Source organism: Bombyx mandarina, chromosome 09 (genome assembly GCF_030267445.1).
Source record: "Bombyx mandarina strain Sakado chromosome 09, ASM3026744v2".
Lineage (NCBI taxonomy): Eukaryota > Metazoa > Arthropoda > Insecta > Lepidoptera > Bombycidae > Bombyx > Bombyx mandarina.
The window spans coordinates 7,743,216-7,871,945 of NC_143216.1; the positions used below are offsets into that span (position 1 = coordinate 7,743,216).

Here is a 128,730-nt window from a genome sequence, read left to right on the forward strand (position 1 = left end):
GATATTATCATGGAAAACGGTATGCCGTGTGTTAAAAATAGTTCAAAATAACGTATTTTGTTGACAATGTTGTGAAATTCACGTTATTATTATCACTCTTACTAATTCAATGCTTTCGTTCGATAAGCTAGTTTTAAATAATGTAAAATGGTTTAGTGAATCGTAATTTTCCTTGTTATTCTTTATTCGAATACGATGAATAATTTTATTCATTAGAAACGTCTACTTAGTCACCGTGAACAAATTACAAGTAAATTTCCGTCCGTAAAAATCCGTATTTTATAACGACAATTCTACTTAATTAATTTCATTATATGAATAAAGGTACCAAAGACAATGTATCAAAAGCATCAAAAGTTTCAAAAATTTCAACCTGCGTCAAATATTGCTGTAAAATGTATGATGCTTGCTTCTCTTTCTCAATTTGAAAAACTTATGTAAAGAAAAACCTAGAGCCTTTAATCACCTTTTTAAATTATTATTTTAAACATATTGAATTATGTTAAACTCTTTTTTCTGAAAGAAGACAAGTCAGTGAATTGCTTTAAGACAAAAACATATTTTTAATACTAAAGAGTTTTTGATGTTTTTAAATACTAAAGGTTTTTCTTTACACTTAGATTGACCCAGAGGTAGACTCCCTGCTCAACTGACGACGATCTGCGCCTCCATGGAGAGCTGAGGCGTTGGGGGCTATCATCCGATTACCATGTTGTCGAACGTGGGCGAGTGGGATGAAGCCACACATTCTGGCGTCGTATCTGGAACGCAAAACCTTTCTTGTCACAGTCGGGGTTCCGCAGGCAAGTATACGGACACCGATCCTCTACGCACCTACACTAGTGACATTCCCGTGCTTCAGGGGAGAACTTTCACGCGTGGAAGCCAACGTGAAGTTGACGCTGTTGACCAACGACAGAGCCTACTTCGCGTCATTAAGGTTGTTAAATGTTCTGCTCTAGTGGCTGAATCGGTCCATTCCCTTGGATCAGTACGTCGTGATGAGCGTAGGGAAGACCGCGAAAATTCTCTACTGTCCAGTCCACACAAGATTCGGACTGGCACGGGAGCGCTCATAATAAATAGTTCTCGCGGGACCGAGTTGTGCACCACCTTCTTCATCCTTGCATACCTAGGGTGGCATTCTCCCTTATGGAGACCCAGTTAAGTGCTAGTGGTTGGCCCAATCCCCGTCTGAAGAGTGCTCTCGATCCCTGCCCGATCACGGTGCTCCGTATCCGGGAAACTCAGGCCGAGTGAACGTCATCATGTGTCGTAGCCCCTTTGATTGTTAAACTATTAGGGAAAGCCCGGGCGCGAAGCCCGATGGCAGGCTCCCTCAATTGTAGTTTTAGTTTTATACACATTTAGTAGTAATAAGTAGTGGTAGTTTAGTTAAGTTAGATTAGATCATTGTTGTGTGTTGTGCATTTTCTACATTCCAAGCAATCTTCTATAACTTTTAGTTATTAGTTAGTCTAGTTTAGTTTTTCAGTTTAAGTAGATTGAAGATTGGAAGAAAGAACAATTAAAAATACCTATTAGACAAACTGAGAGAGGCTACTATCGGACCCGGCAAACCGTCATACCGTATCAAAAATATTATAGTTTAAGTATTTATTATGTTGATATCTATACAAGAGGCCTGTCTCATGTCTCCGTAAGGGTGAGTGTATTACGTTCGTTCTTCTAGTGATAGAAATGGGTAGGAGGGTAGTTTAAAACATAATATTATAGCAATATTTAAAATATGAACTAGAAAGTTAGCGTTATCCATCTAAGGAGCTAGGCAGGTAGGAAAATATATGAGCATATTGCTTCTGTAAATTGATATAAAAATAGTATGTCCACTAAAAAGTGTTTTAATAGTCGTCGTGGCCTATAGGATAAGACGTCCGGTGCATTCGTATCTAGCGATGCACCTGTGTTCGAATCCCGCAGGCGGGTACCAATTTTTCTAATGAAATATGTACTTAACAAATGTTCACGATTGACTTCCACGGTGAAGGAATAACATCGAGTAATAAAAATCAAACCCGCAAAATTATAATTTGCGTAATTACTAGTGGTAGGACCTCTTGTGAGTCCGCACGGGTAGGTGCCACCGCCCCGTCTATTTCTGTCGTGAAGCAGTAATGCGTTTCGGTTTGAAGGGTGGGACAGCTGTTGTAACTATACGGACACCTTAGAACTTATGTCTCAAGGTATGTGGCGCATTTACGTTGTAGGTGTCTATGGGCTCCAGTAACCATTTAACACCAGGTGGGCTGTGAGCTCGTCCACACATCTAAGCAATAAAAAATAAAATAAAACTAGAATATTATTTATTTACACCGATGAAATTAATATTAGAGTTGTATATAAAATATATTGGTTGTAAACTCTTCTATATTCTGCTCATGTCTCATGTTATCTTCGTATTCATGTTTTTTTAACGATACCTTTTGACTCTTCACATGTTTACGTGCACTCGAGCCTTAATAACGTTCTAGTTGTCGTTATTTTTCTATTTTATTGCTCTAAACAGTTTATTAGTTCACGCTCTATTCTGTGTTAAATGATCATCGTAGCCCATAGACATCATAACATAGATGCGACCGTTAACCTTGACACTAAAGTTTTATCACTAAATTGTTTTTAGTAAATATATAAATTATAATTTTTGCTCGGATGATACAATATGTAATTCCTTTCATGTAGAAGTAATTCGTGAATATGGGTTATGCAGGTTTAGGATTAGAAAAAAAAAAGTGCCTGAATTTGAACAGCAGCACTGTCGTGTCGCTCTATAGGAAGTACAGCAGGCGCTTTTTTTAATTATTATTTTTACTTAGATAGGTGGACGAGCTCACTGTCACATACTTTTTATAGTATAATGGCCGTCCCACCCTTCAAACCGAAACGCATTACCGCTTCAAGGCAGAACTAGGTAGGATGGTGGTACCTACCCGAACGGACTCACATAACGTTCTACCACCAGTTTATTTGACATCAGCTTGATCTGTATCTAGTGTGTTAGGAAATCTTTCAATGAAACACAAAACTGAAACATTTGTATGAATTTCTTACAAAAAATCTAATCATAATTTAAAATGAATAAGAAATAAAATATAAATCGATAAGATCATGACGCAAATCACAGCTTTGTCACGCTCTGTTCAAAAGTGTTGAAATGATATGAACAATTAAAGATTCCGTATTAGTCTTATAATTTTACATACAATAATAAATTGAAAAAGTGAAGTTCTAATAACATTGAATTATATATGAATTGATAACGTATTAAGATTACATAATCTAATAAGTAGTACATAATCTATTAAATACATATTTTAATTTAAGTTTTATCCATAAATAGATACTCCCATACATTATTATTTTCGGGAATAAATTTCGCGTAGAATTACATACTTAACGTTAACCAGTTTTTCCTCGTTTTATTCATCGAAGGGAACTCTAATAATAACTGTATTTATATTACACATCTATTAATCTCGTGATATCAACTGATTGTGGATACAGATAATTTGTAAACAACGAATTGTTTGGCGCAATTATTAGTGCGGACGTCGTCGCAAATCAAAATACGCTGCGATGAAGACAATCGACAAAAGCTGTTATGGATTTTACTCGTGCTGGAATGTTTGACTCGATGCTCGACAGGATTCAGTGTTAATCGTTTTAATGTTTAGTGAAGTGTTAATAAAGTTTTTGCCGATATTTAATTAACTTTTCGGACATTCATCATGCAACTTGACAATATTAGTAGTATTCTGAAAAATGTTTCGCTGCTGTAGTGTCGAAGACCTTTTGTATCTATTGATACTATTTGTTTTTCTGACAAAGGTATTTTTAATGATGTTTGTGTGACATAAATGAAGTCTTCGTCGTATTCGAATGTGTATGGATGATGGTTCTAGGGGGAGTCATTTTCCGACGACGCTTTCGACCTGCTCGACGGAGATTTGGATTTGTGGCACGAACGAGGAAGCCGAGTGGCCATACGGGAGGATGCACCTACTTGCGAGAGACAAAGTTTTTATATCTGTGAGGTGTGTAGGTATATATAGCCTTTACACTTGTAAAGTATCCGCTTTAAAAGAAATGTTTTGAAGTAATTAATGACTCGATTCAAATTGTGTCTTTTACTACAACGTGGTAAATGATTTTGTGGTTCACGGACATCGGCATTATCGTTGGGAGAGATAAGCTGTCTCTTTTTTGAAGTTGTCTTTTATTAAATAAATAGGTAACTATAATACCCCTGTACGGCAACATAAGAAGAGAACACTTAGTAAATACTTTTCCTTTATATAATAAAGTATGTTATCAATGTTAGATGTTATCTACTAATAAAATGAAATATCCTGTGTTGATACGTTTTTCAATATTATATTAATCTATTAGTGTGTTTTCATTACAAGCATTCCAGTTATTCACACAACAAATGGGATAATTTTAATTAGAGTCAATTAGTAAAATTAGTGTATTTACTTTTATAGCTTTTTTATTGCACTAGTTGACGAGAGCATGTTTAGTGTCAACCGGTTACCGGAGCCTATAGGTATCTCAGGTGTAATGGAAGTCCCCATGGGTAGGTACCATAATATTGCCTATTTATGCCACACGTCATTACGGATCCTCTTGATCCATTAACGGTGCTTTTAGGCACTACAAGCACCGGTCACCGTCCTCGTCGAACCCGTCGCTTGCGACGAAGGGCTCGACGAGCGAATTAACCCACAGACACAGCCCACTGAGTTTCTCGCCAGATCTTCTCAGTGGGTCGCGTTTCCGATCCGGTGGTAGATTCTGCGAAGCACTGCTCTTGCGAGGGTCAGTGTTAGCAACTCTCCCGTTTGAGCCCCGTGAGCTCACCTGCACACGCTAGGGTAAGCTGAAATAGCCCTCAAGGCTATCAGCACAGGTAGGAAAAACAAAAAAAAAATTATGCCACGAGCCAGCAGCGCGTTTCGGCTTGAAGAGACACACAATCCAATTGAAATGTATATCTCATTTCTTAGAGTATATTTCGGTTATTCAAATGGGCTGAATGCCCGTATCAATGCAATAAAAAAAATTTAATGAAAGTTCAAACAGGATGATGTAAGCCTACATCGGATATATAAATAATAAAAATGTATGTTCGTGATAGTTTGCTATAACTGAATAACTGGCGTTTTAGTATTGAGGTAATTTTTAGGAGCCGTTAAATGGAGTTCCTCCAGAAGCACATAAGACTTGTAACTACAGGAATGTAGACTATCACGAGCAGGTCTTCCGCTGGGTTGCTGGTAGAGGCTGTATCATCTACACTCCGAGTTTCCTTTTTGTGGGTGGCGCCAATGCAATGAACACTTCACAGTGTTTCTATCGCAATTATCGAGTTCGTTGCTTAGAAATTGTAAGTGAATTTTACGGTTATACAGTTAATATAAAAATAACAAAGATATAGTAAAGACGCCCTAATAAGCCCTTGCGAGAGAACACAGTAATTGATTGAAGTATTTAATTTCAATATACCTACATTAAAGGTCGCTTGACACAGTCCATTCTTTGATCCGTGTAAATCTATCGTGTGTTATTATTTTAGATTACAAATGCAAGAATAATAATAAATTGTATTAAAACATAGCACGACTTGTAGTTTACACGTATATGACTAGAAAAAGCGCTGTGTCGTAAATGATAAGTTGTCCTGTGTATTTGAATCAAGCGATGCAAACATCTTCCGTCGTGAAAGGGATAATTTTGTGATTAAAACAATTATATATTTTTTTAAAGTGTAATTACTTGTGGTAATGCATATTGTAGGCAGCACGGTTAGGTACTACTAATATTCTTGCCTATTTCTGTTTTTGAAGGGCTGATAGATGATATTCAATAGAATTGAATCTACGGCCTCGTTTTCTTCCATATTGAGTGGCAGCGTCCTGCTGTGGACTACTGGTCAATGTATTTATTATAGTCTCGTAATTTTAGCACCATTTATTGTACTATGCACATCACACATCAGTATCTTGTTCTCATTGTAAATTGAATCCTAGTTTGGGCCCCAATGATCATGTCTGTGATTTTTCCCTGATTACATAATTCATGATTAATTAATGCAATCGTCCAATATTTGTGTACTTAAATGTTCCTAAATTACCTACTAAAGGCGCTTTTATCTACTTAGCCTAAAGAAGATGGTACTTGTGGATGTTATCCTTTCGACCCCAGTTTTGCAGAAGTCGCAAATATAATACGAGAGGCTATTATACCATCAGCTCATGGGCGTTGGGAAAGATGCTTCTACGCTGCCCAAGATTGTTGCAGTCACTACATGCTCGAGGATACTAATTCTATTGGTAATTAAAATAATACATATTGATTTGATCTGGTTTTCGTTTAATCTAAATGCAGTGTAACGAGTAGTTCCTTAATTTTTTGTTACCAACAACAAATATATAGATATATAGATCATACAAAATTCTAAATTCAAATTATTTCAAGTTGGATAATAAGAAACGTTTATTTTTTTAAAGTTACAATAAAATCTAACACCGGTTTCAAAAAGAGCCCAGGTTTACCGCCCGCGATACAAACTTAGCAGGCGTGTTTGTTTCATATATAATGACTATAAATTGAAGGCCAATTGGAGTTAATAATCTTACTATAGCCCTAAGAGTATTTGCAGTGTGATAATTAAAAAAATATATTGTAGTCGGTCTACGAGTATAGGAAGAATTCTTATACTACTATATTATATATTAAAGGCCATAGTTAAAAAAAAATCAATTTTTTTTAAAGATAAAAACGAATGTAGCGTTACCTTTGACGGTTGGACGTGCTGGATGGCTGCAGAAGCTGGTACTGTTTCTAGCGCAGTATGTTCGGAATTTGCCTATTCGAATACAGGGCCATCTTGTAACCGTAAGAGCTTTCTATTTTAAATAACAATATAAATATCGATTCCAAATAACTTTCTTCAACTGAACCGTGATATTTATTTGTTGACACCACTGATGGTAGGACCTCTTGTGAGTCCGGACGGGTAGGTACCACCGCCTTGCCTATTTCTGCCGTGAAGCAGTAATGCGTTTCGGTTTGAAGGTTGGGGGCAACCGTTTTAACTATACTGAGACCTTAGAACTTATATCTCAAGGTGGATGGCACATTTACGTTGTAGATGTCTATGGGCTCCAGTAACCACTTAACATCAGGTGGGCTGTGAGCTCGTCCACCCATCTAAGCAATATAAAAAAAAAAACATAGATAAATGGCATATTAGGAAGCTGCAAAAACCTGTAGACATGAAGGCCCCGTCTTAAAACAAGAAGGAAGTTGCGATTGATGAACAGAGTTTCTTTCCTAAATGGTTAGCGAAGCGCCGACATATGATTGACATGTGACTTGCTCACAACAAGCTATCACCAGTACTAAAAAGAAGAAGAGAGCTTAGGATGAGGATACCAATGCTGTAGGCCGATGATGGTCGGAGTCTCCATATCTGAGACCATTATTATATTAGGCTCTGGATTTATGAAATGCGATGTGGAAAAAATACTTATAAAAATTACAATAGGATTTTTGTTATTTAAAGGATATTTAATGTAAATAAAAACACAACAATTTAGTCTAGTGTTTCTAGTTTAAGAAAATTAAGTCTTATAGTCATTTTGACGCATTTACTTGCTGATTATAACAAATTATAATATATTATTGGATTGGATAATTTTTTAGACTTCAGCAGCAAGGAATGCTATCAAAACGGAACATGGGAAGTCGAATCGATATACAATACTTGCAGTGTCACGCCTCGTTTAGTGCAACGATACAGGTTTCATATCGCCATGCTGTCCATTTCCGTCGCGTCTTGCCTTCCTGCGGTCTTCATATTCTTCTTCTACAAACGTTTACGAATCACAAGAGTTGCGCTTCACAGAAATCTACTGATTGCGATTATTTTGAGGAACACATTCGTCATAATCAGTAGAAATGAGGTAAGTGTTTGTGCTAATATAATGTATTAAAATAGTTTTACCGGCCATATACATATCTCGTATACAAATACTATTATTAACTTTATAAGTTATATTATTGGCTTTTTGACTTTATAAAAGTCGAGTCGACTAGTTTCGCTAGCCTTCATTCTTTATTACACATGATTCACATAGTTCACCTGCAAAAAATTCCTTCATTAGGTAAATTAATTGTGCGACTTTTATGTAGAAAAAATCAACGATAGAAAGAATATTCAGTTCAGTTACTGTTTCCTTCACTTGCGCGATGTTAACTTCAATAGCAGACGTTGATGGCCCACCAGAGAGAGGCAACTCTTCCATCACATCTCCACCGCTTTTGAATCCTTTATACCATGGTAGGCAAGGGCTTCACGGGCTCTGCCCCTAGTATTGCTGAAGACCATGGGCCACGATAACCACTCGCCATCAGGTGGGCCGTATGCTCGTCTGCCTACAAGAGAAATAAAATAAAATGTTTTTGCACAATTGATTCACCGTAAGTTTTGAAGTTCTTGCTAGGGCCAATGTTAGCAACACTCCCGGTTAGAGCCCCGTGAGCTCACCCAAACGCCAAGGAGAAGCTGACATGGCCTCTCAAGGCTATTAGCATAGGTAAGGAAATAAAAAAAGTAATCTTTCAGTAACATTTTTAGTCAAAACAGCCCTGTAGTTAATCTAAATAACAGATGCCACTCAAACACCGCGCCAAAATGGAACGAATGGATGAACAGAAGGGCCAATCTAACAACAACAAAAAAAAGATCATCCATTTCCGAAACATTTTTCAATGAAAATTTTTACACCATACGATCTATTTTCAACGTAAAAAACGGTATGGAATCTGGAATAAAAATACATATATGTTTAAATCTTTCTTCAACGTTAATATTTTATTCATCTCCAAAAGTACTATAGCGGTGTCGTTGGCGCAAACTATCTTATTAAGCCGTGGTACTTGAGAATTTTTTTCAGACTTTATTTAAGAAAATATGTATTGTGTTTTTCGTCGACCATACATTTAGGAATCTTTTAACTTTAGTAAAGCCCAATACAGCGGAAACTTTTGCTTGATGACCGAGTTTTGTTGTTTGCGCATCAAGCAGTTTTCTGTATTTGAGATTCTTTTTTTAATATTTATCTGAAAAGAACTTTTTATCGTAGTCAAAAGGCCGAGAAGCTGTAATGAATATAAGTGTAATCATAATTTATTTCAATGATTGTTGGAAATTCGTTATCTCACGATACATTTTTAAAGGAAGTTAATCATTTCGAAAAATCATGCAGCAATTAATAAATTCGCCCGATAACAATAACGATAACACGCGGCGCCCTGCGCAACTAAATTGTTGAGAAACAAAATATTATTGGATTCGATTTCTCAATAGAATAACATACTGTGTTATTCGGGAGTCAGTGGATAGCAACAATACAATTTGTTGAAATGATGATAGTTACCATGTAAAACGCGATCAAACCTTCAACTTTTACTTATCTAACTTTTTTTCCTATGTATTGGCTGGGAGCTTAAGGAGCTATTCCAGTTACGCGCGGACTGGTAGATGAGCTCACGAGCTCAATCTAACAGTATTTGCTAACAACAGCCCTAGCAAGAGCAGAATCTACCGCCGGATCAGAATCGCGACCCACAGAGAAGATCCGGCCAGAAACTTAGTGGGCTAATAAAACCTCCTGCGTCTACTGATGGTAGACCCATCCCTAGGCATTTCACCGTGAAGCATCGCGTTCTAGTTTAATATATAGAGTCCCCTACTCTTTACCTATGATTGAGACTGATCTTTGTGTTGATATTAGGGGAAGCAATCAATCGTTTACAGATTTCTGAAGCCTCTTAACAGAAAGTGTGCGCCGACCTCGCCTTCTCATCCACCTAAACCATCCTAGACTAAGTACAGTAAAAATGTTTATGTTAACTATAACAATCATTTTGCAGTAGCATCCATCAAAACCCGTCCCCGGTACGGTCATATTGATCGTCAACCGTATTTATCAATTAAGGAAGTTCATGTTTTGTGAATACCTGCGTAATCTGAAGCGAAGCCACCGGTCATGTCACGAAAACCATTGGCCGCTCACAAAATGGATTCTTATTTGCATTACATTGGATACTAAAACTATTCAATAATATTTATTCAATATGTTTTGTATAAAGAATCGTAGATGAGATCGGATGTAGTGCGACCGACAAACATTATTATTACTATAAAGTAATTCAGTAAACTAAACTAAACTAAACTAAAGTATTCAGTTTTTGTGAGTAGTAAAATTATAATTAAAACTTATTTTACGGTTCAATCTCGCGTGTTTTATTGTCAACATAATAAACATTATCATCGACGTATCGATGACGACGTCGTCCGTGACCACAATAAATGTAAAGTATTCGAAGCGTCGGAAACAATAACATGACAATGAAAAACGCGAGATTAAGTGGTAAATTAATTTTAATTACGGTATTACTTTTGTTTGTCAATCGCTATAAAAATGATCCCAAAAGTGGTGGCACTGTTTGTTGCTTGGCGCAATTCAAAGAGATTGATACAAACTATTGCGTCAGTTGCTTTTTGGCCATGTTCGGTCGCCGAGCTTCGAACCTAATGTAATAATTTGTCAAATCATTAAAACTTATATTAATATGTGAAGCAAAAACTTTGTATCCCTTTTACGAAAATTGCGCGGACGGAGGAGTATGAAATTTTCCACACTTATATAGAATATAGAGAAGAAGTGCACAATGCTAATTTTTTTTTTTAATTATTCCTAAAAGATACATTAAATCAATAAAGAAAACATTACACACACTACATACCATGTATTTGACGCACACACACATGCATACTATTTATTGTCAAACTTTTGTTCTCGACGTCTGTTGTCAAATTGAGATTAAATATTGTTTGTCTTTGTTAATATTTTTTATAGTGTAGTCTTGGCGAAATTTGTGATTATAGAAGTATAAAATACAATCATAACAGTGTACAAACTTACAATTCCAATTAATTATAGTCGAATTTCGACTACTGCGGGACCTCTAGTTAAAACTTATCATATCAACATATTTATAAGTCCTTTTTTGCGCTGTTCCACCCGACGACTGATTTTTTTGGAACAGGTGTTAGGGTTTTGACCTTAAAATAATATGTTTAATGGTACAAAAGTCATGTAATTATATTGAATTAATATTAATTTAACAAACAAAAAAACTATAGGTAAGTAAGTACATGTGACAAGTGATAGCGTGGCAAGTACGTGTTGACTCTCAGACTCACAATGTGATATTAAAGACGCATGTGATAAGGTCAGCCACGTGCGCGGAACATTTAGTGTAAACAGTAATTAATAAAAAGAAAATAAAAAAATGTTAGTTAATAAATGTACTTGTAGTTTTGTTTGTGTCTTCGAGTTTAATGTTCAATTCAAGTTTGCGATTGCACCGCGGTTCCGATTGACATTTTTTCAGCTCTATAAAAAAGCTTATTGTTAACGTTAGCAGGCGACAGGCGGCAGCGGGTAATTTCAGCAAATACGAACAGTTCCTGTACCATGTGCCTTGTATTAAACGATTTAATCTTTGACAATTACTTTTGTAACGTATGTTTTACTCCGGTTGCCGTGAAACTCTTTCGTATCATATGTACATCAACAAAGATTACTAACGGTAGATGTCAACAATACTTTTACTGGTGGTAGGACCTCTTGTGAGTCCGCGCGGATAGGTACCACCACTCTGCCTATTTCTGCCGTGAAGCAGTAATGCATTTCGGTTTGAAGGGTGGGGCAGCCGTTTTAACTATACTGTGACCTTAGAACTTATATCTCAAAGTGGGTGGCGCATTTTCGTTGTAGATGTCTATGGGCTCCAGTAACCACTTAACACCAGGTGGGCTGTGAGCTCGTCTACCCATCTAAGCAATAAAAAAAAAGTGCAATTAGCTGGCGAGTTCTTTAAAAATTAAGTCATAGTTATAGATACCAAGCCAAGCGTGGCCGGTTTTCATTATATGTAATACATATATAATTTCATAAATTAACTCGACAGATTTACTTAGATGAACTGCAAAATACAGGAGACACCGTGATGACTATTCACGGACTAGCTTGTCGTTTCCTTGCAATCGGTGAGCGAGTTGCGGGCAACGCTGTTTTCGTCTGCATGCTGGTTGAAGGCATATACCTACACCGTCTCATAGTAGCTGTCTTCAAACAGAAACTTAATATTAAATCGCTTTACGCGATTGGGGCTGGTAGGTTATACATTTATTCCCATTGTGATTCATCAAGAAATATCTGAATAGGCTTACATTAAACCGTTTTTTCCCTAAAAATTGCTGAACTACTACTTAGCATTTTATATCGATGAACCATATTATTAGGTACTTTTAGATTCGCTCTTCCCAACTTTTTAAATTGTCATGTATTACGGAAACGATTGTGAATAAGAAAAGATTCGAGTAACCATCATTACGATAACAAATTACGTTCCTTCAGTGATTGCAGTAGCTCCAGTAATAGCATGGGTAGCAGTGATGGCGGTTCACAATGATCATTCCTGCTGGCTTGTCTACACCATTGAGCATGTGCAATGGATACTTGATGTTCCTAGAGTTGCCATACTGCTAGTGAACACAGTACTCTTTGGAGATATCCTGAGAGTTCTATTGACGAAAATCAGGAATAAAGAAAACTCTCATCAGTTGTAAGTATGAACACTTTTTAGTACGATTCTCTACGTGAGCTCAGTAGTATCTGAAAGAGTTCAATCATGCCTTATACAAGTGTAGTATCATACGGTCTTTTAGCTACGTCGGTGCTTTTAGACCCTCAAGCAACGGTCACCGACCCCGTGGAACTCGTCGATTACGATGATCGAACTAACCCTTAGACACAGCACACGGAGTTTCTCGCCGGATCTTCTCAATGGGTCGCAATGTCGATCCGGTGGTAGATTCTGCGAAGCACTGCTCTTGATAGGGCTAGTGTTAGCAAATTTTCTAAGGCGAGCCCATGGGCTCACCTATCCGTCTGATCGTAGCTGAAATAGCCTCTCAGGCTACCAGCGAATAGGTAGGAAAAAATATCGGAAACATTGCTAATTTCTTTAATCAGAAGTAAAAGTACTTTTGGTAAAAGCTAAGCACGCTACGCTTGTAGGTTGTCAAAATAATTTTTGAAATGCTTTCAGTTTTGGCTAAATAACTAAAGTTTTGTATTTAGTGCTCTAAAGAATCTACTATATACAATGTGGGTTACGATCCGAGATTTGTACGTAACTGTTTCATTTCCCTAAAATACATATAATTAAAATGTGGGTCAATGTCTGTAGATACCTACTAATTATGAATTATTTCAATCTCGAGTTTTTAGCATTGCGTAAGTTGATCAAAAGTTGATCTATAAAAGTTTTATAACCTTGGGAATCCGAGATGTTCTAATGGAACTAACATACTTCACAAATGTTGATAATGTACATTTATAATAAAAGATTTTTTACAATTTTAATAGTTGGAACACCAAAATATGCTTAAGGTTTAAAAAGTTTGCATTATAATTCTAAATCCAACGAACTTCTTTAACTAGTCCTGATTTTGTTCTTTTCATACTTGAGGTCAGCTCTTCAGGATCCTGGATCCCACTTGTTTCGATCACCAAACATCTTTGTGTTTATTTTTACGAATAAAATGTTTGATATACAATACATTTGAGAATTCGACCTCCTGTCTAAAGGGGGGGCTACATGATGAGAAATTATTAAGAAGTCCGAGGGATCCTCTATCGCATACCATTTGATAATAGCTTGACCGACTATTGTCATATTGACATCATCTTTTGACTAATGCATAACAAAATGCTTTCCGCTTCTTTATTCCTATTATTCCCTTCCGTTCCCAGGAGTACAACAAAAGCAACGTTATTCTTGATGCCATTGTTCGGTACCCAGTTTTTACTCACAGCGTTCAGGCCGAACACAACAGATTGTACTGGAGAACAAATTTATTATTATGTGTCATACACGGTGGAGGGGCTTCAAGGATTCATCGTCGCAATACTTTACTGTTATATAAACAAAGAGGTAAGGTCTTGGAGAATAAAATACAGTTATTAAATACTTAAGCGTAATCAGGACATATTTTAAGGGGTTGCTATGATAAATATACTATGTAGTTAACTAAAAGCAGATCAACTCAACAAAATATAGGTTTAGTAAAATCGGAATATGATATAAAACAGAGATTTACCTATTTTGTCTTTTTTTTTTGTTAATGTATGGAACTAAATTAATTTAATCTAAGCCTACCGTCAAATTTAAATAAATAAAAACCACTGTAGACATTATATTTTATCTCTTGTTTTTATCATACAGGTTCGAAGTCTAATCAAAGCTACTTACAAGAAAACTGAAAGTGCCGTAGTTTCTCGTATTCGACGAGATTCAACCCATCCAAGTATGAGCGTTGACCCTAGTTCCGGTAGAAGAATGACGTACAGCACCGGTATACCAAGCCAAGGGGACATCTTAAAAGAACAATACGCAGTTGTGGCACCAAAACTGCACGTCGCTGAAATAATATCTATACAACCTAGTGAAAGATTGGTCGAAATCATAGAACCGGTCTATGAAACTATTAGTAACAGCGTAAATAATGATAGCTACGATGCGTTGGATAGATCAGACAATGATCCAAAGGGTCGCTCTAAAGTTGATGATTATTACAATTTTACCAACGCCTCGAGTATCACTATTGATTGTCCAGAATGGATTCGGTGCGTTTCGTCTCCAAATAGCAGCATTTATAACAATTCGTTGAATGATAATGAAAACAAATATCTTGCTAGTCACATTCCTGATATTCCTGAATCGTGTAACGAAATGAAACATTCAAAAAATGAACAGGCAGAGAAGAACAATTTATCGAAACACGATATCGGTGAACATAATGAAGATTTCGAAGATTATGACGCTGACTTTGAGACAAAAACAAGCGCAGATGACAGCGGAAACATGTTGGAAGAAATAATGCAGTGTATTGAAAATAAAAACGACCTAAGTATACCTAATTTAGACCCGGAACGTCTGTGTCCAAATAGAAACGGCGAAGATAAGATTATATTTTTAAATGAGTAACACCATTTTATTTTGCATCAAGCATCAATGTAAAATGTTTTGTATTGGAATCAATAAATTCAAATTCAGAAACAAGTTTGAAAATAAAATGTTTATTTTTTCTATTAGAGTAATTGTTTTATTACTAAACCAGCAACTGGCAAGAACGAATGTCGATCACATGTAAAAGTAATTCTATTTCAACGATTAATAGTACATGTGTAGGTAAGGTTAGCTACTAAGATACGAATGTTTACGAAATATGAGAAGTAATATGGGTATTTCGGCACACCTGAACCTCCGGCGACCATTAATTGATCTGTCAACTTGTTTGAGATCGGGATCCTTTCAAACGCAGCTTACATAAGTAGGTGGTGGTATGGGCCCGCGAACAGTCGAGTGTAGTTCCTTATGCTGTTAGCTATCAAAATATAAAAATGATATCTAAGCTGTTGGTGGCATTGGTGCTATGTTGGGGTGTACAAAGTTTTCCGGATGGTGCACCTATAGATACCTGTGTAAAGGAGAGGCAGAATCAGCCTAATCATGGACAACACAGAACACAACCAATATCTTCACTACCGTACAGAGTTGTAGCTTCATCGATGTTATTTGGTCCGAATACCCCAATTACAGGTTTGTTTTTCTTTCAAAGCTTATATTTTAGCATTTATAAATTTTGAATTTGTTTAAGTATGATGGTTCATCTAATTTCATAGACATGAGGAAAAATTCCCAAAAAAATACAAGTTAAAAACACCCAAAAATTTTTAAAATAATCGCGAATTCAAATATTACATTTATTAAGTAATTTTATTGCCATAAGTAAGGTTGTAAACAACACGTGATTTCTGCCTCGATTTTGTATAAACATAATAATATTATTATTCACGAATCAAGATTATGTTGGAAAAACAGAAATTATCTCAATGGACATTAAGATTACATGCTCTAGGGCAAAACATGAAGAATGTTATCTTTAGAACGTTTCTGAGTAGGTAATATTTTTTTCTCTGCTGCTTACCCTAAATGTTTCAATTAATTTACAACGTTATTTATTAATACCAATAATAAAAATAAAAATCGATGTTTCAGTAATTTCATTCGTATTCTAACAATACGACAAACCCTTTACCAAAGCCCCGGCTATTTTCGTGTTAGGTTTGTTATGAGTATAATATATCCTTTATTCCAATGCCATTGAGATTTCATCCTCATGTCTCAAGTTAAAAACATCAATGGGGTTGGATTTTCACATTAAGTGGGTCCTAACATACACCAGAAAATTCAAAAATCTTCGCTACGAACAACGTAATTGGCATGATGACACATTTTTGTAGATATCGTACTCTTTACAAATCGACCATGAGAAGTACCATACACATACTCAGTCGACCGGACGTAAGTTTACGAAAGTTCGGGTTTTTGTAGGTCATGCCACTCTTATACTAGTAGATATACCGGTTTGTAATGTGCAATACTATTAGTTTTTAAGGAAAAACGCATTAGATATAGAAGATCATTTACCAGTTCAATTTAAACAAATCCATTTGTCATGTAGAAGTGACCTAAAATGACGTCAGAGTTTTGACTCTGGTCACCTCGAGCCACTTTACCGTAAGCTGTTCTTTGATATGCGTACCTTAATCCTATATCAAACTCTTCTTATCTTCAATTATGAGTCATAAAATATATAAAGCCTTTAGGCCCTACATGATTGAGACAGTTGGATTTTTTTGGAAAACTATTTTAATTTTATGCCGCTTTTTTGTATCGAAACAGTAACTATGCCAATCGATGGGGTTTCACATCAAGATATTAAATTCAAAATCAGCAATTTGTCCATAATAATATGTGCTCTTGTGGTGTATTTTATCTAAGCACTTTTTAAGAAATTGACTTGATTATGATAACAATATGTATTAATTTGATAAATGTCATCAACGTAGATCCGATGTCAGCCACTAGTAGATTAAATTATTGTTTTCTAATTTTATTATGAATAAATGAGACAGTGCTATAAATGGACACATAAACAGAAATTCCATTAATATAATTCTTGGTTATATCAACTTTTTTGTATATTAAAATAATTATTTCCTATAATATAACAGCAGGGAATAAAAAAGACGGGAAAAAGTACAGATGTACAGACGTGTTTTTAAAATTTTCCGCATCTTAGGTCTTTGAAATAGCTCGCGTATATCTATCATTTATACATACTTTGCAGTAACGATTGAAGGAGCAGACACGTTTAAGGGCTTCTTTTTACAAGCCCGCTCCATCGATACTGATCAGTGGATCGGCACCTGGGAAAACGCACCTAATACGACGATACATCCTGAATGTTCGTCCATCACTCATGCTGACCCTAAAGAGAAATTGAGAGCCGTTTTGCTGTGGAGGGCACCCCCAGACGCACAGGGCAGAGTTTATTTCACGTAAGTATTTCAATGAAGAATGACTCGTACACTCGTGTGGTAATATACCGGTGTTTTTTTTCATTGCTTAGATGGGTGGACGAGCTCACAGCCCACCTGGTGTTAAGTGGTCACTGGAGCCCATAGACATCTACAACGTAAATGCGCCACCCACCTTGAGATATAAGTTCTAAGGTCTCCGTATAGTTACAACGGCTACCCTACCCTACTCAAACCGAAACGCATTGCTGCTTCACGGTAGAAATAGGCAGGGCGGTGGTACCTACCTGTGCGGACTCACAAGAGGTCCTACCACCAGTTCTTCTAAGCCCACAGGCAGGTAACATTTTTTTTTTTAACACGTTCACAAACGATTTCAACGTGAAACGAATAACAAAGTAATAAAAATTAAGCTCGCAAAGTTTGTCAATTTGCGTATTATAAGCACACCGATTACTTAGTTTGAACGGTGGGACAGCAGCTATTCAATATAATAGAGGTTTGGACCTCGAGTTTCAAGATGGGTGACAACATTCACCATATGATATCTGTAGGCTCCAACCTACTTAACATTAGATGGACCATGAGATCGTTCTATGTGCAACAAAAATCGAAAAATGTGCCCTTCTCAGTATCGAACCACACTGCATCACAAATGTAGTAGCCGTCTTCTACAAGGCCAAAAGCTTTAATGTTCCTTTGAGATGTAATTGAGTTCTCAAAATATTATGCATTTCGTTTAAAAGATAATTTTAGTGAAACGGTCTGCATGACTTATTATTACGTTAAGAAAACTCTGAGAAGCACCGAAATGTATTCCTTATATTCATTTTTCGTTAAAAATAAAGTTAATCGCATTTAGTGCTCGTGCTTGTGGTATTAACTCATACTTTATAATGAGGTCTTTGAACCGTAACATATATTCCTTTCACTGCAAATGTGTTGTGTAATAGAATCGACGAATCGTTATGTCTGTCATGAGCGTGATTAATGTTCACATGATTTTAAGCCATAGGTACGTTAAGTACCAACTTATCGATTCAGTGTTATCTATTTTTTTAGTGTATGGATTTTAAATTAATAAAGTAGAAAATAATACTTAATTGTTATAATCAACTATATTCTCTTATGAAATTACATCTTTGACTAGTTATATCAGAGGGACATATGTATATGAAACATAAATGGATCTATATTACAAAACTAAATGCTATTATTATCACACACATCCTATGCATATGTTTATCCCGTTAAAATATTTTTTCAGGGGAACTGTACTGAAGAACTACAGCACGTTTTGGTCTAATCTCATAGCAGAGGCGCCTCAAGATGCAGCACAACTCCAAATATTGGGCTGAACGTAGACACACAATTTGAATGAGTTCAATTTTGTATATATTTTTTTTCAGTTACGTTACCTTAATTATCTTCTATGACGTCACGTTTCAAATAATGTATTAACTGAATGCAAAAAAAGTAATTTAACGAACTGAACTGAGTTTATTTAACAACCAAAGACTTAAGGTTTTAATTTTGTGTTCGTTTTCAGCTTGGAACTGGAGAATTATTTCAGAATAGATTATTTAAATAAAAATAGTTTCAGTTAAAATAAACATGTATATTTCAGCACATAGTAAATAAAATAAATGCATTTCTTCACATCCAATTTATAAAAAAATGAGAATCTTCCAGATAAATACAGTTAAAGCACGTGTTATTTTTTAATATTTTACATCATATTTTTGTAATTAACATTTATAAACTAATTTTATTAAGACTATAAAGCGTGTCAGAGATAAGCTAATTAGCGAGCAGGTTCGTAATAATTTTTAATTCCGTATTGCTTATGTAAGAAGGTCATTTACGTTCAATGTTACAGTAGTTATAATAGCGATTATTTCACACAGCTTTATGATCAATGTTTTTAACAACGATACCTTCATTTTCCAAAAAAAAGGTCCGAAATTTTACAAAATTTGTTTCGTTTCAAAACAATGTTCTCTCCGTAATGTTTTATTTCATAAAGTAAAATCATATTAAAAGTAAGAGCTATTAATTTAGTTAAATTTATTTAAAAAAATCTCTTTTAACGAGAATCATTACGCTTTGAGTGCTTTCTCCCTAGATATTTCATCACCCTGCAGTGTGCAGACATACCTTAAAAACGGGCGAATAATTCGTTTTATCAATATTGTATTTGATAGAAACGGAAAGGAGAAAATGCTGATGATAAGAAAATGCTTAAGACTGCTTCTTTGGATTTTGTTCTCAAACATAGATTATTTGAAGATAATTTATTAACTGCGTTCCCCAATCTGTTTTGTGAAACCTCTAGGTTCAAGATCACTTCAAGAGACACTTCAAGATCATTAACTATTCTAACAACAATTTTACCTTAATCAATACGAAAATGAACGCAGCGTAGCTCTTTAATTTTGCGGTTTCCAATATTTTTTATTTCAAAACTGACAACACCATGTAGTTTAATATTTCTCTAATGCTTTATACATACTTTATGGATACAAGGAAATGAAACGATCCAATCTATGAATGCATCTTCGGCGATTCTCAGCCTTTGTTTTAATAAAACTCATTATTTTCGATGACAATTTCGGTACTATTGAGATTTGTTGGCACACCAAGTTCTAAGAGTCTAACAATGACCGCTTTAAACCTACTAGGGAAATCACTATCATAAAGCACATCTAGGAAGTATCATTAAACAATTAATAGTGATAATTTTACGACAGTGTTAAGTTTAATAAAAAAAACGCTTTCTCAACTAATAAGTCATGAACATAATACTCGCTTCTTCAGTCAATGATATTTTAAATAAAATAGTAACACTTTATTGTTATTGTACGTTATTTTTGCTTCATCACGGGACGTTTGATGTCCATCAGATCGCAGAGTTCGTTTCTTATAGGCCTCAGTTTGGAAACGTCTTGCTCCCAATCGGTTTCAGCGAGTACGGACATCACCTAGGGATGTTGAGATGACATTCAAAACAACTGTTGGCGTGTTTTTCGCTTCGTGTGTGTAAATCTTATTTTCAATTCACTCTAAAGCTAATGGTATGAGAGGAAATGATTTCTTAAAACTATTTGCGGGTCAACTGTTACATGTTGGTTGTACTTTGAAAGAAACCCCTCCCTCTAGTAGTAACACGGACAGCTGTACCAATCGCAATCAATCCTTCCTTTGTCGGATCACTATTCGTCTTTTCGCATTAAAAGTGTACAATTTCCAAAAATATTCGAAATTGAGTTAATATGCGAACTCATCTGGTATCACCAGTATTTTTCTCATAAATACTTTCAAAAGAGTGTAGTTTAGTTCTAGTTTTTTTTTTAGTTTACCTATATTCTGCTGCTATTAAAAAAAAATACATAATTTTATCTTACTTTAAAGGCGAATTTACATTACGAAATTAGTGGCATGAAAATAATTTCGTGACATTAGTTTTACCAACAGTTTCACGTGTAATTTAATACTTTCGTAATGCATGCATTAATTTCATGCATGCAATTTAGTTTCGTGCCCTGCGCGATTTTTTGGTGAAATTAGTGTCATGCAACTAATTTCATAGTGTAGACGCGACGTGAAACTAATGTCGCGAAAGGGCCTGCGCTGTGCGGACGTGTGTATTGTTAGTTCGGACGCGCTTCAAGCGTTGAAAATGGCAAACCAACGATGGAGTACAGAAAAAAATATAGATCTTATTAATGAATATCAATGACAAGGGTCCCGAAACACCTATAGTAAATCAAAATTATCTTCACTCATTCGAAAATAGTTTTTATAACTCTCAGGATCTTCATCTGCTAATTCAGAGACTAACTTCATTGCACCTAAATGCCTTCTTGTTGACCATCCTAGAATCTACCAACTTTTTTTTTCTTGATAGTCTTTTTTTAAGTTTATAGCTGGTATATAAGCATTTCTTTAGCTACATTGAATATAGCAAATTATAGCTTTGATGTTGAAGGCGCCATGGTTACTGCGATACTGTGGATTTCGCGACGCTAATTTTTTAACGAAATTACTTTCGCATATATCGAAACTACTTTCGTGAAACTGAGCTCAACATGCATGATACTAATTTCGTAATGTAAACTAGGCATAAAAGGCAGATAATGTAACTGGTAAAAAATAAAAAATTGGTTGCGGTAGGCAGCGGCTTGGCTCTGCCCCTGGCATTGCTGAAGTCCATGGGCGACGGTAACCTCTCACCATCAGGTGGGCCGTATGCTCGTCTGCCTACAAGGGCAATAAAAAAAAATGTTGCAAAGATGATATTAATATTAAAAATATCACACGCTAAACCTTTAAAACACTCTCCTGTAAAATTATAAGTTTTGAGATTATACAGTTTTAATGCGAGAAGACGTCTTGTTAGAGCGATCGCGGTGGTCATTCAGTACCTATCATTGCTGTGGGCAGATGTTATGCGCCTCACGAGCAATCACCACTTCTCCCGGTTTGTGGTGAGCCTGGTACACTCATGCAAACAACCGCCAACTGCCGACTTTACTTGGGCGGTTCATCGCATGGGCAACCTTCCACGCGGTCTGGTGCTTTAATTAATCTTAATGCAATCAGATTAAGAATTATTATTATTGTCAGGGACAAGTCACGGATGATCAGAGATTCATATACATACTTAAATAGATATTAAAACAAAAAAAAAGAGCAAACAAACCTGTCAATAATTCCAATGTTTGCCATATGTGGCAATTGAATCCACGACCTTAATCCTAGCAATCAGTAATTGAGCCACCGAGTCTGTCAAGATTAATGGTTCCAAAAGACACGACAGACCATCATGTAGGAGAATGATGATTGTTATTTGTATAGATTATGCAAAATCTTCTATAAACCTTATGAACACCATGTGTGCGCAACGTAAGAAGTCGCCCACTATGGGACACGAAGTGGAATTAGCAATTGTATTGCAGCAGTAGATACATTAAATTAAAAGTGATTTCATTATTACACATCAACGACTCAAGTTAAATCATCAAAGTTGTTTAATGTATTTTGACATTGTTTTCAAACGACCGACTCAGGTCAAAGGGTCACGGAAGCGCGAGTTATCAAGTAGATAACAGTTCGAAAATCAACTTGTAAAGTGGCGTAGATAACAAATAACACGATGCTTAGAACACTCATTTGCTCCAATGAGAATAAAGTGAATAAGTTCACAATTCAATAACGATAAAATAATGTCGATTACGCTTCACGATGAAATGTAGGTGTTCAGATGATGTTTGCCATATAGCAATTACCATCGCACTAGGTGCCACCCGAACTTGACCTTTATTATCAGGAACTTCTACGTTTTTTATTCAATATTTACCTAAATCATTTCTGCCACGTACCATTCAGCTCTAGGATGAATTCCTCTCTATTTAATTTTTCTTGTTAGATGTGGAAGACGAGTTCATGGCCCACCCGGTGTTAATTGGTTACCGAAGCTCATGGATACCAACAACGTGAGTACCAACTTAATCTCAATTTTTAAAGGTTCTATAGTGGATAGGGACTTGCCTGTAGTCCTGGCATTGCTGATTTTGATGATCGAAGCTACCCATTTACCAAGAGATCGACCGTGAGCTCATCTGCTCTCGACGACAATAGAAAACTTACAAAGATGTACAAGATTTACATATGTCAAATATTAAGGACATTTTGTGAGCTCCAACAGACCGACACTAATGTCCCATCTAATTATGCGGCGAAGAAATCTACTTCTCAATGGTTTGGTTATTTCCAGGGCGTGTTTCATCTTACAGTGCGTCATCCGTTCCTACTCGCCGTCATTCCAAGCCGGGTCTCTCAAAAATACCTACCTTCTTCCGTTATTCCTTACCGCAATCCGACTGAGACTTCGTCGTTACCTGGTCTATGTTGTCTTGCGGCACGGAGCACACGTCTCCGTAGAGCGTGAGCGCCTCGTAGAGCCTGGCGGCCGCGCACCGCCGCACGTAGCGGTCCGCGTAGCACAGGTAGATGACGAGCTGACCCAGGGACTTGCTGCAGACGCCGCCTCCGACCTGCGTATTCATGGACCTTTTTAACTACCTAAATTAAACTCATTTTTACACTTAACCTCCTATATTCGTTGTAATTTTATTGGAACACGCGATCGAAATCCGTAAATAGAATAGTGAGAGAGAAGGAGATAATAAAATAGAGAGGGAGAGAATGAGAGAAAGAGAGAGGGAGAATGAGAGAGAGAGAGAGACGAAGGAGAATGAGAGAGAGACAGAGGGGGAGAATGAGAGAGAGAGGGGAGAGAATATACTTTATTGTTAACACATTGTTCGCTTTTAAAAAGACAAAACTACGTTTACCTTAGTAACGAAGTAAGTTAACACATATATATTATGTGGGAAGGTATGGCGAAATCTAGTGGGTTTAGTTTAGCTTAACAAAAAAATCTTTTATTTAAAAAAAAACTTATCCTGACATCTTTATGTAAATTTCTAACTGTCAAGTAAATTTTATTATTTTAAAATAAAATTAGTGTGCCAGTGCGAATTAAGCAAAAAGTACCGATCTTCCTACTTATATGTGTATGTAATGTCATAAATAATATAAGTCGCCTAAAGATAACACGTCCGGTGCGTTCGTATCTAACGATGCAACGGTGTTCAAATCCCGCAGGCGGGTACCAATTTTTCTAATGAAATGTTCACGATTGACTTCCACGGTGAAGGAATAACATCGTGTATTAAAAATCCAACTCGCAAATTTATAATTTGCATAATTTGTGGTGGTAGGACCTCTTGTGAGGGTAGGTACCCCCACTCTGCCCATTTCTTCCGTGAAGCAGCAATGCGTTTCGGTTTGAAGGGCGGGGCAGCCATTGTAACTATACTGAAACCTTAGAACTTGTATCTCAAGTTGGGTGATGCATTTATGTCATAGATGTCTATAGGCTCCAGTAACCACTTAACACCAGGTGGGCTGTGAGCTCGTCCACCCAAATATAGAATAAAAAATAAATAAATAAAAGTAATAAACGCGATAAAAATAAGCTGATTGAATTGCGAAATTAGCTGTTAAACGAACCTGAATTAATTGACAAAGGACATTTATGGAATCTAACAGCTTGTATATGTTTTTGCCCCCTCGTAATTCCAACTGCAGATGTTTGAGAACGTCCATCGCGAAACTCGACTGTGGATCTTCTAGGATAGGAGATATGGAACCTGCAAACGAGAATTATAGTTCAGAATGCCTTATTTCTCTTAGCTACACGAAGAGGTTATTGAGTTTCGATGGATATCACAATACAATTGGAAGAGTCATAAACAGGGTAGACTAAATACTATGTAAATATATAATGATATTTATATGTATGTACAGTAATACCCTTTATAACACGGTACTCTTATAACACATTTTCATATTACGCGATTTCAGTCACTCGAATAACAAATGTATTCCCCCATAAAATATAACGCGGGGATTTCATAGGTTATACGTATTTCTGTACTGTGAACTTAATACTGATTTTTACAGTTTCTAATTAATTTCGCGTACTTTTGAACATTGCGTCAATTGTATTGTTGTAAAATTAAATTCAATTAAATTATTACATTTTTGCTCCTAGTTTTTGAATTTTAAAAATATTGGTCTTATTGTATTATATTCGTATATATGTATATTATATTTGTACATAACGCGTTATAAGGGGCCATACAAGTGCGTTATGTGAAAATTCCCTGTAACGCGGAACCAATTTACCGTGTTATGGGGGGATATTTATTTATTTATTTAGACACACCAACAGCAATACACACAAAATTCAAGCTTAAAATTAACATGTATATAATTAAGTACTGGTATGTAAGCCAGTTACAGACATGTACAGCAATCTCTTATAAGAAACTATGACTTGTTGCAGCAATTTTACAAATAGCGGAAAAATATTATGATATTACTGTATGTAGTATAATAGTAACCAAAAACCAACGAGGGTTCGTGGCGACAAACCGTTCAAACCAAGTATTTCTAACAGAGATTAGTGTTGAAGTCGGACTATTCTTTCAATGCAATTGTGACTTAAACCCCATGTCTTAAGGTTGAAGTTGCATTCATGTAGTAGTTTATGGTGTGCGTTTAACACATCACTTTAGGCCAATTTCCTTAAAGCAAAATTCATAATTTAAATTTCAATAGTTTAGAAATAATAAGTGTCTTTTTTTAAACATTTAGCATTTTGTAATGAATATTGAAACACAAAACCCACCTGAACTCAATAATCGATCCAAAAAGTTGAACATCGGTCCCGTGATGCGTTTCACATGCAAATTATCGGCAAAAACTTTGATGATCGTCTCGCAAATAGACTTTAGCATTTCCTTGTCCGAATGCAGCGTGTTCAGATACGTATATAGAGATTGCGTTGTGTGTTTTACCTAAAAAAATTGCTGATATTTAGACTACTAATATGTAGATTCCATTGCTTTTTTTTCCATTCCTATTCGCTGGTCGCCTAAGGTACGCCCCCCAGCTACACCCGAAGGTAGGTGAATTTGCTAACACTAGCCCTAGCAAAAGCAGTGCTTCGCAGAATTCGGTGGGGAACACAGCGGGTTGTGTCTATGGGAATTGCTTTTAATCCGTGTATTAAAAACATATTTTCTTATTTGGCTAATTGACTAATAAGCTAGTAAAATTCAGAGATGTATATTTAATGTGTGTAATATATAAGTATGCGCGAATTGTACATATAAAATTATCCGAATATATGTATATGTTATTGATGGTAACAATAAGGAAATCATTTCGAAATAAAATTGGTAATTGTTTCAATCAAATTGTAGAAATCGCAGTCCATTTCGGCGCAAAACCCTGACACCCCCGATCTTGATCGTTGATTATACAATATGCTTATATTTAAATATACTTTAAGGTTGATGGGTAATTTTAGATTCATTACAAGATTTTCTAAATGCTGATGTAACTTTTCTTTTCAATTTCCAAATTCACAAGTGGTTTTATTGTTAAACTATCATCATACATCATTCGTGTCGATTCGCAGTAAATAAAAATGATTTACCATTAATATTAAAATATAATTCTAGCCATGTCCGCAATATTGTTAGAATTAGTTTTAATGTAATTTTAATTCATATTAAGTTCTCACAATTAGAGGACAATTATGATCAAAATGAGGCATTTAGTGAGACGAATTCGTAAATGTTTTTTTTTAAATGAATATGAGCAAGTAAGCTTCTTATTGAATCAGAACGATACGTTCTTTTCAATACGATTACATAATACAAGTGTGACCCAGAGGACATAATAATATAAACATGTAATTTAATTAATCTCCACTGATTGGACGGACGTACATGCATATTGATAACACTCCCGCAGTTATCAGCGGTTGTTATTAAATCTAACCGACTCAAACTAGTACCGAGATAAATGTAAACACTTCTTATGGTACAAGGCATGAATCGTAGCGATTCAAATGTTAACTTAATCACGGGGTTCGCAAAAGTTTTCGACTTTAATAGACAACGAAACATCATCATTATCATCAGCCCAGAGTGATCCACTCCTGAACATAGGTCTCCCAATCCACACCACTGAGCCCTGTCTTCATCTTTCATTCTATTATATTTAAACAAAATATAATACAATGAAACTAGAAAAATATTGTCTATTTACTTGGGGTCCTTGATTTCGAACGATTACAACTTCAACATTATAAATCGAGATGGTAGGCGACATTAAAGTCAGGTTCGACTAGTTCATCTGCCAACTGCACTAATACAACAAGACTTCTCTATTACAATACGCAAACGGACCATTCCCGAAGGCGAAAGGGCAATGAACTACTATCATAACGTAAACAGAACTAATACTTGTTGTTCTACTGGGTTTATATTTCGTAAAGCGGCGATGTAACGCAAAGTAAAATTTCCCGATTTGTCCATTCATACAATACTTGTCGTTCTACTGGGTTTATATTTCGTGAAGCAACGATGTAACGTAAAGTAAAATTTCCGTAGTTTTCCATTCATACAATACTTGTCGTTCTACTGGGTTTATATTTCGTGAAGCGGCCGTGTAACGCAAAGTAAAATTTCCCGAATTTTCTATTCATACAATACTTGTTGTTCTACTGGGTTTATATTTCGTGAAGCGGCGATGTAACGCAAAGTAAAATTTCCCGATTTGTCCATTCATACAATACTTGTCGTTCTACTGGGTTTATATTTCGTGAAGCAGCGATGTAACGTAAAGTAAATTTTCCCTAGTTTTCCATTCATACAATACTTGTCGTTCTACTGGGTTTATATTTCGTGAAGCGGCCGTGTAACGCAAAGTAAAATTTCCCGAATTTTCCATTCATACAATACTTCTCGTTCTATTGGGTTTATATTTCGTGAAGCGGCGATGTAATGCAAAGTAAAATTTCCCGATTTTTCCATTCATACAATACTTGTCGTTCTACTGGGTTTATATTTCGTGAAGCGGCGATGCAACGCAAAGTAAATATTCCCGATTTTTTTTTGTAAGCAACCGCCTGTACTCATACCATTGTTTTTGAGTGCGATACCAGCACACCCTGTGTTTACGAAAAATGTTAAAATAGACAAATCACTTACCAAGCTCTCGGTCAGCTCTCCGGCACTGACAACCAGTCCTTTTATCACACTGTACCTGTAATCTGGATAGTTCAATAACTGAACAAATCTAGGCATTGTGTGTCCGGGGAACAACCAGAGCACCACGTTTGAGTTTTCGCTTGTCAACAGATCTTTTTCATCGTCAATATCTTTAGGATGTGGTTTCAGCTCGACTTCTTCGGACGGAAATATGCGTTTCAATGCTTCGTGATGCGGAATGTTCGAGATCGGAGGATCGCTAAAACACATTTTTCGTTTAAAATGAATAGACCTAAAGATGATTAGTTCATTAATGGTCTAATTTACGGATAATCTAATCTAATTTACGGAGTTCTACGAAAACTTCCGCAATAAAATAATGACAATTCAAAAAACCTGGGATTCAACCGAGAAAGTAGTTTTAATTATAACTAACAAAATATTTTGACGACGAGACGAGGATACGACCCACCTGATGGTGAGTGGTTACCGTGGTCAATAGACTTCAGCAATACCAGGGGCAGAGCTGCCTACCATTAAATACTCTCCACAAGCCTCGTTTAAAGGAGGACAAGTCATAGCGCTCGGGAAGCACCATGGAGGTGCACTCATTCCAAAGCCGGGGGCTTCAAAAGTACGTGGCAAAAAAGATCTGTGGAAACGCACTGTGGAGGACCACAGTGGCTCCAGGTAGTATGGATGAACTCTACTCCGGTGGCAGGCGGTGCGATAGTAAAAACGACATGATGGAATCATCTCAAACAATTCCTCAGAGCACTCCCCGTGGAACATACAGTACTAAATACAGAGAGAAGCTTAGTCCCTCCGCAGACCCAGAGGTTCAAACGATTCGCAAGAATGGGATTATCGACATTCCGAACGACCCTCTTCTGTATGGAGTCAAATGGAAGTAGCTGGTATTTGGGAGCCCCGGCCCAAAGATGAGAGCAGTACTCCATGCGAGGTCGGACTTTTGCTTTATAAAGCAAAACTTTTTGTCCAGGTGTTCGCTCTGTTTAGAACTCTCGACATTTTGGACGCCAACTTGGCTTTGCCTTCCAAATGACTCCGAAACTGGACATCGCTCGAAATGTCGACCCCAAGTGTGCCGATACTCGTCAAAGGTTGCAGGGATACTCCTTGGAATTGCGGCACCATGACAAAGGGGTCCTTCTTCACAGTGAACGCGCAAACATGTGTCTTCAACGTGTTGCTCAAGGTTCGCCCCAGAGAGTTCTCCATTTCAGACACAAGTTTAAATTGTCCCTCATGCACCACGCTCCGAGAAAGACTGATGACCGATATATCGAGCATCCCCCGTCCTGTCATCTGCATAGCAATGCATGCCATCAATAGATAGCATGTCATTGATATTCAGGATGAAAAGCGAGGGGGAGAGCAACGAACCTTGTGGAATGCCAGCGTTATGGTCAAGGTATCGGAATAGTCATCCGCCCATCCAAAAAGCTAGTCCCTCGGCAATTCCGTAAGATGGTAGCTTCGACAGAAGTGCCCTATGCTATAGACCATGTCGATATCTAAACCAAATTCGTAATTAAATGCGCTGTAATCAATCATGCTTATGCAGAGAAAGCTTAAGTTTGGTATATTTATAAAATGATATTAAAAGTAAAACAAAGGAACAATATTATACTGTCGAAGACGATCAATCAGGCATTGTTCAAGCAGATTAGATAAATGGTCTTAAATTAAATCAATGTGTCTTCCACAATGATTGATATAAAGGATCAACTTAGAATGTACAACAAAAAATCATACATTAACATTGTAATTATTGGGAGGGGCTGACAATAGAACATTAAGTTGTAAGGCTAATAAGTACATACTAATGGAAACAGTAAATAGGTATTATTTCAAATTCAAATTCAAAATCATTTATTTCAACTTAGATGTCAGCATAAACTCTACCAACGGTTCCAAAAAGAGCCACAGTCCTGAGAAGAACCGGCGAAACAAACTCAGCGGGTTTTTTTGAGACCATAGTTCCAAATTGAGTACAAACTTTAACATTCAGCTAAATTAACATAAATTCGACGAATTTATCTGAATAGAAACGAGCCGATTAAATATTGCAGTTTAATTAATACAATGTGATTTTTTCAGTATGAATTACTTCTTAGCCGCACAATGAGATTTAGCGGTGACAAAAGTATACCGTTTAAAAAAAAACACCATTTTATGCGTAATTCTAAAACCATTCGTTTATAGTTATGTATAATAACATTTCAGATTAACTAAATAATTATATAAAAATCAGGATGTAAGACCGCCTTGAGTCTCTTTATATACACATGGTAGGACTTCTTGTGAGTCCGCACGGGTAGGTACCACCGCTCTGCCCATTTCTTCCGTGAAGCAGTAATGCGTTTCGGTTAGAAGGGCGGGACAGCCGTTGTAACTGTACTGAGACTTTAGAACTTATATCTCAAAGTAGGTGGTGGCATTTACGTTGCAGATGTCTATGGGTTCCGGTAACCACTTAACACCAGGTGGCCTGTGAGCTCGTCCATCTATAAATGCAATAAATAAATAAAAACTTCTTCAATATTTGTTTATTTTTTTTTTGCCTCTATATGCAAACGAGCATACGGCTCATCCGATAGTATGTGGACAGAGCCAAGCTGCTGCCTACCAAAAAACGTCCTAATTTTTTTTTTTTGTAATTACCATGTATTACCGTTCTGTAAGCTGTAACGCTTTGTAGCTTACTTGTATATGAGAGATGTGAATATCCGTCCCGCGTGGGCTCTGGTTCGGTCAATTTTCTCGACGGCCTGCTGCGCGACGCCACACATCACGTCTCTGATAATTTGTGGAGAGTTCAACTGCGGAGCTTCTTCGGCACACTGTCGACATATCGCGAGTAGACCTACACAATGTTATTAATATATATTAATACGTGAAGCAAAAACTTTATACCCCTTTTTACGAAAAATGTGGGGACGGAGGAGTATAAAATTTTCTACACTTATAGAGAATATAGAGAAGAAGTGCATTAAAAATACATTAAATCAATAAAAAAAACATTACACACACTACCACATATTTGACACACACACACATATATACTCTTTGTTTATTGTCAAACTTTTGTTATAAAGTCCGTGGTCAAATTGAGAATATATTGAAAATTGTTTGTCTTTATTAATATTTGTTTATAGTGTAGTCTTGGCGAAATTTGTGATTATAGAAGTATAATAGTCATTAACAATAGAATCATAATAGTATACAAACTTATATTTCAATTAATTTTAGTCGAATTTCGACTACCAGGGGATCACTAGTTAATATTATTTGATAATTCTCTTTCTCTTTGCCTTAAATGTAGTTCAGTCACAGTAGCCTATAGATACCGCAAAGTGAATGCAGCTACTCATCTTGAAATATGAAACCCTTTTTTACTGAAACCTATGCTTCGTGGCAAAATTAGGCAAGATTGTGGCAAAATTAGGCAAGATTGCGGTAAAGACCCGTTCGAGTTTACTATATGCCCATATTTTTTTCAAATTCTACAATATGCACATGCACTGCCAATTTGTCGAATGGTAGTTTCATTTAAAGAAATAATTTTTATTTCAGTATTGCCACAATGATCCATTCATTGATGTTTTCTTTCAATCAACGCTAATCACGAGTACGAATGTAGCGGCGGCGAACCTGATTACTGCTGCCGACTTTTCTATTGCAATAATCATTTTCAATTTAATGATTTGGATAGCCAAAACGTAAAAAAAACGTTTTAAAATTACCGCCAAATAAAAAAAACCCTGTTTCTTATTGCTGCGGTATGACTGAGCTTAAACCAGATTGAAAAACGCAGTGTTAAGTCTAGTCTAGTCGTCTATAGTATACGGAAATTGGAGATACTTACTCGTGCTTACAACGTAGGGTACGTTGTAAACACGGGTAGGTATCTCCAATTCCAACCAGGCTGAACCACAGATCATCTGTTAAAGAAAACACAACGTACAGTAGATTGGGGGGAATCGGAACGCTTTCCAAATCCGACACAAATTTACAGCTGTTTTTTTTTTTTATTGCCCTTGTAGGCAGACGAGCATACGGCCCACCTGATGGTGAGTGGTTACCATCGCCCATGGACTTCAGCAATGCCAGGGGCAGAGCCAAGCCGCTGCCTACCGTTTAATACTCTCCACAAGCCTCGTTTGAAAAAGGACATGTCATAGCGCTCGGGAAACACCGTGGAGGGGAGCTCATTCCATAGCCGGATGGTACGTGGCAAAAAAGACCTCTGGAAACGCACTGTGGATGACCGCAGTGGCTCCAGGTAGTATGGATAAACTCTACTCCGGTGGCGGGCGGTGCGATGGTAAAAACGAGATGCCGGTATCATCTCGAACAATTCCTCAGAGCACTCCCCATGGAACATACGGTACAAAATGCAGAGGGAACCGAAGTCCCTCCGCAGACCCAGAGGCTCCAAACGATCCGTGAGAATGGGATTATCGACAATCCGAACGGCCCTCCTCTGTATGGAGTCAAATGGAAGAAGCTGGTATTTCTTAGGGTAATACCAATAAAATTGAGATTAAAATGGTTCCGAAGGTTAAAATTTTCATATACGATGCATTATTATACATAGTTCATTGAAGTATATACAAAAAAACTTAAATAACTAGCTTGACCTGATTCACCTTGGCTTTTGGGTTTGGAATCGGGTCACGTATGGGGACAATAGAGTTTTTCGATAGGGCTGGCACTATTTAGTTGTTAGGTAGTATCTTTGATCAGTTACAAAACTCTGACGACTAAATTAAACTATTTAATATTCTTGAACACTAAATTAGTCCTTTTCTATTAAACAAATTTAAATTTCACAAAAGCATTGTGACAACCCAAATTTGTCCGTATTCTACCCTTAGTACCTATTCCTCCCCATCTACGGTACGCAACGCACCTGACATACTGGCTTCCCGGACCCAAGCGCCAATGTCGCCCCTCATATCTATAGTATATTCAGCTAAGCATTCCAAGAGTGCAGCCACGACATCGTCCACGTGTTCCTCGATGCCCCCCCGCACCCCCTGCGTCTGGCACACTTCGGTTAGCCCTATGACGGCGTCGCGACGCGCCTCCGCCCACTTCTGCGTCACTTCCGTCACTTTCGTGCATTCGATCAGCGAACGAATGACCATCGGGAGGTGTTCGGTCAGCAAAAACTTAGGTAAAGCACCTGAAACCAAAATTTGTTAGCAATACCTAAACACACAAACAAAATATACAATAAAAATGCGATGAGCATGTCTTTATATGTAGATTCGTTTGCTGTTTATTAATTCGGATAAGACGTTCGGTGCAGTTATGCGACTGTGCCGTGATTAGATCTCGGGGTAAGTTATAAATTTCCTAATACCTATGTATCCAATCAGAGTTCCCGAACGACTTCCACGATGAAGGAAATCATCGTATCGAAATAAATAGTATAAAGACCGTCGGTCTACCGTGCAATATTTAACCAGCTCGGTGGATGACCTTCCCTTTATCGTATAACTACAAGTGCAAAAGTTTGTATAATTTATCAAGAATGTTTAAATAGTTGGTCATGCTCACCAACAGCTCGCGAGTATCCCATTCTCAGAACAAGTCCATTGACTCCACTGTTCCTAAGTTGCTCGCAGTACTTCTCCATAAGTTTAGTGCGTTTTTCTTTCGCTGTCATATCACCATACACCAATTGGTCGTCTCGAAGATACTGATCGAAAACCAATGGCAGAGCTTTTATTGCTTTCTCTCTTATGGCTAGCACTTCGTGAGCTAGACATTCTTCAATTAAATTTAGCCATTCATCTGGAATTGATAAAATGAAATATATTTTAATATTCTTGACAATACAGTGTCTAACCATCTTTTTAATAGTAGTATAACTGGCAATACTAGGTGAACGAAATGAAAGGTTTTCTTCAACACTAGGTGAACGAAATGAAAAGTTTTCTTACAGAATCATTTTCCGTTTATAAAGTGTACAATTTATTCCGGTTGCATTATAATAATATGTCCTTCAATTTTCCAATGCAGATAAAAAATTATAGTTAAGAATGTGGTCAGTTAATCGCTTTGAAATGGAAGATCCTCTTAGAGAATCGTTTTGTTTATAAACTGTACAATTTATTCCGGTTCCAATATAATAATATGTCCTTTGATTTTCGAATGCAGATAAAAAATTCTAGTTAAGAATGTGGTCATGGAATCGTTAAAATTGACAGAGCACTAGTGTAGTAGTAAGTAGAAGTACTTATTTCGAATAGTGCAGTTAAATTTCGTCTGTACCTATAATAGGGTGTCCGTGGTAAGGTGCTGCGGCCAACGAAAGCGACGCTATACAGTTGCAGCAAGCCTGCCGCATCAGTTCCCCTCCGAGACCGCGGAACTGCTGGCGGGACCTCAACCGCGCCACCAGCTCACGTACTGATGTCGAGATGTCTTCGGATATTAAGCTATCTGCTGTTTTACCTGAAAATCAGATAATCATTATAGGAGCTCCTTATAGATAATTAAAGATTTTCGGAGTGACAAGTATTATTCTAATCCCGGTGAGATCTTTGCAGGAATTTGGTGTATGACTGTATTATGTACAAAATTTTCCATTCGAACTATTTGAAATGATCCCGTCAAGTTCTTTTCAATATCGCACGACCTGGCACCTGAACTAACTTTATCCCCACTATTCAATGAATTTCCCCCGTTATTTAATCTTCCTTACTATCCAACTTTGGTATTAACTTATCAGTGTTTCCTGATGTCCTGCTTGAAACAAGAATTGAGGAAGGTTCAGTGATAGGTGACTCAAAGGGTGACACCTTCAAAGGCCTTTAAAACAAACAAGTTAAATGAGGTATGATTGAAGTCATTTGAAAAGGTTTATTAAATTAGTACCTATAATGGAAACGATTACTACATAAATATTTAAATTTATGTCTGCAATGTAAAAGTCTTAGTAAAATTTGATAGGATATTAACCTTATTAAAACTAGCAAGTAAAAACGTAATAAGCGATACTTATTTTAATAACAAATCTGTGAAAGCTAAAAAATCAGGTACAATATTACTAGTAGGTAGGTAGAAGTTGGGAAATAAAGAGAAATATTGCTGAATATGATAATAGTACTTACCATTGGGCAATTTTGTTTGTGACAATGCGTATATAGTTTCACCTATGGCCAGTATAGCTCCGTGTCGTACGTTCAAATCGATAGACTCCGTCTTTTTTAATAGTTTTGGTAAAACTGTCACTGCCATGTATTCCGGAAGCTGAAAATGTTCGACATTCTTTTTGAAAACTGTACAATAAAATGATTTTAATTTTACATTTAATGCCTTTACTTAATTTCACAATTAAAATAATTATATCTATTTCACTTACATGAGATTTTAGATTTTTTTAGAAATCCTTAAAATTAATAATCTAACCTAAATAAGTACAAAATGTGTACATGAAAATGTGAAATTGTCAACAGCTGACACCTTTCATATACCTAGTCAGGTCATAAGTATTGTCACACAGTAAAAACTTTCCTTTTAGAATGCTGGCCACAAAAAAGTTTATTGAATTCGAATTTCGAATTGTTCATGAAAATAAAAATAGTATACATTTAGAATTTTACTCATTTTTAAATATGGAGTGGACGCTTAAAGAAGACCGTGTTGCAGTTATTGCGTTGCATCGTTGCGGTTACGCACCAATTCAAATTATTAACATACTGAAAAATTTGAATATAGCCAAAAGATTCGTTTATCGTACCATCAAACGATACAATGAAGACTCTAGTGTAGATGACAGGTCAAGAAGTGGTCGCCCTCGGTCTGTTAGGATTCCAGCAGTGATAAAAGCTGTGAAGGCGCGAATCCAAAGAAATCCCAAATGTAAGCAGAAACTGTTGGCCCTTCAGATGGGGTTAAGCAGAACCACGGTGAAAAGGGTGTTAAATGAAGATTTGGGCTTCGGGCATATCGAAGAAAAACAGGAAATTGTTTGAATGCTCGTCTAATGGACCTGAGACTGAAGAGATGCCGCGCTTTGTTGAAGCGGTACGCGGGAAAAAAATATCGGGAAATACTTTTTTCGGATGAAAAATTTTTTACCGTAGAAGAGAGCTACAACAAACAAAATGATAAGGTGTACGCACACAGTAGTGAAGAAGCGAGCAACCGTATTCCGTGTGTCCAACGAGGTCATTTTCCATCCTCGCTCATGGTATGGTTGGGAGTTTCTTATTGGGGCTTAACAGAGGTACATTTTTGTGAGAAAGGTGTAAAAACGAATGCAGTTGTGTATCAAAATACAGTCCTGACGAACCTTGTGGTACCTGTTTCTCATACCATGTTCAATAACAGGCACTGGGTATTCCAACAAGATTCGGCGCCAGCTCATAGAGCGAAGAGCACACAAGACTGGCTGGCGGCGCGTGAAATCGACTTCATCCGGCACGAAGACTGGCCCTCCTCCAGTCCAGATTTGAATCCGTTAGAATACAAGATATGGCAACACTTGGAGGAAAAGGCGTGCTCAAAGCCTCATACCAATTTGGAGTCACTCAAGACATCCTTGATTAAGGCAGCCGCCGATATTGACATGGACCTCGTTCGTGCTGCGATAGACGACTGGCCGCGCAGATTGAAGGCCTGTATTCAAAATATCGGAGGTCATTTTGAATAAACTTTAGTGTCATAAGAATCTATGTTTTGTTAAGTTCATTTTGGTATATGAATGGTTACATAATGAATAAACTTGTTTCAATTATTTTACATTAAACATGTGACAGAATTTATGACCTGACTATGTATTTAGTAATAACCTTTTTCAAGCAAGTAGGTTGGTATGATGAAAACAGGCATGGATGCATGTTGATGAAAACACACGGAGATTTTTTTGTCATGCTTAGGTTAGTGGAAAAGCTCACAGCCCACCTGGTGTTAAGCGGTTACTGGAGCCCATAGACATCTACAATGTAAATGCGCCACACAGCTTGAGATATAGGTTCTAAGGTCTCAGTATAATAATATGTAGTTACAGTTGAAAGTTCTTTCTGGAATATTATTCTGTAATACTCACATGCTATGGTATAAATACAGTTAGATGGCAAGAGCTAACCTTAATCGTTAGTTTGTTCAATGCCTTGGCGGCGAGTTCGCGTATGGCACAGTCCCAATGGTCGACTTTCAGCTCCACCAGATGATCGACCAATGGCTGTGTGTACTCCGGATATTCAGCGATCTGCACAATTACATTTGTAAGCTATACTTAATAAGTTTCTGTTATCTGTAGGACTTTTTGGCGGGAACGCGAGGAGTGAAGTTGTGTGATTTGTTTTATTTTGTCTATTTAGTGTTTCTTCAGGTAATGGTAGTTTAATTAACAGTTTAATATCTGTCAAAGTGCGTAAATGTGGGAAAATAAAACGAAGCCGCTGGACGAATAATAACTTCTCGGGATCTTCGAAAAGGTCCACTGAAAAAATCTCTGTAAATGCCCACCATTTTATTGAGATTATATTTCATCCCATATCATCTCATCTCATTTCATTTAATTTCATCCCAGTTAATTAATGTCTAAATTAATCATCTTCATTCCATTTCACTCCATATTATCATTTTCCATAAGAATATGAATATAAATTAAAATAAGACGTGACTTAAAGGTCTTAGTTACCAGGTCATAAAATCCCTTAAAAAAGTGTTATCTGAAGTCATATATCGTGCTCATCATAGCCGCTTCATTATGTTTGCTTAAAAATAATATTACATCGAAATTAAGTTTACTTTGATTAACCTATGTGGATCAAAATATGATACTTTACCTGTGGGGCTATTACAAGATAAGCATTGTTCCTAGGTCCCACAGATTGAAAGTCAGCAGTCGTGAGCACATTAATGCCGTGCGGGAACATACCATGACGTCCCACATTTTCTTGATACGCCGCCGATGCAGCTCGACGGCAATTGATCTGCGAAATTGTTTTCTATTAGTACATTTATTCGTAAACTCAAAACGATATGTATGGTTTAAAAATTTACAATTTGCGATGAAATTTCGTGTTTCCGCATTAAAAGTGCACAATTTCCAAAAATATTCAAAATTGAGTTAATATGCGGAATCATTTGGTATCACCCATCGATCGTAGATCGTCAGATGGGCCGCTCCATACTAAAAGGCGCACAATATTATGTCATCACTCAAAGAGGTGCACGCACAACTCTTGTCTTAGTACGCGACAAGTGTCTACTGTGAGTGGACGCGCGCTTAAAAAAAATATTTTACTTTTTTCTTGTTTAAACATTTAATTACGCCTTCGGGTTCATTTTGGAATTGTTAAAACACAAGCCGAAACACAATTAAAGACAAAGGTATTACTTTTTATGCGTAATTATTTGTAAACAATTTAATTTGATTTATTTAAAACACGTCTCGAGCGGCTTAGCGGGATGAAGAAGAGGCGTGAGGGGCGGAGAAGCGGCCGGCCGCCAAAGATTATGTACTAAACAGAATGGTTAAAGTTCTGAAGGTAACGATCTCTTTACGGCACTGTTCCTTTTTGTGCAACTGGAATTGAATAAAATTATATATAAATTAAATATGAAATATTTTAAAATAGCAATGACGTAATAATTTTCATTATCATTATCATGATTTTTGTTTCTATTTTGTACAATCTTAAGTTTATATGTATATCAAATGTATCATTATATTTTTATACAGTATAGGGATTATCTTTTATAGTCCGGGAGCTGGCTACAAAGTATGCGATCATTTTTTTGTCAATTTTAGTTTCCCTCGAGATCCGCGAGTTAAAGAGAATGGATTGAAGTAAGTGGATTTTTGACGGACTTTGATTTAATTAAAGTGATTGAGTAACTGTGCATAATAATTTCTCACAGATTGTTTTTTTATATTATATTATTATTTAACGTATTCTAAATAAATGATTTTATTTCATTACTTTATTTTTTTCTATCATTCTTCCTAACCTGATTTCATATAGTTTTTTTTTTTTTTTTTATGATTGAAAGATTACTGGTGGCCCGGAGGCCTTTCCAGCTTCACCAGGACAGGTGGGCGAGCAAAGGCTCAGCCAGGAGGGGTGGGATTTGCTAACAGCTACCCGAGCGCCTCCGAAGGAGACCTAACAACTCAAGAGCAATTGCTTCGCGAATGAATCTACTACCGGATCGGAATCGTGACCCACTGAGAAGATCCGGCGAGAAACTCAGCGGGCTGAGGCATGGGTAAGGTTGCACGTCGACCTCTTTGTCGAGTTCGACGAGTACGGTTACCGGGGTTCCTCAGCCTGCTCCTAGTGTTAGAGCTGAAGGTATCTAATGCAAGAGTTATTGGATTTGATGGATCCGTAAGGACGTGTCTAGGGCGACGACGGTGACTTGCTCCTGCGTGATCAGGATTCGGGATTTAATATAGTACTGTGTACTGTAAGAAATCAGGTTATAAACATAATATATATAAACTTCAGAAATCAGAAGATTATCACTTCTGATCAATATTCTATTTATTCTATGACGAGTGATGACTTCCCAACGTGCGAAAACTGCGAAACTAATGACAATTCCGCAACGAGTGGGGGCCTATCTAACGATCTACGATCGATGGTATCACCAGTATTTTTCACATAAATACTGTCAAAAGAGCGTAATATAGCTTTTTTTTTTTTTTAAGTGAAACTTCTTTAGGCGCATGAGGGTAAAATTTTTACAGATATAACGTCACACAGGTATGCAACGGAAGTGTCGAAAAAGAGAGAGAGCGATCGAGACCGATTGAGAGAGAGTAAGACAGGGCGAACGTAGCATGAAGCAACTAGCCATGGAGTGAGAGTAGGGAGCAAGCAAGTGAGAAAGATCGAGAGAAATAAAAATGATAAGAATAATGACAAAATTTTACTAATAATATACTTAAGATATTTAGGATAATTGTATTTTAATTTTTGAAGGTTTCACTTCTAACACGTGTGAATTGCACACATGTTATTTTTTTTTTTAGTTTGCCTATGTTTTGTCTACTATTAACAAAATTAATACCTAATTTTATCTTACTTTAAAAGACAGATAATGTAACTGGTAAAAAAGAAAAAGTAAATGTTAAAAATATCACATGTTAAACCTTTAAAACACTCTCCTGTAAAATTAGTAAGTTTTGACATTATACAGTTTTAATGCGCGAAGACGATTTGTGTTGTCTATGGATGAAAAGTACTAAAGTTTATAACGGATATTAAAAAGAAAGGTACCTCTCGATCGAAACAAGCTGTCGCTATGAGTGCATTGGCGAGCATGTCGGCATAGGGTTTGAGCGCGGCGGCGTCGTATGCCCGCGCGAAGGCCCAGGCGGCGTGACACGCTGCGTCCCGCGCCGCCCGCCCGCCGCCCCCCGCCCCCACGCCGCCCGCGCGCGGCTCGTCCCTGCGCAGCGCACGCACTACCCCCGCCATGCCGGCCCCCACTTGCCTCGGAGACAAGAGACCGCGCCGTGCTGTTGAACATAACTACTAGAGAATTGTGCAACTCAACACATTCATCAGCCCGCTGAGTTTCTCCCGGATCTTCTCAGCGGGTCGCGATTCCGATCCGGTAGTAGATATATTCGCGAAGCAGCTGCTCTTAAGCTGTAAGGTCTCCTTTGGAGGCGCTTGGGCAGTTGTTAGCAAATCCCACGCCTCCTGGGTGCCTTAGCTCGCCCACCTGTCCTGGTGAAACTGGAAAAGTTCTCCGGGCTACCAGTAATCATACAATTTATTTTCTTTTTTAGAATATTTGTGTGCTGTTTGCCGCGATCCCTAGAGAAACCATTTATTAACCATCAGATGGGCTATATTATCATATTTCTTGAGCAGCAGTAACCCAGATATTGCCCCACTCTATTCTCGTGTTTATTGATCTATCAAACTTTAGCTCAATACAAGCAAAACTTACCTAGTTCAGCCAGTGCCATACACCCACCGTGCCAGGCAGTTTCACGTTCATTTTCTGCAAACAGTCCTAACACACTTTCGCATACATCAGCAGCGGCTATCGCAGGTAAACGTGCACCGATTCTCCCCACTCCTTTCGCGGCCGACCAACGAACTACTGTATCGTCATCACTTAGTGAACACAATAACAGTTCTACTACATCTTCAACCTGTTAAAAAAAACATACAATGCAACGAGTTTTTAAGATGTTTGTATGTTTACATTGTAATTGTAATACTTTCATTAGAATTTAATTTATATTATGTGAGATGAAAAGAACTCTAGTTTTTCTCTGTTTATTTGATAAATTATTATTTCAAATTTCAAATTTTAGGCAAACATAATCATATCTCTTACAAGACTTTTACCTCTTGAGGAATGTCTTGATCATCATCATCATCAGGAGGAGTAGTAATCGTTTCCGTATCGCCAGCTGCCGCTGCTCCACCTAATGTAACCGCTAAAGACCTTGAACCACGAGTGTACCGCCACGCAGCTACTCTTGGACGCAGAAATGTTAAACCTAAAACATAAACAGTTATTAATCATTGCTTTATTGAAACAGCCTTTGTATAAACTTCTTGACACAGCAGTACTTATTTTATAATATGATATGATAAACTTAATAAAATAGCAAAAAACGATAAAATTGTACCCAAACTGTATACGAGAATGTCAGTTAGCATAGATTATTGGGCAGTGGGGAACTGTACCAAAACCAAAACCTAGCTGGGATAGTCTGGGGCTTAAAAGGTACTAAAGAGTTTCGAAGTCAAAATTGTAAATATTTATAAGAATCATCTCAGATATCTGATTGAGGCATTCTCATGCCACTGCAATATGAATGCAGTTAAAGAGACTACCTGCACTATTCTACATGAAAGAGACAGTAACTCTGTAAATATGGCCTATCAAGGACCTGAATGGATTGAGGGAGGGTATCTAGATAAATGTGTATATATTGGCAATATCTGAAGAAGTGGAATGAAGTTCAGGGGCTTGATACAAAGATGGTTACTTAAAACTCCAAGTATTGACTGTTTGTTCACCCAATCCCTCAAATACAAGACCAGACCATGCATAAGCAAAGGGTGGCAGATTCTAATTTTGAAATAATAAAAAAGCTATTTCTCTATAGAAATGGCCTATGCTTACCAATTCTTTGGACAATTTTAACTCCATATTTTCTAACAAGCATAGCATTATGATGCTTATAGTTTTGGTTCGTAACCCATTCAAGTAATTTAGGTGCATATGGTAGTAAATCATCTCTTTTCCCGTGCTTCAGAACAGCTGCAACAGCAGCTAAAACCCCGTAGTGTATAGTGTTCTCTTCATTTAAATTTGAATTCAGCTCACAGGCCCAATCAAAGAATGCACCCATATATAATTCTTTCACATCTGACCTGCAGGTTGTATATTTATATATTGAGATTTATATAAGGCATGTTAAAATAAGCACCAACTACATATATCTGTGGGCAACAGGAGCCACTTAATTTCAGCAAAGTAAAGTCAATATTTCATCTTCAAAATTAAATACTATATGTATTGTATTTGTCATTAAACAAGTCATAGATTTGACTGGACCTCTAGTTAATTAGAATTTTTGTCATTTTATCATTGCCGAATTTCAATAATAATAAATAGAAGATTTACCTTGTAAAAAACTTAGAGGCTAAATAAGCACTGGCTTCAGCACATGAGTCTTTGCTAAGTGCATATGTTTTACAAATATTAAAGATTCTTTCCATGACTGTTAATTTTTTCGAAGTGCCTGCTTCTGAAAAACATGTGTTACTCATTTTGTAATCATGAATAAAACTATCACTTTTAAATTTCGAAAATTTTATGCCACTGAAAACTTTAGATATTAAATTACAAAGTTGCCACTGCAATTTCTTCCATTTTGTTATTCTAAAAGAATGATTCTCAATTACTACACTATGACAATTTTGTGGCCCACCTAATTCTTCTAGTTTATGTGCAGCCAAAATCTTTACATTGTCTTACATTATCATTACATCATTATTTTACACAGTAAATATCTTCTGAACTTTTTTATGCTGTCAAATTTCAAAATCATTTTGTGCCACAGAAGAAACAGTAGAGAATTACTATTCTACCACAAAAAAAATATGTTTATGTCATTGTATAACACAAGACAGTCTTTTTATGAAATCATGTCACAACTACTGCAATTTTTATACATGAAAGACAGATTAACATTCAACCACTTTTTATTCATAATTAAAACTATCATAAGGTAGGTATGTATTGGTCATTGATAGATGTTCTGTAACATACCTGGTTGTCCAGGAGCGAATCCATCTAGGCGACTCATATGAAATGGAATAATAACAACAATTGACAACCATAACAGTAAGACAAATCTGCTTCTCCATGTTTCCTTATCATCAGGATTTTGAGCTTCCAAAAATACCAATACAGTCAGCAAATCAGACACCTAAAAATTATACATTTCTCTTTAATAAAATCCATTGTCCTGTCATGGACTCATATCAAACAATTTAGTTTACATACTAACTTCATGTGGAAGATGTCTAACAACCACCTTATAGCCTCGAACCCTTATGATTTGGTACATGTAATTAAAAGTTGCATGTTTCAGTTCGAAAGGAGAATCTTTATCTTTGATAAGAAACAAAAATTTCGATAGAATTTTGTCTAAATGTGGATCCAACAGATGTGGTTGTTCATAATACTGTTTAAGTATTGTGTAAAGTTTATCGTACTCCACTTCAAAAGCAGAGGTGTTATAAACATTTTTTACATTATCAATCATGTTCATCACATCCTCGACCTCTGAAAAGTATTCGAGTGCACATCCCAGCCCAATATTATCACAATCGTCATCCCGGTTAATCTCAGAGTCTAACCCCACCATTTTTTTTCTTTTATGTACTCTTTTCGCGAAAAAGTGTTGTTTTCGTGAGTTATTATTAATGATTTGAATTACTAAGTATTAGATTTCGTAAATAAAGCTCATCTCTCCAACTTTTAGGGATAAAAACAATGAAGTAGGAAACCTAAAACAATAGTAGGTAGGTAGACACTGTAGACAGTTGACAAATTGACAAGTCACTACCGTACAATGGGGTAAATAGGGACAAAATCGACCTTCAGATTGAATTTTAAAATAGTTCCAATTAAATAGTCACTGCTCAACCAAAGAAATAAGTTGAGTCTTGAACGTACCTAGGTGATAAAAACCGTTACATTATTTTAATTATTCATTTTAAAGAAATAATCGGTAAAATAATGGCCGTCCCAATTTACCCAGCGTCCGGGGTAAATTGACACGGTTAAGGGTTAAATTGGGATATTTGTAAGGGTTGTCAACTCGCAGTACTGCGATATATAGGTAGGTGCCATATAATTATTTATATGGACCGAAATGATGAATACAATCCATAATTTAAGCACAATACACAACATAGTGTAAATTAAGCTGGTTTCTATTCCGAAGCGATGTGACGTGAATGATAATCAACAATACAATGATCAAAAAAAGTATGTGCATGTTATATTTTAGAAAATTATTATTTAATTTCCTTAAAAATCACAACTCTGAAACAAAATCATAAAATAGAATAAAAAATAGAAAACAAAAGGACTGGAAATGCATTAATACAATTTTATTTAATCAACATTTTCAAAATGATCTTTGAGCAAGAGTAAGATATCAGGTGAATAAGATAAAAAAACAGCTTTATCTGATTACTGCCAATAATAACAAAAATAAAAGAAATTCTTTCTAAGCTAAATAACTAAACTCAATTAATTCACTCACTCATAATTGGATATCTCGGATTTTTAATTAATGTTACATTTAAAATCTGAGGCCTGTTTTTATTTGTGTGTGTTTGTTGTGAATGTTAACAAAATCATGATTCGACGCGTGAATAGATTCTGAAATAACAAAAGTTTTGATTCGTTTGAGTTCTTTTAACTTTTAATTTTTTTATTGCTATAAAGAACATACGACCGGGCAGATATTACAAGGTAAATGTCGCGAAAAAAAGTAATTATATATATTTTTTTTTCTTTTACCTATAATACTTACATAAACTAACTGATAAACACATTAACCTTCTTTACATCACGCAATTAAGTGATAGTATAGGCTAAAAAATCTATTATAAGATATCAGTGACAACCCTAACAAGCCATCCCTATTTTGTCTTTTGGCGTTCCAATTTTGTGTTTTCTCGTCCCCAATTTTTCCAGTCTCGTTCCAAATTACCCTAGATACGTCCCAATTTTCCCCAAAAAGAAAGGAAAAAATATACATTTTTTATTTTGTCGAAATATTGTATTTAAAATAAGAATATTGCAACTTACCGTTTGTTGTGGTATTTCCAGGTGTATTAAAAACTTATATAAACTGTGATCTTATTGAAAAAACAACGATAATATTACTTTTTTTAAAAGTTCTTTAAGCTGTTTTAAAACGCACTTTTCAACCACTATTTTAAATTTAATTTGACGAATTTTTGGGACCAACTTAACTCATGTTTAGTACTTCCATAGTTAACTTGGTTTTTCTTCTATACATTGATAAATATTACCTTAAAGAAAATTAGGTAGATTCCGTGCTACAAGTACTTTGAGAATCTTCCGCAGGTTTGTCCCAATTTACCCCAGAATCCCAATTTACCCCATGTCATGGTATTAACGTTCTAACAGTTTTGCCGAGTTTTGCGCATAGACCTTTAAAGCAGTTTTGTTAAAGGCTTATTACATTTGGCTGAATTTAGTCAACTGAATTCAGAAGCAAATTTAGAAGCTTCTGATTACACTGTTCTAAATTCGGTTACTGAATCAATTGTCAGTTTAAACGCGACGGAGTAAGATGTGTCGTGTGCGTAACAGGATGGCCCCAGTATTGTCTAGACAACAACAATTTTTTTGTTTTTTGTTTTATTTTCTCAAAAAAAGAAAAAACAAGAATATCGGTGAAGAAATATTTATTGCTGTGCCGAATGTTAGCAAATATTATGAGTGATTTAGAACCAGCAGACTTCAGAAATTATCTATAAATAGATTCGATCTCGTTTGACCTAATATTAAGCCTTGTGACACCGTTTATTCAACAGCAGGATACTATCCTACGATAGTCTATTACCTATATATCTATTATATAATTATTGTCATATGTTATAATCTGGCACATTAAATAAAGGCGACCGAAATTAATACTTTTTATTCGGAAGCAAAAAACAAATTAAAATTACCTTACGCATGGAGAGCTATGGGACGACTGAAACCATTAAGTAAATAAATGCGATTACACCTACCTTAATGCGTTTCTAATTAGGCTTCTAAATGATTTAGTCAGTCAGAAACCATCCTTGCTACTGAAATCAGTAGACTAACTTACTTAATGCTTTTACACTTCACTGAATTCAGTCGACTAAACTCAGCCAAGTGTAATAAGCCTTTTAGTTTAAAAGTCATTATCATACTTTAGTGGTCTAAGTAGACCATCAGTGAAGTAGACCCACTGAAGTAGACCAGGTACCTTTATGACAACTGACAATTTATCTTTCACAATTCAAAATAAAACAAATGCAAATTCAAAAACAAATGCAAAATAAGTTCTTATTAGGCGGTAGTAAGTAGAGAGAAGTTTCACTTAAAAGAAAGGTTATAATTTAATATAAGAAAATCCCTAATTTTCAATAACAAATATATCCACCAAATGAGCAACAAATATTAGGTAATCCAACAAATGTTCCGCATGGCATATGGCACCAATTACAAATCCAAAATTTCTAACTTTACAAATATTATGATATTAGATTTGGGGTTAATCGGCAGAGATTACTGCTTCAAATAGGTTTGAGAAAAAGCTCTGGAAAGCTCTATTTTCACTGTTTTACTCTTTGTAGCCGTCGTGAAGACTAAAATGACCACTACTACATTTAAGTAGAAATACTTCAACCTGTTTGGAAGAAGTCGAAAAGAAAAGGAGAGAATTGAAAAATTTTCATTATCTCTTTTCTTTTTTTACTTCTTCCAAATAAGTTGAAGTTTTTCTACATAAATGTGTTAGTGGCCTTTTTATTCGCCATAATGTCGCCACGGTGTATGAAATCTCATTATTTTATTAAATATGAAATGAAAATTTAATTTTGTAGTAAGGAAAATATATTTAATTAGACAACAAATTTGGAAATTTTAACAGTGCGGTAGATATTCTTTCTGATTGCGTAACATCCTCTTGAAGCACTGGTCATTTGCCTGAAATCGTTATTGGTTGTTTTGTTTGAGGAATATCTGATGATAGCTTCTATAAATGCGGGCTTTACGATCGAGATGCACTTTTACTTAGTATTATCTCTCTCCTGTGCTGATTTTGATTCTTGTTTTTGACTAGAAGCGACCGGTGTAGGGTGGCTTTAGCAATGGTTTTACAGAGTCATCTTATAAAAAAACTTGAAAGGTATTGAATGAATCTTTGGACAAAAAAAATCGTCGTTTTGTGTGGTGGGAAGCTGGATTTATTTTAGTCATATTTGATTAAAAAGGCCACTAGGTACCATATCTAGGTAGTGAACTTTTTAGTTGCTACGCATTAGCAAGATGAATGAAGTATCGTTACTAGGTCACAAAAGTAAAAAAAGAAAGTCAATAATTTTTTTAGCGTTTCAGGCTTAGAACTTAGAACCGTGTTATGTTTGTTGTTCTTATTGGCGGTTCTATTTGAAGAGATTGGGTTCTGGAGGTGAGAAGCTATTTAAAAACACTTTGCTTCATGGTTAATATATATTGCAAACACATTGTACTTACACTATTAAACCATTACAATATTTTATTTTTATAAAATCCTAAGATGCTGCTCTGTCTGTGTCTAGATAAGAAGTCTTTGTCTTCACCTCAAATATATTAAGTGTATAATCTATGGTCTTCACTGAAGAGAAGACAATCATCTGTTTTAAATATTTAAATAAGCATTCCATTAAACGAAAACTGTAATCTTACATGTGTCAACTAGTGTCAAGTGTTGCCTGCCATTACTTACATATTCAAATTCCAACAGTTATTATACGAAATGTGTAGGTATACCATAGGGTATTTTTCAGGCCTTCGTTGTTTCTAATGAGAAATAATCTTAGTGGCTACGTTAAATATTTTCCTAATTCTAAATATCACGATATTTTTATCACAGCTCACAAGCCGTAACTAATCACAGATGATACACCATGTGTCACATAGCTACTCTCAATTTGAAACTAATCTGTGAAGTACACATTGTGCCATAGACTATACACTTCATATATTTGAGACATTGTGCTTTGTGCTTAAGTGTATAATCTATGCTTTGTGCGACAAGATGGGTAAGTTTCATAATTTTTTAAATAGAACTTAATTAAACATTTATTAAATTTTGATTGCGTCGACTTCATAAACACTGATGCTCGAGCCTACTTAGAATTAGAATGCTAAAATCAATATGTTGGGTTCATACAATAAAATTCAATTTTGTTTATGTTTTGCTTGCTCGTTTTTCACAGAAGATCGAGGTCCAGCTAAGAGAAAAGTAAAACCAGTAGAGCCTCAATCGTTGCTAGATTTTGACCTCGAAGAAGGCGAAAGCTCAGATGATTCTGACTTTCGTATTGAAGATCATCCAGAAGAGAGTGATGATTATTCCATCAATAGTGATGATGACGATAAAAGTAAGTGGCTTTGAAAGTATTTTTTATAAATTAATCAAAACGCCTCCTTTAATTTGTTCTTCTTGTTCAACCTTAGTCTCCAAATGGGGAGTAGGATCTTATTTAATGGATAAATATGTCATTTCGGATCCTTTCGTGCCGTTCATGGTGCTTTTAGGCATTCTAAGCACTGGTCGCCGTTCACGTCGAACCCGTCGTATGCGATGAAGAGTTCCTTGTGAAAATGAACCCACAGACAGCCCATTGAGTTTCTCACCAGATCTTCTCAATGGGCCGCAATTCCCATCTGGTGGAATATTTAGCAAAGCACTGCTTTTGTTAGCACAGATGTTAGTAAAGTCTCCCAGGCTGAGGCCTGTGAGCTTGCTACATGTTCAGTGAAGCTAGCATCTTGAAGTTGCTAGTTATAGGTAGGCAAAAAAAGAATGTCTAAACACATTATTTTATTTACTCCCCTTGGATTGTATAGAGTATGAAAAGAATGCTTCTGAAGAGGAAACTGGATCAGATGATGATGACTTCAAAGGGTCTAGCAACAAGATTGGAGAAGAAGCTTCAGCTATAGATGTTCTTGAGAAAGCTAAAAAGCATGAGTTTAAGGTAATTAGTATGTTATAATATATAATGTAAAAAAAACTGTTATTGAATTCAAAATTTTAAAATTCTGGCTATAAAAGAGTTGATCATGCGTGGTAGAAGATATCCAGAGAATATATATATCTATGGTCAGATGAAATTAAAATAAAACTTTATGATAAAAAATATAAATTATTAGTATTATAGTTAAATTTTAAGGATTAATTAACTTACAGTTTTAGCTTTTAAGACTTACAATCTTTTTTTAGAGCCAGACAGCAAAACATAATGATTCACATAATTATGTTTTAGATTTTAAAAAATCGTACTATATTTTTTCTGTAAAGTATTATTAAATTTTCGTTGTATATGAATACCTTACCAATATGTTGCTATGTAGTTTCCAGGTGAACTAGCTAATCTCTTGATTTGTGCTGGGTGCCTAGGCTCTCGAAGTGATGACTTCAATGAAATTGTTGAATGTGATGGTTGTGGTGTTACTGTTCATGAGGGTAAATAATTTAGTTATTTTTGCACACATATAAACTTATCAAATAATTCTATACTAAATATGAACAAAAAAGTGAAAATTATTCTATTGATTCATTCTACAGCCACCAGCAGGTCTAGTATAATTAATATATAAAAAGAGCATTATTGCTTCTATTATAAATTGATTCCAATACGGCTAACTTTTATGACAATGGATAAAATTATAAATTCAGACTGTATTTATAAACCTGTAGTCTTCAATGGCTCATGCTTCAATTTTTGAAATTACAGGTCATTGATTATAATTGAAAGTTAACTTAATCTACATACATTTTTTTAAAGTATTCTAAATCAATTTTGGTTATTAATACATTTCAGGCTGTTATGGTGTTTCTGATGTGACTAGTGAATCAAGTACAGTTAGTTCAGCATCTACTGAACCATGGTTTTGTGAAGCTTGTAAGGCTGGTGTCACCGATCCCAACTGTGAATTATGCCCTAACAAAGGTACAAAATTTTAATTGTTTGCTGATAGAAACAAAGTTTCGAAACTTAGCTTGTGAGTGATGATTATTCTGTTAAATTTTTGATTGAATTAGATTTATTCTTGAGACCACTGAATAGTAATTAAAAAAAAGAATTTTGTACATGTTGCTGGACTTATTTCATTTCATCTCGTAAAGTAAATAGATAAATAATAAATAAAACAACAGGTGGGATTTTCAAGGAGACTGAAGTGGGTGCTTGGGTGCATTTGGTTTGTGCACTCTACGTCCCTGGGGTTGCATTTTCAGAGGTAAGTTGTAAATAAATATTTACCATAGTGATATAATAGGATTTAAAAAAAATCTTTACTAATAAAATTTAAATGTTCCAGCTAGTAAATTAAATTCCAAATAACCTTAGAAAAGTGAGATTATGTTTTTTATTTCAGGTAGAACGTTTATCAGGTGTGACTCTTTTCGAAATGGCTTATTCTCGTTGGGGAGCACGTTCTTGCGCACTATGTGAAGATGTGACTCTGGCACGTACAGGAGTGTGTGTGGGATGCGATGCTGGCTTGTGTAAAACATTCTTCCATGTAACTTGGTAAATTAATTTAACTTTAATTATTACTTGTAACATTACAATGAGTAAAGAGCTTGCAAGATCATTATAATCTTATAAATTTATATATATTTTTGATAAGCATAATTCGCCCATTCCCCTGGTTATAATATAATCAGACATATTTAAATTTAAATATTTGACTATAGTGAGGTCAATTTGGCGCTGATAGTGAAAATATCTGAAAACCTTTCGCTGTACTTATGTTGGAACAAAGATGAGATGGGGATTTTGGAATCTGGTAGTGAAAATATAGCAATATTGTCTTTCTATTGCTAGTCGAAAATGAGGAGTTCTTAGATGCACACAAAGGCAATAACAATAAAAAATGGCTTATGAAGTAGACAGGATCTGAGTGATGGAATTATATACACTTAGGCTGGTTTTAGTGTCACGCGGACCGTCAGTACGGATCGCTCCGCACAGACCGATCTGTATTAATCCTAGGGAGCGTTTTAGAGTAATGCGGACGGGTCCGTAAGGACGAACGTCCGCGCGGACAGCTCCGCAGCCGTCCGCATGACGCGTCCCTGCCGCGGAGCTAACCGCGCGGACCGCTGCTCGCGCGCCTCTCCTTGCATTGAGCGTTTTAGTATCGTCCGGAGCGCACGCATCAGCGCAGTACAATTAAGGCAATATGTCGTTGATCCATGAAATTCGTTTGAGGAAATGTTTGTGAGATGCCTCTGACGCGCAGTACAAAAACCAGACAGACCAGTTTATTTCTTGTCTTTGACAGCAGTTCGTCAAAAATTCTGGTCGACATACGAAAGTAGTTAAAGAATTTTGTTTCGTCAGCCCTCGAATTGCCGTATAATGTAACCAATTCTTCCGCGTCGGCTCTCTGCTCTATTAAAGGGTGAACATGCAGTTTCCTTTTTCGCTTTTTTTTTTTTCTTGTGTAATATAGGACAATAAGTAATATCACTCGCCACGTTGGATGCATTGCGCGCGTCTGTACACCGCGACGCTGCTCAGGCTGTCAGGATGATACTAAAACGCCATATGCGGACGGTAAGCGCGGATCACGTACGCGCGGAGCGATCCGTACTGACGATCCGCGTGACACTAAAACCAGCCTTAGAGGTCTAGGTGTCCGCTCACTACTTGGTTAATGGTTACTTAAAGTGTATAATTTAGTGTTACTTACATATTAAACCACAGTGGTCAGCGGGAAGGTCTTTTAGCTGAGGCACACACAGAAGAAGTAGAGCAAGCTGATCCATTTTACGCTCACTGTAGACTGCACTCTGACAAAACACTAGTTAAAAAACGGAAAAGAAACTGGCTAGCTTTGCAGCTGAGAACTGAAAAAAGGTATTAATATATTAAATTATCTTATTCAGGTTTAAAAGAATTTGCAAATTTAAGATTCGGAATCACTGATTTTATTTGTATAATTTGAGTGAGGTTTCAAATATAATTTATAAGCGTTTTGTGGTGCTTCACATACTCACAAAATTGGGTCTCATTTTGGAGGTCATTAATACAAGTGACAATATAATTTCAATATTATAATATTCTCTTCAGTTGTTAAACTGAAAATTAAATATTTAGTAACATAGCTATTGTTTGAAATTGTTTGTGCCTAATATTTAAGGAGTGCATTATTAATGGTAGTTTTTGTCTGCATTGATAATATAAGGACTACTTCATCTACAATATAATATAATAATGAGACAAATAAGTATTTATTAGACTATAATCTGTGAATCGGAAAATATAAATAAATATCTAATATGTATAAATATGTATAAACTTAACCTTAAAAATCTCACTTAGAATTTCAATACAAAATTAGCACCAACTTAAACTTTTTTTTCTTCTTTTTTTTATTGTATTGTTTGTCTAACCTGTCTGGATAGACGAGCTCGCGGCCCACCTGGTGCTAAGTGGTTACCGGAGTCAAGGCATCACCAACGTAGATGCCGTGCCGCCACATCCTTTGAATGTATTGTTAGTAAGTCCATTAATTATGTTACTGTTTTATGGGTATAACATTTCTGTTATAGAAAATTGGAGTTAAAAGAAAATTTGAGTACTGACGAGAAACTTCGAATTCAGCGGAAACTAGTGAAGTACAGGAAAAAGTACTTACAACAGAAAAATAATAGAAATCCTCCATGGGGTAGGTTTATGTTTTTCCAGTTTATTGTTGACATTATTGCGATAATTTGGTACTTATCTTACAAAATATAATTATGTAATTTCAACAGTTCCAACACAAAAGATGGCCAGGATGCTTTACAGCAGTGCTTCTGCAATACGGAAGTTTCAAAGGAAAGCAGAATGTATGGGGATAGATACACATGCGTTGGAGTTCCAAGACGCACAGGTTTATACACCATAATTTTGTTTAAACTTAGTTGATAATAGTTACTTAATAAGAACAACCAATGTTATAAAGTTTAATTTATCGCATCACATATTGTATTTCAAATAATTACACTATAGAACATTTTTTCTTTCATCAATGCTGTAGTTCATCAGTTTTGCTTACATTTTTTCTTGGTGCAGAAGACAAGCTTACCTTACTCCCATGGTTAATCAGTTATAAGGGTCAACAGACAACTTTAACAACCCCGTCCAAATTGACATAAATGAGTCGTAACAGGTTACACTGACTTTAGAAGTAGATTAATTTAGTGCATCGCTGTAAAAATAGTCAGGACGTTGGTAGTCACAAGTTTGTGATATTTTATTGATAGTTTGACTTTAAGTATTTTATTGACAGATGGCAGCACTGAAAGATGTTTCTCGCCGATGGCACGTCCCACCGGCTTTCTCCGTCGAATTCGTCGGCTACTACTTGGATAGAAATAACCGAGCGACAACCCTGAGAGAGTCTCTTGAAAGATTAACGAAAGATAATGAGAGGTTGCTCGCTGGCGATGACAAGTTAAGAGCTGAATATGATGAAGTGAGTACTGTGAACCTAAATTGTAGCTGCCTGTTCTTACACGTTAACGAATTTTATTCTTTTAACTGAACTCGTTAACATATTATGTTATAAATCTCGCATCTTTAGAATTGAAGTGGCTTAATCCAAAATTCTTGTTTTTTGGTGAACACTTATTACTGGTGGTAGGACCTGTTGTGAGTCCGCGCGGGTGGGTACCACCACCCTGCCTATTTTTGCCGTGAAGCAGTAATGCGTTTCGGTTTGAAGGGTGGGGTAGCCGTTGTAACTATACTTGAGACCTTAGAACTTATATCTCAAGATGGGTGGCGCATTTACGTTGTGGATGTCTATGGGCTCCAGTAACTACTTAACACCAAGTGGGCTGTGAGCTCGTCCACCCATCTAAGCAATAAAAAAAAAACACTAAAAATGTCATTATAAAAGTTGTAGTTTATCAGTTTCGATTTTAATACTTAAAACCCATACAGTAAAATTTAAAGCATGCGCTTGATTTGAAAGAGACGTTAAGTGTACTTTGCCCTTTTCTAGACTAAAATTAAAATTTAATTTTTAATTTAAAAAAATTAATTGTAAATTGAGAGAATACTTTCTATAAGTCTTTTAAAGTGTAAAATTCATTTTCTTTAAAAATTTTGTTAAGCCATTTCAATTCTAAAGTTGTGATATTATAAAACTAATTAGCAAGAACATTAATAGTGTAAAATCGAATAATAAAATCAATATTACATATATTATAACAGGCATCCAAAGAGAACACGGAAGCGCTTGCCGAGTTGGCTTCGACCAGACAAGCATTGCAAAAGATATACGCGGCTATAATCGCGATATGTCCAAAGAAAACCGCGCCCTCAATACTGGAGGACAAGCCACTGCTGCCTCCCGAACTACCACGATCCACGCCTAAAGTCACACCGCAACACTTGCAGAGACGGTATGTTAAATATTACTTAAACCAAGAAAGGTTTCTAAAGAAAATAAATTATAAAAATATCTATCGTATTACTACGATAAAATTAATGTTAATTTACGACAGTTTTAATTAATGTATGAAAAATGAAATTTTTAGTATAGTTTCTAATTGCTGTATCGATACATGCCGGCTGAATGTTTTCAATGAGTATAATTAAAATTCCGTTAAATCGAATAGCAGACATAAGTGACTGGGTGCTACGTTGATTGAGTTAATCATCAATTATTATTGTTAATCCCTCATTGAAATGAAAGTACTTTTTAAATTATTCTTAGAGCTCCTCTAATATAGTCGCCATGTGTCGCACGAATGTTGCTTTCTGTTTAGTCACTCGAATCACTCATCAACAAGATGATGGACAAGAAAACGAAAGATAAATAATATCTCAGTCATCTATAATAATTCAAAATCATCCAATTTGTAAAAGTACCAGCCTAGTAGAAATACTAACTGGTAAAATAATTTAAAACAAGTGTGATTGAAAAATAATTACAAAATACCACCTGCTTATTTAGAATTATGCTTAAGTGATATGGGCACCAGAATGAAAATAAAGTGGTTAAAAAATTGACTAATGAATATGAGGTCGCTCGACATTACGACTTATATTAAGGCGCCTTTGGGGGGGAGGGGTTTAGCATTGACAGATAATAATAAAATCTGTAAAAAGAGACTAATCCAAATAAAATATTAATTTTTGTTAGGATGGTTCAGACAAAATGTTTGCTGTCTCACATTTCCTTGTTTGACATTCTTAACAGCACAAAAAATTAAAATTGACAAATTAATCTTTTTATTTGAAATGTAAGCTAAGTAAGCTTAAGGCTTTGTCTGAATGTGAATTGAAACAAGTTCCACATTCACTCTCTCGTCCTTAATGTAAAGTTTATAATTGCAAATCATGCGTCTGCGCATGGTTTTAATAATAAATATTTGCATTGAAATAATCTTAATTAACTACTAAAAATTAATTATTAACCTTTAAAAAGAGCAACGTAACAAATTGTAAATGGGCAATTAGGTTATTTCACGATGACAAAATTCTTAGAAATAAAATCGCAAGAAAGCTTAGCTTCAATGTTCAATTAATTTTCAAAGTTTCATGGTTGAAATGGTACGGTAGTTAAAAACGCTCTGTACATCTCGTAGTAATTGCAAAAGCGCTGTACATCGCGTAGTAATTGCAAAAACACTGTACATTGCGTAGTAATTGCAATTACGGTTGCTATGTTGAATGTCTAACAACGAATTGAAATTGTAGGGTGTAGAAGAGTGGTACACTGTAATTGATGTATTGTGTAGAGGGTCGGCTACCAGGTCGATGTCTGTGCCGACTGCGGCCGCACTTAAGATGGGGGTTGGTTTTCCTCTTAGCGACAACCTGGACGCTCGCCATGGAAAAGTCTTGTCTACTTCGGTCGAAGGCAAGTATCAAGTGATCATTACTATAGTTTTTTTCTTTGACACTTGTCTTAAAAACACACTTCTAATATAATATTATATAATAATTTTCTAATTTTATTCAAAATGCTCAATAAAACGTAATTTCGACAGACACAACATAAAATATTAATTAAAACGAAGATTCTTCCAAAATCGTCAAAAGCTTACCATCAATACTTTAGTTATAATTTAATCGTTTGTCGTTGTCTATTCACATAAATTATGTTAAAACTTTTTTAGCTATTCGTTTACGGCTATTTTTCGACCTTTGAGCTTACCTTGGTTACTGTTATTTTATGTCATTTGATATTCGCAAAAATAACTTGCAGGAAAATTTCGGAAATTTTCGGTTGATATTTAAATGTACTTATTAAAAAAACGAGAGCCATCAATTTTTTAAATATTAAAAGTTGACGAAACACTAATTTTTTTCACACGTTCTCCCCCCAAACAGTTTCAGGAGAGGCATAATATTAAGTAGTAAACTATAAATGGTTATGTTTTTTTTTTGTGTTGTTCAGCGTCGTTGTGCGGCGCGTGTGCGGTGTGCGGCGGCCGCAGCGAGCGACCCCTGATGGCGGCGTGCGACACGTGCCGCCGGCACTACCATCTGCACTGTCTGCGGCCCCCGCTCACTCGCCCGCCCAAGAAGAGCAAACTGTACGGATGGTGAGTTGAGACACTACGACAACTTACAATACGATCAAACATATCGACGCTTGAAAAGCAAACGTGACTAAAGCCTTGTTCGGACTAGGCGAGTATTTTAGTCGAGTACCGAGTAATTTAGTGGCTAAACTACTCGCTACTGCACAGAAATCCATCACATTACGGTCCAGTAGAGTACACAAGTAAGTGGTGTTTTGCAAGATGAACAGGCTGCAACGCAATAGAGTGAATAAACTGATTAAGCTAATCGTAATGGCTGTTTTAGAAGAGGTGGATGACGAAATTTCTGTGATTAAGAAAAATAAGTTATGGGTACGAAAATGGATCGATAGAAGAGATAAACTAGGAGCTACTAAATGTTTTCTGAAGAAATTGGCATTGGAAGAGATCCCAAAGAATACTTCAATAGTTTGAGAATGTCTGAAAGTTGTGTGAATTTTCTGTTAACGAAAATACACTCTCAAATTCAGCGCAAAGATACCCATTTGAGAAATGCCACTAATGAACTCGACTAATCAACAGGTTCGGACTTGTTTAGTCAGTGAGCCAGTGAGCAAGGACGCGTGGTGGGAGGCGCTACTCGCCCGAAAAAATAGAACAAAATGGATTGACTTGACTAAATTATTTACTAACCTACTCGACTAAATTTTTGGTGCTCAGACACATTTAGCTACTAAATTAATCGGTACTCGACTAAAATACTCGCCTCGTCCGAACAAGGCTTAAGCGACAATGCGTGAACTTTACAGTAGACTAATTTAAAATTGAAATACCTGAAAAAATAATATAATTTTTTTTTCATAAAATTGACATCGTTTCGCAGGCAATGTTCGGAGTGTGATAAAACATCCGATTCCGAACCGGAGGTGTTAGAAAAGAAAGGTCCTCGTCGTTCCCGAATACGGTACAGTAAAGACGGAGCCATCATCGCCGACCCGCAGAGTCCCGGCACGGCACCGCCGTCTCCGCCGTCCAAGTCCTCGGAACAATCCCACAGACAGGAAAAGCACGCGAAAAGCGCTGTCACAGAAAATTTATCACCAATCAAAGTTACGATAAAACCGTTCGAGTTTAGCGATGGTAATGAAACTGCCGAAATCAAGTTGAAGAAGGACAAAAAGATCAAGAAGTCCAAGCTAAAAGAATACGGGTCGACTTCGGCCGGTGAAGATTCTATCCCGAAGAAATTACACAAAAGAAGCTTCACTTCACCAGCCCTGACGAATACCCCGTTGATGTCGATTACACCTATTGTGGCTGACAGCCCTAACGATTCTCATAACGAAAATTCGAATGCGTCTAACAACGTCGGATCTACGAAAGAGTTTGTGTCACAAAATATATCATTCTCATCGCTCCTTCACGATATAAAGGACAAAGAGAGAGATAGTAAGAGCATTGAGACGTCGATAGAAAATACATTGGCCAATTTATCATCCGATATCGCTACGTACAAGGCGAACCGGAAACGAAGAAAGGAAAAACATAGGTCACGTTATTCGCCGGATTTGTTAAGGTCACCTTCGAAGTCACATAAACATAAAAGGAAGAAGAAAACTCAAGATATGGAGAATCCAGAAATGCCGCATCCTAGGATTACCATCAAGGTAACATTTTAATTAGTTTAGGTGATTTTCTCTTCAATAGATAAGGTGAATTTCTCGAGGTGTATGTACTAAGATGAGATTTTGTATATTATTATAATTTTTTTTTCAAAATTTTTTTTATTGCTTAGATTTGCGGACTAGCTCACGGCCCACCTGGTGTTAAGTGGTTACTGGAGTCCATGGACATCTACAACGTAAATGCCGCCACCCGCCTTGGGATGAGTTCTATGTTCTCAGTATAGTTACAATGGCTTCCCCATCCTTCAAACCGAAACGCATTACTGCTTCACGGCAGAAATAGGCAGGGCGGTGGTAGCTACCCGCGCGGACTCACCACAAGTCACAACAAGACATGTCTTACCACAAGTAAAAATCTCTAAATGCGTTTGTATAAAGTCGAGTGAACACCTAATTTAATGGAATCTCTCGCGTGGGTTCTCCCGTTCACACAGTTGGTGAAGTTTGGCCAAACACCGCAGAGGAAGTTTCCAGTGCATTGCCATCAACACGTGACAAGGCGCTCAAGTAGTTGGGTGTATTTCACATATAGCAACAGTTTCAGTATAAATTTAACGTAACATGTAAATACGATATTTCGTAGATAAAGCCGATACCAAAACCGGACGGATCTCTGGACACGCAGATGTTCTACGTTCCCACTGACAGCAACGACGGCCCCCCGCCTGCGGTCATGAAGAAACTCTCGAAGGTATTTAATACATTCGTTAATTTATTTCTACATACAGTCAAAACCGTTTACTGCGACATCGTTTAGAACAACATGCCGGTTATAATAACCTAGAACAAAGGTCCCGGCTGAATGCTATATGACCGCCTTATTAAAAACATTGCTAATAACGACATACCTCATAAAACGACCACATTTAACTAATATTTCGGAGAATTAGATCTGTTAGAACGACCGGCTAAGCTGTATTATAAACAATTTGAATAGGCATCCACATTTGTTTTCAATGGTTATTAAAATCAGGAAAGAAAACAATACGATTTAGTTTAGTGTAGGGTCTTTTCTATTTCTTAGAAACAAAACACATGCATGCGGTAGAGTAAAAGCCCGCTTCTTCATATCTCTTCAGTTAGTTTGTTACTTATCTATACACAAGACGCACCAAAACTTTGTGGAGTTATTCGTGAAACTTTCAAAATGTCGCAAAGAAATAGAAAACAAATTAATATTGAAGAAAAATCGCGTATTATGTAAATATATTTTTCCAATAATTCCCTATCGATTTGTTTGTACTTGCACCATACACATTAAACATCACCGGTTGTTACGACTATCGGTTTTTACGACTGAATATGAGCAGTCCCTTTGATGTCGTTATAACAGATTTTGACTGTATAATGATGTATTAAAGTTCGACTAAACGAAACGCTTATATGAAATGCCCTTACGATTTCCCAGCATGATAGTACACACACATATGCATTCAACATGCATTGTTTTTATTAACAACTTTAAATTTTATCTCGACTAATTTACGCGAGTAGATTCTCTCGAATAGACGTTTCTGTGAATGTCGTTTAAGGATTCAGTCCAAATTCGCCTTTTACGTGAGACAAGATAACAGTAGTCGAGAAAATATCTCTGATATTCTCGCGTACGAGATTCGAGATATTCGAGATATTGTCGATCGACCCTAACGCGTTACATTAATAGCTTAATCGTCCCTTCCATTAACCATACAGCACGCGGAACAAGAGGTAACAAAGCCACCAGAGGAGGCACCAGTACCGTCGGTGGTGGATGATACCAACGAGACTCCGTTGCCTGTAAGTAAAAAAAACAAACAAAAACAATTGTTGAATAATATTAAAAAATAATAATATTAACCTATATTAATATATAACTATACTATACTGAGACTAAGTAACTAAGTAACTATACTGAGACCTTATGAATACTAATGAGAACTTATCTCAAGGTGGGTGGCGCATTTACGATGTAGATCTCTATGGGCTCCAGTAATCACTTAACACCAGGTGGGCTGTGAGCTCGTCCACCCATCTAAGCAATAAAAAATATTAATTATGAAGTATATTAAAAAAAAAACAAAATAAATATCTCTATCGGAATTTTTGATGATGTCTTTCATTTAGCTTAATAAATAAATGATTATAGATTTTTTAATGAAGTAAGATAGAGTCAAGTTTTTAGTCCATTTTTTATGTTATATTTAAGTAAAACAATAATAATCGAATAACAAAAATGTAATTCGTACATTAATTCTTCTGAACAAGCCCCCGACAACTCAGGAGGAAAATGGAACCGAAACGAAATGTACCAAACCCAAGGTATTATGTAGATTGATATGTTTTAAAATTTATGTTTTGTAATTTATAAATTTGCAGCGCTATTAGTGGACGGCTTTTAAGCGCTATTACTTCCGCAGAGCCATTATGTTCTGCGGCATAATGAAATTCAAACTTTGATCTCATGTCTTCAGATGCATCTAGTAATATTTGTCCTTTATTTGCCGATCTGTTTTAAATAAACAAATGTTTTTTAAATAGTATTGCAGTAATATCATGTAGAAATCCAAGAGAGTGCGAATCAAACTAATGCGTAGTTTTTTTTTTGTTACTATGTTACATGTTCGTCCGTCATACAGTTCAACGTTTTTTGATTTTTTTATTACACACGTTCTCATACCGTTCATTCATTCAATCGTTCTAGTTCATTCGTCTGCCAATCACAAATATCTTCAATCACTCATGCACTGCTTTCGGATACATCTTGCATATTCGGATTCTATCATTAGGATACACTAAAAATCTCACAATAATTTTTGCAGTTGCCTATTCGCTGGCTGGGTAACAATGCGTTTGAGACTTCAACCTCATGGCTCAAGGTCGGTGGCGGCAGTCAGACGTAATGCCTATAATCTCCGGTGGCCAATTAACAAAGAAGGACCGTGAGGTCATCCACTCGTCTAGTGCAAATAATGATAAATATTGTTTCAAAATGATCCACAAAAACATACGCGATCGATAACCGGGCTAGTCTAGTCTGGTCGGTAGATAATGTTTTATTGCGTGTTCAATAATGAAACTTTTAAGAGATAAAGTAATATATGGTGGTTACACAAAACTAAGCTTTACGTATACCTACATCCTTTGCTTTAACTTAGTTTAATTAGTTACATTAATAACGTGATGTTGGATTATAAGATGTTGAGACTACAGAGGAGGTTTTGAGCTTGAATATAATTATTTGAGGTGGATTCAAACGGCTTAAACGGCTACGAGATTGCGCAGACTACAAAACTAATGCTGATGCATTGCTCCTTTATCGAAATAGACAATTTCATCAACTAGTAATCAAGGCGAAATAGTATTTATATGGATGAGACGACACGGATTTTGTAGTAGTCGTCAACCCGAACAGAACGATAAGGTCGGATCTGTTTTCTTATCGTTCTCTTCTCCATCGCTCCCTCATTGCTGAGGATCGTGACTCCGTTTTAGCTTGTCGACTGTCAGCCTCCATCGGTTCCGGTCAGTTGCCTGGTGTAGTGCAGCGCTAAGTGGTCCGCTGGTTTGCTCGGAGATCTGGTCGGACCAACGTTTGGGGCTCCGGCCTCTAGGACGTTTTCCTTCTACTTTCCCAGTGACCATCAGACGTTCCAAGTTGTCTACACCTCTGCGGGCAACGTGGCCAAAGTAGCGCATTATGCGTTGCAGACAGGTGGCAGACAGGCGTTGAGCGTTCTCCATTTTAAGCTGATGTAGGACCGAGATGTTCGTGCGGTGGGCTGTCCATGGAATCCTTAATAGGCGGCGCTAGCACCACATTTCAAAAGCATCAACTCTGTTTCGGTCAGCTGTTTTTATGGTCCATGTTTCTGCTCCATAGAGAGCGATTGGAAAGACCAGTGAGTGTACAAGATGTATTTTGGTCCTATTCGAAATATTACGATCTTTCCAAACTTTGCTCAACTGCGTCATAGCTGTTTTAGCCATTCCAATGTTGGCGTATTTCAGGCTCACAGCTCCCCTTATCCGTGATCACAGAACCAAGGTAGACAAACTGGTCTACGGCCTCGTATTCTGCCAAAAGGTCCGTACGCTGAGTGAATGAGAAACGGTCTACGACTAGCAGCTTGGTCTTGCTTTTGTTAATTGCTAGTCCCATGTTTAGGCTTATAGCCTCTAATCTGTCCAGAAGCTCCTTCATCTCAGATGAAGCAAGAAGTGTGGTATCGTCGGCATATCTCAGGTTCGTTATCTGAACTCCCTCTATTCTAACGCCTCCTTCCCTAATTTCTAAAGTCTGGCGCATTATATATTCCCCATATATATTGAAGAGAATAGGTGAGATAACACATCCTTGCCGGACTCCTTCTTCTTCTTATCGTTAATCGTATAAAAACAAAATCTGTACATATAAATGTGTATCACATTAGAATCGAATATAATTTGAAATTATGAAAGAAAAACTTTCTTTTTGGTATAACATTATTAATGTGTGTAACGCGTTTGTAGCGAGTCCGCGGCGGCAGGAGTAGCCGCGGTCCCACCAGCGCGTCGGACGCGCCGCCTGCCGCGCTCTGTCCCATGACGCACTGCGACGTGTGCCACCAGCCCGGGGACAACACCAACCTTGTTAGGTAACTCGGACCTGCGGTACACAACACATTGATGCCTCAATCCAAACTGTAGAGATTCAGAAACCTGTTCTTATGAAATAACTATGAAGTTAAAAGAGTCATGATAAATTTACTCGCATATTTTTTTTCGATGCAGTGATGTTAAGGAACAAGCGCAAGGCAGGGTCAAATGAAGACAACTTGTGAGGCCCTTATGTACCAGCGGGATACCCTAATACTAATGCAGTAAAACTAAGCATTTATTTTCGTTAGTGTATAAAATCAAACTATTGTTACCCCTATAATAGAAAAATGTGTTGTAATTAAATTACATTTTCGAGTAGTATCTTTTTAGATATTTTAGGTAATAATAATTAACGAACGCATTGAGTCTTGGTTAGTTCTGTAGTAATATTTAAATACTAAAGTTTATATTCGTTTATCTTTTTTTTAATTGCTTTGTAAGAGAGGGTAAACGCGTTTACGGCCTATCGGGTATTAAATGCTTATCGGAGCCCATAGACGTCAGTGAATGCCACTGTCAATCTTGAGACTTGAGGCCTATGTCTCAATTATATAGTGATTACGCAAAATAAAATATTTTGTTTGTTTGATTTTTATTACACAATGCTATTCCTGCATCAACGGTCACTTATTTGTGAACGTGACTCATGTATGTATTTCATTACAAAAATTGGTATATGCGTGTGGGATTTGAACACCGGCCCAGTCGTATCGCTCAACACAAGTATACCGAGCGTTTTATCCTTTAGGCCACACGACGACTTTCAATTTACGAACGCAACCGGATTGACTATGCTAAAACTTAATACGAAATGGTTTTTTTTTTAAATAAATATTATTGTGATTGATGTAATTCTTTAAAAATCGATTCGAATAATTCGAATAATCTTTTTCTGTTGAAGGTGCGACGAGTGTAACAAGCGGTACCACTTTACCTGTCTGGAGCCTCCCCTGAACAAGAATCCTAAGAAACGCGGCTATTCCTGGCACTGCGCTGATTGTGATCCTACGGTTGGTGACAAAATAAGTTATTATATTAAAGTAGGAATTAGGTTGTTGTTGTTGTTGATTTTTACCGGGAAACCATAATGTCATCTAGTTATGTGCGGCAGCTGTTCTAACACAACAGTGTCTATAGCCTTATGTCTCTAGGAAAGGGAAAGCTTATAGGCTTCTTGGAAGTGGTCATGGGTATCTGCTGTGAATCAGTAATGCATCTCATTTTTTAATTAAATACAACTTCTTCAGTTCCCTAAACATGAGTCCCAGGTAACCGAATAAGCAGAGAAATGCTTTTAAGATTAAAAACCTCTATATTTAATGCAAAATAAATTGTATTGTTTCAGGACGTTGAAGAAAACAATTAATATCAAGATCTGGTTTTAATTTTTAAATTAGTGTTTAGTTGAAACGTTACATATAATGTCAGTGATAAGTTACTTAAATTGTGTACTATGACTTAATTAATAGTGGAAATATTCTACGTTAGTCAGTAAATATTACCAGTTTACAATATCATGTAATAAATGACATGTTAAGTGATTTTTTTGTTTCAATGAAATAACCTTATTTTGCCTTCCATTACACTACGTATTTTACTTCATCATCATCAGCCTGTATCTCTCCACTGCTGGATGTAGGCCTCTCCCATAGTCCGCCACAATAAACGATCCTCCGCCTTCCGCATCCAATATTTTCCAGCATATCTCCGCAAGTCATCCGTCCAACGGGCAAGGGGACGCCCAACGCTGCGCTTACCGGTACGCGGTTTCCAGTCCATAACACGTCTGCTCCATCGGCCATCGGTTCTGCGACACGTATGTCCGGCCCATTGCCATTTCAGCTTGCTAATCTTTAGGGCTATGCCGGTTACTTTGGTTCTTTGACGAATTTCATCATTTCTGACTCGATCCATCAAAGAAACTCCGAGCATACACCTTTCCATAGCACGCTGAGCGACTTTGAACTTACGGACCAAACCTACGGTCAATGTCCACGTTTCAGCGCCATATGTCATGACCGGCAGCACACAAGCGTTGAAAACTTTTGTCTTTAAGCATTGCGGGATTGCTGAGTTCAAGATGTGACGGAGTTTTCCATACGCAGCCCAGCCCAACTGTATGCGCCTATCAGCTTCCTTCTCAAAGTTGGCCCTGCCCAGCTGAATAATTTGGCATAGATAGGTGTATTCAGACACAACTTCGAGTACCGCAAATTCGACTATTACCGGTCCAGGAATGATATGGTCGTTGAACATGACCTTAGTTTTGTCCAGATTCATTCCCAGACCAACACGTCGTGACGCGGCATTGAGCTCACCCAGCATACAGCTGAGATCCTCCAGCGACTCTGCCATTATAACGATATCGTCCGCAAATCGGAGGTGTGAAAGATACTCGCCATTGACATTGATACCCAGCTTACTCCAGTCCAAAGTCTTGAAGACATCCTCGAGAGCAGCAGTGAACAGCTTCGGCGATATAACGTCACCCTGTCGCACCCCTCTGTGAAGCTCAATCGGGTTTGTCTGCTGGTTCTGGATCTGGACTGTCATTTTGGCGGCTTTATTTAAACTCTTCAACACCTCAACGTACCGATAATCGACTAGGCATCGCTGTAAGGATTCCAGAATAGCCCAAGTTTCGACGGAGTCGAAGGCTTTTTCGTAGTCCACAAACGCGAGACACAGAGGACGATTGTATTCTTCAGTCTTCTGAATAACCTGTCTCAGCGTGTGGATGTGGTCTACCGTACTGTAGCCTTTGCGAAATCCAGCCTGCTCCGGAGGTTGGAAGTCGTCAAGTCTAGAGGCCAAGCGATTTGTAAGGACTCTCGAGAACAGCTTATAAATATGGCTAAGAAGTGAAATAGGCCTGTAGTTCTTGAGCAGAGCACGGTCTCCCTTCTTAAAGAAAAGAATGACAGTACCCTTGCTCCAGGCTTCCGGTGTAGTCGTTTTTTGGATGACGGTGTTGAACGTTGTGCATAATTGGTTGAGAACTGGTGTACCACTTGCTTTCAACAATTCTGTACCGATTCCTTCATCCCCTGTAGCTCTGTTATTTCTAAGCTGTTCCAAAGCAGCCCTTATCTCCTCTATACTGACGTCGGGTATGTCTTCCGTGTAGTGGCGGACTAAAGGGGCTCGGTGATCATTCTCTGGGTGGGCAAAGGGTTTGGGAGCATGTGAGGCATAGAGACTACGGTAGTAGCTCTCCACGTATTTTACTTAAAAAATTTTTTTTTTCATACCTAAGCTGATGGTCAATAGTGACCCACCCTATCAGCGTAACTTTACCTAGTAGGTGGGCTCACGGGGCTCAAACCTGACGACGTTGCTAACACGAACCCTAGCAAGAGCAGTGCTTCGCAGAATCTACCACCGGATCGGAAACGCGACTCAGTGAGAAGATCCGGCGAGAAACTCTGGGCTGTGTCTGTGGGTTGATTTACTCGTCGAGCCCCTCGTCGCAAGCGACGGGTTTGACGACAACAATGATCAGTACTTGAGGTACCTAAAAGCACCGTTAGTGGATCGGGAGGATCCGAAATGACGTGTTTTGGGCGACGTCGACTGTTCACCATTTGGTCCGCAGGATCCGGTAGGTAGTTTCCGGCGGCCACGATGAGAGGATTCTCATGTCGTGCTTTATCGAAGTGGAAAAATGATTAATCTGTGTGTGGCTTTCATAAAAAAACTGTAAATATTGATTTACGATACGGTGTTGCGTGTACCTGATCTCCAACCGCAGATTTTCCATACAGTTTTCTGCCTGAACTACCGAATAGGGTTTGATGAAACATTAGCCTGTGATTCTAATGGAATTGAAATTAAAAATTATTTGTTTCAATTTGGAAAAGCCGCATTATTGAGAAGAATCGGCGAAAGTAGTTTGTCCTTTAATGCGCTATATTAAACTTAAAATTATTCTTAAAAAACATTTCACTGTGTATATTACTCATAAATACAATGAAATTATGCATACAATGCAATAAAAGTACACTTTTTACAATCACGTGCACCCAATATGAATTGAGGTGATTTTAACTAGTTCACACATTTCATTCTAAACTTAACTGAGGGCACCTATTTAACTTATTAAATGAACCATTTATTTTAAAACCAAAAAGTATTTTATAGAAGCCGCCTACATTAAAAGTAAAACAGACATTTCTTTGTTCAAGTTTTTGATGGGGGCGGCAGGAACAAGCCCTCAAGGGTGTTTGAGTGATGCTTTGTTGTAAGATTCGGTGCTCGTCTCAACAAGCGCGCTTTACATAATTATTGATTTTAATATTCATTAAAATCGGAGAAATTCGATACGTCTAATGCTTCAAAGATTTAAAGCTTCTTGCCGTTTTCATGCTTGCTAGGGTCTGTTACTTCCAATGAAATTAAGATTTCTAAATATTCTCTTTCCGAAAATGAATACAGAGAATTGTGTACTAAAATGAAAATGATCATTTTATAAAATAGGACCACGAGATTATAGGGGTATGCGACCTTTAGTCTCTTTTGCATACATTACAAGGTCGTCCACCTTGGTATTTAAGGTTCATGTCACAATTGTAGAGCAATTAAGCAGATTATAATTTTGTTTATAGTTCTATTCGACGATGTTATTTCTTCATCGTGGAAGTAATTCGTAAGCCTGCTGCTGAGTTTGAATATCGGCACAATCGCATCTCTCGACACGAGTACATAAGACGTCTTATCATTGAAACCATGACGTTTCTAATTCTGAGAAGGGGCATTCACCAGTTATTTCCATTTGACTCCATACGAAAGACAGTCGTTCGGATTATCGATAATCCCGTTCTCGCAGATCGTTTGAAACCTTTGGAACATAGCTTCTTTATGTTTTTTGTTCCACTTATTATTTTGCGCTTACTGAGCTGATAATAAATGGACCTATAAATTTTATGTCATGTTCTGTTTTGACAACTAATAAGTATTGACCGTTTTTTTTTTATTTCTTTGATTGAAAACCCATTTCGACGTACAGGATAGCTGATTAAAGAATAACAGTTTTAATGGAAAGTAATCTTCAATGTTCAATATTTTTAAGTATATCTGTTTGACTTTGGTTTTGAGGCAATGGCCCTTCATTTTTATGCCATTCATGACATTAACTGTATGACATGAGTATTTATCGTATTTTTCCTCAGGTTCATAGAATAGTCTTGAATTCAGTCATTCAGTCAGTCTCAGTCATCAGCTGAACGAACACTTTACATTCTGATGTCGAGACGAATTAGATAAATGTTCCTGCGTGTTCAATGAATTTGGGTAAAGTTTCCCCTAATTTATCTTCTATTTGTCGCTCTCCGTTAGCTTGAACATCCTTAACCGTTCGAATAGTTTATTTGACTAATTAAAGTTTTTCTAGGCTATGTTGGACGGTCTTGTTCACGGAATAGACCTTATCTATTCTGTGGTCTTGTTCTTGGCACAATAATTGTTGGTAAAATACATTGATTTATTCGTGAATTTCACTTACATATTTGTTACATTACGTTATTTATATATATTAAAATTTACTTTATGTTATTGCTGGTAGGCATCGTCGCTAATTTTTTTTTTTTTTTTCCTACCTATGCTGATAGCCTTGAGAGGCTATTTCAGCTTCACCCTAACGTGTAGGTGAGCCCACGGTGCTCAAACCGGAAGTGATTCATCCATCCGTAATGACATGTTTTGGGCGACGTCGACCGTCGCTCATGGACATCAGAATTGTTAAGGGTACAGCTAAGCCACTATCGCATCTGCGCACTCATCACCTAGCTCGTTCGACTTTTTAGAAATCATCACCTGGTAGGAGGTAGCAGAGTATGTGAAAAATTGCTCCGTCTCGCATTGAGCTGCCATTTCAGAACCCAAGGCCGGAAGAGAGGTTTCGCTTGGCGACTGCCCCTTAAAGTATTTCGGGCCATATCAAAGTTGATACCTGTCTGCGGCATTTGAACGCCGACATAATCGCTTCACACAATATGAGTACACTGGGCGTCTTGTCCACGTTGATTGGGCTTTAATAGTGTTTCTTTCGACTATTTGCAAAAACACAGAGTCTTGTTCAGTCCGAGTATTATTGCTTTTTTCTACACTTTCTAACTTATTTGCGTAGCTAACCATAGGACACAATATGTTCAAGACCTAATGGTTCCATTTTTGAGCGTTAAATTGATGAGAATTAAAGAATACAAGCAGTACTGCTGTGGCTGTTTAATTTTTTTTTTTTATTGCTTATATGGGTGGACGAGCTCAAAGCCCACCTGGTGTTAAGTGGTTACTGGAGCCCATGGACATCTACACCGTAAATGCGCCACCCACCTTGAGATATAAGTTCTAAGATCTCAGCATAGTTACAACGGCTGCCCCACCCTTCAAACCGAAACGCATTACTGCTTCACGGCAGAAATAGGCAGGGCGGTGGTACCTACCCGCGCGGACTGACAAGAGGTCCTACCACCAGTAATTTGGAGGACAGCTTTGCCATCTGAAAGCATTATGATAGGCCAGGCTTACCTTCCTACCAGCTAATTATTCTTCCTGCTTCTCTTGTGTTTTCATACTATTTCTATTACTATTTACTACTTCGGTAAATAAATATTTTACATAAATCTTCACGGTTCTGTAATCAGTGCCAGTTATCTTATTACCAAATGGTTTGATTGATATGTTTAAGGAAAATACTTTCTAATGATTAAGAATTCATATAAAAATGACTACCGTAAATATGTTGGTACGCACGTGCCTGAACCGACATTAAAAAAGTCGAAATTAAGCAGCTAGCAAATTATTAAATTTACTCTGGTTTTCAAATGGTACCTACGGGTTTTTTTTCTTTTTAAATGAAACACTTGCACAATTGCTACATTAAGAATTCAATGAGAAGAAATGCATTAGTCGAGTTACGGTTTTGTGTGAAACCACTATTTCGTATGCACACAGTTCTCTGGCTAACGAATAATTTACTGATATTCGACACGGAGATTAAAAGAAGTTTTTTTTAATGTTTGATACTAAAAGTTTTGGTAAAACTTTGATTTCATAAATGTTCTTTTCCCCCTTTAAAACTAGTTTAAAAATATTCTTGTAGTAAATTTGCAATAAAGCCACTAAAAATGTTATTCATTTTGGTTAAATTTTAAATACAAATCAAGAGTTTAAAAACTACAAAAACCCCCTTAATTAGCAAATATAATTATCAATTAACAATTGCTTTTGACATCCTTAATGCGTGTGCAAATTTTCAAGTTAATCGAAAGTCTTCATTTCTTTGAAAATTACATTCAAATATTCCGTTACATACATACACATACCAAGCTAACAAAAAGGTATTAAAGTACCAGCTTCTTCCATTTGACTCCATACAGAGGAGGGCCGTTCGGATTGTCGATAATCCCATTCTCTCGGATCGTTTGGAACCTCTGGGTCTGCGGAGGGACTTCGGTTCCCTCTGTATTTTGTACCGTATGTTCCATGGGGAGTGCTCTGAGGAATTGTTCGAGATGATACCAGCATCTCGTTTTTACCATCGCACCGCCCACCACCGGAGTAGAGTTCATCCATACTACCTGGAGCCACTGTGGTCATCCACAGTGCGTTTCCAGAGGTCTTTTTTGCCACGTACCATCCGGCTATGGAATGAGCTCCCCTCCACGGTGTTTCCCGAGCGCTATGACATGTCCTTCTTCAAACGAGGCTTGTGGAGAGTATTAAGCGGTAGGCAGCGGCTTGGCTCTGCCCCTGGCATTGCTGAAGTCCATGGGCGACGGTAACCACTCACCATCAGGTGGGCCGTATGCCCGTCTGACTACAAAAGCAATAAAAAAAAACCTAAAAGATATTGCATTATTATGACAAAAATTAAACTGATGCATAATATGCCATATAAAATAGGTGTACGTGAATATTGTGACGCTAGTGCACGCTCGTTAGGTAAGTCTGAGCCATATCCGTTATTAAATTTATCGGCTCTATTACTCGGAGCTCTTTCCTGAAACCATGCTCATAAAATAAGGAAAATGCTTTTATAATAATTTTAAGATAGCGACTTCGCAATATCTTATGTATTTTCATTACCGAAGGAACTGCTTCGATTTTGATGTTTCAGTTAATAGACTTGCTTAATATCGTTCCTATTCAATCTTGAGGTTTCATAAGGCTCATCAGAGTGACCATTGGGTCAATAGGAAGTCTGTGCTGTGTGCTACACTTTGAAATCTATTTACTATAGTAGGTGTCATTTGTCAAAAGGCTGTGATTAGGTAGTTGGAACTGCAAGGTGTAATTTATAATTACCTCGACAGTTTTGTGAGCTTCGTATTTGTAAACAAAAAGAAAACAATAAACATAATAAATTTTATTACTAAATTGTTATCGAAAAAGTCTCATAATTCATAAGTCATATAATATTATAGAATTTACATCGAAAATTTCGCAAGTTACGTAATATCTTCATATAACTTAGAGTATAGGGAAGTGACAGAGCTCCTGTAATTACCGCAACTTTGAAGAGATCTCGACCGGGTCTTAATGACCACGTCTAATCGTCGCTCCACACCGACATAAATTACTTCGAAATTGGTGTAATGACAGTTTTTAGCAAATTAAAACAACTACACCCAAACAATTCAGAAGTGTTTATAATGCGTTGACATTAATATCCGTTTTCTATGTCTGTATGTTATGGTTCAGTAAATTATTACATATGTTTTTACTCGGGTTCCTCTTGGGGTATATAAGTTTGTATAAAGGATAAGGCAGCGATAAATGTTGCAAATTTAAGAGAAAGAACTAGGAGCGCACTTTGATAAAACATTCATACTCGTATATGTTTCAAATGAACGTATACAAACGTATATTATATTTTTATAATTCCGTTGTCTTTTCAATTTTTAAGATAGCTACATTTTTTCCGAATATATTCTCAAATATGTGTGGAATATATCGAGAAAAAAATTAAGTGTATTGAGACCCGGTTTTTGGATTTACTCAGAACAAAAATTGAAAATTGTTTAACATCAAAATTCACTCATTGATTTCCAGTAAGTCAGTCTACAAAAAACATTGAAGGAGTGGTACTCAGACATATAGTCTAGGAGGGCAGAATTTTCTCTTTAGGTAATCATAAATCAATTTCACCTTTACAGTTGACAATACCTAATTAATTTGAATGAAATATTTTTGCCATACTATCAAGCGTTCCTAGCCTCGAGTAGTCGAGCGTAGGTTAATACTAGAGCAATAGGTATATTTTTTGACATTGGGACAAATGTCAACTTGTTTCAAGTATATCTAATAATTATAAGTTAATCTAAAATATCTACGGTGTAAAATAAAAATAGATTTTGGTACCCCATTTTGTCTAACTCTACCGCAAAATAAACACGCTTTACGATTTATGTATCTAAATAACATAACGGCCACAAAGCAGTTCAGCGAATCACATACCAAGAACAAAATTACAATAGATGTTTGAATTTTAGAATTAATATTTTGTTTGGGTACGAAATTACAAATAAATAATTTGGCCTCAGTCAGTCTCTTAAGCTATAAGTTTCAAACGTAGAATGTGGGAGGGAAAAATCGTGGGGGGAACAAAAGGTAACAGCCGCAGGGGACATGTTAGCACGCTTTGACGATCACCTATCTACTCAGTTCATCCCTGAATATATGCATCTATACTGCAGTTTGACTACTTTAACGTCGATTTGTTATACATATGTACATACTTGAATTTGAATATCTTTTTAGATAAGACGGCGCCTGGGATGGCTGAGCGGCAGTTGCGTCATCATTCGTGTTCGGTGGAATTGAGTTCATTGCAATAAAAGTAAATAAGACTTTGAATAATAAATTAATGTAATTCTCAATAAATAATTTTCACAATAATAAGGTATACTGAGATTTTCGTTCTGACTGACCCGATTCTGATCACGTACCGCTTTTTTATACTGGTGTCACGGCGTCCACCCTAGCAATCAAAACAAGGTCTTAATATTACATAAGTCGTTTTCTACGACAGATGAGTATGAGTTTCACCAGGGTGTCGGCGCATCGTGCGTGGTATAATCTTGTTGATCATGATAAAAGCATATCTTAGTTATACGTTAGTTAGCATACCTTTTGGTGATGTCGTAAGGTTCAGTTTGGCTTGTGCCGGCGGATTAGTTAGAGAAACACGTCTTTCCTTCCTATGTATATTGGCAACTACTGCTTAATGGTAAAGATAATTGAGACTACGTTTTTAGGTTCAAAATCGCAAAACAGAATCACCTCCTTTGTAATTTACAAATTTTGTAATACTAAAGTGTGCTTACAGTTAGACATTTCACATTTCAGAATTAAGAAAAATCTATAAATATACGAGTATAGGAAATTGCTGTGATTTGCTAACGCTTGTTTGAAATGTGCTCGACGATGTACTAAGAGTTCTCGAGGCTGTGGATTGAAGTACCACAATGTACAAAGCCATGTTCTTGGCTTGAGTTGCAATTTTATAGTAAGTTTCATTTTAGTGAATTTCAACTGACTGAGTTTTTCGCCGGATCTTCTCAGTGAGTCGCGATTCCGATCCGGTGGCAGATTTTGCGAAGCACTCCTCTTGCTAGGGTTAGTGTTAGCACCGCGAGGCTGAGGAGCGCGAAAGGGAGTGGGATCCCTGTTCGGCTCCTCAGAGAAGATGACGGGGTGGGCGACACGGGCACGATGCTCCCGTTAATCTCCCGTAGGGGCTGTTGGGTACGGGGTGCGGGGGCGCCAGGTGCTCTGCTGTCGGTTGCGTGGTGAGGCGGCGCAAGGTGGATCCTGTGCGCCGGTCACGGTGTGTCTCCCGAGGCGACGTCTTGCGGGATCTTTCCGGGAATGGAATCCCGTTCTATGTCAGGACGGGTCCCGGCGACAGTGAACCTTCGGCGCGCACTGTGTGGTACCGTAGGTTTCGTGGAGTCGGAGTGGTGGAGCTCGATGGGGTTTAGTCGGTAGTCGGTTTTGCGGGGCGGGTCCTGCGCGGTTGACGCCGCGCAGCGCCTCGCGCGCCTTTCTCAAGGCGTAGTCTCCCGGTAGGAATTGGAAGAAGAGGAGGACTTTGGTCATCCTTTTCTCCCTCTTCTTCTCTGGAGGCGCCGGAGTCCGACATAAACCCTCTCGACCGGGTATCAGTAAACGGATTCCCCAGACTTAGACAAAAAAAAGTTAGTATTAGCAAATTCTTTCTTCATTCTGAGCACATGAGCTCATTTACCCGTCCGTGCGAATCTGTTATTAGTGCCTTAGTCTACCAGCGACTAGGTAGAAAAAAAAGTGAATTAAGTTTTAGTTTAGGTGAAACAAGAATTAACATTTCCATACATGGTCTGTTTTAATAGCACTGCTGAATTTCGTTATTAAAATCATAAATTAGGAATGTTATGACTTGGCAAACAAAACGTTTGGTCGTCAATTAATGAATCCTTTTCAAATAAATACTTAGATCTGATGCTAATGAAATTAATCTAACAAATCGTGCGTTTATGTGGAATGAGCAAGCAATAGCGTGACTAATGCAAGGGTATCGTAATGTACACGTAATTACCAACATAGGAAAATACATTCTGCAGAAATCTACTTAAATTCACGTTCAGTGATGAATTGTTAATTTTGTACGTTTAACCCTCAGGTAAATTCATTCGGAATTGAAGGTAAATATTGTTAATTAATTTGGAATCCAATGGGAACATACAAACAATGAAGCACTATCAAGGCAATTTCCTAAATAAATAGGAAGATACATCGGACAATAATGACAGGATTTACGTAATAAAATACCCTACATAAACACGTGAGTTGAAAATGTAGAATATCTTCAACAATTAAACAACTAGCTCTCCTTCCGCCGCTTCACCTGCGTGAAATAAACTATATATTTTTTATCGGTGACAGGACGTCGTGTGAGTCCTCACGGGTAGGTATCACCACCCTGTCAATTCCTACCGTGAAGCAGTAATGCGTTTCGGTTTAAAAGGTGGAGTTGCCGTCTTACTGTTAAAACTGAGGTCTTAAAACTCTCTTCTTAAGGTGGCTGGCGGTATTTACGTTGTAGATGTTTATGAGCTCCGTTAACCACTTAACACCAGGTGGGCTGTGAGCTCGTTCAACCAAACTGAGTAATAAAAAAAAACATACCTCTTCAATAGAAATTTTTGCTCATAGTATGCTCCACTGTGTAAAAGCTTCTTTAAGACTTAGGTATTTTACTGTTACCAAGTAATTAAAATCATCACTCTTCATATTGTGGATAATATTCTTAATATTTATTTCTGGCGCTAATATGTATAATCCACATACGTCAGGTAATATTTTTCAGAATTCGTTGATGATAACTTTTTATACGGTTACGCGTGTTGCGTAAATGGATGATACACTTCATCATACTAATTGAATAATGTGTGGATAATGGAGTTTTCATCCATTCTCACGCAGATGGGGAAAGATGAGTGAAATTGCTGGTTTACGTAATGTAAGCTTCGGTAGGTAGCGATTGGGATTCTAAACTTTCTTTAAATCTCATCGAGTCTTTAAAATGATGGCTTAATAATTTTTTTTTTGTGGAACCCACGAATAATGATATATTTGACAATGTAAGTGTAAATAAAATGTAAGTATTAAGTTTTAACGGCAATCGCATTCATTTTTCGTAGATTCAGTAACAATTATTATTAGTATTTTGCTATATTATTTTTATTGCATTTTTCGCTGTTCACTTTTTAATTTTTGGCTCTGCAGATTGAAAATCATACGGTTCACCTCATAGAGAGTGATTACCAAAACCCACGGTCACTAAGGCCAACACATCAGTACTGACTCGTCTCAACTGTATTTAACGGCCCATCCTTTAGGACAGAACACATGATCGCTCCGTGACAAAAATAGGCAAGATGTTGCTTACAAATAGTTCCTACCTCTATCAATTGTATCTATTCTAAGTACATAGGTAATTCGTCGTCGTCGTCGTGGCCTAAAGGATAAGACGTCCGGTGCATTCGGGTTGAGCGATGCACCGGTGTTTGAATCCCAGGCGGGTACCAATTTTTCTAATGAAATACGTACTCAACAAATGTTCACGATTGACTTCCACGGTGAAGGAATAACATCGTGAAAAAAAATTAAACCCGCAAAATTATAATTTGCGTAATTACTGGTGGTAGGACCTCTTGTGAGTCCGTACGGGTAGGTACCACCACCCTGCCTATTCTGCCATGAAGCAGTAATGCGTTTCGGTTTGAAGGGTGGGACAGCCGTTGTAACTATAAATATCTCAACGTGGGTGGCGGGCGCATTTGCGTCGTAGATGCCTATGTAACCACTTAACACCAGATGGGCTGTGAGGTCGTCCACCCATCTGGGTAAAAAAAACATTATTGTCTTCGATCAATAATAGTACTGATCGAAGATTATTGTACTCAATTAATCTTTATATCTCTACAACAAAATTTTTCACAAAATTTTTCAGTATTATTGATAAAAACGTCACATGTGAAAACAACCTTCCAAGCTACGCCAGAGCTGCGCGATTTTTCGATACGTAACGTAAACAGAGCGTGAAATCACATCTGTGTTGACTACGAGGATGGCAAGGTTCAACAAAAGGAAATTATTCCTGTCCCTTGGGCGATTGAGTTCGGCCTATCTGCTATTATAACTTTCTTCAAACATTTCGCACGAAATCACAAGACATCACAGACTCTTTAAAGTCGATTCGCTGAATATTGATCAGATTTCTTTCTTATCGAGGCGGACGTTTCCCGTAAGCTTCCGGCGTTGTAATTAATTTTCATCAAAGCTGTATTCTCCGTGTTGAGCGCATCGCTTTTGTGAGTCGAAAATATAAAATATAATGATTTAGTATTCTAAGAAATAGCATTCAGCAAGATATATGTTGTTTTTAAAAAAAATGCTACAATCAATGCGGTTGTCGATTTTGTTATTTTAAAATAATAAATGAAGAAATTCGAATAAAATAGAATTCTGAAATATTGTAAACATTGCGCTGTAATAGTGAATAAATATATTTGAATATGCCTACGAAAGATTTTCACTGTCAGAATGTTTAATTTTTTCATTCCTGTAAAGTTAACACGCTATGAATTTTGGCTGTATCAGCAAGCGCCGAACGATGACGCGTTTTATTTATTTTTTTTGAAAAGTTGGCGCTATTTTGTACGCTATATCTGTGTGAAATATGTCAACCAAATATTTTTTGAATGCGGCCAACGGACCTCGAAATTGATTCGATTTACAGTTTTTTTTTTGTATTTTCGTAGCTACTCTAAATGTTGATCATGTTTGGGGTTAAAAAAATTGCCTATATCGATCACGTCAGTTCCATGATCAGCAAACGTCCTGCTTAATGTTGAGTGGTCATCGTTGCTCATGGACTGCTGATATGAACTCTCCTCAAACTCTGTATTTATTTTTTATTGCATAGCTCATGGCCGATCTGATATTAACTGGCCACTTGTGCCCATAGATCACTGCATTAATGCCTCCACCCACTTTGTGATATGAGGCCTCAATCGCATAGTATAACCAAGTATGTAAATCTTTGAAACCTGAATACATTGTTGCGTTGCGACAGAAATACGCCGAGTGATGGTTCTTATTTGTTCAGGCTCACAAGATGCCCCACCATCAATAAAAAATATTAAAGAAGAATGCCATTACGTCCTGGAAACCTCGTAGGCGGATGGGAGTTTATTCCTTAGCTGGATAGTACGTGGAAAAAAGATCTCTGGAAACGCACTGTTGAGGACTGCAATGATTCTAGGGTGGATGGTGAGATGGTAAAAACGGTTTCAAACGATTCGTGAGAACGGGATTATCGACAATTCGAATGGTCTCTATTCTGTTGGAAGCGAAATGAAAAGTACTGGTAGTTAAGAACGCCGGCCCAAAAGTGGGAGCAATACTTCGAAGCGGAACACGTGCTTTACAAAGCACAAGTCATTCCGATAGAGGCACCCGTCACGTGCGGACGTGCCCATCGACCACTCGATCGCCCGGCCCTTGTTCGCCCGGCTTTTGTTAGCCCGGCCATTGTTCGCGCGGCCTGTGTTCGTGGTACATCTGCCGACCAAGTGTTTTTCCTGGAAGTTTTTATTTGTTTTGTTTCCTTTCGTTATTTCTGTGTTCGTGGTACATCTGCCGACAAACTGCTTTCCTGGAAGTGTTTAATTGTTTTGTTTCTTTTTGTTATTTCCGTTTTGTTGTGTTTTTTCTTTGTCCTGTAGTAATCGCGCCGCATCGCCACCTGTGTTCAATAGAACCGCTCAGGTCCGAGAAGTTGGGGCCTCGCCGCAAGGCGAGTGTTTTCAAGACCCAGGGCCGCCCCACCTGGGCACTCAGCGATCATGGACGCTGTATTCGCGGAATTCCTCCGACTTCGTCATCCACAGCTCGCCTCAGAGTTTCTGGCTTTCAAGGCCAATCACACTGCGAGCTCTCTCGAAGACTCCGCCGTGCTCGCTGCTCCTTCGTCGCCTGTACCTGCGTGCAAAGCTTCTACATCGAGCACCGCAGCCTCCGTCGTGCCTGCCGTTCCCGCGTCGCCTATACTGGCGAGTAAAACTGCTGCGTCGTCCGCCGTGGCCACCGTTCCAGCTGTGCGATCATCCGCGGCCTCCGTCGCGCCCTCCAAAACACCTGCTCGTAGGTCACCTGCGCCCGCCTCCTCGTCCTCCGACTCTGACTCGGAGATGGAGGTCGACCTCGCCCCCGCCTCATCGCGGATGGATTTACCCTGGTACAAAAGGGTAAGAAGCGTGCCGCGGAGTCTCGAGCTCCCGCGGCCGCTAAAATTAGCAAAGCCGCGAACGCGTCGCGCCCCCGCCCCCAGACTCCCGTTGCGCCTCCAGCCCGTGCCAGTCCGTCGCCGCGTCCGGTGGCACAAAATAAAACCCAGTCCCCTCCTCCGGTAATCCTTCAAGAGAAGGCAGCTTGGGATCGAGTTTCCCTGGCCCTTAAGGCCAAAAATATCAATTTCACGAATGCCCGTAACCTCGCGAACGGCATCCAAATAAAGGTGCATTCATCTGATGACCATAGGGCCCTCACCTCTTACCTCCGTAAGGAGCGTATAAGCTTCCACACTTATACGCTTCAGGAGGAGCGCGAACTCCGCGTTGTAATACGCGGAATCCCTAAAGAGTTAGATGTAGAGCTCGTAAAAGTCGACCTGTTAGAACAAGGCCTACCAGTGAATTCTGTGCACCGTATGCACACCGGTCGCGGTAGGGAGCCATATAATATGGTTCTAGTCGCTCTCCAGCCTACCCCCGAGGGTAAGAAAATCTTTAACACACAGACCGTCTGTAGGCTCTCTGGTATCGCTGTCGAAGCCCCCCATAAAAAGGCACTCCTAGCCAGTGCCATAACTGTCAATTGTATGGGCACTCTTCCCGTAACTGTCACGCGCGCCCCCGATGCGTCAAATGTTTAGGCGATCACGCGACGGCCCTATGCACTCGCGATCAAAAAACCGCGACGGAACCGCCTAGCTGCGTCCTGTGTCGAACACAGGGTCACCCCGCAAATTACCGCGGATGCCCCCGAGCTCCGAAAATAAATCGCCGCGTCGCCCGCCAAAACCGCCTCCGAGCTTCCGGCCCAGACATCAAAGCCTCGGCACCCTCTACGTCGCAGGCTAAGCCAGCGTTCGTTCCGGCGGCGGTGCCCAGTGTCTCGGCCTGGGCGAAACCGCTGCCGTACACGAACACGGCTACAACTCCCTCCTCCGCGATTCGTCCCGCCCCCGCGACTCGTCCCTCTCCCGCGACTTGCCCTCCGACCGCGTCCGAAAATCTCGCTTTAGCGATCGACTTCTTTCAGTCGATCAACTTTGAGCGCGTTAACGCTTTGGGCGACGCCATTCGCGCTGCCTCCACTGCACAACACTTTATCGCCGTTGTGCAGGAATACGCCGACGTATACGCGTCATTAAATACGTACGTCCTCCCCTCACTCCGCCGGTAATCAATGGCGTATATAAGTAGAATAAAGCCCCTATCCGTGACGATAGGATTTTTTTAACGCTTACGGTCTCGCAAATCAACGTGATCAGGTTTCTGACTTTTTGCGTGACCATCAAATTGATATCTTTTTAGTGCAGGAGACCCTACTTAAGCCCGCGCGCCGTGACCCTAAAATCGCGAACTATAACATGGTCAGGAACGACAGGCTCTCTGCCCGTGGTGGTGGTACCGTCATTTACTATAGAAGAGCCCTGCATTGCGTCCCGCTCGATCCTCCCGCGCTAATATCGAAGCATCAGTGTGCCGAATCTCACTGACGGGACACGCGCCGATCGTTATCGCGTCCGTTTATCTTCCACCGGATAAGATCGTTCTAAGCAGTGATATCGAGGCGCTGCTCGGTATGGGGAGCTCTGTCATTCTGGCGGGCGACCTAAATTGTAAACACATCAGGTGGAACTCACACACCACAACCCCGAATGGCAGGCGGCTTGACGCGTTAGTCGATGATCTCGCCTTCGATATCGTCGCTCCGTTAACCCAGACTCACTACCCGCTAAATATCGCGCATCGCCCGGATATACTCGACATAGCGTTATTAAAAAACGTAACTCTGCGCTTACACTCGATCGAAGTAGTTTCAGAGTTAGATTCAGACCACCGTCCCGTCGTTATGAAGCTCGGTCGCGCTCCCGATGCCGTTCCCGTCACGAGGACTGTGGTGGATTGGCACACGCTGGGCATCAGCCTGGCTGAATCTGATCCACCATCGCTCTCGTTTAACCCGGACTCTACCCCGTCTCCTCAGGATACCGCTGAAGCCATAGACATCTTAACATCACACATCACCTCGACATTAGATAGGTCATCGAAACAAGTTGTAGCGGAGGACTTCCTTCACCGCTTCAAATTGTCCGACGATATTAGGGAACTCCTTAGAGCTAAAAACGCCTCGATACGCGCCTACGACAGGTATCCTACCGCGGAAAATCGTACTCGAATGCGTGCCCTACAACGCGACGTAAAGTCTCGCATCACCGAAGTCCGAGATGCCAGATGGTCTGATTTCTTAGAAGGACTCGCGCCCTCCCAAAGGTCTTACTACCGCTTAGCTCGTACTCTCAAATCGGATACGGTAGTAACTATGCCCCCCCTCGTAGGCCCCTCAGACCGACTCGCGGCCTTTGATGATGACGAAAAAGCAGAGCTGCTGGCCGATACATTGCAAACCCAGTGCACGCCCAGCACTCAATCCGTGGACCCTGTTCATGTAGAATTAGTAGACAGTGAGGTAGAACGCAGAGCCTCCTTGCCACCCTCGGATGCGTTACCACCCGTCACCCCGATGGAAGTTAAAGACTTGATCAAAGACCTACGTCCTCGCAAGGCTCCCGGTTCCGACGGTATATCTAACCGCGTTATTAAACTTCTACCCGTCCAACTCATCGTGATGTTGACATCTATTTTCAATGCCGCTATGGCGAACTGTATCTTTCCCGCGGTGTGGAAAGAAGCGGACGTTATCGGCATACATAAACCCGGTAAACCAAAAAATCATCCGACGAGCTACCACCCGATTAGCCTCCTCATGTCTCTAGGCAAGCTGTATGAGCGTCTGCTCTACAAGCGCCTCAGAGATTTCGTCTCATCCAAGGGCATTCTCATCGATGAACAATTCGGATTCCGTACAAATCACTCATGCGTTCAACAGGTGCACCGCCTCACGGAGCACATTCTTGTGGGGCTTAATCGACCAAAACCGTTATACACGGGAGCTCTCTTCTTCGACGTCGCAAAAGCGTTCGACAAAGTCTGGCACAATGGTTTGATTTTCAAACTATTCAACATGGGCGTACTGGATAGTCTCGTGCTCATCATACGGGACTTCTTGTCGAACCGCTCTTTTCGATATCGAGTCGAGGGAACCCGCTCCTCCCCACGACCTCTCACAGCTGGAGTCCCGCAAGGCTCTGTCCTCTCACCCCTCCTATTTAGCTTATTCGTCAACGATATTCCCCGGTCGCCGCCGACCCATTTAGCTTTATTCGCCGACGACACGACTGTTTACTATTCTAGTAGAAATAAGTCCCTAATCGCGAAGAAGCTTCAGAGCGCAGCCCTAGCCCTAGGACAGCGGTTCCGAAAATGGCGCATAGACATCAACCCAGCGAAAAGTACTGCGGTGCTATTTCAGAGGGGAAGCTCCACACGGATTTCCTCCCGGATTAGGAGGAGGAATCTCACACCCCCGATAACTCTCTTTAGACAACCCATACCCTGGGCCAGGAAGGTCAAGTACCTGGGCGTTACCCTGGATGCATCGATGACATTCCGCCCGTATATAAAATCAGTCCGTGACCGTGCCGCGTTTATTCTCGGTAGACTCTACCCCATGATCTGTAAGCGGAGTAAAATGTCCCTTCGGAACAAGGTGACACTTTACAAAACTTGCATAAGGCCCGTCATGACTTACGCGAGTGTGGTGTTCGCTCACGCGGCCCGCACACACATAGACACCCTCCAATCCCTACAATCCCGCTTTTGCAGGTTAGCTGTCGGGGCTCCGTGGTTCGTGAGGAACGTTGACCTACACGACGACCTGGGCCTCGAATCAATTCGGAAATACATGAAGTCAGCGTCGGAACGATACTTCGATAAGGCTATGCGTCATGATAATCGCCTTATCGTTGCCGCCGCTGACTACTCCCCGAATCCTGATCATGCAGGAGCCAGTCACCGTCGACGCCCTAGACACGTCCTTACGGATCCATCAGATCCAATAACCTTTGCATTAGATGCCTTCAGCTCTAATACTAGGGGCAGGCTTAGGGACCCCGGTAACCGTACTCGTCGAACTGGACAAAGAGGTCGACGTGCAACCTAACCCATGCATCAGCCCGCTGAGTTTCTCGCCGGATCTTCTCAGCGGGTCGCGATTCCGATCCGGTAGTAGATTCATTCGCGAAACAATTGCTCTTGTGTTGTTAGGCGCTCGGGCAGTTGTTAGCAAATCCCACCCCTCTTGGCTGAGCCTTTGCTCGCCCACCTGTCCTGGTGAAACTGGAAAGGCCTTCGGGCCACCAGTAAACTTTCAACCATAAAAAAAAAAAAAAAAGAACAAAGCACAAGTCTTTGTTCAGTTATGAAGTTACTTCAAAATACCGTACTTCACACAAAATATTGAGAATCCCAATACTCTCTCAGAAAGCTGCAGGGATACTCCTTGGAATGGCGACGCCACGACAAAGGAGTCCTTATTCGCAGTGAACGCGCAAACCTGTGAAAGGGTTGAATTGAATTAAATTCAATGCTCAACATTCGCAGACCCGTTACCGAGAGTTTTCCACTTGAGACACAAATTTTGATAGTCTCTCTTGAATCATGTTCCGAGAAAAAGTTTGGTGCCCAATTATTAATTCAAGGTCCGTGCTGTCAACGCGGGGAGAGCAGGAAACATTATGGAGCACCAACTTTAATGGTTTGAATGTCGGAACAGCAACCGTCAACGATAGCTTTGATGGTCAGAAAGATCAAATAACATTCCTTTAGGTGATATTTTTAAAACATTTTCCTATTTGACTAGAGAAAAATACGAAAGAAATCATGCGTAAAGCTTTATTTCTAAAGATATTAACGTCAGGCGACTATCTCATATCTTGAATAAGTTGTTCAATAGCATACTAGTTCACAGGTGTGATTTATTGGCCACTTTTATTTTTTATTTCATTCCGTTATTTTTGGTACCATGAGTGATTCATGTTAGTTTTGACGAATTTAATAAAAAGAAGCTATCACCCGTAATTCGAATTGTCATTAAAATACATATTATGAATATAGAAACGGAATATTTCTGATTTAGTTCAGTTTCAATCGTCCGTGATTATGAAAACTAATTCAGTACTATTTGAAAGATGGGAAATAATAAAATGAAAATAATTAATGCAATTTTAAAACGTAAAAGTAGTTTTAATTATGGCCAGGACTCTCGAAGACTGGAGGAAACACTATAATTGATCAATTCTCGGCACTTTCTTGGGATGGTATATTATATTTAGTAACTGCTGTTTAACATTATCATTGGAACATATGAATGTTGTGAAACAGTCTCTGATTGGTTGAGCTCTAGCATTTAATTATGTTTGAAATGAATCATGAAGTTGTTAAATCGTAGTAGAGCTTACGTTATTCATATTGCGAGAAGCCTTTGTTGAAATTTCAACTTGTAATCAACCCCATATAAGGATCTTTCGAGTCGGTATACGTCATTGTCTGAACTTTCTAACTTCCAGAGTAGTTCGGGACTAGCCTTTGAAAGGCATTCAAAACGTTCATAACGTTCATAAGTTAGTTTTGTTTTGTATTATTGTCTCTGTTTAATTAACATTTACATACTATGTACTTGGTACAATACTTACGAATTTTTAATATGAGTTGATGAGTTAAATAGTTTTCTATTTACAATTAGATAAGTGGATAAGTTGAACACAACTTAAAGCTGCATGTGTAGCTGATCTACAATAATTTAAAATGTATATAACCCACCTGGTTATAAGTGTTTATACAGATTTCACAGAATTCATTCCACCACCCATGTTGAGATCGACTTTGAGATTTAGGCTATACTGTATGTACATTCATATATCAAGGCTTAACATTATGATAAATAGGTAATACATAGAGATAAGAATCTCTCAATGGTTACTAAAACCATGATAGCACTAAATGTTTGATTTTCATATAAATTTTTATCATAAAATGGAAAACACATTACTTACACAATAGACATAAAAATATCTAATTAAAACTACGTTAACGATTTAATCCGTGACCACGAACTCTGTTTTCGAAACGTCGGAAATACTAGAAAAAAAATAATGAAGCCAGATTTAACAGCAAAAGTAGTTTTTTATTATATTTGCGGCTCGCGAAAACCTGAGAAAATATTATAATGTATTAAAAATTCAATTTAAAACTTAACAAGAGAGGTAGAAACAAAGGCTTGTGTAACTACAAGCCTTTGTTTCTAGCAAACATTATCATATTTGGAAAATGTGCATTCACAATCTAAACTTTATTTCTTTTTCATCCAAGTACTTAACTTTACTATTTCCTCTTTCTGATGCTGTACAATTTTAAATGAACCGTTATTCCTAAAGATCATGCCATTATTATTTTAAATAACTACAAATATTTGTAAGAAACTCTTGAGCAACTCGTATAGAATAAGAATTTAAATAGGCATCGTGTAGTTGAACGGTAGAGAAATTGGGATAATATTGTAACTAACGCTCGCTCGCTTCACTGGTAGATTTACTGAGACAGCGGCCGTAGTACATTGGATTATATAACTAGTCAGGTCATAAGTATTGTCACACAGCAAAAACTTTTCTTTTAGAATGCTGGCCACAAAAAAGTTTATTGAATTCGAATTTCGAATTGTTCATGAAAATAAAAACGTATACTTTTAGAATTTTACTCATTTTTAAATATGGAGTGGACGCTTTTAAAGAAGACCGTGTTGCAGTTATTGCGTTGCATCGTTGCGGTTACGCGCCAATTCAAGTTTTTAACATACTGAAAAATTTTAATATAACCAAAAGATTCGTTTATCGTACCATCAAACGATACAATGAAGACTCTAGTGTAGATGACAGGTCAAGAAGTGGTCGCCCTCGGTCTGTTAGGACTTCAGCAGTGATAAAAGCTGTGAAGGCGCGAATTCAAAGAAATCCCAAACGTAAGCAGAAACTGTTGGCCCTTCAGATGGGGTTAAGCAGAACCACGGTGAAAAGGGTATTAAATGAAGACTTAGGGCTTCGGGCATGTCGAAGAAAAACAGGACATCGTTTGAATGCTCGTCTAATGGACCTGAGACTGAAGAGATGCCGCGCTTTGTTGAAGCGGTACGCGGGAAAAAAATATCGGGAAATTCTTTTTCGGATGAAAAAATTTTTACCGTAGAAGAGAGCTACAACAAACAAAATGATAAGGTGTACGCACACAGTAGTGAAGAAGCGAGCAACCGTATTCCGCGTGTCCAACGAGGTAATTTTCCATCCTCGCTCATGGTATGGTTGGGAGTTTCTTATTAGGGCTTAACAGAGGTACATTTTTGTGAGAAAGGTGTAAAAACGAATGCAGTTGTGTATCAAAATACAGTCCTGACGAACCTTGTGGTACCTGTTTCTCATACCATGTTCAATAACCGGCACTGGGTATTCCAACAAGATTCGGCGCCAGTTCATAGAGCGAAAAGCACACAAGACTGGCTGGCGGCGCGTGAAATCGACTTCATCCGGCACGAAGGCTGGCCCTTCTCCAGTCCAGATTTCAATCCGTTCGATTACAAGATATGGCAGCACTTGGAGGAAAAGGCGTGCTCAAAGCCTCATCCCAATTTGGAGTCACTCAAGACATCCTTGATTAAGGCAGCCGCCGATATTGACATGGACCTCGTTCGTGCTGTGATAGACGACTGGCCGCGCAGATTGAAGGCCTGTATTCAAAATCACGGAGGTCATTTTGAATAAACTTTAGTGTCATAAGAATCTATGTTTTGTTAAGTTCATTTTGGTATATGAATGGTTACATAATGAATAAACTTGTTTCAATTATTTTACATTAAACATGTGACAGAATTTATGACCTGACTAGGTACAACGCAGCGCTCAAACTTTACAAGCTATGTCCACTTTTAGTGCATTATGTCATTACCATTATGTACTTTACATATCTTTTGGCTTTCTTGAAGGCTTTTATAAATGAATTTTGATAATGGTAAATCTTAGGATAACCAATTTATTTATTTGTTGTACAAACGAATCATAAGCCTCAAGCGAAATTTAATTGGACTATGCTTTTGAGTTTTCAGTTACATTCGAAGATAAAACAGGAAAATATTTGTAACGGCCATAGACTAGAAGAAGTTCGGCGAAAATCAGATTACGCTAACGAAATCTATATATATAAAAATTAATTGCTGTTCGTTAGTCTCGCTAAAACTCGAGAACGGCTGGACCGATTTTGCTAATTTTGGTCTTGAATTATTTGTGCAAGTCCAGAGAAGGTTTAAAAGGTAGATAAATATGAAAATGCTCGGAATTAAATAAAAATAACAATTTTATTTGTCCTTTGATGTGTCCCCCGTCGGACGGATTCATTTTGTCTTTTATTTATCGATTGAGGCACTACGAAGTCTGCCGGGTCAGCTAGTTTTCAATAAAACCTTTGTACATAATACAAATTCGGAACTACCAGCAACCAGATTCGTCGATGTACCGAGCAAACAAACACCTCAGTGGAAGATCTTCGCATTTATTTAATATTCGAAAATTCAGCACACTATTAAAGCGTGTTTCCACGACACGAGAGATCCGATAACAATTCCGGGCGCCATTATTGTATTTACGTAAACTGTTTACCGACTAAACGACATCGCACTGCTCGGTACACGTTTTGGAAACTAAATTTTCACGGCCAGTACTTTGTGCTTGTCTATGGTTTAAAAATTTACTCGTTGCAAGCTGCCATTTAGTAGCTAGCGGGGCCCTGAAACTGCGATACTTTAAGACAAATATTTTTTTTGTATGGAAGCTAGCGAACTCTTGTAGCGAATGCCCCTAAACTTATATGTTAACCACAAAAATAAATAAATTCATACCTGTCTTTATTTGTTATAGACAAATTGATTAAATTTTATCAATTTGTGATTTCTGATAATTTACCAAATCCGTCATTAAAAATAAAATATAGGATAGATAATATGTTACTGCCATTTACAGGAGTAATGAGAAATTAATCGAAGCGAAGCCATCTAGTGGCCGACGCCCGTAAACATTTTTGTTGAGTGCTTGAGTTGCTTATCTATAAGTAATTTAAGTGTATTATCTATGGTTTTTTTTTTTTTTTGTCAGGAGGAAATCGCCGGACTTCCGCCCTTCACTGGGGATGGAGGGCGGGGCATGTCGGAGTCGAACCGACTAAAACCTCCTGTCGCTCAACAACCAGCATCCAAACCTCGCATGAGACAGAGCTCATGAAAAGGCAAAAGGGGGAAAGTGAAGCGTTTAGTGCGGAGCACATCTCTCCCATCACCCTCTCCCTCGGGACGCCGGACTGGCGGTCGTCGGCGCCACGACCACCAGCCCTCTCGGTCGGCAGGCTGTCCGAAGCCCGCCTAGATGGCGCCGGTTAGAATGGTCTATCCTACGGAATACCCCGCTGGGTCAGAACCAGCGTGGGTTGAGGATAGCCGGCCTTCCATCACCCGGATGCTCATGCATAAAACGCGTGCAGAGCAGCTTGCACGTCGTCTTCTTAGGCCCTCTTCCCCGATCCCCAGGCCGACATGTGAGGGAGACCCGAAACACTTAGAGGGCCAGGGCTTGGGCGAGATCCGCCTCCCTGGCTCCCGCTCGACGACGGCGGGCCTGTGCGTCTCTCACGCGCCCCGCCGCCTCCTGCGAGATTTTGCACTCGCAGAAGCCGAACATCGCCTTCCACGACTCGTCGTCACCGAGCATCGATGCCACAACACTCGGCAACGACAAGTCGTTTCCTATTTTTGCGACGAGGAGACGGCGCCACCCCTCCCATGCGGGGCAGGCGACGAGCGTATGCTCTGCCGTGTCCAAGTCGCAACCACAATGGTGGCACTCTGCCGTCGGCTCGGCTCCAATCCGGTGCAGGAACTCACCGAAGCAACCATGCCCAGTGAGTACCTGCGTGAGCCGGAAAGTGAGGCGTCCTCTGTGTATTATCTATGGTAGCAAGGATGACACAGCTAAAAGAAATTAAGTATTTCTGTTACCTTGGACAGGTAGAGCGAATTCTAGTCCTACCTAGTTATGCCTGGTTACAAGAGCTCACAAATATCAGTACGTGAACTCTTTTACCACAGCGTTTATCCACGATCCACTTATACGACAAACTGACTATAAATATTATAATTTACAAATGGTAATATCATATTTTTCAGTGGAGTGTCCCTGCGTATAAAATATTAATGAATTAAACCGATCATCGGCGATGTCATCAAGTAAATTGTTTTTTTTTATTGAAGTCTAAGCTTTGAGGAGCAACGAACCATAAAGCATTACAACCTAAGTAGCGTTTGCCGTTCTTTGTGTTCGATTGGAGAAAATCTCATAAGGCGTTCCTTTCAACACTGAAACTCTAATTCCGATTTACTGGGTTCTTATTCTAGTTTTGTAAAATATAGAAATTTAATGGATGCTTACAACAACTTATAAGTGAGTAGCTTCGAAAATACGATAAAGAAAATATTGAATTGTAAATATTGCCCTAGTAATTTAGGATTAAAAGAAAATCATTATGGCGTCTTAAAATAAAGGATAAATAAAATAAATAGCATTTTGTCAGCCCAAAGACAATGCTAGGATAATACATAATAAGAATAAGTAAGTGTCAGAATAAGTCCCAACAAGCAAAAAGTGATCTTAAGAACAAATCTGTAACTCATACAGATTGTATTTTATAACACAAATAAAATTCCTTATCCTTGAAAGGAGTTCGCGAACACTGTACAGTACACCTAAAATATTAACAATAATAACAAACTATTAAACGTTATTTGCGTCAGAATCAATTGACGATTAAGAAAAAAAAAGAAAAAACTTCGAGCGTCTTACTTCTGATTGTTCCAAAAAACTACTTTTGATTGTTTAAATTTTCAACTGTTTATTTGAACGCAGCATTCGGCTGACTGTCATGGAACACGAGTACATAGAACATGATTAGTTCATTTGAGAAGCAGGAAGCTTACCGTCGAACGAAGGAAGTGGCCGCGGGAACGGGATAACTTCCTCTTCCGGAGCGCTCTCACCTGTCACATCCACTCGGTGAATTATGAGAATGCATATTATATTTATTAGATAGCGTACGCTTATAATATTATTTGAACAATTTCCTTATGAATACAGCATAGCAATATTGTGTAATATTGAAGTCGGCTTCAGATATTTTATTGTTGTAGCCTAAATAGAAGTATTATTTCTTAAGGGTATTACTGAGAAATTAGTAAGGAGTAGTGAGATTATCACTGAGGACTACATATATAGATTCCCACCACTCCAGACTATCTATATTTTAGTTTCTATATTTGTCTAGATCCGAATCTAGCTTAAAAATACTTTTCTTGAACTGATCTTCTTGAGAGCAGAGAATGTGCTTAAAACTATGTTACTTTGACCCTAAATCATAAAACATTTGCATTATGTCATATAAGTCCTATCTGTATTGTAAATATGTACAAATAATAAATTATTTAATATCAACCGTACTTTCAAACTCAGGGTTAAATTAATTGTCTTTGAAATGGTAGTCGATTATTTAGCCTAAATACAACTTTTTTGTAGTAATATTATAGAAGCCTATAAAATGCAAAACGAGAATTTTTATTGCCATTGTAGGCAAATGCATGATTAAAAGCAAGACCAAGCTGCTAGTTGTAGACCGCTTCTCATCCACCCAGCGTAAGGACCTTCTGGCAGAATACGAGGCCGTAGACCAGTTTGCCTACCTTGGTTCTGTGATCACGGATAAAGGGAGTTGTGACTCTGAAATACGCCGATGTATTGGAATGGCTAAAACAGCTATGACGCAGTTGAGCAAAGTTTGGAAAGATCGTAATATTTCGAATAGGACCAAAATACATCTTGTGCACTCACTGGTCTTTCCAATCGCTCTCTATTGAGCAGAAACATGGACCATAAAAGCAGCTGACCGAAACAGAGTTGATGCTTTTGAAATGTGGTGTTGGCGCCGCCTATTAAGGATTCCAAGGGCAGCCCGCCGCACGAACATCTCGGTCCTACAACAGCTTAAAATGGAGAACGCTCAACGACTGTCTGCCACCTGTCTGCAACGCATAATGCGCTACTTTGGCCACGTTGCCCGCAGAGGTGTAGACAACTTGGAATGTCTGATGGTCGCTGGAAAAATAGAAGGAAAGCGTCCTAGAGGCCGGAGCCCCAAACGTTGATCCGACCAGATCTCCGAGCAAGCCAGCGGACCACTTAGCGCTGCACTACACCAGGCAACTGACCGGAACCGATGGAGAATCGCAGTCGACAAGCTGAAACGGAGTCACGATCCTCAGCAATGAGGGAGCGATGGAGAAGAAGAAGGCAGATGAGCATACGATCCATTTGATGTTGATTGGTTACCGTCACCGTACCGCATCACTAAGCCGCTACTACCGATGCTTCCCCCCACCTAATCGTGTGTAGCCTAAGGGGCTATTCCAACCTCACGCGGACCGGTAGATGTCAACCTCAGAGAATTGCTAACACTAGCCCTAGCAAGAACAGTGGTTCGCTAAATCGGAATCGCGACCCACTATGAAGTTCTGGCGAGAAACTCAGTGGGTTTACCGCTACGTAATCTCGACAAACCGTGTTTGAAGAAAAACGTCATAGCGCTTTAGAAACAAGGAGACGGAAAGTTCCTTTCAAAGCTGTTAACAATAAAAAGCAAGATCTGTAGTCCTGGCACACTAATAACGTCATGGAGTCGATTTTCGCTTCATACTTTTTTTCATAATACCGAGTAAGCTTCTCAGTTACATCACAAAAAAGTAATAAAGCATACGAGGGTTTCATTCGGAATACTTCATCCATATAAATAAATTGACTTTGATATAAAACACGGCATTCTTTTCGTCTATACTGTTTCTTAAAAAAGTTCCGCATTCCATTCAATGCGGAAGCAAATTTAGAATTATAGCGTCCTTTATATATTGGTACAATATTGTTTCGTATTTGAGAATTTGCGCAAAAGGCGGAATCAAAAAATATACATATGTACGTAAAACAAAATAGGTAAACTTCATGAAACTTTATAATTGCTTATTACTTAATTACGGTTGATATTTAAGTGACCCATGTTCACCTAATGATCGAAATTCCATTATTAACACGTTAACATTTAGTCTCACTGTACAAATATGCTACATTTTCTATTTAGTCCTGCTATTGAAATTTTGAAAAAGAAAATTACATTTAGTAAAAAAACATCACTAAAGTTCGTTATCCGCTACTAAAGAAAAACCAAAGAAAATATGTAGTCAAACAGGAGTAAATGTTACATAACGGTTCCGTATTTACTCATTTAGGTATAAAAAACTAAATAAATAATAATAAATAATAATAAAAAATAAACAACTAAAAACAGCTCGTAACATGTTGAAATGCTGTTTTAGAACATTCATATATAATAATAATATAGTCTCGCGAGTCTCAGAGGAAGGTAGAGTGAGAATACTAAACTTCGAACTAAGCCGTACTTCTTTAACATTTAACACTCAAGGGCTCTATGCTAATTTCTCATGCATTATTTGGGTTAGTGGTCAGGGTGATCTAAACATAATGACAGCTAACTTTGTAAAACAAGGGCACATATGAATCAGAGCCTCATTAAGAAACATATTATCATGCTGGGAAACAAAATGAAAATATGAATTTGTTTTGATTTTTCATTGTATATTTATTTAACTGGTTCCAATGAAAAAATAGTTTGACAGCGCAATACGTATGAAGAGAGACCACATAAATGCCGTGGCACATCTTGACACGTGACACTCAAGCATTTTTGTTTTACCATAACTTACTTTAAAAATTATTATGGATTCGTTAAAAACGCGCATGCTTAAATTTTCAGCTTTAAAAATAATTCACATAATATGCTGTGCTTGGTCTTTGTACCTAATACAAGTAAGAGGCAGCTTGATAAGATTTTAAAAATGCATGAAAGTGGAGTTGTCTACAATTTTTTACTCGCTACTTTTAATGTCACAGCCGCACGGGGTTGTATGAAAAATGAAATTTATATAATATATTTTTTTTAAATGTAAGACCAGACTATAGCTATAATACTTATGTTATATTGAATAGGTGAAGCTATGATTGCAGATGACCAAGGTCATATAACCGTACTTTTTCGTAAATAGTCGGAACTATTAACACCCTATAACAATGCAACTATAGAAAAAACCTACACCTAATAAATCTACATCAAAAATACAAAATGGTTTTCCAAGCCGACTAGTAAATTGTGTTGAAACTAAATTAACAGCTACAGGATATTTGATTGAAATAAACACAAGAGCTATCCACAGGAAGATAATAAGTTTCAGTAAATTTACAAAGGTTCATAACTTTAGGGCGATGTTCGTTGCGGTCATGACCACGGACCTGTATTCCTGAATATTCGATATGAGGGTTTCATCATTCACTGTTTTACTTTCAAACCCCGTCATCGTTGCAACATAAGACATGTATGTACATATATACATATACATACTATGTTAGTCTAATTATAAAGATATTAATGTAACTTTTTTTTTTTCTAATTTCTTCTATTTATTTAATTATTTTTTTTGCATCTCCAATGTTGTCTACATGCCACTAGTAATGGTTTTAGACATAGATAGATAGGTTTTAGGCATAGATTTATTTAGTTGATTAGCTAATGAATATTAATTGTTTTTGCTTCACTGTAAGTTTTAAGTGTATTTTAATTAATTAATACAACAACAATATATTCTAGAGAATAGCAGCAGTGATTTAATTTATCCACTGACGCCGACTTCAAAGACAATTACGTCAGTGTCAGTTTTTTCTAACGTGCCAAGTTTAATTAAGTTTACTTTTTCCTTAATCAAAGACAATGAAACCAAGCTTTTTCATCATAAAAGAAAAACATTTGATAATTGTTAAATTTTCTAATTAAAGGACTGGCTAGCTGAATTCCATTGATGTTCCAATCTGTAAAATACAAGTGTGAATTTAAATACAAGTAAATGTGTTAATCAATTTGATTTTTAAATGTACATAATATATTCCACATTCACGAAAAGTGAATTTTAGTGGAACAACAAATAATTGTACTTTTGTGGTAAAGTATCATTAAGTAATGCCTTACATTTCCTTGAAGGTAGGCTAGTATTCCTGAGCGCCACTAATGTGTACGAGGAGGACACAGAGCATACACTATAGCCTCGACGACTGCCGGTCGGGCCTCCCGGGGGTGTGTTGCAAGTTGCAGTGTTGCTACCTACCTAGCCCGAATTCAGACTTAGACGTCGTGCCTCAGGGTGAGTGGCGGCGTTCGCATTGTGGTATCCATGGGCTTCCGTTAACACATAACACTACACCACACGTTAAGTTCGTTCACCCGTTCTATATAATAAATAATAACAGAAAGTGGAGAATTAAGACTTAGTTAATTCAGACCTGTCTGGTTGAAAAATTCAAACGAATTTCGTTGATAATTAGTAGACAATACTCTGCGGGCTTCAGCCGCCTTCGAGCTCTTCAAAGTATAATCGCAATCAAATATTGTGTAGGTTAAAATCCAAGCGATTGTTCAAATACAAAGTGATTTTTTTATATCATTTATATTCTACGGTGAGTACAAATTTAGTTAAAAGGTAAAGATTAGGTACTCCTTTTATTTCCCGTATGAAAGTTTTTTTGTTGTATGATTATTGAAGTCAGGCTATCATAGGCTCTCTTCAAGCTTACTAAGGCTATTTACAGGGGAGACACATCTGTCTGATAGCATAATAGCATATTTTTTGATACGCTTTTATTAGCTTCATATGTATGTTAGTATGTAACGGAATCTTTGAACATGATTTTGACACGTTTCTAAACGTCGAAGTAACTCGAAATTTGGCATACTTATCAAAAACTAATGACAATTTAATATTTTAAGCAGTTAGACCCGTTATTTACTTTCGGCAGTCAAAACAACAAATTAATTGGAGCGCCTTCATTTTTTCACTTAGCAAATTGGAAACTGTTATATTTGTGTGAATATATTATACATTAATCAATAATTTATGATACATAATGCTACTTAAACAAAAAAATGAAAAATAAATAATAATTAAAATAAAATAACTAAAAGACACGATTTTAAAGAAAATCCAACTGAAAAATAGAAAATAAATTTATTGTAAAAAAGAGTGGGGTGCTTCATAAGATATTATCAAAATGATAATACTTCTATTACTCGTATCTATCAATAACATATTTATAACTATCGATACCATGCAACGGACGCTTTTCCTATAAAAACGTGTTTTTTAGTTTTTCTTAAAACTATTATTTATTTATTGCGTAGATGGAAGAACGAATTCTTTTATTTTTATTTTTTTTTGTATTGCCCTTGTAGGCAGACGAGAATACGACTCACCTGATGGTGAGTGGTTACCGTCATCCATGGACTTCAGCAATGCCAGCCAAGCCACTGCCTACCAAACAGCCAATTCACAGCACTCCTGCAATTAAGTTGTTACTGTAGTAGATTGACACCACAGCGTGAATGCCGTCACCCATCTTGATAGATGAGGTCTAAGTCTCAACAATATTGTATAGCGGTTTTCCCACCTTTGAAACCTAAACGTACAGCTGCTTTGCGAAAGAAATAGGCCGAATTGTATTGCCTATCAATGTACTCTTACAATAAAATAAGCCTTAGGACTACTAAATATTGACTGACGAACGCAGTACCTTTGTATAATATTTAGGAAACGCTGCCAATATTTGATAAATTCCTTAAGACACCCGATTGCATTTATAAATACAACTAGCGACCCGCCCTCGCTTCGCTTCGGAAACATTAAAACACACATGAAACAAAAAAAAAAAAATAATATTTTTTTAAAAAAGTAGCCTATGTTCATCAGGGACAATGTCGGCTTCTAATGGAAAAATAATTTTTCAAACCGGTCCAGTAGTTTCGGAGCCTATTCGAAACAAACAAACAAACAAATCTTTCCTCTTTATAATATTATAGTATAGATAAATACTTTTACGATTTAAGATTGCATTGTTTATTGTTATTATATTATTTCATACATTAAAAATTGGTATTATAAGTTTTATCTGCAACCCGCGAAAACCGAAGAAAATATGTATAATACAATTACATAAATAGTTAGTACATTATAGTATTATACATATAAAGAAATTTCGGTTAATATATATGGTAGATTAGAGTGATATTGTACAGATGAGATTTTGTTAAGAATAAAGCATCCTTACAGTTTTTTTACTTGTCGTTTCCAAAGTAACAGTATTGAGCCTACGGACTGCATAATAAGACATTACTTATTACGCAGTAATATTAACAAAAACCATTAAAGGATATCAGATAGCAAGCAGGTCGTAGTTAATTCAGGTGTAGCGTAAATTATGCTGGTCCAAAAGTTACCTTTTACTGCTCTGAACCGAAGTGTGGTGAAAAAGATTCAACTCTGGGTTAAACACATGAACTCCGTTTTATTAAGTCCTTGATATTCTTAACGGGCTCTGCTAATACGAGACAGGTATGTTACATATTCATCTGTTATTGAAGAAGTCTCTACTAGTAATTACTAAAATATTCCTGAGAAGAATTGAGCGAACAAATGCTAAGTGTTGTTTTTGGATTATTACTATCAACAAATTTAATATTTTAAAATATTAAATAATAATATTTTTCAATGCACAATAGGAGATAAATAATAACAGTAAACAAGCAGTAATATTTATAACTGCAGTAGCCTAATTTAACAGATTATTATTGAGATCCACAATACTTAGTGAATTGAAAAGCTAAGTCTATATAATAATTGAAAAGCTAACCCAAAAAGCTAACCAAACAAAAAGTTATCTAGTTTACATACGTAAACTAGAAGACTTTTTGTTGAATCTTACGTGATAAATGTGTTTGTAACCAAATTTGAATCCAACAGAATATGTCAAAAACAAATTTCCGGCTTTTTCTTGTAAGTTGACGATTCATTGTTGAGTATCTCAAAGGGTAAGGCTAATGTAGGTGTAGACATTATCAAAAGGAGGAAAGAAACGGGCCACCACTGGGGTCTCTCTTTGAACTTTGAAAGAAGATTACACACAGATAAACGTTGGATTTTAGGAAGTCTGCTGTAAGCGTGTTGAGCCTTTAATGCGACTTGCGATAGACGTACTTTTGGTAATCTGGTGATTATCATATGATTGATTTAAATATGAGTTTATGGGTGAAGCTTTTAAAGTTTTTAACAGGAATATCCGAATTTCTTGAATTTCAGGAATAGCAGGAAAGTATTTTTAGTTGTACGTACTTTTTTTACTAAGACGGTGAAATTATTACACGCCCCACCTAATTATGAATGGCCGCCATTTTTCATGGCCATCCAATACCAGGGACGAGCCACGTCCTAAGAATCATTATATGGGGAACTATTTAAATTATTATTGAAGTAATCGTCATTCTGTTTTAGAATATATTTTAGAACAGAGAAACAAAAAATATCAAGGTGTCAATTTATTATTAGATGCATTACCTGATCCGGCCTGTTGGTAAAAAATCGTGATCTGAAATACGTGTTTTTTTCTCCTGGAGATTTTAATATCTTAAGCAATGCAAGCTTTGGTCAACGTACTTTATCTAAAACTTAAAAATTTTGAAGTCAACTACGCACGACTTTCAAGACTTTTAAAACTTAATTCCGTTTGGAATATCTAAATGTTCTAGACACACGTGGAGCTTAGTGCGAATTTTAATGAAACACGTTTTCGGAATAGCGTGCCGCGCCGGGAGGAAGTTGTCCTGGGAAGTAGTTTAGGCTTGCGGAAGCAATGGCGCCACTAAGATGACGCGGTTTCCTCTCGCAATCTCTTGTTTGCGTTTTACTATTTGCTATGTTGTGTTTAATAATAAGCTTAAATGAACTTTGGCTGAACTGTAGAATAGTAATTGCCACATATTTCAACTACGCTACAGAACTAACCTTTGGTATTTGTGGAGCTCGAAAGCTACTTAGATATAAGGTTAAATAGACAGTTATCCCTTTTTAGTGGCGCCGATGGGCGTGGTATAAAGTAGTTGATCTATAGACATCACAGCGTTAAAGCTGCTACCCACCTTGAGATATTAAGTCTCAATTATTTTGTCAACAACCCGGAATGAATGATAGAAATTTGTTGCTTTATATTTTGAGAGGAATGACGCTTGTACGGACATGAAAAAGCTAAACAAGAATACACACTGTTGCGGAATGTATGTGATCTGATTTGGGTGCATAAGTCGGAGTGCATGTCAGGCTTGTGCCGCGATCTCCGCGCTTTTCCCATTTCAACGTTTCTGCATTCCATTGTGAGCCACTGCGTTCGCTCCGAGTACTGTCGGATTCTCGAATATGTGATCTGCGTCTGAAATGCAAATGGAATATTCCATAAACAAAAAAAAAAACAGTTCCGAACTGCACAGAGACTGAAGTTTAATTTAAAAATACTTGAATTTCGATTCCGGTTTTTAAATCGCAAACATTCATAATTCATCACCGTATTCTTAATTCAAACATTAATGCGTCGAAAATTCAATTTGTTTACTGAAAAGAATTACTGGGGAATATATACAAAGTGCTTCTAATTTTAATCTGAATTTCGAGTTAATTGAGAAACAATCATATTGTAAAAGTGATTGAAATTCGGTGTAAAGTAACATTGTTGTAATATAAGTAGTTAATGTAGGACATTTTTTTCATAAGAAATAAGATGAAAATAATGGCTTGTGAAAGCGCTTATTTGGTGTAAATTTGTGTAAATGTTTTACAGACTGAGAGACGAGAGATTAAGAAATGATTTAACTTTATTCATATTTATTTTTTGGTCAAAGTTCAAGACACAGATTCTTCGAGTTTGGCTTCGACGATCCTCGGGCTTAACGGGGTGTATTAGTGAAAACCTGAAATTATTATACTTGATATTACCTATTTATCCGTTTGAATCGAAATTCTAATTAAGGAATCCAAATCTAGACCAGAGTTAAAAATATACTTAATAATCTATAATTTTATTGATGTTAACGGCGTGCATAATACTTTTTGGTTAACATAATATGATCGAATACCGGTACAAATTACACATTTTGTACCTCGTACATGTCCCGATTTTATATTTACGTACAATGTTATCAAACATGCTTAATATTTTTTAGATTTATACACTATTTTCGTTTTATTTTACAAAGATTTTAATACGGTTATAACTAAATTATCTAAGTCGAGACCCGCTAGAGCAGGCGTTAGAAGCCAGCTTTTAAAACTTCTCCGAGAGTTTTGGCCTAACAGGCTACACCTGTCAAAATATGAACTCAAGCATAATGAAAAGTGGACTTTGTCCCAATTCAGCCAAATCTAGTACGGATTATACTAAGCCAGTTTTAGCATAATTATCGTATCTAATGAATTTAATATTAGAAATCACTTCAGTAGGTATGTGAGTTCTTGAACTTCTCAATCGCTTAAAAGTTAACTCAAATTTGTATTGTATTTGTAATTTGTAGCAGGGTTCAGAAAAATACTTGACCTTATTAGAGATCAATGGTAAAACGCATGCGTTTAGATGTGAATATACAATTTGTTGGCTATATAATTTTTTTAAATGCATAATATGGATACAAGTTCGTGGCAACTAGTTTTTAGTTCTTCCTGTCCGAAATTTCGAGAAATCACGTTGAAGTTTTCATTTTATTGGATAGCTTATGTTCACTCTTCAAACTAAAACATATCATGACATCACGGCATATAGATTAAATTAGAATCGAATTATCTATTCGTATGTGCTCACATTACGCCTGCTCTATCATCAGTAGTAGTTCATGTTTATAAAATTAACAGGATCGTTTACAGGTTTCCTTTATAATTTTTAATCTATAGGCAAAGATGAAAAAAAATTAGGTTTAAAAAAAAAGGAATAACCGGTTCAGTACCATTTTATCTGTTATTTGTTAATTGATTTTTTTTTTGTTAAGTAACTAGCCAATACCACACGAATCCGTTAAACAACAACGGTTGGCCAAAAATGAATATGAGCTCTCCATTTTTAAGCAGTGCTAAACGTCAATACACGATAAAGTAAAATACGATAACGTTATCGGATCTTAAGTCCGCAAAATTCAGTTAGCCTAATCTCTTGTATTAAATTGGAATTGATAAATATGTTTTTGAGCAACGTCTAGACGCGCTCTTTACGTCTGAATTTTCAGAGGTCATGCAACATAAAAACATTAAAGTATATTTTATATGAAAATTTTGATTCTGAATAGGCGTCATCCTTTGATTTATTATTTCACACAAAGATTTGTGTAAATAATATACACATAATAAGATACACAAGTATTTTTGTCACCAATGAGCTGAAGAAAAATAATAAGCATAGTGTTATTCGTGTATTTCTATAATAAAAGTATATTATGAAACTGTACTGAAACGTTTTTCAATTTAAGGACATCTTCCGTACCCTGGGCTGTTCAATTATCTATTATTATATTAATACGTGAAGGAAAAACTTTGTACCCTTACTTTTTATGAAAATTGCGCGGCCGGAGGAGTATGAAAATTCCCACACTTATAGAGAAGAAGAAAGAAGAGAATATAGAGAAGGAGTGCAGTGTTAATTTTTTTTTTAATTGTGTATAAAAAATACATTAAATCAATAAAAAAAATTACACACACTGCCATGTGTTTGACACAACACACAAATATATATATATATTCGTATATACTCTTTGTTTATTGCCAAACTTTTGTTATTGTTTAAAGTCTGTGGTCAAATTGAAAATAGATTAATATTGTTTGTCTATAATATTATTTGTCTATAGTGTAGTCTTAGCGAAATCTCTAATTATATGTAGAAGTATAATATTATTTGACAATAGACCATAATAATGTTCAAACTTATAGTTTTGATTAATTATAGTCGATTTTCGACTACTAGGGGGACCGCTAGTAATTATAATTAAGCTAATGATTATCGTTCCTTTTGAAGTTATGTACATAAGTGCCATTTTTTACACGATAAAGCCAAATATGATAGCGTTATCGATCTTAAGTCACAAAAACTCGGAAAGGGTAATCCTTTGTATTAAATTGTATGTGATAAGTATGTTTTTCAGTCATGCTCTGAGCCTATAGACACTTTTGCATTTTTTGGAGGTCATGCAAAATCAAAAACGTGGATTAATTTTGATTTCACTAAAACTTTTATCTTAAGTCTGCGATATAATTAACGTAAAATTTTAATATTTTAAATTCCTACCGTTTGCTTTTATCAAAAAACAAATTCAAATTCCATGGATTGAACTTTGTAAGGTTCATATTGAGTCAGTCAGCCAATCAAATTATAGGTATCTAAGTGCTCCAGTAACAGCTTAACATTAGGAGCATCAATTAGACTATTTTAGCGTTTACTGAAATTGAAATAAATTTTGCAATAATAAAATTGATAAATAATTAAAAAAAAACTGTTTCTTAATCAATACGTAATATTTATGTTATGTTCATTCATTCTCATTACACAAGATTGTTCTAATCAATAAACAGCATTATGAACATCTTGGTGAAATATGTACTTGTATTTGTGCGATTAATTTCAGTCTCGTCACTATAGCTTTATTTATAAGGTTCAATATTCATAAAAGAAATTCTAAGCTGGAAGTATTGACAATAATCAATTGAATATTCAACTAAACGCTGTTAATACCTCCAACTAAATGAAGTAATTACTTGTAATGTAGTAAAGATGCCAGTGATACTATTTTCTAGTATAATATTTCTTTAAATAATTAATTTAAATATTTTAGTAATATTGTCTAGAAAATATATACCTCTTACATCCGAATCTGCGAAAATCTGTGAAATCTTTGCGAAATCTATCTGCGAAATCTAATCTATTTGCGAAAATAATCATGCAGAAGGATTCACGGTATGTGATCATAAGTGACGTTAACAGTGAGTGAGAAAAAACGTGGTTCGATTTGATAACCTCTTCTGGAAGTCGATTGATAAAATCGTGTATGTTATGTATGCACGTGTCATGTCATTTAGTCTTGCTATCACGTTTCGATAGAATGCATACTGATGTCATGACATATGGACGTGTAACTATATCTCCATTGAGATTTATAAACAGGAAGAAAAAGATTTGGATAAATTCAAAAGATTAGTGGAAACGATATTGAAAAACTTTATCGATACCAGGCCAGCTTAAGCTGCTTGAGTGTAGTGTTTGAATTCGGAACGTCAAAAGTGTCAAATAGCGACGTCCGCTATGACAGTTTCCCCTTTTCAATTCCAGCCGCCAAAGGCGACACATCGATTTCATATTTCATATATTCACATACCTTTAATTTGTCACTTAAGGACTAATAGAGATATCAAAACTAATATATACAGTCCACTCTCATTTACCACAACGCAACAGTAGTATGCCAGATACCATATAATTGAACTACGTGGTAGATGACCTATCTTAAAACAAAACCAACGTTCATTTTAATGCTTTTACAACAATGTCAATGTGTTTAAGATCAGTCAACTGTGAACTCTCGGGAAAGGTGATTTGGTTAGGTACTTGATTTCAAATTTTCAGATACTAAAAAAAAAGCTCATAACGGCGATCAAGGGCTTAGGAATCGCACTGATATGGTCAGGGAACGAGCAATATATTAGCTATATACTGTTGTAAAACATTATATTGATTCACATTAACTTGATAGCATTAAAATCATTAAGATCGTATTGATCCAATGATTGATGAGGACGATGTTCTGTTTTTTTTGTTTCTTATCAATAACGTATTAAGTTTTTTATGCTTAGCCCCACGAAGGTTGTCTTTATTGTAATTTTTAAAATGAACTCTATCGAATTTGATTCGTTTAAATTTTAATAAATTAAATTTTTGCTTAAATTTTTTCCTTCACAATCTACAAACGAGCCTAATAATTTCAAATGTGTTTTTATTATTATTTATAGTATAGTTTTTATCATCGTAAAAATAACTGAAAAGGATTGAAATAGTCGAATGAGTAAAATAAAGTACATGATCGGTTGTTCTTTTGTGATCTGTTGCATGTTTGTTTTATCGATGACATTATTATTTTTAAGTGAAAAACAAATATGGTATGGACATGTGATGCGTAGAGAGAAGATGCATGTGACTAGGAGATGTATGGAAATGGTAGTGCAAGGTAGAGGGGGAAGAGGTCGACCGAAGAAGACATGGATGGAGTCTGTGAATGACGATATGAGAGAGAGGAGTGAGTGTTGAGATGACGGCTGATAGAAGAGAATGGAAGAGAAAGATTAGCTGTGCCGACCCCACCTAGTGGGATAAGGTGGAGAAAAGAAGAAAGAAGTGAAAAACAAATAAGTATTACGACATTATAATAAGTATTATTAGAGATCATTATCACCGTAACTGTTTTATTGGGATTATCATGTTTGACCCTAGCGATTGCTAAATGGTGCAATTAGTTGCGTTTAGATCGTCCAGATGTATATTAACGCTTATCGATATGTATTAGTTAGTGTTGGGAGAAAATTTAATTGGGTAAGTCATTTTGAATTTGATCTAGATTGTAAGGGAATAGTATTAATATAAATTAAATATCGCCAATCCTTATTTATGATATGTGTGTTTATTGGAATAAAAAATAAATAAACATAATTGGTTCTTGATAAAATTTTGAAACGTGTAAAGATAATTTAGTGAATTAGTTATATAGTCATTTAATTTTATTACAAGGAAATGTTACCGATTTAGTTTATAAATTTATGTTTCAGATTAAATAAATAAAAAAATGTTAACGTTCTACGTTTGCCACTTATTTGCACTGGTTGCATTCACTGCAGCTTTCACTTCGTTGTCCAGAACTGATGTGGATTCAGTCAAAGATGAATGTACAGTCATCTCATCATGCGGATCATGCATAACGAACGTTAAATGCACGTGGTGTGTGACTAAAAGTAAATGTACAAAACAGTCATGTGGTAACGACAATATAATTTATCCAAAAACAATTCCAGCGCTACTGGCCGGGAGTCGATTCTGTCCTAAGGTCGTGCAACCAGACGAACCTCTGGTCATCCAAAGCGGAGACAGAGACGGAATTGTTGTGCAAATAACGCAAATACATCTTTACATGGCTTTTACTTCTTGGAAATGTAAAATCACATTAAATGACAAAGAGACTACGGTGTCTGCTTTTCTTATAAGTGACAGTGTCTTTTGTGAACCGATTTTGCTGGAGAATAATACTACGGAACCTTATATTGAAGGAAGCGCATCTGTTCTTTGGGATAATACGAAGACATTTGATGGTATTATACCCTTTAAAGTATGTCGGTGCGATTTAGATCCAAAATGCACCGCCTGTGAAGAATGAAAAGGTCCAACTGGGGTTTTTAGTATTTTTAATTAAATCCTGCTGCTAAATTCCAAATAAACTTCGTGTCGAAGTATAATAAATTAATTTAGATTAGTTTCCAATAAAGTGTCACGTCTTATCAATATGCCACGATCAAATAAAAATGTTACTACTTTAATTAAAAAATATTATTTACAAAATATTTTTTTTATCATGAAAATTTGAATCATTCGTCATAAATAAAATTAAGATTTGGATCTCAGTGTGAACGTGAGTGTATTTTATTCGACAACCCAACACCGGCTTGTTTGTGAGTTCGTCCAATCAACTTTACCATCAAGAGAAAAGAGGTAAGTACGGCAAGGAAAACAAAGTAAACAGCACAATGGAATTTGTCTCTTGTGCCCACCGCTAATCTAGCTAAGTTGCTTTGTTCAATTAACAGACGTCACGGGCAATTTTTTCCTTTACTTTCAAATGCTTCCTACTCGAGATCGGAAAAGAGGTCAAAAAAATTCATATACGGGTGTTTTCATTTATATGCTTGGAAAAAATACCCATGTAAGACTTATGATTGAAGTTGATATGTTGAAATATTATTTTATCTCATGTTCTTATCTTACATGTCTACTTTTAAATCTACAAAACAGCGCTGACTGACTAACATACATCATCGCTGTGGCTTGTCCAGTTTTCTAGAGATTTGCAAGTTTACATCATCGCAAAATCTGTATGCATAATGAAAACAATTATTTTAATTACCTTTACATTACGATACTTTCTAAACATTTTTCTAAGATATATGTGAGTATTTTTTAGAAACCTGTAAATAAAGGTGAATTCTGTAGATTTTTTAAATACGTATAATAAACAATGGAGACTTAGACTCATGGCTCGTAGTGTGTAACAGAAATCGCATTATGATTTCAAATTCTTAAATATCGTATGAAAGGGAGTCCCTGAAGGAGAACGACTGCTAGTTTGTTTACCCGAACGTTACAATAAACCTACTAAGCAAATAATAACCAAATTACCTTTTCACAAACATAATTATCTAACAAAATTGTAGTTAGATTAAAGTAATATATAGGAATAAACATACTATAAGCTCTTAATTGTCTGTGCATGAAGGTTTAATAGCCATCCAACGGGTTATGTTAGGCATTTCTCTACGGGATAGAGTGCGCAATACCGAAATCCGCAGAAGAAGTGGTTTGACTTACGTAGCCAAAGAGATTGCTATGAGAAAGTGGAATTGGGCCGTCGTATTGACAATCGGTGGGGCACAAAAGTACTGGAGCTGAGACCTCGTAACGTGAGCAGACAGCCGATGAGGTAGATCGATCGGTGAGGTAGTCAAAATGTCTGGGACTGAATGCGAAAGGCAAGAGACCGAGGGGAATGGAGTGCATGTGAAGAGACCCACACTCAGCATTGGGTAGACAAGGATGAAGAAGAGAGCTTAATAATTTTGAGTTAGACCCAAAGAGTACGAATTCACTGTTCCAGTCCTAGCTATTGTAAACATGGTCAGAAGAAAATATATTGATCGTTAACTATATAAAAGTAACTGGATCTTAATTTTTTTGTTTAGTGTAAAGATACGTTTTGGAACAGATAAATGTTTGTCGTCATCATCGTCAGCCTATAGCATTCGATTACTGGACATAGGCCTCTCCAATTGGACGCCATTGAGCACGATCCTTGGCCTTTTTCATCCAGCTCTAGCCTACATACATCGTCTCTACACCGATTCTGATGGCTTAATGTACTATGTTTAATGAGATAAATGTTTATCTTACTAATTTTAAGTAAAATGTTTATTACATTTAACCAAAATGTAAATTTGCTAGAGCAATAAATACATTGCAGAAAAGTGAATAAAAATATTTATCATATACGATCGCACTGCACGATGTTATGGCATTGGCATAACAGGGCAAGAATAATGTTACGTTCGCCATCTATGAATTCGAAAATAATAATTAAAAAAAATATTAAAAAAATAACTTTCATCAAAATTATCAGCAAGCAAATATATTTCATGGAAAAAAATAGGCTGATGTAAAAAGTCGAAACTGGTAATGATACCAAATGTTCTTCAAGGAAGGAAGGAAATAATATTTCTTTTGTAATAACCTAATATGTACGGTAAATCCCATGAGTGTTCATTGAACTGCGCGTAATTAGTCAAGGCTACAATATTACCAGGATTACACGAAGCTTTTCTGGTCACAATTTTCCTGCTTTCCCGAAACCATTTTGAAAAATACCAGGTTGTTGCCGAAAGGTGTTTTCATAAAAAAATTGCAGAAAGTCTTTGACAAATAACACAATTTGATATGTTTTAAGTTTGAAAATAGAGATATTACCTTGCCTTTAGTTACATCTACTGTTCAATAGAATTTATAGTAATTGTGGAACAGAAATAAATAAAGATACGTTCCTAAAAATCCGAATTATGGTTTTTTTATTTTATTGAAAATAAAGAGAATTGAGGTAATAAGTTTGCCGAGTCAACTAACCCATATATACAGCTCACTGAGTTTCTCATCTTTTCTGTAAGTTGTAATTCCGATCCGGTGGTAGATTCAGTGAAGCACTGCTACTCTTGCTAGGGTTAGAGTTAGTTAATTCACCTACCCGTTCCGGCGTAGCTGGAATAACCCCTTAAGCTACTATCAAATGGCAGCAAAAAGATTAGAGATAATATGCTAATAATGGTTGGTAGAGTTTATTTCTATTGAACTAGAATGATTTTTTCGTAATTATTTTTGATGACTTATGTTCTTGTTTTTACACCATGATAATAATAATCAAATCTTTTTTTTTATTCAACCTAAATGAAAGTACATACTTGTTGAACGTCAAAAATAACTCCCGCCAATTCACAAAAACTAGCCTCAGTCCTGATAAGAACTGGCTTTTTTTAATATTACATTATTATTTTTTTAAATACATATTAGATTTTTTTAAATATTCATTCATGTATTAAACAACGTGAATGCTGACACCCTCCTTGAAAGAGGAGATTGAAGGTTTTCATACTCTTGAAATCGGAACATCATTGAATCGCGAGAAAGAATGGAAGAATGGCAGTTTATATTCTCGTGAGCTCGTAGCATGCTGTATCAACACAAAATGAAGAGTGGCAGTCGCACTATTCTGGTGTAATAAATTTTCATTGAGCGTTGATGTCCATTCTCCGCTAAATCCCTAAATTGCCTTATACGACGCCCATAGACGAGATGTTTTGTTCACTTATCTGTCGCACATAATTTTAAATCACGAATCTTATGTTTTTCTGGAAACATCAATATTATGCAAAACAGTCATGCATTACTGTTATTAACAGGGTAGCCGTAATTCTACTTTTAAATCATGTTACAATGTGAGTTCCGTTGTTCAAGTTATGTTGTCGTATGGCCAAGTGGGCATCTGCACCGATAAAACTGAACACGTATTATATTACTTTTCATATTAATGTTGATCATAACAATGTATTATAATACACTGCATGAATAACTGAAAGCTGTTTGAAATGACTGATAATAACCATAGTACTCTGCTAACGCGAATTATCGTTTATTATGACCGCGCACTAAGGAATATCAATATTTTTATTTCGACGCGGTAGCTGTGCGGTCGTGTCCTCGCTCAATCCATGTGAAAACGAATTAATATAAGTGCGAAAAAAAAAACGAACAAAAGACTTGATTAGCAGTAGTGCCTTGCTGAGTTTTTGTTATGTGATTTTCTGTGTCATCAAAGTTCAGAGAGTCTGCAAAAATGACGGTTTCGGCGACTAACCCCCAATCGGTCATCGAAGTAATCGAAAATAAAGTACGGTCAGACGTCTCGCAAGCATCAGGATGCAGAGCGATGTACGCGTGGTGCTATGAGTGGAGACAAATCGTATCGGAGTTTATTTCCACGTTGCTGCTTCTCGTGTTTGGGTGCATGGCATGTATACCGCACGCTGGATATTTACCTCAACCACCAATATACGGAGCACTAGGGTTCGGTTTGGTAGTCTCGTTTAATGTCCAAATATTTGGACATATATCTGGAGCGCACATGAATCCGTCCGTCACACTGGCCTCGCTGATATGGGGCGCGATATCGTTTCCGCTGGCTATTGCGTTTATAGTAGCACAATGCGCAGGAGCGATTTTAGGATACGGATTGTTAATAGCTGTTTCGCACATAGACATGGATGGGGTCTGTATGACGTTACCACGTACGGAAATTACATTGTTTCAAGCTTTAATCGTCGAAGCAGTTTTGACTGCGGCTCTTTCATTTTTGAACTGCGCCTGCTGGGATCCCGTCAACAAGAACAAACAGGACTCCGTTCCGGTTAAGTTTGGTTTGGCTATTGCGGGATTATCGATAGCTGGAGGGCCACTAACCGGCGCCAGTATGAATCCCGCGAGGTCCTTGGGCCCGGCATTGTGGACGGGTATTTGGACAGGTCACTGGGTTTACTGGGTTGGACCACTAGTGGGGTCTGCAATCGCCGCTGTATTTTATCTTTTCGTTTGGTTGAAAAAAGAAGACACTCCCTGATTCATTATCGAATTACGACTGTGTCATATTATAATGTGATGACTTTCAGTTTACGTGCTATTTTAAAAGTGTTTTCGGCTTTATAAAGCTCGACAGATGTTTTCACAATGACTAAAATGCTCTGTACGTGTATTTGTTGAGTGAAAATTAGTGTGCTGTGCCAAAAACTGTAACTAAAAGTACTTCAGAGTTTATTTGTTTCATTTTACGTTACTGAAATGTTTTCTAAATGAATATTATAAATTATAACTAGTCTCTTTAGAAAAAATGCCATTCACATTGCTCTATTATTTTTAATTTGCGATAAAAAATTTGTACATATCAAAATAGTGAAACCTATAATTAAATGTATATACACAAATATTGATACTGTATTTCAATTACTATTACTCAATATTTAGCAATCTTTATTCTTTATTTTAAATTACAAACAGACAGTTACAAATAAAATACAGCAATTGCAAAGGCTTGGTAATAGGTATATTGAATCCCGAAGTAAAAGGCATGTTGTTGCACTTGTTTCTTTACTAAATCTAGTCGGTTATGACGTATACCAAATACGTTACGTATTTATCTATATCTATACTAATATTATAAAGAGGAACGATTTGTTTGTTTGTTTGTATTGAATAGGCTCCGAAACTACTGAACCGATTTGAAAAATTCTTTCACTGTTTGGAAGCTACACTATTCCCGAGTGACATAGGCCTTTTTTAAAAAAAAATTGGGATCCTTACTAAAACTCCAATAATGTAACCTAAGGTGTAAAAAAGTTACCTAAAATATTCCTTATATCGCGTGCTCTGCGAAATCTATTGATGATAGAATAATATAATGTACGACGACTTTGTGGAACACAATATTATTTACAAAAATGGTCGCGACAGTATATGTCTAACTATTATAGTTATGCCACAATAAGTGTTCTTTTATTTTTAAAAAATTAAACAACGTCAAATATCGTTGAAATTTTTGTTAAAAACCCGAGCGGAGTCGGAGCGGTCTGCTAGTATTTTAAGAAAGAGGATCTCTCGAAAAATAAAATATTTTCATTCGCTCCAATGCTCGAGACCCAAAAAAGGACGAAACAACATCGTATGAATCATTACAAAAGCGGTTTTTGCAAAAAAAAAACATGCAATTTTATGTTTTTTGGATTCCAGTTTGCACACATTATACTTTCATCCAGGGATATTACACAGCCTAGTGTTTCATAAAAGCAAATGGCTATACTTGTGTTTAACAACGTGATATAGGACGGGTTCATTTCCTTTTCACTTTTGTTTCTGATATTTACAATATATCTCTTACTTAATTAAGAACAAAGATAATTAAGAAATTACCGATGGGCTTCTAAGAAACATAACTCTTTTTCAAGTAAAGGTGCGCGGGAATAAAAAAAATCTTAAAATTTAAAATTGTTATTGCTTTGCAATGGTTTAGCAATTATTAACAAGTATTTTTTATTTCATGCACGTTTTGAAGAAATTTACTAATGAATCGTCATCCAACACGTACAACGGTATTAATCGTTATGAATTCATTCTGCTTATACTTAATTCATCCGTAATATTATTTTTAAATTTTAAATTACGTTCGGGATAGTCGTTCTACAGTATAAATGAGACTTTGAGGGCTTGAACGTGGGCGGATGATATTCATATTACGATGTCTGAAAATTATATTGTTCTTCTATAAATAGAAGTAAAGTAGTCTGCAACGATTCGTATAATTTTATTCCAACAAATATCGAACGCTGCAGCCGTGTTATATATAGAATTAAGAAGACACTAGAGAAGAACTGGTTTACTGGTGGTAGGAACTCTTGTGAGTCCGCACGGGTAGGTACCACCACCCTGCCTATTTCTGCCGTGAAGCAGTAATGCGTTTCGGTTTGAAGGGTGGGTCAACCGTTGTAACTATACTGAGACCTTAGAACTCTTATCTCAAGGTGGGTGGCGGCATTTACGTTGTAAATGTCTATGGGCTCCGGTAACCACTTAGCACCAGGTGGGCCGTGCGCTCGTCCACCCATTTAAGCAAAAAAACTTCAGAGGTGTCAAGGGACACCCGGATGGGACGAAGTTCCTTTCGATTAATTAGTGAAGGAATTGTAATTTATTTTTTAAGTTATAATAATAAATTACGGCATTATGAAGAAGAAAAAACAATACTATGAACTAAATTACTATTGTTGAAACGCTATCTCGAGAAACTGTACTCATTACGCGGACCGATCGGATACGAGCAATGTCACGCGCTAAGCGCCTACACGTTGATTGGTCAGAATGACGGATCTAAAAAGTGTCGTGACAACTTTTCGTAAAAAAAAATTCCGTCTAGCCCCCTTTCACAACGCGCGATAAGGAACTTCGTTCCAAAATAAATGAACACGTGGCATTACCTCTACTCTGTTATTATGTTTCGTCTATTCACACAATATTAGTTTCAATTACCTATCCCGTCACTTTGACAAAGGAACCACGGAAGGAATATTTACTATCTACATATCAACCTCTGAAAGCTGTATATAGAATCCAATTTGCCATCAAGCAGAAAAAGATCCCGGCGGTAGAACGCGATACGTCAGAGCGTCCGACCATCAACGCAACACGATTTGTGAAATTGAACGGAAAGGCCCGCACTATTTTGTCGGATAATATATTTAATACCGGCCTTATACGGGTATGTATTACAAACTCGAACCAATTCGAAGCTCGCTTAGAATTGTACTTTAGAAATAAACGAATGTTAAGACTTTATTACGATAGAAATCTTTTTTTAGATACAATTTATTCTTTCAATTTATTCTGGTCATCAGAATTATACCACGCTTCAAGTCTCGGGAATTTGGTAGTCTTTCAAATAACTATGTGAATAATAAATGTGGTATAAATGGTGTAATACCTCTAGAAGAGCGGCAACTGATCCTGTGGTAGATTCTGCGTAGAACGGCTCTTGTTAGGGTTCGTATTAGCAACGTCATCAGGTTTGAGCCCCGTGAGCTCACCTACATGTTACGGCGAAGCTGAAATAGCCTTTCAAGGCTATCAGCATAGGTAGGGAAAAAAAAAAGCGGCAGCATTAATCTACAATAGTTACTAGTAGCCACTTATTATCACGGATGCGCTGAATTAGTTTCAATGGATTACATGAATTACATGACAATTTTTATTAAATTGTACGCTACAATTTTTATCCTACAATTTATCTGTTATCTCTTTAGGTAAGTGTTACTTGAAGTGTTATTTTTACGAGTATATCAAATTTATTTCGGATAAAGTAAAGATAAAATATTAGACTTCATTCCGCTGTGTGCACACCATCTTTATGATGTTTGCGATAAATGATAATTTCGGTAACACCATTATTTATAAAAGCTTAAATGTATTACCACTGTGAGAGTGAATGCGACATTATCAAACGATATCTAGTAAATATGCTTAACACAGCGTAAAATTTCATGGACAACCATTATTATTTTATGAACTGTACTAGTATAATTAATATTGAGTACAGTAATATAATTTAAATTTTAATAAATTTGATACAAAACATAAATCTTTCCCTAATTGTAACATAGTCACGATATTTGTACGTTTGGATAACTTTAAACTTGAACTAAAGTTATGGTAGTTAAAATTAAAATGTATTGAGTCAAGCTTATTCGAACTTGGCATACCTGTTTCTTTTGCGTTTCACTTAGCATACGAGTGTATAGTTTTGACCCTTGTCAAGACAACATGCTGTTACTTATCTGACCATAAATGTACGTGGTTTCTTTATAATATGTAGATAAAATGAATTAAAATATTATTCTTTTCAAATAATAAGTGCATTATACACAAAAGGATTTAAGAAAATTCATCGAACCGTCATCGAACTTTTTTTTTTAATTTTAAGATCATTGAAACGTATGTTTTTGAAAATGGTTTCTATTAATAATTTTATTGCATATGCGGAAACGAGAACATAGCCGTCTGCTTGGTGGTTACTTGAACCCATAGATAATTACAACGTGAATTCCGCCATCCACCTTGAGACATGAGGTCGAAGTCTCAAATATATTGTATAACGGCTGCGCTACCTTTGCACCCGAATGTACATATTATTGCTTCGCGGTACAAATAGACAGGACGGTGGTACTTATCAGTAAAGTTAACTGGTGGTAGGACCTCTTCTGAGTCCGCACGAGTAGGTACCACCTCCCTGCCTATTTCTAAGCAGTAATGCGTTTCGGTTTGAAGGGTGGGGCAGCCGTTGTAGCTATACTGAAACCTTAGAACTTATATCTCAAGGTGGGTGGCGCATTTACGTTGCAGATGTCTATGGGCTCCAGTAACCACTTAACACCAGGTGGACTGTGAGCTCGTCTATCCAACTAAGTAATAAAAAAAAACAAGTTGGCGACTGCAGTACACTAGTTTAATTCTCAGAGAACGTTGCTTCAAATTTCCTTATGTAGAATGCGTATCAGCTATTCGGTATCAGCTAAGCATTCGGATCCTATTGATATTACCTATAGATGATCCATAAATACATATATTTCCCCCCCCTATCTTTATTAGTAAGACGTTGTTGTAATTTTAACCTTAAATCCGACCTTTGGAAGGCATTGATTTGCTACGTGTGTAATTTTTTCCTTGTAGCAGCGAATGACGTGTGACGCATTTATTACACCGAGTGAACAATGCTGGAGGAAAATATGTATAAATAAACACGATAATTATGTAAAACAGATAACTATAAATTATTAGTTTGCAAACAGTCAGCTGATGAAATACATTTACAATTTTCTTGTATGTTTTGGTTCATTATTTTTATTTTACATATCGCGTATTTGCGATCAAAAACAAGGAAAATTCTGTTAATATAATAATAAAATCCCTAGGCATTAATCATCAATAAATAAAACTAATTACCCTTTTTTTTATAAAAATATTTGTAGACTTTTAAGTTTCGTTTTGCACATCTAGAATAGCAGATCTAGCACACAGCGCACTACTAGACCTCAATATACTTTTAAGCGGTAGTCAGCAGAATATTCAAATGCTGCAAATAATGGGATGATAATAAAAAAACGCGAGATTAGGACCGTAGAACTGATTTTAAGTAAAAATCTCATTTTACAAAATATTACTTTGAAGTATAGCATTTTAATATGGATTGTTTATATGTTTGTTGATTGTTTAATGTGGATTGTTTATATGGATTGTTTATAATTATGAAATATCCATTTGTCGTGGCCTAAAGCTGTTATACTCATATCGAGTAAAGCTACAATGTGATCGAGCAATGCATTCCAGTGTTCAAATCCCGCGGGAAGATAACAGTTTTTTTAAGGAAATACTTCCTATTTTTTTTATATTTTTTTATTGCTTTGATGGGTGTACGAGCTCACAGCCCACCTGGTGTTAAGTGGTTACTGGAGCCCATAGACATCTACAACGTAAATGGGCCACCCACCTTGATATATAAGTTCTAAGATCTCAGTATAGTTACAATGGCTGCTCTACCTTTCAGACCGAAACGCATTACTGCTTCACGGCAGAAATAGGCAGGGCGGTGATACCAACTCGCGCGGACTCACAATTTTCTATTTGTTCACAAATGTCTTCAAGTCAAGATAAAAAAACAGCTAATGATGTTACACAATTGTAATGAAATTAACCCAAAATAAATAAATAATTTGGTTAATTACAGTTCATAGGTCGTCTTCTGAACCCACATCGTAAAGGCGCTAACACTTTGCCTATTCCTGCCGCTATACTATACAATTGAAATTTAGACGTGGTGTTTCATAATGGACGTCACATTCACGTGGTGATCTCTCCGGTAGCCATTTAAAAACAAGTAGGCCATGAGCTTGTTCATCTGATTATAAAAATTAAGAAATCAACTTTTCATAATTAAAATATCTTTTGTTTAGTGTCCTCAATACAGATATGTTGGATTTTACTTGTTATTTACTGTGTTATATATGTTAGTGAAGTAATCATTGCATCCGTTAGATCGTGTGAAGGTATTTCATTGGCGCAGCTGTACGTCGTATAGGGGATCAGTTTCTAAATCGAACTGCAGCTAGAACGACCTCCACTCGGAGCACATTCATACTAATAGTTTGAAAGCGTATTGGTACCGGGAAAGGCCTACCTTGGATCTTTTACTCAATATAGCTATTTTTATTTATCAGTAATTTTAGTCGTATCCTAAAAAATACATTTAACCAAATATCTAGACGTCGTTGGACGATATTAATATTTAAAGTACAATTCAAAATCAATTCCTTTAACTTGGATGCTGTGGAACATGCATATTGAATGTCAAAGTAAACCAACACTGTTACTAAAAACAAATCACAATCCCGAGAAGAATCCGCGAAGCAAATTCAACGAACTTATCTTCTTTTTAAAAGTAAAATTCGACTTCCATGGTGAAGGAATAACATCTTCTATCTTCTATATACATATATAAAAATGAATTGCTGTTCGTTAGTCTCTCTAAAATTCGAGAACGGCTGGACCGATTTGGCTAATTTTGGTCTTGAATTATTCGCGGAAGTCCAGAGAAGGTTTAAAAGGTGAATAAGTATGAAAATGCTCGGAATTAAATAAAAATAACAATTTTCTTTTGTTTCCTTTTGTTTGTGTTAAGTTTATTCTAAACAAAAGTTCAGGTCTTTTATTTATCGATTGAGGCACTACGAAGCTGACCCGCAGCTAGTCGTGTAATAAAAATCAAACCCGCAAAATTATAATTTGCGTAATTACTAGTGTTAGGAACTCTTGTGAGTCCGCATGGGTAGGTACCACCACCCTGCCTATTTCCGCCGTGAAGCAGTAATGCGTTTCGGTTTGAAGGGTGGGGTAGCCGTTGTAACTATACTGAGGCCTTAGAACTTATATCTCAAGGTGGGCGGTGGCATTTGTGTTGTAGATGTCTATGGGCTCCAGTAACCACTTAATACCTGGTGGGCTGTGAGCTCGTCCACTATCCCAAGCAATAAAAAATAATATAATTACACTCTTAGCATTGCTGACAACTATGAACAACGGAAAACATTGAAAGTGGACTGTGTATTCCGCTATCTTCAAATCGCAATACTAATAATAATATATCCCGAAGGATGGGACGGACGACATTTGTCGGGCATGCCACCGTCCGAGAGAGTCTATTAGGCGTTATATTGTTTCTGGCTGTTCTCGTTTTGCTATTGACGGGTACTTGCATAGACATAACCAAGTGGCTAGGATTATCCATCAACCACTTGCTTTGAAATATGCTTTCTTGATTCTGTTGTACCTTATTACCAACCTTAACCAGTTCTCGAAAATGGTCACGTTACGCTCTGCTGGAACCGATTTATTATCACCGATAGGTATATTGTTGCCAATAAGCTAGATATTGTGATAATAGATCGGTCTGGGCGTCGAGCAGTGTTGGTTGATATCACCATTCCTCATGACGAGAACCTCGTGAAGGCAGAAAAGGACAAATTAATAAAATATTTAGACCTGGCCCACGAAACTACCGCCATGTAATGAAGTATTTATTTTATTGCATGGATAGATTGTCGAGCTCGCAGCCCACCTGGTGTGACCTGACCCACCTGGAGATATGAGTTCTAAGGTCTCAGTACAGTTACAACGGCTGCCTCACCCTTTAAACCGAAACGCATTACTGCTTCACAGCAGAAATAGGCGAGGTGGTGGTACCAACCTGTGCGGATTCACAAAAGGTCCTACCATCAGTAATTGTTGTACGGTCTGAAGACGAAAAGTATCGACCAACACCTTAAGAAACTTTTGTTAACCGGCTGGGTTAGGGGCCTGGTACAGAAAGCAGTTATCCTTGATACGGCGCGTATGGTGAGGAGGTTTCTCACTCTGGAGTCCTAACCACTGATGGCTTGTGTCGTAGACACCACCATCAGTGGCAATCTTTTTTATATGTAGTGTTTTAAAAAAATTGTGTTTTCATATTTAAAAAAAAATGTATGTTTAAGAAGGTTTTAAATAAATATAGTATTATATAATGATAAATAAAGATCCCTGATATAACAATTGCTATATAAGTTACTATAATATAAAATACACTTACGACAGATTATTTTTGGCGGATTTCTGTAATTTGACAACTAATACGAGTGAGTGTTTCTCGTTATATAAATAATTTTCGAGGTTTTATTGAAAATGTGATTTACTAATAAGAAAGCGTCTACCTGAAACTACTAACTGTATTTAACAGTAACTTACAGTAAAACTATGATACTTAAAGAATGATTCAGTGAAAAGTCTGGGTTAATAAAATCTTCTTCTATAGTAGTAAGTATAGTATAGTAAGTATAAGTTATATAGTTATTGAAATTTGTGAAATTTCAATTTACTTATTGCCACATAGGAAACTCGCAAAACTAATATTTACCTGCACTAAAATTTAATTTAGGTAACTAAGTTAGTGCCGAAGTGGCAGATTGTGTTCAAACATTCGTAGGCGAAGTTTCTCGGCAATTAGCAGTGGATACGCGGCGCACAGCCCGGAACATAGGTCAAAACAATTATCCTAGAAACAAGTTTCTCTAAATTCGTAACTATCTTTATGAGAATCAGAATGTAGAGAGATTTAAGAACTAAATGTTAGTTTTTGGTGTACAACAAAATGTTTCTTATATTTGATATCATACAATAATATATTTAATAGTTAAATTTAATTTGATATCATAATATATAGAACGTAACAGCAAATATCATTAAAATCTGCAAATACACCGAGATTCGTAGTAAAATTACTGATATTTTGAAGATGAGAAAAAGAAGAGGGCTAATGGACATTTATGCCAAAATTCATTAATCAATGAACAGATGACCATCACCGGTCATAGTTATTGTCGAACTCGTCTATTACGAGGTTCAAGTTCGGCGTGCAACCTAGCTAGGGTTGCCACCCGTACTTTATAATAAAGTATTGCACCTTATTTAAGGTAATTGTACTCTATATTTTATGTGAACAATAAAGTACAAGAAAATACTTTATTTGGCATGATTCGGCTTCTTTGGGATTTTGAAAAGTTTAGTCATAAGTATTTTTTCGTTAAGCGAAATACATAGATTGCTCAATCGATGTCGCCACTCATCAACGCCACATCATCTATTCTTTTTTTTTTTTTTTCGGGTAGAGGGCCGATCCTCCTACGAGGTCCCCGCGCAAAAGGGGCGCGTGGGGTATGTGAGACTCAACGATCTGCATGGTGTTGTGAGCAGACCGCGGGCCCAAGGATTTTCGGGCCCACCCACTAAACGACTCCCCTGCACTCTTACACCCGACGTCCGATCCCCTCCGAGGTCAGAACCCGGATGAGGTAGGGGGGCTACCGCGGTCAACACTACAACCAGACGGCGCGGCTCACCCCAAGGACGCCCAGCCGACGGAGCCTTCGAGGCGAATCGAAGGCTCTGAAACGTCGGCCGTCTCGGTATGGCAGGCCGTCGGGCCGCCCAGACGGTGCCGCTGGTGTCCCGGAATACCCCGCTGGACCAGAACCAGCCTGCCGGGTCGGGACGCGATACACCGTCGACCGGTCGCTCTATTCACTCCACGGCAGCGCGCTAGAGTGATGGTAGCGCGCCGCGCGGCCTCACCCCCTCAGGTCGCCTCTTGACCTTCACCGGGGGGAGGCCGCTACCTACAGGGGCCGGGACGTACGGGCGTATTCCCGCCTCCGGCCCCCGGCTCGACGGCGACGGATCGGTTCGGAAAGGGAAGAGCTCTCCCTCTCTCGCTCCGCCGCCTCCTTCTGCGAGATGGTGGACTCGCAGAAGTCGAGCATCGCCTTCCAGGACGCGTCGCTGCCGAGCATCGTAAACGCCACATCACCTAAGCACTCGTTTTTTTACCAAATATTTCTGAACGCAACTTAACCCAATTGTCAACAATGTCAGTGTTATTAATTGTTACAATTTCTTGTTTAATTTGTTCAATTAATATATGTATTTAAACATAATAATATGTAATAAAAATAAATTGTACTTTATTTCCTACCTATAATAACCAATGTACTTTATCTGCAAAAAAAAGGTGGCAACCCTAAGCCTAGCCCATAGACAAAACCTACTGATTTTCTAGCAGGATCTTCTCAAGGTGTCGCCATTCCAATCCGGTGGTAGATTCAGTGGACCACTTCCCTTGACAGGGCCAGGGTTAGCATGCTCTTTCCCAGTTGAGCCCGGGAGGTCACCTACCCATCTGGGCGTAACTGGAATAGCCCCTTAGGCTACCAGTGTTTAGGCAGGGGAAAAAAGATAGACAGAAAGGCTATTTGGAGACATAACACAACATGTTTGAAGTCATCGTGGTCTGCAGGATAAAAAAAAGAAAGAAAAAAAGCATGCAACCGATACGACTACTTTCGAATTCGACAGACAGATACCAATTTCTGTTAGGTAAATAAAATTATCTGATTTTATATTAATCGAATGAAAAAAAATTATATCTCAATGTTTATCATTAATACCTATAATATTTCTTGTAAAACAACACTCGTTAAAATAATCATGATTATGATTTTGATATCGTGATGTGTCTTGTGTATATTAAAATATTTTTGTTTTATTTGTATGTCTGTCATAATAAAGTGTGCTTAATCTTTCATCGTTGTGACAGAAAATTATCATAATCCTGTATTTGTTCATCGACATTTTCGAATTACGAATTATTTGCGGAATAATTTGGACAAAATTAAATTACTCTAAGCAACATCCACGTTAGTTTTAAAGAGGTTCGTTGATTAGGCTTCAAAGGAAGCCCCTCTTGAAGAATGCCATTTAGCTATGTAGCAACAGAATTATGTTATGAAATCCAACGTAATTACAGTCGCTGAGGTACATCATGTTGCTTCAATAATTCACGGAATTCTAGTTAGTCAGTTAACATAGTCAGACGGCTTCATTGCAAATATGTGTTATATATCTAATTATACGGTGTTTAGTTGTATTGTAACCGGTATGTATGTATACAGCTTATACAATGCTGTTTAATTTAGCACCTATATATTACTTTCTGACTATAATTATTTAGAAAGTTAATTTTAATTCGTCAGTAAGTTAATAACTGATATTAGTTAATTAATTAGGGCGTGCTCTGAGGAATTGTTCGAGATGATACCGACATCTTGTTTTTACCATCGCACCGCCCGCCACCGGAGTAGAGTTCATCCATACTACCTGGAGCCACTGCGGTCATCCACAGTGCGTTTCGGTCTTTTTTGCCACGTACCGTCCGGCTATGGAATGAACTCCCCTCCACGGTGTTTCCCGAGCGCTATGACGTCATGTCCTTCTTCAAACGAGGTTTGTGGAGAGTATTAAGCGGTAGGTAGCGGCTTGGCTCTGCCCCTGGCATTGCTGAAGTCCATGGGCGACGGTAACCACTCACCATCAGGTGGGCCGTATGCTCGTCTGCCTACAAGGGCAATAAAATAAAATAAAAATTAGTAGTGTGTATGAAACAACGTGTTGACCGCCTTCGCTGTTTGATTAAAATAAACGCATTACGAAATCAACTCAGGGAAAATGACATTTTAAAGTAGACCGGGAAAATGTTTTGAGTTTAAATCGACTTCCAGGCTTTTTAATATGGTGCGGGAACGTTGGTTGAACTGGCAGTGTCGTCGGATCCAATTACTGAAGAAAATAAAAAGCTAACAGACTCCGGCCTTGTTTACTTCGTAGATACGCAAATTCACCTATAACGAAGTTGACTTTAACTCCGTGTTTTCGACGTAAATAGAAAAATGAATTTCAAGTGAACTCTAGGCCGGTCCTGGTACTTTATTGATGATACCACGTTAAAACACTAAAAGCTGGTGATAATCAACACATACCTGAAATTTTAGCAAAGGCTAGAATAAATATAATAATAAATGTGTCGTGGACTTGTATTTCAAATCGGAATTATTTAAATAAGTAAAAAGTTCATTTTCTTTGATTTTAAAAATCCTCACCTTTTGTGAATAATATTTTCTATACAGTATTTTGTAATGAGCAATTATTTGTACAGAATATATAATATATATGGAAATGGGTTATTCGAATATTACGTTCAATGTTGCAGTTGTAGTTGTTATTTGAACGAAGAAACCAGAAGAAGGATAAATTAGTTAGATTAAAAAAAAAACTCGTATTGTTTGTGAATTTTTTTTTTTTTTCTATTTATGTGAAGATAGTCTTAAGTTTGATGTTTAAAATTATTCATATATTCTTTCTTAAGTCTTCCTGAGGATCAGATCAAATAGAAGTTAAGTGGTTATGTCATATCGTAAAACTGGTTTTATACAAACAAACGCATTCATTCAACTATTCGAACATAGTCCAAAACTTGTTAATTAACCTAACATAAAGTGATGTTGGAACAAAAATATTATTTTCCAAATTTCACGTTCACAAAATTTCAAGACTGAATCTAATTTGTTAAATTTGATTCCAGTCCTGAGAGTTGTGACGGAACTGGCAGAATGATTGAGAATATTAACTTTTGACGTTCGAACTTTAAACTCATTGTCGAAGCGACGATTTTATTCTTTTATCAAATTTTCTGAATTGATTATTATTAAATACCTTATGAAAACAATTAAGCCGTCAAATGTAAAATACCTTAAATTAAAAATTGCAACGTTTAGAGACTACATACTGAACTACATACTAATATTAGTTGTATTCCTTGAAAATTACTTGGAATTACTGGTGGTAGGACGTCTTGTGAGTCCGCGCGGGTGGGTACCACCGCCCTGCCTATTTCTGCCGTGAAGCAGTAATGCGTTTCGTTTGAAGGGTGGGGCAGCCGTTGTAACTATACTGAGACCTTAGAACTTATCTCAAGGTGGGTGGCGCATTTACGTTGTGGATGTCTATGGGCTCCAGTAACTACTTAACATCAGGTGGGCTGTGAGCTCGTCCACCCGTCTAAGCAATAAAAAATGCGTTATGTAAATGCATTCTATAGATAGGTGAACGAGCTCATGGCGCAATTGGTGGTAAGTGATAACCAGAAACATCACAGCGTGAATGCCGTCATCTGTCTCGGAACATTAGGTCAAAATCTCAATTTTGTTGAACAAAACGGTTATGCAACCGGAATGCATGACTGCTTGGTAGCTGAAATAAGCAGGATAGTGCCTACCCGTGTGGGATTACAGATACGATTTGCGTACAGTTATTATGCCAATTTATTAGTTATGAAAGCTTCATTTGACAGACATGAAGATGAAATTGGTTTAAATTAATTTATCAAGTCAAGAATCAACAACATTACCATTGGACTCCAATACACATCATGTAAATAATATATTTATTATAAGATAACAAATAAAATAAATCCACATTCATACTTTAATATTTTAATATTATTATATAATTTTTAAAGTGTGTCTGTCTGTTTTTTAAGTGATAGTGTTAGGTCAGGAGAGCGACATATGCTACCTTTTATGCTAAAAAAAACATTCGATTCCTCACGGGAAGCTACACTGACAGTTTTTCTTAACCACGCGGGTGAATCCGCGGATAACGGCTAGTATAGCATATAAACAAAGACAAATATTAAAAAAAAAACGATGTTTAGTTCTGAGAATACTATAATACAACAAGTTCGTTGTCCAGTAAACAAAAGGTTCATTTAAACAAAAGTATTTTATAATGACAGATAAGGTCTCCGCCTTTGAGAGACGACCCTTCGTAATATGAGTCGCCTTAATGTGGACAGGAGGGTTTCATTACTTTGTTATCTTTATGGTCAAGCCAAATATGTTGTAATTAAACTTATTAGATTAACGTTTTGGACGATGTTGTAACGGCCATGATTTTTTGGCATCTAGTTAGGCTCTCAATAATTATCTACAGATTATTACAGATATTATTACGTACATCGAATTTCTTCTATTTATTGTTTAATTTGATTTACTATTTTTAGCCATAGTTCGTTTTTCAGTTCTAGATGGTAATTGGCTGCCTGTGTACCTACCGTGAAAGTAGCACATTCATTTGTCTTTTTTCACGGTATTTTCACGAAATTTTATTTTTTCGTTCGAACATCACACCGCGCTTGTACGACTGACGATTTGCATATTCATACGTTTCATTTTAAAAATCCTTTTTCATCAAAACAAACTTCCATTTACATGAGGAAACTGGAAAACTGTCGCTTCGCCCTGAAATATTGAGTAAAAATGTTTAAGGGTAATTTGAGATGATTGTGGATAAGGCGTCGGTTGACATTGTGCCATCAATGGACCTTGGTAATCAGTTAACACCAGATGAAAATTGTAAGTTTGTTTCAACTGTCTATGCCTTTTTTAAAAAAAAAGGTGTGCACTTTGACACTTGCTAAAAATCTAGCTACTTACTTACACGATTCAATCTGAAGAAACACAAAATCAATAAAAGAAAATAACTCTGATAACTTCACATTTCGCGTTACCGTCAAAAAGCTGTCTAAAGTTATTAACGAGCATGATATAAAAAATATTAATATTGGAAACGGTTCGTTTTGTACACTTGCACAAGAAAAATGCCAATAGGAAAAATTACGGGAAAACGTAATACATAAAATATATCTACGAGGGGTCAGAGATTATTTCAGCGTGTTCAACGCTAACGGAGCCTAAGTTTTCAGGAAATAAGTTTCTCTATGTGAATATCAACGTCATATTACAGCCAAAAGCCTCTAAGTAGACAGCGCGTCAACACTTTTATAGAATTACTTTCCTGGAAAATTGCAAGTTACTTTTATTAAAGATTCCCGAAGCCGTTTTTTCCAAATCGCTAAGGCTTTTTATCAATATTAAAATTTTCATGAATTATCTGATTTAAGGGCCGTGTTAAAAATAGTGATGAAAGAAAAATATTAAATAGAATTTCACTCAGCCAAACTTCCATGCTCTTATCTTCTAATGACAACGTTTAACAGACTAGAGATATTATTTAAGTTCGAAATTCATTAAATACTGAATAGATTTAATTGTAGCTGCTCTTTAAATGTATCAAACTAGACAGATATTTTTCACTATCAAACTAGTGTGGTTTTAGTCGAATTAAGACCAACCGAGAATTCCCAAATCTATAAATAACAATAACGTTCGAATTGTTGTAAATCAAAAAATTCTTTGATCGCTGAAGGTTCCTTTCATTCGGACCGCTCTTTTGTTGTTCAAAGAAAAACAAATAAAATAAAATTATTATACAGAGGTTGTCTATTCACATTTTATTTCCTACTTAGTTTCTGAATGACATCTAGAATTTAAAAACTATATAGATTAAATTTACTTCAGTTTTTTGTCAAATGTCTTGATGATTTCAACTCGTTTTTGTGATTTTCAATTAATGTGATTTTCATCTATGTATTTGCTGTATGTATGGAAATTATTTCAGCTGGTATTTGAAATCTAGTTAAATGTGCTTATTATCTATAAACCGTTGTGAAAATGGTGTCGTAATATCATGACAAAGTAAGAAAATATTTAAAAATTTCTTACGCTGTCATCCAATTTTGAATAATGTTAAAAAAATTGACTACTTATTCTCGTACTATTTGTATGCATTTGTATACCATCAGACACAGCCCACTGAGTTTCCCGTTTGATCTTCTCAATGGGTCGCGTTTCCGATTCGGTACTATATTCTGCGAAGCACTGCTCTTGCTAGGGCTAGTGGTAACAACGTCCCAGGTTAAAGCCCCATGAGCTCACCTATTCGTTCCGTGAATCTAGCACGATCCCTCGAGGTCATTAAAAAAGGTAGGAAAACAATTTATAAACAATTTATATGTTTTTTATAATTCGCAATTCAATACCAAAATATGTCTCCGTTTAAATTACGCTGGATGTGATGTGCTACTTCACAAGTTTCTACACGATGCGATCTGTTCTCCACAAGATAATCTATGACTTCCTGGTCAGCCTTAATAATAATAATAAAGCCCTTTAATTCCGAACTACATGCATTATGCAATTTAACATTTTTGTGTTTATACATTTTATATCTTATATTCTGTCTCGCAGTTCGGCGTGCCTCGTGGCATAGGCCTCCTGCAGCTCTTTCCATTGTGCTCGGTCCTCTGCAACTCTGATCCAGTATGGTCTTAGGGTTAGACGTATATCGTCACTCCATCTTGTTTTCGGACGCCCCTGTCTTCTGATATCCCCTCTTGGATACTATAAAGTTACTTGTTTACTTCACTTATTTTTTTTGCAACGTAGCATATGTCCTGTCCAACTCCATTTATGATTTTCTATACGAGTTATTATATCCGTTACTTTTGTCTTCCTTCTTATTTCCTGATCAGCCTTAGTTTATTTTTAAATACAAGCCTCGCACAGATTCTCTTCCCGATCTAGATGGGAAGCCATTCCCAAGAGGAATATGGGACTATAGGTTGTAAAAATCGCCGCCAAACGTATCTACGGATAACTTGTAGTTACGACCTCGGTTTGTATGAAAAAAAAATGTATTACGACCACACGCTGTAGGCGCCTACGTTTTTCTAACGCGAAGCAGTATTGCGTCTTGTTTAAAGGGGTGGAGAAATGTAATGCAAAAAAATTTGAGACTTAGATCTCATGTCTCAAGATGGACAGTGGCATGCGATTTGTCATCAATGAACTCCAGCACCCATTCAAGACAATGTGAGTAGTGAGCTATTCCGCACATCGTGACCAATAAAACATATGATGAACAAAAGATGGTAATAATGTATATATATTCACTGGCAATATTTAGCTTACGAAAAACAAGGGGAGCCTCCCGTATGGGTAGTGACACTACTATATAATCATCCTTTTTTAAAAAGCGTCTTACTGTACATAATGTTCAGTGTGTGATGTTTCCTTTTTTTTTTTTTTTTCCTACCTAAGCTGATAGCCTTGAGAGGCTATGTCAGCGTAACCCTAACTTTAGTAGGTGAGCTCACAGGGCTCAACCTGACGATGTTGCTAACACGAACCCTAGCAAGAGCCGTGCTTCGCAGAATCTACCACCGGATCGGAAACGCGACCCACTGAGAAGATCCGGCGAGAAACTCAGTGGGCTGTGTCTGAGAGTTAATTTACTCGTCGAGCCCTTCGTCGCAAACGACGGGTTCGACGAGAACGGTGACCGGTGCTTGAAGTACCTAAAAGCACCGTTAGTAGATCGGGAGAATCCGAGATGACGTGTATGTTTCCAATGATTACATAAGCCTCAGAGAAACGGTTTTTTTATTTTTATTTGGTGTAGGTGTACTATTATAATATAATTGTTCGAATGAAAAAATTAGTTATTAAGTTTTTTATTGTTTTACGTGCTGTTAGTTTGTTATTTGAGATACCACGTGTATGCCAACAACTACCTTGAGATATGAAATCGAAGTCTAATTTAGCGTTATAATGGCCAGCGAAATAATTATAACGGTTCCTAATGGTATACCTAAGCCACGCTGAATCACAACAGCTCCAACCAAAGGTTTTTTTTGCTTAGGTGGGTGGACGAGTTCACAGCCCCCCTGGTGTTAAGTGGTCACTGGGGCCCATAGATATCTATAACGTAAATCCGCCATACACCTTGAGATATAAGTTCTAAGGTTTCAGTATAGCTATAACGGCTACCCCACCCTTCAAACCGAAACGCATTCCTGCTTCACGGCAGAAATACGGGGGGTGGTGGTACCTACCCGTGCGAACTCAGAAGAGGTCCTACCACCAGTAGGTTTCTGTTTTGTTAGGTAGTTGAATATGTTTACAGTTTATTCGTAACAAAAATATTCATTATCGTATATTAAAAAACATTTTTCAAATTAATCATTGTAAAATTTATAGAAACATATTTGCCCTTTCGGATCATTAAAGTTTCAGATATTTACTTACATTTCGCTGGATTTTATGCAGATCTTGCTCTCCGATATAAGAAAACAACTTCGTTCATGGTCTCACGTTATATCTGGCCAGTCGGGGTAGCCTTTTCAAAACAATTATTTCAGTACACAGCCATGTTAGTATTCTCTTAAAATTTATAAAAATAAATACTGATTATTTAGGTTTAACAGTTAACTGAAAGCCGAAATAATTTCTAAAGCAAGGGTCCTCGATACCTAGCAGTGCTATACAATTGAAACAATGGGAAAACGTGAGATAAATTCTTCATTAGACATCCGGGAAATACTTTTTGTGTTACTTGAATACATCGTATGATATTAAATTATAGTTATATTATGTAATACGCATTAGCACGGGGTTAAATGTTCCGAATCGGAATATATAGGCGGGAAATTTTGGGGAATTCCTGTTGGCCCGGAGGGTTTTACTGCTTCATTAGGAGGGGCGGGTGAACTCGAAGACATAGCCTGAGGGAGAGATTGGTTGTTCGCATTAAGGTCTCTAATTGAAACGGCACATCTGTGCTTTTCGCAGGGCTCACGTGCCACTTCCAGAACCACTGTCCTAAGGTTCCGGTGGAAGTTTTTATTGGAGTAGTTTAATTGATATGTCATCGATGAAGAGTATCTTTTACTGGTGGTAGGATCTCTTGAGAGTCCGCGCGGGTAGGTACCACCACCCTGCTTATTTCTGTCGTGAAGCAGTAATGCGTTTCGGTTTGAATGGTGGGGCAGCCGTTGTAACTATACCTGAGACCTTAGAACTTATATCTCAAGGTCGGTGGCGCATTTACGTTGTAGATGTCTTTGGGCTCCAGTAACCACTTAACACCGGGTGGGCTGTGAGCTCGTCCACACATCTAGGCAATAAAAAAAATAAAAATAAAAAGGTGGGTGGCGCATTTACGTTGTAGATGTCTATGGGCTCCAGTAACCACTTAACACCAGGTGGGCTGTGAGCTCGTCCACCCATCTAAGCAATAAAGAATAAAATAAAAGAGTATCTGGATCGACGGTATTCTGAGAACTTCGGAGATCTCTTTTATGTTATGCATTGCTGGAACGATCTCCCACCACCTATTCGTCACATTGTAACAAAGCATGGCTTTATTAATCGTTTAAAATCATTTCTTTTGGATTCACAAAAACTAATTTAATTTATAGTATTTATAGTAACTAGTTTAATCCTTGCTTGTGAAAACTTCCTTTTATTAAAGTTATTTTTATTTATTTTTAATGTACAAGTGTAAATGTTGTGCTGCTTGCCAGTATTAGTAATAGTATTATCGTGCTTTATTTTATTTTATTTGTTGTTTCGCTGTGGGCTGCCTACGGGGTGTTGTTACTGTGTGCTTATTATGTTTTGTATTCGGGTTCACAATTTAATTTGATTTTTGTTTTTTTTTTTTAATTTTTATAATTTACTAGTTTTACTAATTTATACCATATTCTAAGTATGTACACACGTTATTAGCCTTCATTCCCGCAAAGAACCAAGGGGAAACAAGGGTTAACTGAAAATCAGCGCTGTTCGATTTAGCAACCTCGAACAGCAATAGCTGAGTCACCTCCTTTTGCCTTTTTCTCTTTTTTTTTCTTTTCTTTTATTTGTATTTCATTTTATTTTCTATGATGTGAAAAGCAATAAATGATTTTTATTATTATGATTATTATTTATTATTATGTAAAGTCTGATCAGGACGGAGTTCGCTTGATCCAATATCGAAACGA

At 37.1% G+C, this 128,730-nt stretch overlaps 6 protein-coding genes across 12 annotated transcripts; 5 read left to right on the forward strand and 1 right to left on the reverse strand.

Annotated features, from left to right (window-relative positions):
• The first annotated feature begins 3,481 nt into the window (after positions 1–3,481).
• NGR-B3 (neuropeptide receptor B3) lies at positions 3,482–15,198 on the forward strand. The gene is made up of 10 exons (XM_028175251.2): positions 3,482–3,846; positions 3,921–4,052; positions 5,204–5,404; positions 6,179–6,350; positions 6,793–6,915; positions 7,726–7,985; positions 12,064–12,268; positions 12,513–12,720; positions 13,914–14,094; positions 14,386–15,198. The coding sequence occupies exons 1-10, from the start codon at positions 3,781–3,783 to the stop codon at positions 15,145–15,147; spliced, it is 2,310 nt and encodes a 769-aa protein (XP_028031052.2). The 5' UTR covers positions 3,482–3,780; the 3' UTR covers positions 15,148–15,198.
• Positions 15,199–15,332: 134 nt separating this feature from the next.
• On the forward strand, positions 15,333–19,035 carry LOC114243693 (putative defense protein 3). The gene is made up of 3 exons (XM_028175278.2): positions 15,333–15,762; positions 17,357–17,567; positions 18,814–19,035. Exons 1-3 carry the CDS (start codon positions 15,564–15,566, stop codon positions 18,902–18,904), a joined length of 501 nt encoding a protein of 166 aa, XP_028031079.2. The 5' UTR covers positions 15,333–15,563; the 3' UTR covers positions 18,905–19,035.
• A 114-nt stretch (positions 19,036–19,149) lies between these two features.
• Positions 19,150–44,202, reverse strand: TBCD (tubulin folding cofactor D). Of its 2 annotated transcripts, none has more exons than XM_028175117.2 (19): positions 43,728–44,202; positions 43,487–43,646; positions 42,839–42,959; positions 42,335–42,585; positions 41,548–41,702; positions 41,141–41,348; positions 40,459–40,700; positions 38,017–38,163; positions 37,311–37,433; positions 35,332–35,470; positions 34,490–34,672; positions 33,773–34,009; positions 33,120–33,395; positions 30,911–31,070; positions 28,181–28,439; positions 25,807–25,975; positions 24,624–24,763; positions 23,447–23,602; positions 19,150–20,527 (listed from the first exon to the last, which is right to left on the reverse strand). In XM_028175117.2, exons 1-19 carry the CDS (start codon positions 44,085–44,087, stop codon positions 20,411–20,413), a joined length of 3,603 nt encoding a protein of 1,200 aa, XP_028030918.2. In that variant the 5' UTR covers positions 44,088–44,202; the 3' UTR covers positions 19,150–20,410. The 2 variants fall into 2 exon arrangements, with proteins under 2 accessions (XP_028030918.2, XP_028030916.2); XM_028175115.2 differs by having other exon boundaries at positions 42,839–42,962; positions 43,728–44,201.
• Positions 44,203–48,462: 4,260 nt separating this feature from the next.
• LOC114243613 (uncharacterized) lies at positions 48,463–64,848 on the forward strand. 6 transcript variants are annotated; one of them, XM_028175168.2, is made up of 21 exons: positions 48,463–48,543; positions 48,721–48,885; positions 49,355–49,485; positions 49,862–49,973; positions 50,332–50,460; positions 50,667–50,749; positions 50,888–51,042; positions 52,225–52,377; positions 53,073–53,188; positions 53,277–53,395; positions 53,795–53,980; positions 54,724–54,914; positions 56,256–56,377; positions 56,918–57,065; positions 57,889–58,672; positions 59,274–59,381; positions 60,383–60,466; positions 60,935–60,988; positions 63,179–63,303; positions 64,209–64,317; positions 64,653–64,848. In XM_028175168.2, the coding sequence occupies exons 1-21, from the start codon at positions 48,540–48,542 to the stop codon at positions 64,671–64,673; spliced, it is 3,099 nt and encodes a 1,032-aa protein (XP_028030969.2). In that variant the 5' UTR covers positions 48,463–48,539; the 3' UTR covers positions 64,674–64,848. The 6 variants fall into 6 exon arrangements, with proteins under 6 accessions (XP_028030969.2, XP_028030971.2, XP_028030970.2 ...); XM_028175169.2 differs by having other exon boundaries at positions 48,466–48,543; positions 56,271–56,377; XM_028175171.2 differs by having other exon boundaries at positions 48,466–48,543; positions 56,328–56,377.
• Positions 64,849–103,648: 38,800 nt separating this feature from the next.
• Positions 103,649–104,740, forward strand: LOC149502324 (uncharacterized). Its single transcript, XM_089729753.1, has 2 exons — positions 103,649–103,721; positions 103,955–104,740. The coding sequence occupies exon 2, from the start codon at positions 103,972–103,974 to the stop codon at positions 104,554–104,556; it is 585 nt and encodes a 194-aa protein (XP_089585879.1). The 5' UTR covers positions 103,649–103,721; positions 103,955–103,971; the 3' UTR covers positions 104,557–104,740.
• Positions 104,741–108,141: 3,401 nt separating this feature from the next.
• LOC114243612 (aquaporin) lies at positions 108,142–109,474 on the forward strand. Its single transcript, XM_028175167.2, has one exon. It carries the CDS (start codon positions 108,328–108,330, stop codon positions 109,105–109,107), a length of 780 nt encoding a protein of 259 aa, XP_028030968.1. The 5' UTR covers positions 108,142–108,327; the 3' UTR covers positions 109,108–109,474.
• Positions 109,475–128,730: the final 19,256 nt, after the last annotated feature.

Excerpts from the sequence above, each read along its gene's own strand:
- NGR-B3 (XM_028175251.2), top strand. The coding sequence starts at position 3,781 with ATGTTTCGCTGCTGTAGTGTCGAAGACCTTTTGTATCTATTGATACTA. Across the intron at positions 5,405-6,178 it reads GAGTTCGTTGCTTAGAAATT|CCTAAAGAAGATGGTACTTG; the intron begins GTAAGTGAATTT and ends TTATCTACTTAG. Across the intron at positions 6,916-7,725 it reads TACAGGGCCATCTTGTAACC|ACTTCAGCAGCAAGGAATGC; the intron begins GTAAGAGCTTTC and ends ATAATTTTTTAG.
- LOC114243693 (XM_028175278.2), top strand. The coding sequence starts at position 15,564 with ATGATATCTAAGCTGTTGGTGGCATTGGTGCTATGTTGGGGTGTACAA. Across the intron at positions 15,763-17,356 it reads TCCGAATACCCCAATTACAG|TAACGATTGAAGGAGCAGAC; the intron begins GTTTGTTTTTCT and ends CATACTTTGCAG. Across the intron at positions 17,568-18,813 it reads CAGGGCAGAGTTTATTTCAC|GGGAACTGTACTGAAGAACT; the intron begins GTAAGTATTTCA and ends ATATTTTTTCAG.
- TBCD (XM_028175115.2), bottom strand. The coding sequence starts at position 44,087 with ATGGTGGGGTTAGACTCTGAGATTAACCGGGATGACGATTGTGATAAT. Across the intron at positions 41,703-42,334 it reads TAAAATTGTCCAAAGAATTG|GTTTAACATTTCTGCGTCCA; the intron begins GTAAGCATAGGC and ends TTTATGTTTTAG. Across the intron at positions 23,603-24,623 it reads TCCTTTGTCAATTAATTCAG|GTCGGAGGCGGCGTCTGCAG; the intron begins GTTCGTTTAACA and ends ATGAATACGCAG.
- LOC114243613 (XM_028175168.2), top strand. Across the intron at positions 49,486-49,861 it reads CTAAAAAGCATGAGTTTAAG|TTTCCAGGTGAACTAGCTAA; the intron begins GTAATTAGTATG and ends GTTGCTATGTAG. Across the intron at positions 63,304-64,208 it reads GACAACACCAACCTTGTTAG|GTGCGACGAGTGTAACAAGC; the intron begins GTAACTCGGACC and ends TTTCTGTTGAAG.
- LOC149502324 (XM_089729753.1), top strand. The coding sequence starts at position 103,972 with ATGTTAACGTTCTACGTTTGCCACTTATTTGCACTGGTTGCATTCACT.
- LOC114243612 (XM_028175167.2), top strand. The coding sequence starts at position 108,328 with ATGACGGTTTCGGCGACTAACCCCCAATCGGTCATCGAAGTAATCGAA.